The sequence below is a fragment of the Centruroides sculpturatus genome, unplaced genomic scaffold, assembly GCF_000671375.1.
Source record: "Centruroides sculpturatus isolate CEXI.00-Female unplaced genomic scaffold, Cexi_2.0 scaffold1102, whole genome shotgun sequence".
NCBI lineage: Eukaryota > Metazoa > Arthropoda > Arachnida > Scorpiones > Buthidae > Centruroides > Centruroides sculpturatus.
The window spans coordinates 5,045-149,223 of record NW_019385212.1 but is presented as its reverse complement, the minus strand read 5'-3'; the positions used below and the strand labels follow the sequence as shown (position 1 = coordinate 149,223).

At 31.7% G+C, this 144,179-nt stretch overlaps 4 protein-coding genes and 3 long non-coding RNA genes across 11 annotated transcripts in view; 1 reads left to right on the top strand and 6 right to left on the bottom strand.

Annotated features, from left to right (window-relative positions):
* LOC111636203 (coronin-7-like) overlaps positions 1-1,072 on the bottom strand; it is a 15,024-nt gene extending 13,952 nt beyond the window's left edge. The window contains exon 1 of the mRNA XM_023381405.1: positions 880-1,072. The gene's annotated coding sequence lies outside the window, so the exon portion shown is untranslated. The remainder of the gene's footprint in view (positions 1-879) is intronic.
* An 8,683-nt stretch (positions 1,073-9,755) lies between these two features.
* LOC111636205 (Krueppel-like factor 6) lies at positions 9,756-45,964 on the bottom strand. Of its 2 annotated transcripts, none has more exons than XM_023381408.1 (9): positions 45,612-45,964; positions 30,572-30,638; positions 28,815-28,881; positions 15,668-15,772; positions 14,945-15,089; positions 11,612-11,687; positions 10,633-10,931; positions 10,065-10,265; positions 9,756-9,980 (listed from the first exon to the last, which is right to left on the bottom strand). In XM_023381408.1, the coding sequence occupies exons 1-8, from the start codon at positions 45,733-45,735 to the stop codon at positions 10,093-10,095; spliced, it is 1,056 nt and encodes a 351-aa protein (XP_023237176.1). In that variant the 5' UTR covers positions 45,736-45,964; the 3' UTR covers positions 9,756-9,980; positions 10,065-10,092. The 2 variants fall into 2 exon arrangements, with proteins under 2 accessions (XP_023237176.1, XP_023237175.1); XM_023381407.1 differs by lacking the exon at positions 45,612-45,964 and adding an exon at positions 43,294-43,502.
* A 4,084-nt stretch (positions 45,965-50,048) lies between these two features.
* On the bottom strand, positions 50,049-102,522 carry LOC111636206 (TBC1 domain family member 4-like). Of its 2 annotated transcripts, none has more exons than XM_023381409.1 (21): positions 101,926-102,522; positions 91,898-92,056; positions 91,571-91,819; positions 80,793-81,302; positions 75,627-75,731; positions 75,402-75,543; positions 70,868-70,959; positions 69,645-69,764; positions 69,463-69,546; positions 63,467-63,575; positions 58,786-58,918; positions 58,569-58,708; positions 58,342-58,491; positions 57,776-57,937; positions 57,501-57,668; positions 51,785-51,936; positions 51,582-51,674; positions 51,333-51,492; positions 51,022-51,191; positions 50,779-50,949; positions 50,049-50,690 (listed from the first exon to the last, which is right to left on the bottom strand). In XM_023381409.1, the coding sequence occupies exons 1-21, from the start codon at positions 102,322-102,324 to the stop codon at positions 50,448-50,450; spliced, it is 3,711 nt and encodes a 1,236-aa protein (XP_023237177.1). In that variant the 5' UTR covers positions 102,325-102,522; the 3' UTR covers positions 50,049-50,447. The 2 variants fall into 2 exon arrangements, with proteins under 2 accessions (XP_023237177.1, XP_023237178.1); XM_023381410.1 differs by having other exon boundaries at positions 69,463-69,510.
* Positions 102,523-108,121: 5,599 nt separating this feature from the next.
* On the top strand, positions 108,122-139,624 carry LOC111636215. The gene is made up of 4 exons (XR_002758502.1): positions 108,122-108,246; positions 133,294-133,372; positions 133,595-133,699; positions 139,244-139,624. It is a non-coding gene; the product is annotated as an uncharacterized LOC111636215 (long non-coding RNA).
* LOC111636213 (sodium- and chloride-dependent glycine transporter 1-like) lies at positions 115,816-142,585 on the bottom strand. 3 transcript variants are annotated; one of them, XM_023381422.1, is made up of 15 exons: positions 142,430-142,585; positions 130,655-130,853; positions 130,170-130,301; positions 129,891-130,034; positions 129,090-129,246; positions 128,842-128,974; positions 122,500-122,634; positions 122,305-122,408; positions 122,050-122,174; positions 121,821-121,933; positions 121,574-121,705; positions 121,394-121,493; positions 121,208-121,314; positions 119,803-119,970; positions 115,816-117,718 (listed from the first exon to the last, which is right to left on the bottom strand). In XM_023381422.1, exons 1-15 carry the CDS (start codon positions 142,436-142,438, stop codon positions 117,467-117,469), a joined length of 2,010 nt encoding a protein of 669 aa, XP_023237190.1. In that variant the 5' UTR covers positions 142,439-142,585; the 3' UTR covers positions 115,816-117,466. The 3 variants fall into 3 exon arrangements, with proteins under 3 accessions (XP_023237190.1, XP_023237191.1, XP_023237189.1); XM_023381423.1 differs by lacking the exon at positions 142,430-142,585 and adding an exon at positions 136,397-136,830 and having other exon boundaries at positions 130,617-130,853; XM_023381421.1 differs by lacking the exon at positions 142,430-142,585 and adding an exon at positions 136,397-136,830.
* Positions 132,978-136,388, bottom strand: LOC111636216. The gene is made up of 2 exons (XR_002758503.1): positions 133,885-136,388; positions 132,978-133,333 (listed from the first exon to the last, which is right to left on the bottom strand). It is a non-coding gene; the product is annotated as an uncharacterized LOC111636216 (long non-coding RNA).
* Positions 140,471-141,207, bottom strand: LOC111636217. Its single transcript, XR_002758504.1, has 2 exons — positions 141,147-141,207; positions 140,471-140,960 (listed from the first exon to the last, which is right to left on the bottom strand). It is a non-coding gene; the product is annotated as an uncharacterized LOC111636217 (long non-coding RNA).
* Positions 142,586-144,179: the final 1,594 nt, after the last annotated feature.

Below are 144,179 nucleotides of genomic sequence, written 5' to 3'. Positions count from 1 at the left end.
TTATCTTCTTCAGTGTCCCTGAAGACTGATGTTTATCTAAGACCTGGACATTGAGAAAAATGACGTTTACTGGATAATTATTTAATTTTTTTTTTTAAACATTTTTATCTGAATAATTTGGAACTGTAATTATTTTCCTATGTGTAGTAGAGTTGAGGGAAATTCTATTCGTATGCACTTTTCGGAATTAAAATGATTTAAAAGATGCAAATTGTAATCGAAGAGTCAAGTGATTAATTGAATACAAAATACTACACATCATTTATAAAAAAAAAATTCAATTTTCAATTTTTTTACAATAAAAAGTAATAGGGACGAACCGTCTTTTCAACCGTCATGATCGCGCCGCAGCGACGCGTCGCGATTTTATATTCAAAAGGCGATTCGTTACTTACGGAACTTTTTACCGATTGTTTATACGATCGTTAGTGTTTTTTCCCCGTATCGAACGAGTCATGCATCACATGCAATTTTCGAATCAATATGATCATACTTTACAGATCGATCTGTCTGTATGTATGTATAATATATATAAATTATATCGCTATTATAATAGCTGTAAACAATGCAAGGATTTCATTTCTAGTCTTGCGGGGAAAAATCCCTAGATGGCATTTTAAATTCGAGGTTTGTAGGGATTAATCCTTAGATGTGGGAATAAAACCAGAGACACGGTACACGTATTTATGGAGATTTACTTCGGCGAATGCTTAAATAAACACAAAAGGTAAGAATTAAAAAAGGATAATACTCTTAGATGAATATTAAAAGCTAAAAGATACATTTATTACGTTGGGGAAATTAATTACGGTAGACAAGTATTGACAGCTGACATTTCTGTTTAAAGTGTACGGTAGAGGTGACAAGATGCAAACTCACCCAACGTTTGACTTGCGTTTCGATAGAAATGCAACCGGAATGCTTCCTCTAAGATCCTTTACGATGATTTATAGCCGACTAATTCCACCCACTCGTACGAAGGGGTGTAGATATCCTGTAACAAAGGACAACTCGCAGGATGTGCTGCAACACGTGGTACACATCGGCGAGTCCTAGCTCGAGTCATAGATATCGTCGTGACGTCACGCCAATAATGAATTTCGTAGGCTTAAAAAAAAAAAAAAAATACAAAATGCATTTATATACGTAGAAGCGCGTATTAACTACTATATTTATTTATTACTTAAATAAAAATAAAAATATCTCTATTTAGTGACGCGGAAAGTCCACATTTGCGCTCTGATTTGTTTCAAGTTTGATAATTAATGTCGTTTCGGCTGAGGAATTTTTTCTTTTTTTTTTTTTTTTGGATTGTTATGAGCTCGATCTTCATTAATTATTCGTGTAATGTCGACGATTAGAATAATAATTAAGTAATTAAGTTGTTATTGAATTAAGATTTTACGTTTTTAATGATATCGATGCACGCTCGAGATTGCCATCTGTGATGATACAAAACGGAACGCGCGTAAGCGTAACGAATCAGCTTTCCTGTTAGAGTCGTTGACACTATCAAAATAAACGTTATCGAACCCTTAAGTATATTCCAATAACGTAATAACAATAAATTGTAGGGTTTTTTTTTTGTTTTTATAGGATTATGAGAAATTGTTCCGAATGCCGATAGGATAGAGCGTGTTTCCATGCTAGATTTAGGCGTGGCACTATTAAAGAATAGAAGCCATTATTCATTCTGATGTTCACTTTCTGTAATCTAAACAGATTAATTTTAAAATAAAAACTTTTATTCGAGGTGTTTTGAACGTTTAGAAACAGGCGTTGAAAGTCTTCTAGAGCGTCCATCTATGGAAGAAATCCTTACAAGGAAGTTATTAAAAGGGAGAGTTGTATGTATGATTAAGTTTTCATTGAGGATTACAGTTTTAATGACACATCTCGGAAATTATATATTAATTAATTAAAAATACAAGTATTTTGCTGTTGAATGAAAATAAAATATACGATATTTAGGGTACAAAAAAAAAAAAGAATTGTCGTTCGCCAGCGTAATTGTGTTCCTGCCAAACCCATAAACATGAAGGATATACTTTTAAAAAGGAGCCGTCTTATTTATAACCGAGAATTTAGAAGTTAACCACCATCAATTGGGATCCGGGGTGTCTCGAACCCGGACCCTCCTGGATAAAGCAGGATTCACTTTCTCGTGATTCACTTTCTGTACGCCGATTACTGTAGGTATGGCAACCTGATATTGAAGAAATGCAATATCGCTAAAGAAAAATAAAATCACAAAACAATCTCAGGATTTTTATTATATTGCAATTATATAAATTATTCTATACGAAATATAGAATCGTATGTCAGTAGCAAAGACTCCCAAAAACCACCCATATTAAATACCTGGGCTCCTTGCTTACGTCTGATGTAGACACTCTCCCTGATGCACGAGCACGAGTCAACGCGGCATGGTTGAAATGGCGACAGGTCACTGGAATCCTCTGTGACAGGAAAATGCCCATTCGACTCAAATCGAAGATCTATAAGACTATCGTCCGACCAATGGTCGTATGGGACAGACTGCAGGTCGGCGACTGCAAGGCATGAGCAAGCTCTTCATGGAATGGAAGTGAAAATGCTTCGCTGGTCATTAAGACTCACTCGACTTGACCATTTTGCGAATACAGATATTCGCAAAATCATGGAAGTGGCGCCAATTATCGAGAAAATGCGTGAGAACCGCCTATGCTGGTATGGCCATGTTGTTAGAAGCAGTGAACAATCTGTTGCAAAAATGGCCACCATCTCAACCCAGCTGGACAGCGCCCCCGCGGGAGGTCCAAGACACACTGGATGGACGGGATAAGGGAAGATATGCGGCTGGTGGGTGTCACCCCACTAGCCGCATATCTTCCTTTATCTCGTCCATCCAGGGGGACGCCTTGGATCGAAAGAAGTGGAGATTGGCATGCCAAAAAGTGGACCTTGCACCACAGCGGTACTAACGCTAGGACAGAGAGATTCTATACGAAATATAATAACTTTTAAAAATGAAAACTGGCGCCGACCAAAACAGTATACGAAATAAAAGTGATTTTATTAGGGCGGTTGCTTTCCGCGCGCCATCTTGCGACAAAACTGTTAAACAGAACAATTCCATCCCTCACTCATAAAACAGGCCCGCTCGTTCGTGTCTCAATATTATGAGCGTTTAAACTTTTACGAGCCGCCACACCACCACATCAGCGAAAATACCGATACACTTTGAACCGGTGGCTGGATAGCCGAGCGATTAAGGTGACAGCCTACCACTCCGGGGGACCAGAATCGAGTTCATCAAGAATTTTTAGGGCTGCGATTCTTCGGAAATGTTGGACCACGGATGTGGTTCCTTGCTGAATCCATATTGTTCCTCATTAACAGGCCGCCTGGGCGGCCTGTTGGTGAGGAACAATATGGATTCAGCCATGCCCACAAAGGGGCGCGTTCCATTGTGGGCATGATCCAACCCATAATGGGTTTGCTATAAGAGGCCCTCTTAGTGCCCACAATGGGAAAGAATTAAGAACTGCTGTCACACGAGCCTGAATCGCAGAGACAAACCGCGATCTCATAATGAACTTTTTGATGCGAAGAAACAACAACAAGTCCCCAGGCGCAAGATTGCTTTGAACAAGATTTTATGCGTTTCCCGTCGCCATTTTCCCCAATTTGATGCAGAACTTCATGTGACGTTGTTTCATTGCTTCTTTCTTCCCACACAGACTGTGCTCGAACAACTGCTGCAGAAGCCCACTTGCAGCCACTCGTATTCCACGCTATAAGGTGCTTCTAGACGTGTTCCTGGATGTGTGAGCACATGCCTGACCTTATGTCATGCGTTTCAATCAAGATTTCCTAACATTCACCGCACTTTTAGACACGGCATGTGTTTTATATAGTATTTAATTTTTTAGTTAAATTGCAAAAATTTCTCACTGGAGGTATTCTAAGAAAATGCTGTCTGACCATATTTGTGATTTGCAAATAGCAGCAAATACTACATGTATTTCTCTAGATGGCGCAATTCAAGTGATATCAGCATGTAGTATCGATAAACAGCGGAACCTGGTTAACTCGAAGTCATTTTCTTTCCTCAATCGTCTAGCACAACGTTAGATCAAACGTGTCGGGGCTCATTATACACGAATTGTAGTATATTATGTAAACTGACACTTTAATGGAAGGTGGATTGAGCAATAACATGGTCCGTCGGACTTTTATTTGTGGGAATATTTAAAGATTATTGTCTGAACAGGAGCACACCAATGGCCGTGTGGATAACCACTAAACACTGATTAGAGAACGTAATTTTGACTTCAGAGAATAATTTTATTTGAAGTCAAAACTACCTTCTCTAGAACTAAAGTTACCTTTTCTGAAGCCAAATTTACAAATTATCATCAATTTTAAGCAATGATAATTTTAGAACGATAATTATTTAGCTTATGATTCGGATTTAGGTTGCATCGATGAAATATTAATTAAACTCTTATTCATAAGTTGTGCAATTATCAGATAAAAATAAATTGTAGCAGTATGTGTACGTACTGTAGCATAACAAAAGTAAAGAAACAAATAAACGTTGCACAAAATTCGATTATATTTAATTACAATAACGGCATTCCTGGAAATTAAATTTTGTTGTACAGTAGACCCCCCTATAATACGGTACATTTTATATGAATTTTATATGAATTCGTGTTTTACGATCACTTAAAAACATGAGCCAATCACAGCCCGGCACGTATGTAGTTTATGGACTACGGCTGTTTGAAAGGTTTTCTTCCATAAAATTAATCGATTCTAAACTAATTTGACTCAACATTTCCAAAACACGTATAATTTTTTTGGGAATAATCCATATAAACTATGCTATAAACAAAAAATTGTAGGATTACTTACCGAGTGCGCACCGTTCGACGACGCCATTGCTTAAGCTTGTTTTCGTCGTGGAGCGGTGCTTCGAACGGCGGGCGCGTGTTTCCTGATAAGTTATTTTTCTGCAAAAAATTCGCTGAAGTTTAGAGACATCATTAATATAAATATCATTTTTATTGCCGTTAAATAATAAATGGTTTTTAGTAGGTCCGCTGCTCGTTTAAACTCAACGGTTTGTGCAATATCCGCTATTGGTCTAGATTCGACCAATCCTGTCGCGACACTAGTCGGCGACAACGTTTACTGTATTATACGAGTTTCTTTTAGCTTGTTTATACGAATACGATCGCAATTTTTTTCGCCGTTATATACTAATCCGTATTATATGAACCCGTTTTATAGGGACCCTATAGAACCCTATTTTTTTAAACTCTTTCCACCCTGTGGGCACTAAGATGACCAAGCCCATTATGGTTTCAGCCAGGTCCACAATGGGGCGGCCAGGTGGTAAGGGATGGGATGCAATACATCTGGACGGACATATCCCCGAAAAATTCCTGGGAATTATTCGACCCGTCCGGATTCGATCCCGGGTCCCCCCAGAGCGGTAGGCGGCCATCTTGACAAACAATCAATAGTAACAGCTTTAGCAAGCAAGTACTATAATACAATACAAATTAATATATTATTTGAATAAATTAATGTGTTTTCGATTATTATAACAAATAGAAATCAATAATTATTATTTTTAAGACGAAATTTTATAATACAATCAACTTTGTACTAGATGCTAGACGGCGCCGTAAGCGCTTTTCTCCTTGTAGCGCCATCTAACAATAAATAATAATAACGTCATTTGATATTATTTTATAATTTTATTTATTTAAGAAAATCCATTTAGTCCATTTGAATGAATAAAAACAACAAATTAATGTCAAATTAAATATTTATTTTATATAATTAATACACCGATATATAATTAATCATCTGAACAGTTTCGTTTTCTTCTAAATTCTTTACTGGCTTCGATTGCCCAGGCGATGCATCCTATTATAAAAATTAAAAATCCGACAATCAATAAACCAATTCCAGCCGATAAAAGACATTTGGCGACAACGTTATCGGGAGGGACATGTAAAGTTCCTACTGACATGATCGTTCCGATTAGAGCAACGTGCAATCCCATAACGCTAACGGGTTGAAAAGTTGCCATTTTTAAAAAAAATTTCCTAAAATTTTTTAATATAAATTTTCATTGTTAAAAATGTATATAAAATAATTCTTTTAAAATAAATAAATAAATAAATAAATATTTCAAAATTTAAATTACGTAGATACAGTCGCCATCTATCGTTAAAAATTAATTTTTTTAAAGTACACGTTTAAAATTTAAAAAAAAATAATAATATAATCAGATATTTTTTTTTAAATTAAGATTAATTTTAATCATGAATTACGGAGTAAATCTTACCTATAATATTGATATAAGATAAACTTACTTTGCCAATCACTATATCATTTCTGGAAATTGTAACCTATCCTTTTCCGTTTTATGAATTTAATGAGGAACTGACGCAGTAATTTTTAGTATGAATAATAATAATAAATTTAAACTCTGAATTTAAGTTTAATTTACTCAAACAAATTATTTAATTTATTCAATTTTATATAATATTGGAAAAAAATAATAATAATATCGTAAATATAATTATTCGTAATAAAATTTCACTCGTTTTATTGACAGCAGATGGCGCCACATTAAAAAATATAATTATATTTTAATGTTAAGTAAATGTTGTTATTATTATTATTATTTTAAAAACATTTCTCAAAAAATTTTACTATTTTTAAAGCCCTTTTTTTGAAATTTTTCAAATTAATATTTTTACACGAGTTTTCGATTAATTTGTAGTTTTGAAGAACGTGAACAGATGGCACTGCTAAGCACTAAACAATTGAACATACGTATTTATTGTAGGAAAAGATAAATTTGTATTATAAATTTATCATAAATACATAATAATTATAAAATATTTTAAATTTATATTATTAATATACGAAAAAAAACAGATATTTTGCTGAAAAATTCCTTATGACGTTCATTTAAAAATCGCCCAAAAACAACCACAAAATTCAAATCCCGCCCATCTAAATAGAGTATATTATTGTTACTTCCCATACAGAATTTCGAAAGCCTTAAAAAAATATATTGAAAATAATTAACATAAATTGTATTGTTAACGTTACTTATCTCACAGATTTCTACGGCCAACAATGCTTGGAATTACCAGAAATTGAGAAACTAGGCGGCTATTCTTTTCTTAGTCATTTTGAATCATAAACTATCAATTAAATAGACTTTTCATTGTTTTAAACGTACATCAAGTGATTCAACCAACCATAACACTTTCGCCTACCGTCTATTGTCTATAGAAGACACTTTTTCTCATCTATAATAGTCGGATATTTCCGTCGGTCATGTGTCAATAATGGACTCCTCTGTTTCTTTGCGCGTAAGTGTAAGAACCGCCGTACGACCCTACCGAATCTTTAATTCCGAATTATCAATTCTAACAATACTTTTCCTATTTCCTAGCCAGATGGGTGGTAATTTTTTTGTGTTATTCGCTGGTTTCTAATACAATCGATAAGTACAGTACAATTGCAATAAGAGTCAAGTGATCGATATACCAACGGGTCATTTGAAATCAATCAATGAGGAATTTTTCGATTTATTTATTTATTTAACCTTTTAAATATTGTTACTTTTGTTTTTCTCGGTAATAATAATAATAATAATAAACTCAGAAAATAGCTCTTCAACGCGCTACGGATTGCCGATTTTTCGGTATTCGAATCGGTATTCGGTATTCGAACCGGGATCTTCAGCAGCAGAAACTTTGGAACGACTTAAAACAAGAAGAAAATGGCCATACCAGAAATTATATTTATCACGTGTTTTTTTATTTTCTTTATATTTTACATGAAGTACAAAATATATATACTAGGTTGTGTATAACTTAATTTTTTTTTTCCTCATTCAAATTTTCTCCTGTGTGAGACAGAGAAAAAAAAAAGGGAGAGAGAAAGAGAAAGAGAGAGAGAGAGAGAGCGAGAGAACGTCAAACCTAACAACCAAACCCCCCAAAAAGTGATTGGCGACGTATACAAAAATTGTCACACACAAAAAAAAACAGTGATCCGTGGGAATGTGCCAAGTCTGGGTGGGGGGCCGGGAGTCACGAAAAGGGGGCTTGAGCGTTTTTCTTATTCTTCTTCTTATTCGTCTTCTACCGTCCATTTAGTACCTCTGGTTCCAAATAATAATAATTAAAAAAAAAAAACAATTGGAACCGTCGTCAGATGGAGGGGGTCTCTTGAACTTTGGATATCTATTAATGCCCGATTTTTTTTTTCCTTCCTTCTAAAAGATGCGGACTAGGTGATGATGATGCGACCTGCGTCATGGTGTTCAGTTTTTTTTTAACACCAATGGAAAATATAATAATAAACACAAACAAAGAGGGGGGAGGGAATTCGATAATGCCCGCTGCAATATATATATATATATGTCCACTCTGAATACTGCTTTAAATAATGAAGGCACCGAGGGATACCAATACGTCAAGAACGTGTAAAAATGTATGTACTTGCGTGTGTTTTGTGTAATAGTATAGTATATAGTATAGTAGTAGTAATAGTAGTAGTAATAGTAGTAGTTGGCACATGTATATCCCGAAAGATATCCTCTATATTTTTCTTCAATATATATATAATCTTTACTTAAATTTTGTTTCACCGTCGCATGTGTGGAAATTGTCCAAAAAAAAAAAAAATTACGATGGAATGTCCCGTAGTAAAGAGGACCATTGTGGTATAGGGGGGGTTTACGGGGGAATTCGGGAAGATATAAACTATACAATACAATAATAAACTGGCCTTTGTTATTGATGCCGTTAATCGAATTTGTATTTTTTGTTTTTAAATCATCATCATCATTTCGATTTGTCGTCAATAATCAATAATAACGATACGATACTCGCGATCAAAAANAATTCGGGAAGATATAAACTATACAATACAATAATAAACTGGCCTTTGTTAATGATGCCGTTAATCGAATTTGTATTTTTTGTTTTTAAATCATCATCATCATTTCGATTTGTCGTCAATAATCAATAATAACGATACGATACTCGCGATCAAAAATAATAATAATTAATAATATAATAATAATAATAATAATAATAATAATGAGGCTATCTAGCCTGCGTCATTTGTAATTAAATGGAGGAAAGGAGGGGGACGTCGTCGATTGGATGTATTGTACTAGAACGAAATAAATCAGGCCCGCTGACTTCAAATTTCGGCCCCATTTATACAGGGCTCGTCCCGTTTGCGTATCAGTAAACAATCCCTCTCTGTACGATGTTCTAGTACGAGATCCGAATACTTTGTATCGTGTCTGTGTATGTGTGTGTGTGTGTGTGTGTGTTTGTTTGTTCCCCCCTAAAACATTCCTCCGTCCATACAAAAATAAGGAATTAGCGAGTAACGACGGGGGAGAAATAATAATAATAATAATAATGATAATAATAATAAATGATGAAAAATCGTGTAAAACTGGCCGAATGGTCTGAAATTTCCCTCGTGCTCTTGAGGGAAACGGTCGGTAACGTATACAAAAAACACTTTAAACCACAGAAAACATTTAAAAAAAAAAAAGGGGGTGTTTTAAGATGCATTTCTGTAGCATCTCGTCTTAGGAAGCCCATGGAGAACGGGGGTGATGAAGTAACAATTTGAAGGGACGAAGATAACTTTCCCTGTTGACAGGGTCGTTCTTTCTTTTTTTTTCTTTTTTGTCCTTTTGTGTATTTTTTTTATATGTTTGAACTCTGACCCGACGCCTCATATCGTGGGCCGAAGTCACCGTCGTGGAGTTTTCTTTTCCTGCCAGGATGCACGGCATCGTCTTATTTTTTTTTTTGTTTTTGTTGTTGTTATTATTATTATTGTTGTTGTTTTCTTTTTCATGTTAAACTTTACTAGGCCTACTGACCGTGTGGTTGGCCAGACGTCGAATGTACATGTACTCAAACCTGGAAGAGGAAAAAAAAAAAGGAGGGTGTGTCAGAGAGGAAACCGTGGGTGGACGAGGATGCGATTTGCAGAAATGTACTTACGTTCAACATGGCAGCCGCCTTTTTTTTTTTAGTGTCGTTTCATGTGCAGGGACAGGTGATCGGAACGGGAAAACGAACGCTGACACAACTGGCACTTGAACGGTTTCTGACCCGTGTGCTTCCGATAATGACGGGTCAGTTCGTCTGACCGGGCGAATTTCCAGGTGCAACCCTCCCACGTGCAGGTGTAAGGTTTTTCACCTGAAAACAGATAACAAAAGAACGTGAATAATAACACATCGCGCGGGGTGGTCGCGGTGTCGCCATCTACCGTAAAAAAAAAAAATACAAAACAAAAGAGATTGAAATTAGGGTGGGATTCTTGCGGCCGTCACTTCCGGGAGAAGGCTGCACGGACGAAATTTCGTTCGTGATTCGCGTCGGGCCCGCTGGCGATACGGAGAAATTAGGAATTTCAATTTGTCGGTTCATAGGTCGAACGGGACCGGATGTATTGGCCAAAGGCGTCGCGATGTTTTTTGGCGACAATTGGAAAGTCACGAAAGGCGTGAGACCGAGAGGAATAAACCAGTTACGTAATTTCGGGGAGGTACCGTACGGTGCTTACCCGTGTGCGTCCTCTTGTGAGCTTTTAGGTGAGAACTCTTGGTGTAGACCTTGTCACAGCCTTCGAAATCACACTTGTGCACTTTCCGCCTCCTCAGACTGTCCGAATATACGTCTGAAGGTGATAAGTTACAGCTGACCAGTCCCGCGTTACCATTCGTTAGACCCGAACATGTCACTACCATAGATGGTGACTGGGTGACCGCAACTCTTCCGTGTCCCATAATGCCATTATGGAGCGATCCGTTGACCGAAGTGACCGCAGACGACGCTCTCTGATGTAACTGTTGACTCATGGCTCTGCAAGATCAAAAATACACCACATATATTAAAAATGGCGGCACACTATCCTGGAATTAATAATTGCAAAGGGTCGGGAGATCATCCCGATCCGGTCTGCCAAGTGCCATTAATTAAAATGGCAGATAAAAAAAAAATGGGGGGAGAACGATCATGTACTCTATACGTCGTGATTGGAGGAATGGTACCGTACTCTTACAACAGGAGAAGGTTATTTATAACTGTGGGAACCATTCGGATGGAGTAAACGGCTCGACTCGCACCGCTACACCCACATCACTTCATAACAACTACGATGATGCGGGGGAGTCCAAGTAGGACAAAACGAGCGCGGAGGTGCGGCTCCGTCTCCCGCCAACAGGAAGTGGGTCAGGTGTTTTCCTGGCGCGCGCATTTTGTATAATGAAGCCACACACTTCCGAGCCAAACCAGAGGAGATGCCACCGGTTGAAGGTCCGAGACCCGGATCCGTTTTGGCACGATATTGAGAGTTGGCTTCCTTGACCCCAACCGTGACGCAGACGTGACCCCACCTTCGTCCTTCTCCAACCGGATCGGAGGCACCCGATCGGGTCCCTAATACGAGTATAGTATACTTCAGTAAGCTGGCGTCTCATCTATTTACTGCTAGATGCTACCGAAATTAATCATGCAAAAGAAAAAAAAAAATGGCTACTTACAGCGATGCTTCCTTTATCCTCTGCAACGACAGGAAGGTTGTGGTTGTCGTCTTGTTATTACTGTCCGAGATACCATCTAAACAAAGACAAAAAAAAAAAAAAATACAATAATTACTTCCGTCATTCAAACATTGTAACGCGACAGAAATTGAAAATGAATAATTTCTCTTCCGTGTCAGTTCACACGACTGCTACGTGCAACCGAATTGCATCCCCCTAATTTTCTTCGCTTCTAGATCATCTGCATACGATAACGGACGCCATTTTAATTGATCAATTCGTTTTATTTACGTTGTAAATTAAGGAAATAAAAACAGCAAAGACAAAGTAGAAGATACCGACAAGATACAAGAGATTACGTAAGATAAGTTTATCAATAAGAGAAGAAAAAAAAAAGATGGCGGCGGAACCAGAAGAAAAACAGAACTCGAAAATGACATGCTAGTATAATTGAAATTCATGAAGATTTGCCGAAAGAAAGAATAGATTTCACTGCAGGATTCGTGGAAATTTGCAGCCAAAGTAAATACGGTAAGAAACAAAATGGCTGCTGGATACAATGTCAGGTATGTTAATTCTTTTAAAACGCGAAAATCGCAGGCAATCCAGGCCACGGGAAAACACTGGAAAGAAAGTGTAACAATAAAGAAGTACAGAGGAATGCACGTCTTAATAATTTATGAACTATCGCTGGGTCTTATATTATAATCTTATAGATTATAATTTAATTTTTTTTTTTATACTTAACGAACAAAGACGGAAAATGTCAAAAAAATTCAGCAAAAATTAGAGAAAAAAACGTGACAGAGACGATAGGAGACGACAGAAGTAAAAACACGGCAAAGTGTAAGAAAATGGAGGATAGAAAGAATAGCACGTAGAGAGAACACGTGTTGCCAAGAATGACAGCAAAATTAATCGATGATGCAACCGTCGCAAGTTTTAAATTAGTTTGAAACCTCGGGCTATGCAACAAATGAACGCACGCAAAAACCCTTCTATAACATCGATGTATGTATATATATATATATTAAATCACAGATATACAAACACGACTTAAGTAGCAATTCTCGAAGGATGTTCACTTCCTGCTTTTTGTCAGAATGAATAGGAACAGAAGAATAAATAACGCCGAGTAGAAGCTTCCTGTTGGTAGCGAGCATTATCATTATGCAATACAAAACCCCCGAGCGGAGAGGATTGCGGGAGATTTCTGGCAAAAAGAGAACGCCATTGCGATCTTCGGATATGGAGGTTAGAGCATTAGAACAACAGATGGAGGACGTCACACACGCCCCATTCAGATAACGATCGAAGTTGAGGTGATGCCGGCCGCAACGCAACCCATTAGTGGTCGAACGGCGACCCGAAATGGATTGGGTTATCGCGTAAGAGATCGCTACCAACGAAAGCATCAAATTAGTTTTTCCACTCCGCCCATTGCCGTTTACTGCCATCTGGAATGGAGCCAATTTCGGGCGGATGTCATCCGCCAAGCGAGAAAGAGAAAGAGAGGAAAAAGCACTCTCCAAGAAGGGAATTACCCCCAACTCCGGTGTCCTTGTTATACATAGCTTCCGTCTTAGTTTAGGAAATCCCTCCGCTCGGATGCCAGATCAAGGAGAACCCGATTTTTTTGGGGGAGATCTTTCCCGAAAGCCTTGAAGTTGCGGATAAATCACACCATTAATTTAATCCAACGTGACATTACACCGAGCCTAAAAAAGGCACTCGAATCCTGTTTTGGGCTTTCCTGCTTCGGGGCGTTTCGGGTCATCGACACGCGGGGTAGCCCGCTGGGGAGTTCGAGGAGCCCGACCTCGACACCTCCGACCCCGAAACCGTGACTTACCGACTGCTAGAAAGCCCGAGGGTGAAGAATCCCCGCGGACATCGTGTCGCGCTGTGAAAACCGGTGGGTCACACACGCACCACCAGTTGGGCCGGTCCGTGCAAGGCACGTCCGCCTGGCAACGTTCGAAATTCGATATATAGGAGGGCGCAGAATCAATTCGTTACCGTAACGCCTCTCTGGATACAAAAAAAAATAAGTAACTGCACGACGTAATTCCATATCAGAACTAAAAAAAAGTGCAATTGATAAGATGCCACTTTCGTCCTCCTGAAAGACCCGGTTCTTTGATTGCGAAAAAAATCCTCATTGGCGGGGAAATTATAATACTTTCGATATTAATGATGATCTAATACCTGTCTAGTTATCTTGACAGGAACAAAGCGTATCGTGAGATAAGTGACAGAGCGAAATAAACCCAGAAGTACCCGTTTTTTTTCCCTTTGTAGTTTACTTCTTTCCCTCCTCCATTTTCTCTCCAAGCGGCATTAGCGTATCTTGATGGGTTTTTGCAAACTACGAAGCCATTATATATATCTTTTTTTCCCCCCTCCCTTTTATTATTAAGTAATATTGGTAAAACCGAATTGCTCAGATAGGATCGTGCTGGAGAGGAAGCTTCGAAAACCCCCGTATCAGGACTATAAAAGGTTGCAACTTAACATGGGCTGTAACGAAAGAGGAAAAACTACTCTCTGCCCGGTGTCCCTGACCGGGTTAAGAAACTAATAACTCACGATCATATTTAATTTTCGAACAGATAAGCAAGGCTTTAAAGGGAGAGGATTTAAAAGGAAAGAAAAAAAATATATATATGCTGCTCTATCGCGTGTAATCCAAGAGTCACTAAATCAAATTACTGATAAAATGCTCGAGGGAGGTCAGCGCGTATTCGAATTGAATATCATAACCACCGAAATCGCACTAGCATGTAACAGCGTTACGTCCTGTACGGGAATTTAAAGAGAGGAGGGGGAGAGGGGAGGGAAAAAAAAACTTTGAATGTGGTTGCATGTACGGGTTAGAGGCAAAAAACCGGCCCTTTGGGCGCTACTTTAATTGCTAACAACGCAATAAACCCGTCTTAAAACACGAGTGGCCGGTCATAAAGCACGTTGTCCACATGTCACGCGGCCATGCGAGAGACGAGTGGAGAATCGTGGTTGATCTCACCTCACCCACTCACCGGTTTTTCCTCAGGGCCGAGTGGTTGGTTAAAAGGGGTTAGACGTCGCTCGTACGCCATAAATCTCCGGTGCCAACGCACCACCCGCCGGGGGGTGTCGTGTCACCCAACGGTCGTGATTGCCTTACCCGTGAAAATGACTAGTCGTGAAGGTACCGAATGCCGACGGTATTGCACGCCCAGGAATTTCCACCCCCGTCACGCGAAGAAACGTGACAAATGGGACGCTCGTCCCGTCACGATCCACCCCCTCGCGTAGTTGGCGCACCCGCCACCAGATGGCGCCCTTACCTACCTGCGGTTTTGTTAAGTCGTAAATCGATGCAGCTGGCAGTGTCTGGAGAGGACGGAGGAGAGGGGGCTGGAGACGAATCCGCAGACGACCTGCTTTTGTTGACGGAAAGATCGACTGGTTCCATTTGCGTCGGGGGACATTCAGCCTGAATAAAGAACCCGTGTCATAAGTCCGTTCACAGCACCCGTACCGTAGGCATCAGAAATTTTCCTGGTACCATAAGCACCTTAAAAATTAGTCGAATCGATATATAATTCGTGGGGGGGGCCAATGTGTTTGGGCGAAGTATATACCGATGTTTGCCAAGAGGGCGTCGTGTCTGTCTTTCTTATCGTCGGGCCATTTGTCAAAGGCGTGGCACCCGGTCCTATGTACACAACCCGGTCGGTACCGAAGCAAAGAATACAATTTTCGCAAATCGCCGTTGATGGTTGGTATCTGTTTACGGTCAACTATCGACCTTTGTGCCCGCCTGGCGGATTGAGGGTGTTGCTATAAATACTCCGCCTAGTGAAAAGGGGAGAGTTGCCTTTCGAGCCAAACATCTGTCGAGATAATGGCGTCGTGTTGACACAGTGACAGGGTGTGACCGAAGATGAATATGGGAAAAAGGGGGATCCCGTTTATACTTCGACCAAACAATTGCCGGATTTTAAACGCCTATGATATCAGGAAATTATATACACATATATATATAAAAAGATGTGGGCTTATAATACCTACCTCCTCCGAACTCATGGTATGTTGCATGGGCAGAGGCGAGTAGCGTGGAACTGGTACCAGGGTAGCCAGGGTTGGTGACAAACGGCTGTGCACCGTGCCTTCGCGCTGCAACAAAAAAATTCGTTTTTTTAATAATAAAAAAATACACACACACACACTAAAGCGCTGCTGGAATATTACGAGCTACCTCTAAAGAGGGTATGAGCCAATGATTATAAAGGATTTCCATTTTGCTGGCTGATTTTTGAATCGTGTGTTTTTATAATTATACGAGAATGTCTCACGCATGATAAAATCCCGAAGAGGGAGCAAACGAGACATTTCCGATTACATGTCAGACATGAAAGTTAAAAGAAATGTGCAGCAGCAACAGGCAGACAAAACACGTTTTTGGAAACGCATACTTCCTGTTTGCAAAAGAATTTCTATCATAGAGCACGGGCAATCGTCGTGTCCGATTGTCTACGGATTCGGGTTCGAATACCTCAACCTCGCTCTTTTTCTTTTTCAATTTAGGAAATTAGTAAGGGGGAGGGTTGGATGAACGTAAGAAACATCGTGCCAACCGCGGAAATGCCGCATCAAATCTTGGTTACGTCGGCTTGTCAGAACTGAATGAAGTCTGTAAAAAAAAAACCCACAAAGGAATGGTTTTGCTGTCCTCAGATGACCGATTCTGTGCTGTCTTGTGTCGTTCGTCGCCATTTTTTTGTGTTTTGCGGGCGTTTTACGCTTGGTCGGACGAGTCAACGACATTGCAAGGATGTGAATCATTGACGCGACCTCAAACCGAACGTTTCAAAAACTGGCTTCGATTTTGGAAGCGTGTCCAAGCTGAACGTACTCAAAATATCCGTTTTTCCGTTTAACGGAGTTCATATCAGTGATGCGAAGTTTTTCCTTTAAAAAACAAACAAACAAACAAAAATATACATCCGATCGTTAAAAAATAAATAAATAGAAACTCACGAAGACCTGAACAGAGGGATATCACGCCTGAGGTTACACAAGAATTGCAGCGTACCGTACAGTACATCGGAACATAAGACACGGAGTGGCTCATCCACTATCAAAATGGCCACAGGACGAAAGTGTTTTTGGTGGCAGAAAAACACCGAACGTTGCCCAGTATGCAATTTAAAGAACTCCAAAAATAGCAATATATTTCACAATCCCCCCTCTATTCTAACGGATATTGACTACCAACCGATAGAGGTCATTGACTCTAGAAAAACGCCGACTTTTCACATCATTTGACATACCCGGATGAGAATTTCCTCGAAAACCCAAGAGATTTTTGTGGAGAACGTAAGAAAAATCGTCTAAATAAATAATAAAATATGCCAATACAACAGAAGGAGCAAACACACCAGGCATTAATCTATTAGTATCATCTTCACCTTTTAATCCTACTACGCCAGGAAGTCAGTCAAAGACAGGAATAAGAACAGAGAGAGAGAGAGAGAGAGAAAAAAAAGAAAACCTACGTTCGACAACCATTAATTAGCAATTGCCTAAATTCCGGTCTGGAAGGTGGGAGCTTTCACGAATCAGCTGCGTGATCCTCCTCCCCCCTTCTTCAGTCCCGTCGTCTAAAAGAGGGAGGAGATGGTACAGCACGTTAGATCAAGAGGTCACCTTAAGCCCCCTCCGAGTTGTTCCGGGGCAAGTCAGGAAGGAGACGCCTGGCGGGTCATTTTCTGAACCGTCACGAGTTCGGTCCCTCCACGTATATTTTTATTTTTATTTTTTTTTTCCTCTTCGCGTGCCACTTACGCTTTTGCAAGACGTCTCCTGCATGCGCTCGAATATCATTCCTCGAGGGTGGGCGGATCGATGTGAGAATCGAAATTTCGTCCTACGTCACACTAACTCCGAGTCTATCCTACCTTCTGTCGAACGCTCGGCCGGTCCGGTAACAAGAGGGGGAGTGACATCATCATAAATAACGTGGAGATAAGGGATTCTAAACTTCCTCATCTTGTCGTAGCAGCTGGCCTGCCAAGCAACGTGGCACCGCCTCCCCATCTAAATCTTCAGCTACTAAGCAAATATCGCATTCGTCAAAAAATGTAGTTCAAAGTTCAGGCCGACTTCTTCTCGTTCGTCCTCTTTCATCTGTTACTGAAAACGAGCACATTTTAAACGACGGTGTGGGCAATTTCGGGACGGGGGAAAACGTCGACCCTCCCTCTTTTCCTATCTTGTTTTTCTTTTTCGGCTTTTAAAGGGCAAAGTTTAAGATGATTCACTTTTTTTTCCTGGCAGAGAATGCGAACAGAAATTGGGAGACCGCAGAATGAGTCAGATATAGCGATTGTGACTCACAGTACACGCGACAGCCGTGTCCCCGTCGGGGGTTATGGGTCATAGACAACACCTGCCTATCCCCCACAGTGCGATTTGGTCGTAGACAGTACGACATCCTTACACCCATATGGTGGCTACTAAACCTGCATACAAAAACCTCCATTTTTTTTTTTTTCCTCCCCTTTTTAAATTTAAATCGTACCTCCTTAAAGCGAAATTCGGAGCCCGAAATTTTGTGACTCTCGCCTCTCTATTGTTGCATATCTCCTTCTGGGAGTTTCACCCTCGAACGTAATTGAAATTCCTTCCGCAGATCGGGCATTTTGCTTGTACGAGGAGGAACCGATCTAAGAATAGAACACTCTCCCTTGTTTTTTTTTTTCTTGGGCTCTTTTTTTTCTTCCGGGAGGTCACTGCACAAGAATCGCGCGTTGTGCATTGATTGGAAGAGAGGAAGGACGGAAATATTTTGATAAAAACCGGGAGCAGAAAAGCACGGAAGCTTACAATCAGCTCTTCGCAGCCAACCAAAAAAAAAAAAAAAAAGAAAAAGAGGAGGGGAGATGGAGGGAGGGAGGAAATGGCTCGATACGGTTCCGGTGAAGAAATCCTTATTTTGTAATTAGCGAAAGCTTACATTTCGATAGCCTTATCTTTTAGGGATTTTCGTAAGAGAAACTTTTCCAAAAGATGACGTTTTTGACCAGACAGGCCAAGGACGAACAGAAGATTAAAAGAAGAAGAAGAAAAAGGAAACAAGTCGGTTTGTTTTCAATAAATCTAAACGAGTTTACCTGCGATTCCGTAATACACAACGAGGCACGGGGAGGACGAGTGATTAGGTCGATTCTTAAACCCTATCATCATGGTTGGAGGCAAAGGAGTACCTCATTTTTCTTTCAATCGCGTCATTCAAATGAGGCATCCGTCACGCTTTTCGTTCTAGTTCGTGATCGATGACGACCTTTGTCACGAATTTTATCACGGACTTCCAGTGCGTGTTTCGGTGATAACCGATTCGATGACCTAGATGGGTATCTACTAGATCGATATGGGGAGCTGCTTATATAATTTCTGGTACTTTACCCGTTTGCGCAATACCGGGAGGTGATTTCTGTTTACAAACACTACCAAGTGGACAATTTTCTTCCGTTGTAAACAGGTTGAAATCTGTAAACCACCGATTAAGATCCTCACTGATCGCTTCTTTTGTGTACTGACCACAAAATCAGTTGAAAATGTCATCTCTCTCTCTCTCTCTCTCTCTCTCTCGAGGGACCAGACTTTGTGGTTTATTATTAAGAAATTGTTCATAAATTGCATGAAATTCTCCACGTATTGCATGCAATTAATGTATACTTCTCTACGAGTAGATTTAGAATGTAATAAAATTCAGAGGGTGTGTTATATTTTACTCGTCAAAATCTCGATAATTCCATATATCAACTCCATTAAAAATTTACGATATAAAAAAGATATTGAAGATGTTAAAACAATTACAGATGGTTTATATTGTTTGGATATTTGTCAGGATATCCTAGCCCTTATCAAAAATTACAAAGTACACATTCAAGGACTTCCTGATGTACGGAATCGGATACGATGTTTAATAGAGGATTCTCCTCCAAATAATAATAAAAAAAAAACTAAAAAACCATTCGAAGAAAATCTAAAAATGCCATTCGATGTTCCTCCATGGTTTATAAATACACACAGGGTGGTTCCACCCTAATATAATCGAGGCAAAGTTTGTTTCAGGAAGTCCACGGATCGTACGCAATGCCCCAGACAAATTTATCCGTAAAATTTTTTTTAAAAAAAAAGGATCCATGCTAAAAATTGCAATCATTTGATTCGCATGGCTACCTTCGATCATCAGTCAAAAAAAAAAAGGGCATACGCACCATAAAAATAATAAAAGTTAAAAATTCAAGTTTAAATTCTTTTCACGCATGAATTCTGGATATTGCTTCGACCCTGTTTAATACGAATTGATGGATCAAATTATAGAAATTTGGCTCTAGAAACCCATGGCAATATGTATTGTACGCTACGTAGATGATGGAAATTGCGTGGAGTTTAAATGTCTTCCTCACACGCGCGGATCAAGGAAGGATTTACGCAAGCGATCCTCCTCCTCAGACCGATATTTAATTAAAAATAAATAAGTAAATACGTACCGTAAACATCCAGGAATCCGAATCGATTGTTTAAGCGGAAAAATAAGGAAGTGCATCCGAGCTGGTGTAAACACAACACATGACACAAACTGTATCCAAGTCGATCTGCCTTGCACTAAAGATAGAACATTCGCGTTGAGTAGATAGAATCAAGTGTAACGTCTTAAGGACGGAGAGTGCAGGAAAAGTATGTTGGACGGAATGGGAGCCACTGACTGACTGCCACACGTGGGAGTATCGAAGTGTGCCAGATTTCTCCATGCAACTCGGTAGGGGGAGGGACGGATGAACACGCGCTCTGGGAGTGGACGGGACAAGTCCATTGTCTTCGCGCCCGTCATTTGCATAGCGTGAACTTACCATACCACGGTAGGGGTGGCAGGTAGAAATGGAGGAGGAGTTGGGCCAAGTGGAGCCTGGGAACTGGGCCCGGGTCTCTGGAGAAGGAAGATAGCGCTTTATTATCACCTGCGAACTTACAGGGGGAGGATTAAAGGCTGATCCGAATTATGACTCGGTGCCGTTGTGTGGGAAGAAGAGAGGGTGAACTCTACTAGTCGGGTCGTATAATCTCGTTCACTCAATTATGTATTTTGGCTGCCGCTAGGTGGTGTTTTATCGTAACTTTCCGCGTGTAATTTACGCAGCTTTTTTCGTAAGTTGCAAAACAAAAGGGGGTCGTCGCTTATGCTGAATAGCTCGGTGGGATGTTCTGACTTTGATTATCTCCCCCTTCAATCTCCCAGACTAGATATAATCAAACAATTTCGTTAATGCGATTAATAACCAGGGAACATGACTTTTAACGGCCGTACTCTTCTTCCGGCTTCGCATTGACCTTTTGAAACCAACTTTATAATTAAAATTAAGTCATTAATAAAACTTCGGTACGGTCGTCGGTTTTGTATCTAAATATAACTATCGATAACGTAAGCGTTATAAGCGGGAAAATGGCCGTAATGGCATTTAATACACCCCATTTTACAAAAAGATATATATATATACGATCCGCCCATCTTTCTATAGAATTGTATATAAAATGGGTGGATCGGTTGCGTAAAAAGATTTACGCAATTAATCCGCCCATTATCGGAATATCTATTACTCCTTTAAACATACGTTTGCGATGAAAAATAAAGCCAATTCGGGTTTACGCGTGTTTGATCCTTGCCCATTACTTTAAAAACAGTTTCTCATCATGTCTATTACCCGATAACAATGCAAAATGGTGACTAGATCATGTCTATTATCCATCTAACAATACAAAAATGATAGCGGATCTGGTTCCTGCCGATTTTACGACGATAATAAACAATACAGGTCTGTGTAAAACTGCGAATATTCTTCATAAAAGTGTCTTGTGTCAACCGCTCCGATGATTGCCCTACTAAGTCGGTTCAAACCTTTTTCTTCTTCTTCTTCTTCTTTCCACTTAGCAAAAAAAATGAATATCCTTAACTAGACCATATATTAAATGCCTCGAATATGTTTAAAAGTTCGTTCACTCCTTAAGGACACTTTGCAGGATATCAAAACAAGCCCGATACAAACCGATCATTCTCTTAAATGTTATATCTCCGACTTAATATTTTCCCACATGATTTTCCTGTTCTTCCAGATGGATTAGATTACAGTGTATGCGAAATGAGCTCTGTACCATTTTGATATACGACTGTCCACCTTTGAACCAAATATAACCCTTAAGACATCATTACGTGTAGACCTCCTCAGTACAAGGGATGCTAAAAACTTATACAACAAGCATAACTACCTCCTGTATTATGACTTCTAAAGTATTCCCACGAATATTTGTCGATGTCCATCACCGAGATAGTTCTAGGTGTGCCCTCTGACCATTCTAACCTCCTCTACACCTGAAAAGTCCCTCCGTTGGGCCATTGACCCGCGGGCAGAGTGTTATGCTCGGGGCCATAAGACGAAAGTGTAGTGCACCTGCTTTCACCCTTTCATAATCAGAAATTTCAGGGGTTAAGCTTAATAAGGTTGAAGGTCTTCGAAAGAAGGGATGAAAAGGAAAAAAATTTCTAATCAAGCCAAACAAATTGAAATCGTTTTCGTACGTTGTACGAGCGAACAGTATCGCTTCATTAAAATCCCACAAAATCATTACGGTGCAATAAGTCGCTTGATAATTATGCATGCACAGCAGGTAGCGAACCCGCGACCTGTCGACATGGTAGTTGCTGATTAACTACTTTGCAAGAATCTGATTATCAATGTTTTGTTGTAAGAATGTCAAAAGGAGTCATGAATCGGGAAAATGAATATGCGAACTGTGAACCGAGAATCAATTTCGGGCGACCTTACAATTCCTAAATTAAAATGCAATTTGCATCTTATTCAATACTCGAATCCAAACCAATTAAATTATAAGAGTTTAAAAATAAGAAAAGCAAACGGATGATTGGATTAAAACCCCGAGAAACCCGTAAGCAAAGGGGTGATCAATTCATAAAGAAGTTCTGTATTTGACGAAGGAAGTTGATATTTCCATAGCCTTCAGGAAATATCAATCACGAGTTGAGCCGATAGGATCTACACGATAGAAATGGCGACGTAATCGAGTCCTTAGACTACTGTTTTTTGTTTCTTTTTTTATGTTCGATTGTTTTCGTTGGCAAACGAAGTAATAAAAGACTAATAATCGATATATCCACAAATTCGAGAACCGGATAAAACGTAAACCCGGACTTTAGACCCGGCACGACCTATGATTATAGAAAGGGAGCCTCCTCGGTAATGGGGCAAACGTGTATGGGAGCCCCCATGCGGTTCGTGATGGACTGATGGAGATTCTTTTAGGGGAGGGTGGGGTCACGACTTCTGTACTCGGGTTGGTTGTATTCATTCTCCTGCATTGACCACCTGTGCACTTTGGCAGGCAAACCCATCCCGCTGGGAAGATTCATTGCGACAGAACCAAAAACGTCTTTGGATTAAATAACCACACCTATTTTCTTTTTAATGGGCTATCTTCAGACTGGAAGGAGATTTAAGTCGATTTATAAAATAAATTGGAGCATTTGTTGAGTTAATCTTGAATGGTATAAGAAGGAACCCGAAGAATGTGCAAACCGTCAATTCTCCCACGTAACAGTGGAGGTTTTAGAAATAATTTTAGGGATTATAAAGATGTATAAAGATCGTGATGCCGAATTCTCTGGAAATTTACGCGGTTGTAATGTTATTAAATAAAGCCATCTCCTTTTATCTCTGTACTTTGTACTGTTTACATCTAGTTTTTAACTTCTTTCTGATTCGGAAGAATGCACCATCAAAGAACAAATGGATCAAAACTTTAATAGTTTGCCTCTTGTTTCTAAGCGTATAATTCTCTTTCTAATAGTAAATAAGATTAAAATATAATCTTTAAACTAATTATTCTGAAAGACAGCGTTGAATATCAAGAGATATTCTCTTCGGAAATGGAAAATTTCCATGATTTCACACACCAAAATGGTGTTTAAAAAATGGTTATAAATGTTTATATTATCAGGAAAAACTTTCTGGCGATTGGGGAGCGTAAATTACTTCCGACGACATAATTAATTTTAAGACAAAAGGGGGTTAAAAAAAAATAAATAAATAAAAATGCTAACAGTAAACTTACCAATGACGTCACTGGAAAGAAACGATCACCTCGAAAATCGCCAAAGCGTCTGAGCAAAGTCACAGCATGGTCTACAGAGAAAGCGAACGGGTGTGGCCTGTGCCTCTCCTTAGCCTTCAAGGTCAGGATTTAATTTGAGCGCCACGCGTGCTCTATGTGGCGGCACGTGGCTGCCGTCATCAAAACCCACACCCAGTGCTGTCCGGGGTCGGAAAACCGGCCACAGACTATTGTAATGAAAAGAAGGGTGGCGCCTATCTAAAGACATAAGAATGGAGGATTCTTCTCATTTCGAAAAATTAAAAAAAAAGAAGAAGAAGAAGGGCATCCCTCTTGATACACCGACATTTAAGAAAATGTCGAAAAAGTTGAGGAACATTTTTGAGGAAGTTGTGGGTCGTCGGCACACGCAATACATTCCACTTTATCAGCCTCACCACCCAAGGCGGGCGGGCTGGATTTTGAAAAAGACCTGGATACACCCTAAAAAGACGTCGCACCCGGCGACAGGCGAAACATGCCTTCTCAATATAACGTTTATATTTATGCATTAACCTTAAAAAGACCGCACAAAAAAGAGGCTAAGGAATAACTCGTGCTTATTACATTAACTTTCATTGATAAATTTGCATGATCCCTCCACTAAGATAACAGTAATATGTGTGTGTGTATGTGTGTGTGTGTGGAGGGGGGGTTGAGAAATAAAAAGAAGTGATGAACTGTTTGGACAAGAAACATAAGGAGATAGCAAATAAAAACTGATAAACTTCTTATGAGTTTTTATCATTGTATAACTTTACTTTCATACACTTTTGGCCTAAATGGATTAATATTTAGTTCATATTTTACTATCAGAACTAAATAAACATGAATTTCAACCCTGTTGATAGTGAATACACCCTAAAATGTTACTCTAAATATAGAAACCATTGATGATTATTATGTAATGATCAAAATACATACATATTAACAACACTTCCATACAAAATATAAGAGTTTTAGCATGGAAATATTGAAAATTTCTTTATATTTTCTGTATTTATATACAAAAGATATAAATTTTCAACATTTTTCATGCTAAAAATCTTGTATTTTGTATAGAAATGATGGTTATATTTATATATATTTTTATTATTATATGATAATCATCATACTAATTATGCAATTATATCCTAAATAGCCTACAGAATAAATTAAAGTTTTGTTTAGTAAAAAATAAAGTCAACATTTATGATTTAAACAATAAAGAAAAAAAACAAAAGGTATTAAAACTGTATTGTTTAACCCCAATTATTAGAATTTTAAGCATAAATTTCATATTAAAGGATTTCGGCATGATTTTCATGTAGAAGAGCCAGCGAATGATTAGAATTTTAACATTTTTAACATGTTTGACATCAGAATAGTTAGTAAATTAATGAATTTTGTCATTAATTTCATCTGGAAGAGTTAGAAAATTAATATAATTTATCATTAGTAAGGAATATAAAGTGTATAAATGTATGGCCTGAGATTTCTAATATCATTCTCATTGTTTACTGAATCATATATACATTTATTTTATTTAAAAACACATTGAAAAATGAAATTAATGTTAAAATTAAGTTGCTAAATCACCTCTAGAAGAAAAATAATGTCAATAATACCATCATTTAGTATTATAAAGAATAATAAATCCTATTGATGCCCAGCTTTACATATAAAGTGAATTGTCTCCTTTGTTTTTCTCTCTATAAATTTCTTCAATTAAACAACTAAAATAATAATTTATTTGTTTTAATTTCTTCTGATGAGACAATTTGTTTTGCCGGTGAGAAAGTAAAGTCAGGAAGCGTAAAACAGCATGTTTTTTCCCTTCTATCTTATAGAAAAACATAGGCAAAAAGTTTAGATATTTTATGCAAGAATAATGCTAAAATTCTGTTTATAAAAATAAAGTTTTAGCATAGATTTCTCTTATAATTTGATAATTTAATTGATTCCTAGTTTCATTTCCATATAGAATAGCTAGTCAATTAACATGGAAATGATACTAGAACTATCTTAATTCACTATTTTATATTAATTCCATGTAAAATAGCCTTTAAATAAGCAGAATAGCCTGCCAATAGTGCCTAGTATTTTAGCATTCTTTACATTACAATAGATTTTAAATGAGTAGAGCCTTTTTTTTACCTTTAATTCCACATGTAATATCTACAAAATAAATTAATGGCCTATGATTTCAGTATCAGTTTATCATAAAATATGTAATAAATAAGTAGAATTTATCCAGAATACTAGAATGGGATACTCAGATGAGGAACCCCTATATAATTTGCCTTACATTAATATAATAATTTAATATCCTATAGGGGTACCAATATATATACTGTATATATATATATTGCCCTAGGGCCTCTATTACCCACCGTGTGGCGCTGTTTGGTACCATTGTAACACCGTAATTGTTCTATGTAGATTTTTATGGTGTAAAAAGTAAATTTAGCAAGCGATTTATATCGTAGAAAGAAAATAATATTAACATTAAGTCGACTGCAGTATTATAAGCGAAATCGATACGAAAGCTTGGAATTTATCATCCAAACGGGATCGATTTTTAACGTCGTGTGTGTGTGTGTGTGTGTGTGTGTGTAAGTGCAACAAGTGACCGCCGCTCTACACAACAATTCTTTGGAATTTACTCGATATAAACCGTATAATTAGCAATATGTTGACAGAAGAAAATGATTTTTCCCAAAGTGTAAACATCCAAAAGCACTCTTCTAATTAAAAATAATAAGAAAAAGAAAAAAAAAAAAATACACGGAAAGGTTACGGAACTCTGTTATTGCCGCACACACACATAACTTTCATTGTGGGCTGTTATAAATTCAATTTTTGGTTACAATGGAGGAAACGAAAAAGGAAAATTTATGGCATAATTATTTTTACCTGTTAATGAGACTAAGTTAAGCAATTTATGCCCCCTCCTCTCTCTCTCTACGTTTATTTAAGTGAAGAAGGAGACGACGACAAAAGATTTATTTTAATTGCATTTACGGGAGTAATTAACAGAGTAACTTAAAGGGGAAGGAATGGAGAATTAATGCCACGTATGCACCTAGTAGACTAGTTTAAAAAAAAAAAAAAAAGAAATCTTCTCGGGTTTAATTGCAGAAAATGGCGTTGAAATTTAATATAAAAATATGGCGGAAATGGCGTTTTCTGTGTTAAAAAAATATATATATATATATATGTATATATTGCAAGGGTGGAGGGGGAAGAACGTGTGGTTTTTCTGCGTGAAAATTGTGTCCTGAACTTTAAACCTTGTAAATAAATGATGAAAGAGTGATGGTAAATTGAGAAGAAAATGGCGTTTCGTAGAAAATTTAAAGAAATCTGAGAGGAGGGAAAAAATATGCCAAAATATTTTTGAAGATAGATGTCCTGAAAGAGGGTATTAAACCGGGGGGAGATTTTTTTAAATATATATATATATATATATATAAAATGAAAATATGTGATGATAAAAAATGAGAAAAGGTTGAAGAAATTTTCATAATTTAGAAGAAAAAAAAAATAATGATCATTTATCTTTTAATGTGGTTTAGAAACGCATTCGTTCCCTCGCATCTTAAATGCGTAAATAACAAAAATATGGCATCATTTACCGCATCAAATGACGTCATTTTCGTCCGCTCCCATCATTCCCTTTTCTTTGTCCCTGACTGGAGGCTCGATTACTGCCCCCTGGTGGGCGTGCGTCTGTCACGTGTCTTCCCTCCTCCTCCGCTTGACCTCTGAACCCGACAGGCCCGGGGAGGAGATGCGAGTCGTGAGTTAGCCACCTCCCAGATGTCGCGTAGCTAATGGTTGGGGCGGCAGAAATTTTGCGTAATAACGCCTCGCGCTTGCTAACACTCCCAGTGCCCAAATAGAATAAGGACTATTAAAAACCAGAGCGACTTTAATGAACGTGTTAATCATTTGTCTCCACCGAGCATTTGTCCCAAATTCGAAAGCCACGGGAATAATCGGGATTTGAACCCGAATCAGAAGCATTATTTCCTCTTAGTTTATCGACCGCAGCACGCGATCGGGGTGTAAGCTAAGTGGAAGTGCATGTAAACCCATTGAAGGGGGAGCCATAGCGATGGGTACATCCGAAACGTGTCTAGCATGTATATTGGTCATAAACACACAATTTTGTTAGAAATGATAAAAAATAACACACCGCACACACACGAAAAAAAAGAAGAAGAAGAAGAAGAAGAAGAAATCTGGTTTTGTAGCCATCCGGCTCAGTGCCAATCAGTCGGGGTGAACGTGCGGCATATAGAACCTCCCCGACCACACGATCCGCATAAGAACAAAAGCAGAATTTCAATTATTCGAATCGTCGATTTAACAGATAAGATAAGAAATAGGGGGAAAGAAAGACCTGGACCAAAAGGCCAGGACCTTCTCTGCAACGTTCCTACACGGACGACACTGTCAGTTCCTTTAACAACGGAATACTAACTAGAGAAGGGGGTTGTGGGAAGGTGTAAGAATCGCCGATAGCGTCATCATTTGGTGCCATCTATTTTGTTAGACCCACCGCCAGCCTATAATGGAAGCGGATGATAAATGAATACCACCAGAGCGTTCCACTCTCGAGGGGGCACGCGCGCGTTCGATTGGACCCCCACCCCCGCTGAGCACTCGTAACACTCGTGTGTTCTCGTGGCAAAACGTCATTTCAACGGGTACCTTCGGCTTACGAATCGTTTTCCTTCTTTCTTTTTTTTTTTTAAGGCAAGACTTCAGTCTCGCCAACCTTGACCGGTTGGGGACTGGCAAGGGGCTCAAGGACGATGGGTGCCATACCGACTCGTGACGCCAATATGGCAGCGTGCGAGCTCGAACCGCAAACTTTACGCTATTTAAACAAGTTAAGCAAGCGCGACCGGTCAGACAAACGCATGCTTTCGTTAAATAATAATAATAATAATAATAATAAACAAGAGAAATATTTTAAATACAATCACGCAACACTTACCTTCAGCTGATCGTTTTTGGCAGAATCCCGCATCACCTCTTCAGCGCTTCCAAAATTGGTTAGTCCACTGCAAAAAAATGAAAGGGGGGAGAGATATATTGTAACGAGATAGGAAAGTGTACGCCCTAAGGATATATATATATAGATATCAAGATATATGGTGGGTAAGGGAGAGAAAAATACAGGGATACAGTGTACGATATCGAACGTTAGAATACAATACATTCGCGTTATTGATGAAAAAAATATAACACGTCCAATAGTGTCGCAAGAAAAATTGGGTTAAAATATTATATTTTGAAAACGTTACATTGCTACCGACCGTGACGTGGGTGTTAGTTGCAAACAATGAGTCAGAAGTTTATTAAATTCATAAAAAAAAAGAGGGGGGATATCTTACGAAGACCAACGTCCAACCCTTCTCCCTATATCAGGAGAGAATGGGTGAATCTTTGTCCGTACCGTGACGTCACAGACTCGTCCTCAATACTTGAATGTAGGACATGTTAGAGAGAGAGAGAGAGAGAAAAAAAAAGGAACGAGGACAAAGAAAGTAGTTAAAAATCCTCATCCCAACCGACCTCTTCCCGTCCTAAGAATGCAATTATATGACCCATCCCGTCAGGACTTATTGGACGTGATGTCATTGTTCCAAAAATGGTCAAAATGTAAATGTGGTAGCGAAACGTGACCATGACCCATTTAGAATTTGCTAGTGTTTTTTTTTTCTTTCTTTAATTTATTATAAGATACTACGCTTTTCGTATAAAACACAACAGTAGTTTGGTCCGTAAACCATCCCCTTTGTAACGAAACACCATTTTTTTTTTTCTTTTTAAATCATTATTTTGCCATCTAATTCCTAGAAAACAAATCCTACCAAAAATAAAATAAATTATTTAAAAATAAAATAAAGATTCGACATTTATATGCATGCAGATATAATTTTTTTTTATTGATGTAAATGGGCGCAACACGAAGATCGCCATGTCTATATATATATATATATATATATATATACACGGGCACGCGCGTATAAGAATGAACTGAAAATAGGAAGATTCTTGTACGGATTTAATTTAGTTTAACCCCATAGGTTTTATTAATTCTGCTTTCAAAGCAGGGAATAAGGAAAGACAAGAGTAGTAGTTGTGGCCTACATAACCAGAATTTAGAAGGTGAACTAGTTGGACAGTAAATCACTGAGTTTACAGAGAGAGAGAGAATCTGAGGACCATGACCGACTTCCGTATCGTCGTAAGGATGGCTCCTTTAACGTTGCCAAAAATTTGATGAAGTAAATTTGCAAGAGAATATCCCAAATGCATCTAATTTCGGAAAAAAAATATCGTTTACAAGAGCCACGATTTATATCAGCTGCCACCAATTAGATACGTCTAAACTTCTTTTGTTTCATTTGTAATTTTTAGCCTCTGTGCCCATTTTTTTTTTCCTTTTTAAAAAAAAGAAATGCCTTTCTATAGCTAGATCAAGTAATAATTAATAATAGCCAGTTCAACAAAGCAAGCAGAGTGTAAACATGTGTAGAAATGACACAATTTCGAATAGATTTGTGACGTATTTACAATCGTAGAGGCGTGCAATGCACTTAAACTTTCTCAATTTTATCATAAAATTGATACTGTATATATTTTTTCTAATGTTTCAATAACAAGTTTTGTATCGGAGTGGGGTGCAAAGTCGAAAAATTAAGTTTTATCAGAAGGACGCAATAAGTTTACGGGTTACAAACTTACCTGGAGGTGTTAATGCTTGCCCAAAACGAACGTACGCCCACTCCCAGTTCCGAGTAGTCGCTAACTTCTGAAAAACAAGAAAAATCGAAGTTAATTCTACCATTTCGTAAAATCAAAACGAAATTATAAACATACAAGAAGCTACGCAATGCGATTACAATATGCAAAATTAGCATACAGGAGACTCCAGTAACTACGTTCTCTTTTAATATCATAACTAGGGGAAAACTCTAATTATTAAAGTCCAAGTATACTCTATCGCTTGGGAAACACTGTCAGCACGAGTCTAATCAGAGTTTCGTAATCAGTGGTGCAAAGAATGAACGTTATCATTGCCACACCTCTCACTAAACTGAAGATTCTATGAAAGAAATCGCAATTTGCCCTACATACAACAGGAAGTGGACTTCTACAACAAAGAAAAAGCGCAGCAGACATATAAAGCAGGTGTTGGTGACTCAAGAAAAAAAAAAGAACCCCCGACTGTACCCCCCGATGCATGGCATTAACGAAAATACATACGTGGAAGATAAGCGTATGGATCTACACGAAAGGAGTGTTGAAGAAGTTAAATTAGCATATTTAAATACTTAAATTTTTTAAAAAAATCTAAACAAAGCATCCTTCCAAAATATTCGAAAAGCTCGGCTGCCTGCTTAACCAGCAATAAAAATCACTCACCGTAACGTCGTAAGGTTCAAGGTTGTCGCGAAGGTCAAAACCCAATATGGTTTCCCGAAACGTTCAGAGAAGATTCTTCGGGTGACGGGCATTTATTCATTGTTTATTTATTACTATTATTATTTCCCATTCGTTTATTCAAAGAGGAATAGGAGGAATTCGGCGCGCCGTCACGTGACCGGAACGCCCGTTTCCCCGTTCACGTGACGGTGCCCCTAGGCCAGGGAGGAGTTTTTGGATGGGAGAGCAGATGGATTCAGACGAAAGAACCGCGCCAGGGCAAACGACACACCAGATATAGCCAAGTAGTCCTCCTCTTTTTATATATATATATATATATATATATTCGGAGGGGGGTTAACAGCTCTAGAATTAGCTACACGCTCTGCCTAACATCTCTGGCACTTTCTTCTTCTTTTTTAGTAAATATTATTCGGTGTGGTATGCGTTAAAGGGAGCCATTTAGTATAAAAACAGGAGAGAGCTTTTTTACCACTGACTAATCGCTTGACCTTGAAAAAAGGGCGCTGTCGAACGATGGCTGTGGCTCCACCCAGGTTATCTTTCGACTCAATTATTCGTCTCCACACGCCCAGGTGTCGCATATGCCTGTCATTTGGCGTCCAACAGTTGTCGCATTGCTTCACCAAACAATAAAATAAAAGCGACAACAAAAACTGCACCCCGTTTTATTTTTAAACACATCTCACCTTGACTCTAAATGCTTGAATCATTATCGTTAACGCGTATATAATTTCTATATACTTTCTACCAAGTATTTACTAAAATGTACATTTCTTTTTTTAATATAGAAAATGAATTTAAAAAAAAAAAAATAAAGGATTCTTGGGGTAATATCCTGTTAGTACTTTGACCACCCAAGTGTTTTAGTCGTGATAGTCGGATGATGCCACTCCCTTTCGAGGGATGTTGAGTTGGAATGGCTTCTTATCAACGTGTTAGCAACGTTTATGGATAGATTACCATCGAAATTTCGATATTAAACATAAACACATAACTACAATACTGAAACCCCTATTATCTCTATGAGCCCTGTTATTCTATAGTGGTTCTGATACCTTTATCCACTCTATTTAAATAATTTAATGTGGAAAAAAAATGGCTTTCAAATCCCCATAAACAATGATCCATCTCTTGGTACATCCCCACATTGTCTAACCTATTATTTTTAAATCATTCTATTACTTGTTGAATATATCAAACAAGTAACTGATCCTTATTTTTAAACTGATAAAGGAAGATGATTGAACTCTGATAACCCTCAACTTTGATCCATGTATATTTTATGGGGTCTTCCTGAAAGTCCTTATATATTTATTACTATTTTTTTTCTTTTTTTTACTTTCCCTGTTGTTATATAACAGTTGGAAAGTATAGCGATCGGTCAAAAAATTGACCTACCCCCAAGATTTTTACATTTTTTGACTCGGAGGACCTTGAAATGAAAATTAATTTGGGTTTTTTTCTGTATGTGTGAATGTCAGCGTGAGTATGGGCACGATTTTGTTCAGCCACTTTGAAGCTTAATAACTCCTGTACCTTTTGTCAAAAATTTGTGAAATTTTGCAGGGTGGTTTGCGTGTTAGGTGGGAACGTTTACAGAAATTTTCAGGAAAATCGGACTAATTGTTCGGGAGATATGACCCCATCCCTTTAATATCACCAGAACCAATCTGGAGACTTTAAAGACAGTGGTAGCAATTATTAAGAATGAAAACAAATAAGTCCAGCGACAACATTGCCATCTTTTTTTTTATATATGAAAATATATAAAATATCACACATTAATCTGATAAAAATGGCAATTAGAACATCCTCTTGTAGGATCTACTTTCAATTTAACCTACAAAATCTTACTGACATTGTGTAAGAGAACACCAAACAATATACAAACCAAAATTATTATCTATATTGATATTGTTTAATCTTGTTTTTTTTTATTATATATATATATAAAACTAAACATTTTTTTGATCTTCATACTCACTTCCTCCATTACTTTTCCACGCTTTTGTCCTAAATATAAAAGATATATGGGGCCAACTCCCTTTTATCTAGGATTCTTTTTGACAAGAATTTTCTTGTATTTTTATTCTTTTATAAGCACATTTTTTTACATCTGTGATGCATAATTTACTACTTATCAATAATAGAATCTATGTTTATGTTCTTCTTTTTGATATTTTACATCATTTTTTTTTGAATTTCTAACAAGGTACTTGTTCTCTTCTAATAATAAATCCATTCAAAAAGTATACAAACTTTGATTTTTCTATCTTGTAACACAATCTTATTACTTCCATTTTAAATAATATAAGGATTTTTTTTTCTTTAAATCTTTAATTCATTTATTTCCTGTCTATACACTTTAAAACCTTATAAATTTATTTATTTACTTGAATTTTTTTTAACTTATTTCTACAAAATCTTTGATTTTAAATTTATTTTCTCTTCTTTTATACATCATAAAAACAACAAATCCTTTCATTTTTTACTATATTTTTGGTTAGAGAAAATAAAATTACAATTTTTATTTTATTTTATTATTCTTTTTATCAATTTTATTGCATTTTTTTATTAACAATTCATAAATCTTTATAGCTTATCCCCACAAATGTATATACTGTATTTATTTATATATATATATAAAAGCAAGTTTGCTCCAGTTTCTTTCTTTTTAATAAAAAATATATAAAATAAATAAAATATATAAAATATAAATTAATATATTTTAAGCTTTATTCTAATATATTTTAATTAAAAGTAATATTAAATCACTTAATATATGAGTCTATAGAATGATTTGATGCCTGTAAACTTAATTTATTTTATTTTATTGAATGATAATGTTTTGCAAATATATAAATAAAAATACACAGAATTTATCTGTATATTTTAACCATATATTTATCTCAATATATATATTTATATTCAGCAATATAAAGTGTAAACTCAGAAAGAAAACCAATTAAAAAGTACATACACACAGTCGACCCNAAGTTACGCATGGTCAGCTTGGAATCAAATTTCTCTTTAATAATATATTCAAAAATATGCTCTACTATAAAATTATGTAAAATTTGCTCTACTTAACACTTATTCTGTAGGGTTTTAAGTAGTTTAAATAGGGTAAAAATTCCCTATACAGAAAAATGCACCTATAACTTTCTCCAAACAGTAAATTTTACAGTTTTTTGTATACAGTATGAGGACTGTGTATGATTTTTTTTTCATCCTTTACCTGTGATTTTCTATTAATTTAATATATTTTTATTAATAAAACAACTTTGAAAATCATTCTGAAAAAAAAAAAATAACTGACCCTTGGCTTAAGTGAATGTGTGTTATGTCATAAGTGATATGCAAATTACTATAGTTTATGAATTTTTCTGGTATATAACAGAATGAAGTTCTTCTTCAAACAATATATATTGACTGATTTAGGTAAAGATAGTAGGAAAGAATAGGTTTGTTATGCGAATTCCAGGTAAGCCCTACAGAAAGATGAACGGTCACCAGAAAAACTGGTACTATTAAGTAACTGGCAGTGGGCAGATTAAATCAATTCGTTGACAAATTACTTTCAACTACTTCCTGACGTTCTTTAAATCATGTTCTCACTGTTTCATTCTTTTTTTTCCATTCTTCTTCTTCTTCTTTTCTAGTACAAAATTTATTGGAATAAACACATACTAATGATTCATTTAGCATCTCGTAAGTAAATAGTTTAACAGGATACCAACCGGAATTATACATTTTATATGGAAGAAGCAAGGATTTTCTCATTATATACTGTGTAAGCTTGCTGAAAACATAAACAAGAAGTATAAAAAAGAAAAGAAAAAAACAGGAAAATAAACCCATAAACCCACGATGACGGTTTTATGTTACCAAATTAAATGCTTAAAGTGTATATAATTCTAACTAATGACATCATCTACAAAATAATCCTATAAATAACAATCCTGAATCCTATAAATCCTATAAAATGGATATCGAGTAAGCTCGTACGAGAGATGATAATTACGGAGTAACTTCATCCACTCTCGTATTAAGAAAAAAAAAAACTAAAAGAAAAGAAATTCAATCTCTTAAATGGAGTAAAAAAAAAAGTTTAAAATTATAAATTTACGTGATTAAAAACGTAGAAAAATGTTTTCGCTATATTTATCTGCAGAAGTGTATGAGATGAAATTGCTAGCAGCATCAGCAGCAGCAGCAGCAGCAGCAACAGCAGCAGCAGGGACTTTCATAATTGATAAGTCATGTGTAAACCTGAAAGAATTGGAATAAGTTCAATAGTTTGCCTTGAAAGAATCAAAGAAAATATAATATATATTTTGTTTTTTTGTCCTTGTTTAAAATTCAATAAAACAAGCATTTGATTAAATTATACCCCTTTGATATCTGCGATGATTTGTGCCATTTTTGTAAATGATTCGAATGAAGAATTTGCTGCAGCGTATTACACATTAAGATGGCTTCAAGTTACGACTAATTTTTCGATGGTCTAAAAAAAGCTGTAGATGTAATATAGCGGCTCATTACGATCGACATAAAAAAAAAAAAAAAGAAGAAGCCCTCTTGGTTTGCAATATATGGGCTTTCAGCTGTCACATCTTACAATTTTGACAGGGCCGTATCTTATTCTAGTTTTTTTTTTTTTTTTCCGTTCGGCAAGCCATACGGGTTTAGAATAAGGTATCGAGGGGCCTATTTTAAGGTCGAAAAAAAACAATACAAATAAATTTTTTAATAGCAAGATAATAAAAATATTTCATAAACCCAACGCGCTGTTTTGCTGCAACTCTCTCTCTCTCTCTCTGTGTGTGTGTGTCCGAGGGCCTATAAAGAATAAGGGATATTTAAAGGGCCCGTGTGGAAGAAGAAACCGAGGCATACAGCTGTTACATCGACTGGGGTAGAAGAAGAAGAAGGAAAAAAAAAAAACACGACAAAGCAAACGGTTGTAAATTTTATTCCCGTAGAAATCCTACAACGGATGTCGCTCCATAGCCAAAGCCACAGCTGCGTTGGATCTGGTTTCAACAAGTCACATATCTACAGGGAGTCAGTATTTTTATATCACGTGATTGTTATCACGTGACGGTAGTAAAAAAAAGGGGAGGGGAAAAATTAAACAAATAATCCTTAAATTTTAACATTTCAATGAGCGCCCGAACCCGAAACCACTTAATATTCCGAACGCGTAGGCGAGAGCAATTCTTTTTTATTTTTATTTTTATTATTATTTATTTATTTACTTTTTACCACGACTCGACTTACTTTAAATAACATGTGCATGCTTCCCGCACAATAAAACGTGATGATGAACAGGCATGTTAAATGTTGAACACGTCATTAAACATTTAAAAGTGTTTAATGACGTGTTTAACATTTACGAATAAGAAAAAAAGAAATCGTAAAATGCTTTTACAGTTCCTCTTATATATATATTTTTTTAAAATAGATTTTCTATAAGGCTAACGAATTAAAAACCTTACAGATTTATAATTGTATACAGATATCTGTCATCAACGCTTTAATCTAAAAAAAAAAGTCCATTAATAAAAAAAGGGGCAACAACAGGAAATTAAGTTACGCATGGACAGCTTGGAATCAAATTTCTCTTTAATAATATATTCAAAAATATGCTCTACTATAAAATTATGTAAAATTTGCTCTACTTAACACTTATTCTGTAGGGTTTTAAGTAGTTTAAATAGGGTAAAAATTCCCTATATAACACTCACCCCTTTAGTCCATTCATTCGTATTGTTTTACTATATAAATTAATTTAAGGAATATTAAAATTCTGTTAGGGAATATAATAGGGAAATTACCTTATTTAAGGTAGTAATAATAATAATTTTCGCGATTTTTTTTAGTTATTTAACTTTAAAAAATCGTGAAAATTATACAAGTAGTACAGTACATTAAAGGGTAGGAAGGTTTTCCCCTATGGGTGTAGGGTTTATCCCTAAACAAATTAGTGTATCCTTCAGAAAAATAGATAAACGGTCGCATTCGAAAAATTACAAATTAATATTTATTTATAAAAGGACAAATTCATTTTTTTCTTATGAATAAATATTAGTTCCACCTCAGAAAACACAATCTCACCTAAAAATATACATTTATATACATATAAAGTAACCCTACAGAGAAAAATCATTTTAAAAAGAAAAAAAAAAGAGGTAAATAAATACTAAGAAAACGTTAAACAATTATAAAGACCTTGAGAAAAAAAATTAAATAAATTTTAAGGTAAATAAAAGCATAAAAATCTGAAGTTCTCTCTCTCTCCTTTTAAATAATTACTTTTATCTCCTTTATATATATTAAAATTAATTTCAGTGCATTTTTATACGAAAAAAATATAGAATTTTATATTTTAATATCGATTATAAAATGAATTTTTATATAAATGTACCTCAAATTCCATCTAATTAAAATTCTTCTACCTCCGTTTCTAGAAGCAAAATTCATTATTTATAAGCGTTTAACGTATAAAAAAAACTTTATATATTTTAATAAAATACTATTTTATAACGTTTTAAAGTTAAAAATAAAGAAATAACATGTAAATTTTCCATAAATAAATCCTTAAATTCGAAATAATTAAATTCACCGTCCACACTATACGTGAAGGATCTATTACGTTTCTAGACGTTTAACGTACGCGAAAACTTATGTATTTTATTAAAAACATATTTTATAACGTTTATAACGTATAAAATAAAGAAATAAGAAGTAAAATTTATTTAAAAAATAAATAAATAAGAACCAACAGTAGGCAGCGACTAAGTACTGTATACAACAGTACGCTCGATCTCCATTAGTATCACCGGCGAAATTAGACCCCCCAGCACAGAAAAAACTGCAAAAAATTATTTATAATTCTTCAAAGATAAAGAAAAATATATTTTTAAGTTAATGGGAATCATGAAAAACGTTTTTTTTTTCTTCCATTTTTTTTTCTACGAATTTAAGGAATGAAATTCGAGAAGATGGAGGCGAATCTCCGGGAATCGAAAACGGATAGCATTTCTTCAAGATTCTTCTTAAATATTTTTTAAACCCGAAAATTACATTCATAAAAGGTGGGAAATCAAAAAACTGTGAAGGTCTTTGACACCGGAATTATATATAATATAAAATATATATATATATGACGTCAGCCGTGACGTTCGAATAATTCGTACGATTTAAAAATACACCCCTGCCCCCAACGATACGAAATTCATAAATTAATTTGGAAAAATTAAACGCGCGATTTAAAAGAAAGGAATTTAAATTATAATTTTGGAGTCATCGAGTAGGAAAGAAAAAAAAAGGGGAGAGAGTAAACACAAAATCGATGACGTCACGAGTGAAAACAAACAAGCGATTAATCGATTCGAATCGATTACGTGCGGCTTAATTATATAAAGGGCAAGAGGTTGCGATCATTTTGGAGAAGTGGTAATCGGTAGCGGGACAAAGACACCTCTAGCACCTCACTTAACAAAAGTGGATGAGAAAACCCAGTANAAAAAAAAAAAAAAAAAAATGCAAAAGATTTTCTGTTAAAATTACAAAACAGGATTTACATGTTTATTTATTTATCTATTTATTTTCATTTTAATCAGACTGACTCACGTGTAGTAAAAGAACTCCAGCAACAAAACTGAGACCTTGACAATAACCGACTTCTGAGTCTAACAGGGAATAAGCCTTCAAAAGGTTAAAAAGCGATAACTGTCCAGCACCGAGTGTCTGTCTGTAATAGGGATGAGAAGGAAACGTCCTGCCTACAAAAAAAAGAAAGAAAAGTGGCACATTCACCTTATGAAAGAAAGGAAAAAAAAAAATTTAAAAACTTTATTTATGTTCAACCGGCAGACAGAGTCGTCATAAAAACATATTTTATAACGTTTATAACGTATAAAATAAAGAAATAAGAAGTAAAATTTATTTAAAAAATAAATAAATAAGAACCAACAGTAGGCAGCGACTAAGTACTGTATACAACAGTACGCTCGATCTCCATTAGTATCACCGGCGAAATTAGACCCCCCAGCACAGAAAAAACTGCAAAAAATTATTTATAATTCTTCAAAGATAAAGAAAAATATATTTTTAAGTTAATGGGAATCATGAAAAACGTTTTTTTTTTCTTCCATTTTTTTTTCTACGAATTTAAGGAATGAAATTCGAGAAGATGGAGGCGAATCTCCGGGAATCGAAAACGGATAGCATTTCTTCAAGATTCTTCTTAAATATTTTTTAAACCCGAAAATTACATTCATAAAAGGTGGGAAATCAAAAAACTGTGAAGGTCTTTGACACCGGAATTATATATAATATAAAATATATATATATATGACGTCAGCCGTGACGTTCGAATAATTCGTACGATTTAAAAATACACCCCTGCCCCCAACGATACGAAATTCATAAATTNTTTACAGAAATTTTCAGGAAAATCGGACTAATTGTTCGGGAGATATGACCCCATCCCTTTAATATCACCAGAACCAATCTGGAGACTTTAAAGACAGTGGTAGCAATTATTAAGAATGAAAACAAATAAGTCCAGCGACAACATTGCCATCTTTTTTTTTATATATGAAAATATATAAAATATCACACATTAATCTGATAAAAATGGCAATTAGAACATCCTCTTGTAGGATCTACTTTCAATTTAACCTACAAAATCTTACTGACATTGTGTAAGAGAACACCAAACAATATACAAACCAAAATTATTATCTATATTGATATTGTTTAATCTTTTTTTTTTTTTAATATATATATATATAAAACTAAACATTTTTTTGATCTTCATACTCACTTCCTCCATTACTTTTCCACGCTTTTGTCCTAAATATAAAAGATATATGGGGCCAACTCCCTTTTATCTAGGATTCTTTTTGACAAGAATTTTCTTGTATTTTTATTCTTTTATAAGCACATTTTTTTACATCTGTGATGCATAATTTACTACTTATCAATAATAGAATCTATGTTTATGTTCTTCTTTTTGATATTTTACATCATTTTTTTTTGAATTTCTAACAAGGTACTTGTTCTCTTCTAATAATAAATCCATTCAAAAAGTATACAAACTTTGATTTTTCTATCTTGTAACACAATCTTATTACTTCCATTTTAAATAATATAAGGATTTTTTTTTCTTTAAATCTTTAATTCATTTATTTCCTGTCTATACACTTTAAAACCTTATAAATTTATTTATTTACTTGAATTTTTTTTAACTTATTTCTACAAAATCTTTGATTTTAAATTTATTTTCTCTTCTTTTATACATCATAAAAACAACAAATCCTTTCATTTTTTACTATATTTTTGGTTAGAGAAAATAAAATTACAATTTTTATTTTATTTTATTATTCTTTTTATCAATTTTATTGCATTTTTTTATTAACAATTCATAAATCTTTATAGCTTATCCCCACAAATGTATATACTGTATTTATTTATATATATATATAAAAGCAAGTTTGCTCCAGTTTCTTTCTTTTTAATAAAAAATATATAAAATAAATAAAATATATAAAATATAAATTAATATATTTTAAGCTTTATTCTAATATATTTTAATTAAAAGTAATATTAAATCACTTAATATATGAGTCTATAGAATGATTTGATGCCTGTAAACTTAATTTATTTTATTTTATTGAATGATAATGTTTTGCAAATATATAAATAAAAATACACAGAATTTATCTGTATATTTTAACCATATATTTATCTCAATATATATATTTATATTCAGCAATATAAAGTGTAAACTCAGAAAGAAAACCAATTAAAAAGTACATACACACAGTCGACCCCCCTATAACACTGTTGATTATNAAAAAAAGTGCATTAATAAAAAAAGGGGCAACAACAGGAAATTAAGTTACGCATGGACAGCTTGGAATCAAATTTCTCTTTAATAATATATTCAAAAATATGCTCTACTATAAAATTATGTAAAATTTGCTCTACTTAACACTTATTCTGTAGGGTTTTAAGTAGTTTAAATAGGGTAAAAATTCCCTATATAACACTCACCCCTTTAGTCCATTCATTCGTATTGTTTTACTATATAAATTAATTTAAGGAATATTAAAATTCTGTTAGGGAATATAATAGGGAAATTACCTTATTTAAGGTAGTAATAATAATAATTTTCGCGATTTTTTTTAGTTATTTAACTTTAAAAAATCGTGAAAATTATACAAGTAGTACAGTACATTAAAGGGTAGGAAGGTTTTCCCCTATGGGTGTAGGGTTTATCCCTAAACAAATTAGTGTATCCTTCAGAAAAATAGATAAACGGTCGCATTCGAAAAATTACAAATTAATATTTATTTATAAAAGGACAAATTCATTTTTTTCTTATAAATAAATATTAGTTCCACCTCAGAAAACACAATCTCACCTAAAAATATACATTTATATACATATAAAGTAACCCTACAGAGAAAAATCATTTTAAAAAGAAAAAAAAAGAGGTAAATAAATACTAAGAAAACGTTAAACAATTATAAAGACCTTGAGAAAAAAAATTAAATAAATTTTAAGGTAAATAAAAGCATAAAAATCTGAAGTTCTCTCTCTCTCCTTTTAAATAATTACTTTTATCTCCTTTATATATATTAAAATTAATTTCAGTGCATTTTTATACGAAAAAAATATAGAATTTTATATTTTAATATCGATTATAAAATGAATTTTTATATAAATGTACCTCAAATTCCATCTAATTAAAATTCTTCTACCTCCGTTTCTAGAAGCAAAATTCATTATTTATAAGCGTTTAACGTATAAAAAAAACTTTATATATTTTAATAAAATACTATTTTATAACGTTTTAAAGTTAAAAATAAAGAAATAACATGTAAATTTTCCATAAATAAATCCTTAAATTCGAAATAATTAAATTCACCGTCCACACTATACGTGAAGGATCTATTACGTTTCTAGACGTTTAACGTACGCGAAAACTTATGTATTTTATTAAAAACATATTTTATAACGTTTATAACGTATAAAATAAAGAAATAAGAAGTAAAATTTATTTAAAAAATAAATAAATAAGAACCAACAGTAGGCAGCGACTAAGTACTGTATACAACAGTACGCTCGATCTCCATTAGTATCACCGGCGAAATTAGACCCCCCAGCACAGAAAAAACTGCAAAAAATTATTTATAATTCTTCAAAGATAAAGAAAAATATATTTTTAAGTTAATGGGAATCATGAAAAACGTTTTTTTTTTCTTCCATTTTTTTTTCTACGAATTTAAGGAATGAAATTCGAGAAGATGGAGGCGAATCTCCGGGAATCGAAAACGGATAGCATTTCTTCAAGATTCTTCTTAAATATTTTTTAAACCCGAAAATTACATTCATAAAAGGTGGGAAATCAAAAAACTGTGAAGGTCTTTGACACCGGAATTATATATAATATAAAATATATATATATATGACGTCAGCCGTGACGTTCGAATAATTCGTACGATTTAAAAATACACCCCTGCCCCCAACGATACGAAATTCATAAATTAATTTGGAAAAATTAAACGCGCGATTTAAAAGAAAGGAATTTAAATTATAATTTTGGAGTCATCGAGTAGGAAAGAAAAAAAAAGGGGAGAGAGTAAACACAAAATCGATGACGTCACGAGTGAAAACAAACAAGCGATTAATCGATTCGAATCGATTACGTGCGGCTTAATTATATAAAGGGCAAGAGGTTGCGATCATTTTGGAGAAGTGGTAATCGGTAGCGGGACAAAGACACCTCTAGCACCTCACTTAACAAAAGTGGATGAGAAAACCCAGTAGCTACGGTATACAACCAGACGCCCATATCGCCTGTAGCGACTACAAGCTTTTGGCTTTCTTTGTTCGTTGGAGACCGCCAGCCAGCTGACTAGAAATCCCCCGTCACCTCCCACCATCCCCATCCTTTAAGTTAAAAACGTCCGAATTGTAGAAGAAAATAATAGAATTACCTCTTTTAATATCAACGCTTCTGCCGTCTTTGGCGTCTTCTGTCTGACTACTCTCGCCTGCTATACGTTCTCCGCTACCCGACTCGACCTTGGCACCACATGAAACACTCGCGATGTCGGCCATATTGATTAGCTACCCCACCCAACATCCGGGCATTGCGTGCTGGACACACCCAGTCCTTCTCCACACCCACTGCTCTCGCTCCCTCCAGCTCACTATTTTCACGCTTCCTGACACGGCTCCCGCCACCGCTGCCATGGTAACAGTTTTAGTACATATACCGGCCGCTACGGCGCTCCGTACGCATCCCCTTTTACCGCTTCGAATTTTCCTATCTCTCCGACACGTGCTATTGTTTACCGCTTCGGCCTGTAGTCCATTCATTCGTATTGTTTTACTATATAAATTAATTTAAGGAATATTAAAATTCTGTTAGGGAATATAATAGGGAAATTACCTTATTTAAGGTAGTAATAATAATAATTTTCGCGATTTTTTTTAGTTATTTAACTTTAAAAAATCGTGAAAATTATACAAGTAGTACAGTACATTAAAGGGTAGGAAGGTTTTCCCCTATGGGTGTAGGGTTTATCCCTAAACAAATTAGTGTATCCTTCAGAAAAATAGATAAACGGTCGCATTCGAAAAATTACAAATTAATATTTATTTATAAAAGGACAAATTCATTTTTTTCTTATGAATAAATATTAGTTCCACCTCAGAAAACACAATCTCACCTAAAAATATACATTTATATACATATAAAGTAACCCTACAGAGAAAAATCATTTTAAAAAGAAAAAAAAAAGAGGTAAATAAATACTAAGAAAACGTTAAACAATTATAAAGACCTTGAGAAAAAAAATTAAATAAATTTTAAGGTAAATAAAAGCATAAAAATCTGAAGTTCTCTCTCTCTCCTTTTAAATAATTACTTTTATCTCCTTTATATATATTAAAATTAATTTCAGTGCATTTTTATACGAAAAAAATATAGAATTTTATATTTTAATATCGATTATAAAATGAATTTTTATATAAATGTACCTCAAATTCCATCTAATTAAAATTCTTCTACCTCCGTTTCTAGAAGCAAAATTCATTATTTATAAGCGTTTAACGTATAAAAAAAACTTTATATATTTTAATAAAATACTATTTTATAACGTTTTAAAGTTAAAAATAAAGAAATAACATGTAAATTTTCCATAAATAAATCCTTAAATTCGAAATAATTAAATTCACCGTCCACACTATACGTGAAGGATCTATTACGTTTCTAGACGTTTAACGTACGCGAAAACTTATGTATTTTATTAAAAACATATTTTATAACGTTTATAACGTATAAAATAAAGAAATAAGAAGTAAAATTTATTTAAAAAATAAATAAATAAGAACCAACAGTAGGCAGCGACTAAGTACTGTATACAACAGTACGCTCGATCTCCATTAGTATCACCGGCGAAATTAGACCCCCCAGCACAGAAAAAACTGCAAAAAATTATTTATAATTCTTCAAAGATAAAGAAAAATATATTTTTAAGTTAATGGGAATCATGAAAAACGTTTTTTTTTTCTTCCATTTTTTTTTCTACGAATTTAAGGAATGAAATTCGAGAAGATGGAGGCGAATCTCCGGGAATCGAAAACGGATAGCATTTCTTCAAGATTCTTCTTAAATATTTTTTAAACCCGAAAATTACATTCATAAAAGGTGGGAAATCAAAAAACTGTGAAGGTCTTTGACACCGGAATTATATATAATATAAAATATATATATATATGACGTCAGCCGTGACGTTCGAATAATTCGTACGATTTAAAAATACACCCCTGCCCCCAACGATACGAAATTCATAAATTAATTTGGAAAAATTAAACGCGCGATTTAAAAGAAAGGAATTTAAATTATAATTTTGGAGTCATCGAGTAGGAAAGAAAAAAAAAGGGGAGAGAGTAAACACAAAATCGATGACGTCACGAGTGAAAACAAACAAGCGATTAATCGATTCGAATCGATTACGTGCGGCTTAATTATATAAAGGGCAAGAGGTTGCGATCATTTTGGAGAAGTGGTAATCGGTAGCGGGACAAAGACACCTCTAGCACCTCACTTAACAAAAGTGGATGAGAAAACCCAGTAGCTACGGTATACAACCAGACGCCCATATCGCCTGTAGCGACTACAAGCTTTTGGCTTTCTTTGTTCGTTGGAGACCGCCAGCCAGCTGACTAGAAATCCCCCGTCACCTCCCACCATCCCCATCCTTTAAGTTAAAAACGTCCGAATTGTAGAAGAAAATAATAGAATTACCTCTTTTAATATCAACGCTTCTGCCGTCTTTGGCGTCTTCTGTCTGACTACTCTCGCCTGCTATACGTTCTCCGCTACCCGACTCGACCTTGGCACCACATGAAACACTCGCGATGTCGGCCATATTGATTAGCTACCCCACCCAACATCCGGGCATTGCGTGCTGGACACACCCAGTCCTTCTCCACACCCACTGCTCTCGCTCCCTCCAGCTCACTATTTTCACGCTTCCTGACACGGCTCCCGCCACCGCTGCCATGGTAACAGTTTTAGTACGTATACCGGCCGCTACGGCGCTCCGTACGCATCCCCTTTTACCGCTTCGAATTTTCCTATCTCTCCGACACGTGCTATTGTTTACCGCTTCGGCCTGCAGGCGATGCGTGGAAATTATTTAAGTTTCGGGCGAAGAAGAAGAAGAAGAATGGTTAATGGGATTACAATGCAACTTCTTTACGTGTTGCACGGCCATGTTGAGGTTTCGAGTTATGTAATAATTGTTTAAGGGGAACGGGGCGGAGTGAATCATTCACGTCATGTGTGCCCGTCTCCTACTTTCTACGACAGGAATTCGCACGATGTTCATGTTAAGTTCTCTCCGAGTGGGCGCCGAAAATACGCTGAATTACTCCATGCAAATTACTCAAATAACACGAGAAAAAGTACAGTTTTGCGGGATTTTTTTTCCATTCGAAAACCTGGAGAAATAAATAACCTTACAAACAGTACAACCTTCGACTCTACTCATGCCTTTTTATAGCGATAGTGAGTATATCTATGGCATATTTTAGGAGCTGATATACTTTTAAAGAATGTCGGCGCCCTCTTTTAAGAATGGGGAGTGTGCGTGCGGCATCGATTTTACTCCACTTTATCACAGAATTTTCGGATCCCGAAATTTCCTATCGCCTCCTTTCAAAGTAGGACCCCCTATAATCCGAGTTAATCGATAAATTACGTGACGGGATCGGAAAATAAACCAGCTTCGGACACGTCGAAACATTAGAAATTCTCACACAAAACCCCCCTAAACAAGGGTTTGTGTGTGTGTGTGTAATTGTTTGATGTCATGCGGTTTGAATCTTCCATGCAAAGGGGAAAGAAAAAATAATAATAATAATAAAAATCCGTCTGGAGGAAAATAAACTGTCGGTTTTACAAAAGACCTTGAAGTGTGTAAATTTGTGCTCAAAGCACGAACTTTACAAATGGGAAACTCCCCCTGACCTATCTTACCTGAGCATAGGAGAAGATAAACATTTTTCGCCGCGTATGTCGCCTGTACAGGACATCTGACAGTAGGAAATGCACCTGTTCTATTCTGTATGCAGCCAACGCTCAGACTAATTTGCTGGAAATATGTATGGAAACGCCTAATTCTCTACAATGTATCCTTAATGAATAGACGAATATTCATAAATTCGTCAGAGTATACTTTCAGAGAAATAATATAAAAAAAATTAAGCAATAAATATGCAAAGAAATCCGATAAAAATGCCTTTAAAAGTAGGATATATGAGAAATCGTGTCTGAAATTACGAACAGACAAACAGGAGTGCGTATTTTATACAAAAAGGAATGTCTTCGATCCCGGAAGTCCAGGGTTGACGTGTCTAGCGCTAACTGTTGACTGTAAATTTAAAGAAAAATATATTATTTAAGCTTAAAACATCGCTCTTGGATATATACGCTCATGAAATATGATCTTTATTTTGATACCGAACTATAAAATTTCAAAAAGTTTATATCCTAAAGTGACACAATTGTTTAAGTAGATTAAGCTTCTAAATATTGATTCCTTAATCTGATATCAAAATTTGAAGGCGAGAAAGTTAAGAAAAATCAATACTTTGAATGTATATCAGCTTAATTAGTGATTTCTCAGCTAGTTTTAGGGCATAACAAACTAGTAGTGTAGCATCAAAGATGCCCTTATAAGTAAGAAACTAAAAACAAGGTTAAACATCTACATCTTTTTATATGAATAAAACACAAATAATATTAAAAATTAACATTTTTAAATGATTCTTTTGAATTTTTTTTTAAAGCTATGGAAAGCCTGTGGCACACAGGTTAAGAACCTCTGAGTTAAACTATAACTTGAGATAGGTCTGTATTTATTATATTAAATAAATCTTGGGCAAGTTTTTCTCCTTGATGTAAGTAAAATAAACTTGAATTTACAATTAAATTGCTAAAATACTAAATTTAAAATTACAATTTATGATGTATATACACTCCTATTCATCTGCTGAGCCATTCATTAAGCTGAATCCAGATGCTATTTAAACATGTAGAGTGTTATAAAAGTGCTATCAATTAATATATTTTAGTGTTTTTTAAATTATTATACTGTTTTCTAAAATTTCTTCTTATGGCAGCACCTTTTTCTTTTTTAAATAAGATCCTTCCTTGGCTTAAGAGATTACTCAGGACTCAAATGATAATTATACTTCAAATATTGTTATATATAACACTATACAAGGATATAATATATATAATTAAACAGAAAATATGCAAAAGGATAACCTGTAAATCTATAAAGTTTATGCAAATAGGCCTACATATAGAATTATACAGGATAAGTCTTCAGACATGTATGCTATAAATAACATAGAATAACAGCCTACAGATATGTTAACATATATACTCCATACCTGTACAGGGTCGGCTTAGATGTGGGTTCGGGCCTCAGACCTCTTTATTTTTTTTTGCAAATATTTTGGGGCCCCACTAATAACTTTCCCCGAGGCCCCCGCAAAACCTCCAGCCGGCCCCGTATCTATAGCCTGTAAGTCTATAGCGTATGGGGATAAACATAGGGTATACTTTAAAGGATTAACATCAGATGCCAATAAATTTATTAAAAACAATGATGCTTGCTTGAATGACTCATACAGTACTTCACTCAGTCCCATTCAATTCCAACGTTTAATTAAATTGTAGAAGCGTAATTTACGGGATTATCATCACAGTAAGTAATATGAGGGCAATTTAAGTAAATTTTTGCAAGCAAAAGACTCAAAGAATAATAATAATAAAACAATCAAAGCAACGTGGATCAGGTTATAAAATGGCCGCATTAGAGGAAGAAATAATAATAATAATATAAAAAATTATAAATTAGATCAACACGCGTCTTAATAACTAAAAACAAGGTGTCAAAATTAAGCAAATAGATCAAGATCGGCGATTAAAAAAAGATCTTTTGATGAACTTATCGATAAGAAATGCAATTAATGACAAACCAAGCCAGACGCGTGCAACCTGTCTAATGATAATAGATTAATAGCCTAAGGCCATTCTCGCAATGTATCACGGGATATTTATTAACTTCGCCTTAAAAATTTCAAAAAAGAAATCAATGTTGCCAACTCTTCAAATCTTTCCTCTTTTTAAATTTAGAAAAATCTAAATTTAGTAAGGAAAATTTTCTAGCTTTATTTAAATATTACATGTTTTTAATATATTATTTTAAAAATATAATAATAATAATAATAATAATAATAAACAAATATATTAATCGAATTCGAATCGGTAATATTATTAACTGTATTATCGGGATGGCAACTTTTGATATGATCGATTCTCTTTCTTTAAATTATGGCAAGGAGCATCTTGATGCCGAATATATTTTAAAATTATTTGAATTTTAGTTACAACGGATTATTAAATTTAAATTTCTATAACAAATTTAGGGGATTTTAGGTTTTTTTTTACACTTCCAACTAGGGGGAAAATTGTATCAGCTCTGGCAACTTAAGAATTTCCCCCTAAATTTAGTAGGAAATCTGCAAGATGGGTAAATTTAGGGAAGAAATAGTTTAGAGGGAAAATGTAATCTCCCCACATTGGTTAGTGAAGTTTTAGCGACGAGTAAGAAGTACCGGGAGCAGAACTATTTAGGGGAAAATTCAGGTGTTTCTAGGGGTTTTTCACGACAGAAGATTGGCAACTTGATGAATCACTCGTTTCCAGTTAAAATTACCGCGATAAAATTTCCAATTTCATTACCAAAAATTGCTTTAATTGCAAATTCGATTACGTGAAGAGTTTTATTTATTTTTTATTCTTCTTTCGCTCGTCTCCAATTTTCTTTCACCCACAACAATAGTGAGAAACCTTCTTTATACCGTAGAGTCATTCGACAATTGAGAGTCATCTACTTTAGTTGAACCAAGCGTGAGAATGCGACCTACTCAATTAGTCTAGCTTAAGCGGTGGAAGATCGTTCCCCAATTCTTCCTTAATTATAGAAGAAAACAAGGACAGATAAATCTCACTTCTATCATTAACTTCGTCGTTATACCGGGATTGATTTGTAACCGCCAGGCACTTTTACTGTTATTATATTTTAATAGTTTGTGAATGCTTCCGCTACTGTTACAGCAAGAAAAATAAGAAAAATAATGAACACATAATAATCTTTTTACTGATTTATTCGTAAATAACACATTACATAACTTTTACTGTCTGTCTGGTCCATTCTTTAAAACTTTCCCCAGATATGTTTATATATAGGCCCTATATATATATATATACACATTCATAGCTTTTCATTAGGAATGTACCTTCCTGTTTTTATGTTTTCTTTTTGGCTAAAAATTTCTTTAATAATAGTAATAGTAATAGTAATAATAATAATAATAATCTATTGTCCTCTATGATAACAGAGTGCAACAGCACCTGGTCCATACTTCTATTAATAACCTAAAACATCACTATATACATATTAATTTACACGTTTACGTAACTTGTGCTGTTGCTCTTTATAATTAAACTACGTACACAGAATAACAACTTCATTTTTTTTTTGTTTTTTTTTGTGTTTTTTTTTCAAGCGCTTTCTTCTTCCTCCATGCTGGCTTCTTTGATGAATAACAAAACATCGTGCTTCTGATTAACTTGGCTCAGGGCTTTGGAATCGAATTCGTCTAACCTTTTCCTCAAAACGTTAACGCTGTGTAACAGGGCATCCCTTTCATCTTCGAGACCTCTAACTCTGGACTGGAGTTTGTTGATTGTGCTTTGATACGAAGTTAATGTGGCCTCTAAATTGTGCACGGTCGTATTTGCTGCCTGTTTTGTTTTTTTTTTCGAAATTGGTAAATTGTTACAAGGTTACAAAACAAAATTAGAAGGGGGGAGGGGAGAAAATATAGCTTACCTGTAATTGTTCAATTAAGCTTTGATTTTCTTGCTTTAATTCGTTGTTGGTAATCTCCTGCCTGGATAATGATTCCGTGGATTTTGAGGTGTTGTGGAACATTTCTTCTTGGAGTACGTGATATTCCACTTCGTAAGACTGCAAAGATTTGGCTACGTCTAAACTAATAGCCTGTAAAGAATAGGAAAATTTAGCGTAATAACGGGGTAATTTTCGATAAATTCGAGATAGAATCAACGTTACTTCGTCCAAAATCCTCGACGTTTGTTCGTTATCTAAAGATGGCAGGACGTTTTTCAGGTAATCGACAATGGTCTCGAAAGTCGTCAGTCGTAGTAAATCGTCTCGAAAAGTTGTCAACAGCAATAAAGATACTTTGAAAACTGCCTCCATACCTTGTAAAAAGATAAGATCTGAAAGAACAATAAAAATTATCGCTACGGAAATTCAATCGGTTTGTAGGCAAATCCCGTTTCCAGATTGCACGGGGACAAAACATAAAAGGCGAACGTCCCCTATCAGTTGTATTGTTGCATCTATGAACAATGACTCACCGAATAGTCTGGATACAAATCCTAGATGGAATTGGGAGGAAAATAGAGTTAGGAACCACGGAGCGGCGTATAAAGCTGGAGAAACGTCGTGGCGTTCGAAATGAACGTGGATGTCGTATAAATTATCGAAAATCAAACGAGATAATTGATATAGCTGCACCTGATAATGATTTAAAAAAAAAACAAGAGGGTAGATTAAAAAAAAAGAGGCAATTTCTTAAAGGAAAAATAAACAAAAATGTCATTCACCTGAAGGGCTACCATGTTAGGTCTGTATTGATCGCGAAAACCGAGGCAGAACAGCATGTGTTTTATCATGTCAAAGGCTTGCAACTCCGACATCTAAAAAAAAAAAAAAAAAAAAGCAAAAGATTTTCTGTTAAAATTACAAAACAGGATTTACATGTTTATTTATTTATCTATTTATTTTCATTTTAATCAGACTGACTCACGTGTAGTAAAAGAACTCCAGCAACAAAACTGAGACCTTGACAATAACCGACTTCTGAGTCTAACAGGGAATAAGCCTTCAAAAGGTTAAAAAGCGATAACTGTCCAGCACCGAGTGTCTGTCTGTAATAGGGATGAGAAGGAAACGTCCTGCCTACAAAAAAAAGAAAGAAAAGTGGCACATTCACCTTATGAAAGAAAGGAAAAAAAAAAATTTAAAAACTTTATTTATGTTCAACCGGCAGACAGAGTCGTCATAAAAACATATTTTAGAAGTGATCATAAATGAAAAATTACTTTCAACTCAATTCGTCGCGGTCTTCTGTTCTGTAGCAGAAAACAGGTAAAGCACCCCCTGTCGGTCTTCTCTAGAACTACCGGAAAGGGGGTATGATGGGTTGGGTGTCCCAACCTCCTACATACCACTGTCACCTAACCATCAGGTGGAGGCGGAGGGCGACAAAAACACTCGGTGTCGTGACCAGGGGTCAGTGAAGAGGTTAGAGAGGTCATCACGCACGACCCACGATAAGGTTACGAGACGTTGGTCACCGACCTCGGGCCATTACTTTCTCACGGCCCCACGTCCACATGAGAACTTGCTTCGACCGGCAGTTAGCGCGATCGCGCGCGCGCGCGGCTTCACTGCGAAGACGAAACGAATTTCACATCAGAGTTTTTCAAAACGAAAGATAATTAATTATCCCCTAAACGAGTTGTGCCAATCAAACTCCGGCGACATTTAGCGAGTCTGGGGGACTTCCCCCGTCGCGATAACCTACCATAAGAGGTTAATAAGGGTCGTTACAGACGTCGGGGTGGCAGCGGCAAGGCGGTAAATCGGGGTGGAACCCTCTTGTGAAGCGCCTATGGTGAAATCGGGAGCCATACTCGGATAATTATTGCATTATCCGAGTTTTCGTTTCGAAATTAATTCGACCAACGTCCCGCGATGGGTATATGGCTTCTTTTAATGTCGGAACTGGCATTGTATCCTTGGCTGGAGAGTCACGGTGTGCACGACATCCGAGCACGAAGTCTCCCTTCTCTATTGTCCGTTGCGCAGGTGACAACATTATCCGCCTTACTTAATATCACCCGAATGGGGCAGATACTGCGCTCGGGAATGTGGATGGCATTCAACATCACCGAAAATTACCCTTTCAGATTCGAATTGCGACAGCGCCCCAGTTTGCGGCTCCGTGTAAATGCGAGCGGGATTAATAATGGCCATTCGAAAAACACGCGCGAGCGAAGATTCGTAGAGAATTGGCGCACCCTTCTTCCCCCCAACGCTTTGCTAATTGCGTTGTCTGGGTGATTACTTCATTTACGGAAGTCTAGTGGTAGGTGGAACCCACTTAAACGGCTTCCTGGCGAAGATTTCCGAACACCGATGCGAGAACGGATTAAGATTCTTTTAGGAGGACCATCCGAAAAGTCTGTTAAATAGCTGGGAGGTAACGATCTACGGGAGGCAAAGGCGACGTGACAACCTAATTCAATCACCGGAGAACAATTAGGTATAGTACCCGCCGGGGTAGATAATTAATAGTGGAGCAGCACGTGAATGGATTGTAGAGATGATGTGTGAGGCTCGCGGGCGAAACGTGGCCCTGGGGGGCGACGGGAGGAGTCGGACGTCACGATTCTTACACCCACAATGTCGGCAAAGTGTAAGGAGCAGCAACACTTTTAAAAAATTATATAGAATTTTTGGAATTCTCACGAATAAACACATACAAACACCGCGGGTTACCTCACGAATATTCGTACCTCTATTCAGTGGCGAGCGTGACGCCGGTTGTTAAAGAGACAGTAGAACAACGTGTATTAAAACCATTCTATTGTTGATGCCACAGAAACGTTGCCGTAACGTTAAAAGATTCGAACTTTTCCATCTCTAGGTTATCACAAATGACTCAATTATACATAATTAGATCCACTAGGCACCGATTATGTTACGGGCCTTCGAAGATTGGCCTTGTTTTTAATTAGCCAGACACTTTACTTCTGTGAGAGAGAGAGAGAGCTCAAACTCGGACCCCCAAAACGTCACACGACTCGACTCGCAAAATATCAAATTAGCATTTCCTGGAAGTTTAATTTTTTTTTTAGTCCCGTATCCGAGTTCCTCGAACCTTTATCTATTTCCAGACTAGAGATGTACGCATGAAATTCTTGATAAAGGTCACACCAGCTTATGAGATATTTTCCGAACGACAAGGGGAGTGGAAACGATACGAAAAGGGACAAAAATCGCAATTTAATAATCGCAATTTAATTTTTTGAAATTAACGCCGTTTCCCTTTTATCTTTTTCCACATCGGGAAACCTGTAGATGAGGCGGCCTCGACTCCACAAAAGAACACCGAATAAAGTCCACAGGTTCCTAAACCAACCGTGACTAATTATGACAATTAGGGGGCGGGAGAGGGGCACATTCGATCACGTGGTCACGTGCCAACACGCGCCCAGTGTAGGCGTACAAACCCAATGACGGCCGGATGGAACGGAATACGTCAGTAGCGTGTTAAAAAAGGAGGGCGGCGTGTGTGGTTCGGTTCCCTCTTTTCTTTTTTATCCTTTCTTTTAGGAACTCTCCTCGTGAATCGCGTCTAAGTCTAGTTCTAAAGTTCCGCTTAGAAAATACACTGTACACACACACACACATATACACAAACAGGGATAAAAACCAACCACTCGTACTCCTAAAAGCTGATGTAGTGTGCTCTTTGGGCGGTCCTTGACCTCTAACCTCCACCCCACCCTACAGAATGGTGACTTGTTAGGGTGCGGCTGAAGAACACACTCCGGATTCCTGTTTCCGGCTCAGAAATGGTTTTTAAAAAACAATAAAATAACTCCATTAAACTATATTGTAGTCATCCCCGTTGTAGAATTATAAAGGTTAAAAAAAAAAAAAGAGGTAACCAGCGCCATTATGCATCCACAAGCGTCGCGTCGCGATGCCGCGTGGGTGTCGCGCGTAATTATAGTTCCTATCGCGCGCGCGTTATTATAATACTTTCGTGATCGAACCCGAACAGACAGACGTTAATGCGAAGAAGGACCCTATTTTTTTTTTTTTTTTTAGATAATATGCCGTAAATTGTCTCCCTTTTCAGCATTCAAGACGAATTACATTACTAGAACTTCAGTTCCCCCTCCCCACGGGTCCTCTGTTAATAAATTTTCTTTAATGTGTTCCTGTCATTCTTCATTCCGTCCTTATAACTACCCGACTACAAGATAATAGTAATTTATAAATTAAGTACAAAACCAAAATACTTTAATCACAACTTTTGCTAACAATCACCTATCATCAACCCAGCAACTTGGGTGTGGATAGTAAACACGTAGTCTCACAGATGCGATCACCATTCTCTGCTTTGAATAACAAAAATGCCTAAATTTCATCCGAATATCACATTCTGCTCCAATTAAACACGTGGTTAAAATAACTTTTAAATCCCCTCTGGCTGTTCCTAAATTACTTTTATGACTTTAAAAAAGAATTATAGTTTATAAAAGGGGTCAGAAAAAGTGCGATATACCTGTATATACAGTATATATATATATTTAAAAAAAAAAAAAGGGAAATTTTCCGAAAATTTCTCTAACAGGAGGGTGGATTTCGAATAACGTGATACTTAAAAGTGATAAAAATCTTTCGATATTTTACGTATAGAAGGGTGTGAATGTATGCAAAACTAGGCTAAATATAGTCGAAAGTATTTGATTCTTTTCAAAAAATAATAATGAAAAATAATGTCCATAACTTAGTAATTATTATTATTAGAATGTCTGATTAATATAGTAAAATGGGCAAGTTTATAAAATACCATAATTTAATTTTAGGTAATGTTTTAAAGCTTTCGAAAAACTACATTCTTTTAAACTTGATTCCTAAAGAGCTGCATCATGAAAATTAAGCATGGTTTTAGTCTGTTCAGCAGTTACTAATTAATTAATTTAATTACTAGTAACTGTTTATCAGTTAATAAAAATATTATTATAGTAAAATTTAACGATTATTTATAGATATAAGTGTATAAATAGTCACTCCAAAATTTTGTTTTTATGAATTATAATATTAATTAATTAATAATTCTGTCAAAACAATGAAATTTTATGTATATATCTAATTAAAATATTTATTATTAATTCAAGTTTTTAAAGAAAAAATATCAATTTAATAAAAAATAGCTTATATATATATATATTAAAGTAAGTTTTTAATTTTTCTAATTCATTAAATTTTTTAAAAAATTTTAATTTAAAGATTTAAATATTTATATTTCAATAGAGTAACCGAGCAGGGATTCAGGACCCAGGGCTCCCATTACCTATGTAAATAAATAAATAAAGAAAATAATAAATAAAATAAGTACAGGAAGAAGATTTGAATGTAACAAATGAACTTGTATGTATATATATACAACATCTTAGAGTTTACTCTTCATCCACAACATAGGTTTTCACATTCTATTTTACGCCCCCCTTAAAATCAGCTCTAGTTATGACAATGTCTGTATTTATTACTGATATATATTTATAAAAAAATTAATATATAATGTGATAGTTATTTAATGATGTTATATGTACATAAAACATCATTAAATAACTATTACATTATTTAAAAAAATTAATTATTATACCAGAAAAAAAAAAACAATAAAACAATATATACTTTATTATTTTTATTTTATTAATTTATTTTTTATAGATGTGAAACAGGTGGACAACAAAATTTAAATTAAGTTAAAAAATGTTACAAAATGAGGGTTTTTATAAATAAATTTATAAATTTTTTTTGTTATAATTGTATTGTTAAAACGGGGAAAAAACTTTATGTTCTTCCTCATTGTGCCTTGTATTTATATAATAAATAAATTTACAATTACTCAAGTGTTATTTTAAGAATTAATTCCTGAACATTTCATACTACTATACCTAGCGCCATCTCTTATTGGACATTACAAACATTAACCACTTAAAAATAAAATAAAATATAAACTATAATATATTATAAAATAAAATTAAACTGTGAAATGTAATTTTATTTATATAAATATACTACATAATAGTGTGTTAATGTTCAATACACTGTAAATTTAAGCAGTGGTAGAGGTCAATGAGAGGAGCATTTTTTTTTTTTTTGTAATAAAGAAGCAGAATGTTGGAAAAAATTGTCAGAGCTATGGACAGCAGGAGGTTCATATATGCTCGTGTGGTAGATGACCGTTATACATCTCTTTGTTTACCTTACTGCCTATATATTTTGGGATAATGAGAAATAAGTACATAGAGTATGGTAAATGAAACTTTACTAATATTTTTCTGTGTAATTACAATGAATGTTTGAAGTGATAACCATCAACTTTGTTACACACTCTCAACTTTATCCTACTCTCTTCAAGAGTGCCCCGTTGTCCTCTGATAGCATCACAAGCCAAAATGATACAAATAAACATTTCTTCCTTTGTTTCTACTGGTGTTTTACATGCCATACTCTTTATGTAACCTCAGAGGAAGAAGTTGGGAGGTGGCGCGTCCGAGATTTCTACAGGCCGTAGTTCAGCCAATTTTTCTTTCCGACCCTAGGTTAAACGTGTTTGTTTCGTCCACCTTTACCGCCCCTTAAATTTACGGCGTATCGAGCATTAACACCCTGCACTAAAAAAGCATATTATGTAAATGATGAATAAAAATTACCTAAATCAATGAGAATGGCATGTTGATGAGGCGTTAACTGTTTTAATAAATCGGAGTACTTTAATTCCAAATTAATATCGTCGTTCTTGAAAACTAGATTTGGGTTTCTTAACTTGTATTGGTCTGCTAAAAACAACCAAATGTCACCTCTCTTCTGGTGAGGAATGCCTGATGATGCAAAGGAAGGAAAAGAATTAAGATGACGTGAGATATATAAAAGTTTAACATAGAACCTCTTAAATTTACACAGTTTAAAATTATAATAAAAGACTTACCCAACTGAACAGTTTCTTCTAACGTTTTACAATCAACCGGTCCATTGGCGGGATCGAATTTTTGAATTATGTCGTCCCAGATATCGGCCGCTTCTTTGACGCACGGAACTAATTCCTCATAATGTAATTTAATTCTTCTTTCCATTGCACAATTCTGAATAACTGAAATATTTACAAATTATAAAAAAATTGTTATAATTCTCAAATTATTAGAGTTTAAATTTGTTTACTCTGTTTCGATACTGGTAAAAAATGCATCTTATACATTTATTACATAATTAATAATTACTTCAGTTTGAATTTAAATGAAAATTATTATAAAGGTTAGCTAAATTTATTAGTTTTTTGATTTAAAACTAGAAAAAAATTGGAGTATTTTTTTAATAATTTAAAATGTAAAATAATAATATAAATTTTCTAACATTAAATATGTATATTTGATTAAAAACTAATAATTTTTCAAGTAACAGTAAGTAAAACTAATGGACTTGAATGTCATGAAAATTATATGTTAAATTACTGTCAACCAATTTTATTTGGTCCATGAAATTTAAAGAAATGTTTACTTTTTAGCTTTTTATTTTCATTTTCCATTCTTATAAGTAATATCTGTTCCAAAATAGCTTTTCTCCAGAGTGCTCTTAAAGCCGCTTGAGATCTTCTTACCGGCGGACTAACCTCTCTATTTTTTCCTTTGGGACTTTGTAATTTATTTCCTGAAAATATATTTTATAATGAAAAACAATTTTCTGTTACAGCAATAGTTATTTTTCTTAATAAAATAACAACATACCATACACAACTTGATCTTGTTGAATGGGAGTTTGGACTCTTTGAAAGATCGCTTGCCTCCAAGACCCCTTTTTCATGTAAGACTTCTGTTTGATTTGAATGGGAACGGCTAATTTACTCTGACTTCCGACCTTCATAAATCTAAGAAATTTTATTACAAAATTTTAATAATCTTTTTAACGTAATTTCGTTTAGAGTTTAATTATCGTTAAACGAACATGTGTCTTAAAGGACTCATTGGAATATGTGTGGGCTTCTTATCTAAATCTTCTGCCTCTTTTTGATCGCTTTTTCTTTTTTCTCTCTGTTTATCCTTTTTAATTTCGTCATTTGTCTTCAGTGAATGATCATCTACATTTGTCTTATCGTCACTCGGAGAAAGAAACTTNTTCTCGGGTTATTCACCCACATACCAAAGCCAAGGGTAAAACGAGAACATTCCAGGAAGGGTAGACAAATAGGACAGAAAGAGGGAAAGCAGAGAAGATACAAGATAAAATAACACAATTATATACAAAACATACAATTTAAATATGGTGTGTAGCCTTAATGCATTCTATACTACTTTGTGTTTGTGGATGTTGGGACTGCCATGAACAGTTTTACATTTTGTTGGGTCACAATAGTTTTCTTAGTAAATTATGTTTAGTTTTGCAAGTGGGACACAAATCAACAAATATTTCAACTGATTTGTTGTACATAAAATCTGTTTTTAATATTGTATAGCATTTTGTCATGGACACCATGTCCACAGAATTTATGAATTTCCATCAATGCATCAAAACACTGTTCAGTAGGAGGTATAATGGGTACCGCAGGATCCTCAGGTAACTTTCTCTCAAAAATGAGATAATCCTCATCTGTTGTATTTATGACAATATACTTTAAACACCAATAATATTCAATAGATATCTGTTACACAGAGTCTATGGACATCTTACCATTTTTGATGTCTAATAATTTCAAAATTCTTTATCTAATTCATGGTTTCATCAAATTTCCATGCTGTTTTGTATTGAACTGCATTAGATGTTTGTTGAAATTATCTTTAGACCCACTATATTCACACATATTTCCACACTTACATTATTTGTAATATTCAATATTTCTAGTGGAACAGGACATGCTAAGCAATGACACATTAGTGAATGTCTCCTGAAACCACAAATGGTGTGATTTGGAAGTAAGTGTGACAATCTGGTGGATAATTAATCTAATGACACATTGTAAAGTAGCTAATTATTTCGCCAGCTGTATTATAGAATGTGAAATGTCATTCAATCCAATTGAAGTTGGTTTAGCCTCTTTGTAAAAGGGCTAATGTTTGCTAGCTTTATTATAAAACAGCACCATTTAATCAAATGGCTAGATGCTTTGTAAAGCAGCTAAATTAACAATCCAACCATGACATATAAACAATATCTAAGAGTTTACTCTTGATCTACAGTACTAGTGATACACCCACAGTGTACTTTTGTATGTTTCAATTCAAGTCCTCTAATATTGGTTCTAGTTATGCTACTGTCGCTTTATCAATATGAAGCAATAAAAAATGTTGATGAAAAGATGTATTATTTGTTTTTGAAAGTAAATTAATATTTTTCCTGTTAATAATATTATAATAATATCACATTTTCAGATGGGTTTCGGCATGCTGGTCTCTCCTGGTTATATGCGGCATGCCAGTCAACCCATGAAAATATGGTATTTATAATAAATGTTAATAAAATGTCGGCTTTCTGAAATTACTAGAGGTTTATTTATTTATTTTAACCCTAATATTTTACAATTTGCATTATTTTAAAATTAATATTTAAGAATTTAAACTTTTAAAATAAAATATACACATTATTTTCTTTATTAAAACATACCTTCAGTAATAATTCTAATGGACCTGGTAATTGTCTTTTGGTCTTAAACTGTCCAATAGAGAAAGGCATTAATCTTTTATCTGGCTAAAAAAATTAGAAATTAAATAATGAATAAACTTTTATTTATTAAAACATATCAAACATAAAATTAACAAGAAATTAAAATTTTAAATTTAAAATACTTCTTGTTTGGTCCCTTGGTTAGGAATGTGCGTATGATTCCTTTGTTTTTCCTCACACAATCTTCTCAGCAGCATCATAAATACTTCATTCTGTTGCTGTAAACTTTTAATTTCTTCTCCCTAAATGTTATACACATAGTAGTTATTATTTTTAATGTGTAAAATCTAAGAATAAACTGAATTTCATTGAGTATGCATATATATATAAAAACAACAATTCTAAAAACCATTTTTGATTAAAGCCAGCTGATGTGCTGAATTATTGGGCTATTATAATAAGGCCAAGAAATTTAATTTAAAATTAGTTTATTAAAATTATCATGAAATGGCAGCTTAACAGCTTACCTCTAGACAAATTACTTTGTATCTAATTATTAGTTTAGCCTTATTATAGCCAGCAGCATAACTAAGAGGGAGCGAGAGGGCGTAGACCTTGCGGCAGACTCCAAAATGAGTCATGGGGCTCATTTTGGCACCTCTGAGATTAGTGTTAAAAGTCTATAGAATTTTTTAGTAATTAACATTGAAACAGGGATGCCAGATATGAATTTTGTCTCGGCTACCAAAACTGTTTGGAATTGGAATATAGCCTGAAATTTGGCAGATTATCTGGCTTTAATGAGGTGTTTTTTTATTGTTAATGTGAGAGTGGCTTATTTTGATTGTTGGGCATTGCCATGTATCTTTTCTATAATGAAAAAAAAAAAAAAAAANAAAATAAAATATAAACTATAATATATTATAAAATAAAATTAAACTGTGAAATGTAATTTTATTTATATAAATATACTACATAATAGTGTGTTAATGTTCAATACACTGTAAATTTAAGCAGTGGTAGAGGTCAATGAGAGGAGCATTTTTTTTTTTTTTGTAATAAAGAAGCAGAATGTTGGAAAAAATTGTCAGAGCTATGGACAGCAGGAGGTTCATATATGCTCGTGTGGTAGATGACCGTTATACATCTCTTTGTTTACCTTACTGCCTATATATTTTGGGATAATGAGAAATAAGTACATAGAGTATGGTAAATGAAACTTTACTAATATTTTTCTGTGTAATTACAATGAATGTTTGAAGTGATAACCATCAACTTTGTTACACACTCTCAACTTTATCCTACTCTCTTCAAGAGTGCCCCGTTGTCCTCTGATAGCATCACAAGCCAAAATGATACAAATAAACATTTCTTCCTTTGTTTCTACTGGTGTTTTACATGCCATACTCTTTATGTAACCTCAGAGGAAGAAGTTGGGAGGTGGCGCGTCCGAGATTTCTACAGGCCGTAGTTCAGCCAATTTTTCTTTCCGACCCTAGGTTAAACGTGTTTGTTTCGTCCACCTTTACCGCCCCTTAAATTTACGGCGTATCAAGCATTAACACCCTGCACTAAAAAAGCATATTATGTAAATGATGAATAAAAATTACCTAAATCAATGAGAATGGCATGTTGATGAGGCGTTAACTGTTTTAATAAATCGGAGTACTTTAATTCCAAATTAATATCGTCGTTCTTGAAAACTAGATTTGGGTTTCTTAACTTGTATTGGTCTGCTAAAAACAACCAAATGTCACCTCTCTTCTGGTGAGGAATGCCTGATGATGCAAAGGAAGGAAAAGAATTAAGATGACGTGAGATATATAAAAGTTTAACATAGAACCTCTTAAATTTACACAGTTTAAAATTATAATAAAAGACTTACCCAACTGAACAGTTTCTTCTAACGTTTTACAATCAACCGGTCCATTGGCGGGATCGAATTTTTGAATTATGTCGTCCCAGATATCGGCCGCTTCTTTGATGCACGGAACTAATTCCTCATAATGTAATTTAATTCTTCTTTCCATTGCACAATTCTGAATAACTGAAATATTTACAAATTATAAAAAAATTGTTATAATTCTCAAATTATTAGAGTTTAAATTTGTTTACTCTGTTTCGATATTGGTAAAAAATGCATCTTATACATTTATTACATAATTAATAATTACTTCAGTTTGAATTTAAATGAAAATTATTATAAAGGTTAGCTAAATTTATTAGTTTTTTGATTTAAAACTAGAAAAAAATTGGAGTATTTTTTTAATAATTTAAAATGTAAAATAATAATATAAATTTTCTAACATTAAATATGTATATTTGATTAAAAACTAATAATTTTTCAAGTAACAGTAAGTAAAACTAATGGACTTGAATGTCATGAAAATTATATGTTAAATTACTGTCAACCAATTTTATTTGGTCCATGAAATTTAAAGAAATGTTTACTTTTTAGCTTTTTATTTTCATTTTCCATTCTTATAAGTAATATCTGTTCCAAAATAGCTTTTCTCCAGAGTGCTCTTAAAGCCGCTTGAGATCTTCTTACCGGCGGACTAACCTCTCTATTTTTTCCTTTGGGACTTTGTAATTTATTTCCTGAAAATATATTTTATAATGAAAAACAATTTTCTGTTACAGCAATAGTTATTTTTCTTAATAAAATAACAACATACCATACACAACTTGATCTTGTTGAATGGGAGTTTGGACTCTTTGAAAGATCGCTTGCCTCCAAGACCCCTTTTTCATGTAAGACTTCTGTTTGATTTGAATGGGAACGGCTAATTTACTCTGACTTCCGACCTTCATAAATCTAAGAAATTTTATTACAAAATTTTAATAATCTTTTTAACGTAATTTCGTTTAGAGTTTAATTATCGTTAAACGAACATGTGTCTTAAAGGACTCATTGGAATATGTGTGGGCTTCTTATCTAAATCTTCTGCCTCTTTTTGATCGCTTTTTCTTTTTTCTCTCTGTTTATCCTTTTTAATTTCGTCATTTGTCTTCAGTGAATGATCATCTACATTTGTCTTATCGTCACTCGGAGAAAGAAACTTCGTGGGATTAGTGGGGGTCACGGGAGCCGATGACGAACTAGTAATTTTTTTCTTAGCATCTGCCGGAGGGAGCTTAAGAAAAAAAATTTTGTAATCATTCAAATTATACAGTTTATAAATCAATCATCATAAAATCATTTATCATACAAAAAATGAAAAATTCACTACATCAGTGATTCTGTGCTTATCTGATTTGAAATTTGGATCATTTTCAGTAAAATTTAATCTTAGAAAAATGTTTTAGAGTTGCATTCTAAGTGGGTTATAAGCTTTCTCTTGTAAAAAGTCAAGATTTAATTTTAACAAAAAATACAGTATCAAAAGCATTTTTAATACTATAGTTATTTGCCAGACAAGAACTGTCAATAAAACTCTGTTCTCTCTACATCTTAATCCAAATAAAAATATAATTATAATTTTTTAAAACCCTTTCTGTCTGTGAGCACTAAGGTAGCTTTTTTCATGCTTGCTGTGGGTTTGATTGGACTCACAATAAAGATACGACAGAATCCAACATATCTAGGTCAAACTAGCCATAGAAGATTTCCTGATGACCTGACCTAGACTTAAAAATAAGCCTCTCAGATCCGAAGGTTGATGCCTTTAATGCTTTGGACATTGGCTGTCACAATGCTTTGTTTACAGATGATTACTGATTTCAACTATTATTAAATTAAATAATACAATTAAATTACTATATTTTAAACAATCCAGGACATTGCTTTTTTTCCTGAGCATCCTTTGTTCAAGTATATCATCACCAGTTTAAGGAATAGCAACTTATATTTATTATGACTGTGTCTTAGATGAGTAATGCAATTAAGTCAAGAATTATTGTCAAAACTGTACAGATAAGTGAACTAATTTTGGCAGGCATATTTGGTATTTAAAAAAAAATAATTTGATAATGTGCTAGCATAGATTTTTACTTAGATTCTGCAAATTTAAATGAATGTTATCATGGCGACAATATTCCAAATGTTAATAAAATGAAGCAGCTTAATGAAGAGTGAAGAATAATTGTGTTGGCAAATTTTACAAACGACAGAAAGAAAGGGAGAGAAGCTTCACAGTTAAGCATGTTTTGGACATGGAGATGGCAAGAAAGACAGTTTAGAACATTATAGAGAACCTGGGAAGTGACAACACTATTAGATGTCTATATGTTCGTGGAATAGACAAAAGAAATTAAAATGACAGATAGCAAATGGGTCATTGGAAAAAGAGGCAGTCAGAAAAGTTGGATAGTCACTAAGAAAATTTGGAAAAAAGTTCAAAATATCTCATCAGTATGTTAAAAACATACTAGTCAAGCAAACTGTTGTCCTTTGGAAGTGAAAGTCAGCCCCAAAATAAAGATAATAACAACTCAAATTGCAATGGACTGCTGCAAAAAGTGTGATTTTGCCTTTAAAGGTAGTGACTGTGCAGGGAACAACACATACTATTGTAAGGATGGTTTGGGTAGCAATCAGTCAAAAAGGAAAAGCCTTTAAGCATTCATGGCATCTTCTTGCATCTGCATCAACAAAGAAGTGTACATAGAGAAGTGTATTAAGATGAGGCTGATCTCATTCCTCGAGTAACATCTCTCAGATGGCTTGTACGTCTTCTGGCTGAATCTTTAGCTGTGCATTATGCAACAGATACAATTTCTGTGCTATCAGAAAGCAAAACAACTTTACTTTGAGCCATAGTTTGAAATTATATTGTACACCTTTCTCCCAAACCCACCCTTGCTTCAAAGGAAAGAATTTTTATCCCCCAATAAAGCCTTTAGCCTTTGATTGAGTAAAAGAATCATATGTGTCTTTTTGTTTTGTGCCATCGTAATTCCACTACTGTCTCTGATAATGAGTCAAAAAGATAAAAGTACTTGAGATTTATTGTAATATACTCGTATGGTACCAATTCTGTCCTTCAACTCATTGAGGAAGGCAGGTGATGTCTGGAAGATGTGTTGCTTCACATGGCTCCACTGGAAGAAATCCAGGGGGTTAGACCAGACAAGCATAGAGGCCATGATGACAGGCAACTGCAACCAATCCAATGTCCTGGAAACATTGCATTAAATCTCTCTCATGAATAGTGTTGCCACCTTTTCAAAATCGCTGACCCGAATGGCACGTCAGATTTGTTCGAACAGAAGTTCCTGACGCATGCACAATGTCATTTTACAATGCGAAGAATGTGCTAGATAACTTAGCCCGTAGACGTGTACGATCGTACATGCAAAAAGAAAAAAAAAAGGGTCGACAGGTTGCGCGCACATGTAAATAGACGAACATGGCATGGCAGAATTGCAGATAGTTTCAGTGAGTTCTTTTGCTGTTAAAATAGTGTAAATTTGTAAAAATATTTGTAAGAACTTTGTTTCATAGTAATTTCAGAATTTCTACGGACAAACTTAATATTTCACCCGAACAGCGAGTGTCTAAATTAATAATCAAGACTAACTAGAATGGCATTTAGATCTGCAAAGAATTTTCTTTTTAAAACATGTGCATCTATTAGTGTAAAATCTGACTTTTTGGAGGTTTACAAGCACTTTTGAAGTCCTTGACCACCAAATAATGACTGGTTGATCACAGCTTCTCACAGACATATTGATCTTTCTGATATTTCATCATTATAATCGCTTGACGACTCTTGTAATTTGTAACGACAGAACCAATTTTTAATTATTCTGGATTTAGTCCCTACCTTATAAATGTCATTTCTAAAATAAACTATTTTTTCCATAATATTTTTGATCTAATGGAACACTATATTTTTGGTACATTAAGAAAAAATACTTTTTCCAATATTTAATAGGGGAAGCTTCTTAGCAGTGTTGTCAACCATTTTCTCTGCAGCACGTTAAACTCCTTTATGCGCTTCTTCTCTTTCAATTTGCATATCATGCTTGCCTTCAGATATTCGACAAATAGCTTGAACAGGATTAAAGCAAGAACTACGCTGATGAGTTCCACTGATTTCATTTTGACATATTGGGAAGACTAGGTCAGGTGATAAATTTTCATTATTTTCTGTAGATACTGTGTTAGAAAACATAATGAATTTTTTTATATTGCACAAAATAGCACCCAAATTGACCATTTTGTCAAATTACCGTTGCACATCCAGGTTCCACGAAATTTGGCTTTGTTGATCCCTTCACTGAAATTCTGGCCCTTGCGGATGAGATGCTGAAGTCGATGGTGGTACTTTGGAGTGATTTCGGCTCCTGTTAATGTAGCAGACCTTTCTCTTGCCTCGAGATTTAGTGAGATAGAATCAAGCTTCATCAGTTGTGATAAACTTTTGCCACTTACTTTTATTCAGCACAAGGTAGAATGGTCAAGACCTGCAGTATCTCTCCTGGATGGATGCAATGGAAAGCTCGTGGCATGCAGGTTTCTTGATAAGTTTAAGGCCCATTTTCTTCAGACTATAATTGGTTACTTATTGATTAACACCAAACCTTCATCCTATTTCTGATTGTGGTGGTGGGTTTTCTATACTGGGCATAGTGTTTAGTCCTTATAATATTGCCTTTAGTAGTATACATTTTGGACCACCACTACTTAGCTTCGATCCTTTTCTGGATGCTCTCTGCTTCCCGTTTTTAATGTTTGAAGTCTGTCCAATGGAAATATATTGTCCTATCATCCTTTTGAATTTGTCTGAACGACCACCCAAGTACTAAAAGAGTCCTAATTATTTCAACTGTTTCATCACTTATTTTTTTATTCACCATTTTGTCCTAGACAACTGTTCTGGACACATGCACTTACTAGACTTTTTACTATTCAAATGTCACCCACATCATTATGCAAATTGCTTTCATTACTCTACAACATTTATTTAAAAGTATTCACTTTGATTTTTTGTAGACCTTATGAGACCAGCGAGTAAGACAAAGAGACACAATCGAAAATAGATAAAATAAAATACAATAATTTTATTAAGTCGCTCATTATGATACAGGTTTCTAAGGATACCAACAATGCTACACCCACCGAATAATCCACATCATTAATTATTTGACCACTGCACAATATCGTCTCCTGAAAAAGAATGCGCAAGCGTAGTCCTTTGTCCGACCCGATTAATCAATTACTTAAGATTATATTAATTAAAACTAGATTCCTATTACTACTTACAACTATTGAATAGAGAAGGCTTATTAGAAAATTTAGAGAATGAAAGTAAGGGATAGGAAAGAGGGTACCCAAAACTTGATGATGTATGCTGCTTGTATGGGATCGTGGATGACATCTCTCGATGGGTTGGTGACTAATTAGCTCTCTTTTTGTCGCTCTCTAAGATATTAGTCCGAAGGGTCGATGCGTCCTGTTCCTCACAATTAATTCCCTTTTCTTTCTCTGTTCCAAAGTTCTCGTCTCTACCATATGGTGCTAAATGTACTGGAGAGACTTCCTCTCGTTCTCTCTCCTTTGGGTTCCGCCTTCGGAATGACCACGTGTTCGCCCCCTCCCCTCAGGGCTGCATTCCACTCATTGTTTCTCGGGTTATTCACCCACATACCAAAGCCAAGGGTAAAACGAGAACATTCCAGGAAGGGTAGACAAATAGGACAGAAAGAGGGAAAGCAGAGAAGATACAAGATAAAATAACACAATTATATACAAAACATACAATTTAAATATGGTGTGTAGCCTTAATGCATTCTATACTACTTTGTGTTTGTGGATGTTGGGACTGCCATGAACAGTTTTACATTTTGTTGGGTCACAATAGTTTTCTTAGTAAATTATGTTTAGTTTTGCAAGTGGGACACAAATCAACAAATATTTCAACTGATTTGTTGTACATAAAATCTGTTTTTAATATTGTATAGCATTTTGTCATGGACACCATGTCCACAGAATTTATGAATTTCCATCAATGCATCAAAACACTGTTCAGTAGGAGGTATAATGGGTACCGCAGGATCCTCAGGTAACTTTCTCTCAAAAATGAGATAATCCTCATCTGTTGTATTTATGACAATATACTTTAAACACCAATAATATTCAATAGATATCTGTTACACAGAGTCTATGGACATCTTACCATTTTTGATGTCTAATAATTTCAAAATTCTTTATCTAATTCATGGTTTCATCAAATTTCCATGCTGTTTTGTATTGAACTGCATTAGATGTTTGTTGAAATTATCTTTAGACCCACTATATTCACACATATTTCCACACTTACATTATTTGTAATATTCAATATTTCTAGTGGAACAGGACATGCTAAGCAATGACACATTAGTGAATGTCTCCTGAAACCACAAATGGTGCGATTTGGAAGTAAGTGTGACAATCTGGTGGATAATTAATCTAATGACACATTGTAAAGTAGCTAATTATTTCGCCAGCTGTATTATAGAATGTGAAATGTCATTCAATCCAATTGAAGTTGGTTTAGCCTCTTTGTAAAAGGGCTAATGTTTGCTAGCTTTATTATAAAACAGCACCATTTAATCAAATGGCTAGATGCTTTGTAAAGCAGCTAAATTAACAATCCAACCATGACATATAAACAATATCTAAGAGTTTACTCTTGATCTACAGTACTAGTGATACACCCACAGTGTACTTTTGTATGTTTCAATTCAAGTCCTCTAATATTGGTTCTAGTTATGCTACTGTCGCTTTATCAATATGAAGCAATAAAAAATGTTGATGAAAAGATGTATTATTTGTTTTTGAAAGTAAATTAATATTTTTCCTGCAGATGGGTTTCGGCATGCTGGTCTCTCCTGGTTATATGCGGCATGCCAGTCAACCCATGAAAATATGGTATTTATAATAAATGTTAATAAAATGTCGGCTTTCTGAAATTACTAGAGGTTTATTTATTTATTTTAACCCTAATATTTTACAATTTGCATTATTTTAAAATTAATATTTAAGAATTTAAACTTTTAAAATAAAATATACACATTATTTTCTTTATTAAAACATACCTTCAGTAATAATTCTAATGGACCTGGTAATTGTCTTTTGGTCTTAAACTGTCCAATAGAGAAAGGCATTAATCTTTTATCTGGCTAAAAAAATTAGAAATTAAATAATGAATAAACTTTTATTTATTAAAACATATCAAACATAAAATTAACAAGAAATTAAAATTTTAAATTTAAAATACTTCTTGTTTGGTCCCTTGGTTAGGAATGTGCGTATGATTCCTTTGTTTTTCCTCACACAATCTTCTCAGCAGCATCATAAATACTTCATTCTGTTGCTGTAAACTTTTAATTTCTTCTCCCTAAATGTTATACACATAGTAGTTATTATTTTTAATGTGTAAAATCTAAGAATAAACTGAATTTCATTGAGTATGCATATATATATAAAAACAACAATTCTAAAAACCATTTTTGATTAAAGCCAGCTGATGTGCTGAATTATTGGGCTATTATAATAAGGCCAAGAAATTTAATTTAAAATTAGTTTATTAAAATTATCATGAAATGGCAGCTTAACAGCTTACCTCTAGACAAATTACTTTGTATCTAATTATTAGTTTAGCCTTATTATAGCCAGCAGCATAACTAAGAGGGAGCGAGAGGGCGTAGACCTTGCGGCAGACTCCAAAATGAGTCATGGGGCTCATTTTGGCACCTCTGAGATTAGTGTTAAAAGTCTATAGAATTTTTTAGTAATTAACATTGAAACAGGGATGCCAGATATGAATTTTGTCTCGGCTACCAAAACTGTTTGGAATTGGAATATAGCCTGAAATTTGGCAGATTATCTGGCTTTAATGAGGTGTTTTTTTATTGTTAATGTGAGAGTGGCTTATTTTGATTGTTGGGCATTGCCATGTATCTTTTCTATAATGAAAAAAAAAAAAAAAAAACAATCTGCAAAGATAAACAGAAAGCAAGATCTTTTATTTGAGGTTTGGTTTTTAGGTTTAGTTAAGTTACAGCAATGCAACACTTGGATGATCTGCCTAGGGGGGAATGCCTTCTGGGAGGTCTTTTTAAGGGTGACTGGACCCCATTCAGGCATTACAGACGTGGAGAAAACCCGGAAGACTGCACGTGGCCAGCCTGTCCAGGTGAGGTGCGAACCCACAATCAAACACACGATGTTCAGGGAATGGAACTGCTTGGCCACTGATGGGCCCTTTTATTTGAGAAACATTTTTGAATTTTCACTGCTAATCTTCTTTTCATTGAATTAGGGTATTATATAATTTGAATGAGATGAAAATGATACACAGATATTTAAATAATTTTTCAAATAAAAGATCTAATTCTTACATGTCTGCTTACATTGTTTATTTAAAAAAATAATAATAAATGCTTTCTTAAAGAAAATTATTTAAGAACTAATTTTTAAACATCTTTTCTTATATTTTACCTGATATTTATTTATAATATCTTCCTGATCAATTTCAGAAAGAGAAGCAATTCTATGAATAATAGCTACTTGAGCTTTATCTGTTGTAAGACCTGAAAAACAGATACCATTATTATTTTTAAAATAATTATTTTAAGAGTAAATAAATTTATTAAAAAAATTAATTTTCTGATAAAAACCCATAAAATTCTGTTAATTAAGAGAAAAAACTCATACATTTTAAAAGAATATTAGCTTTAATATATAAAGAAGATGACGACGACGACGACAATGAAACAAATTGAGACTGAATGACGTTGGTACTTCTATAAAGGACCTTCTGGTGATAAAGGAAGTTATTGGAAAAAATAATGAGGTGTTATTTATGATATTGGTGCTGAAAGATCCTTGATACAGAACTGTTAAGTAGGTTAAATTTTCAGTTTCATAATCATCACTCCTTTGTGAAAAATGGGAATCAATGGTCATATTTCCATCTCCAAATGGGCCCTTTAAATCCAGATTGTTAGGGACCAAGTGACTATTAATTTGTTACTTTGACATTGGAGCTTCCTCATGGTCTTGTTATGATAATATATAAGGAGTGGATTTCTTCAATAAATTTCCATCTGTCCTCAGTGACATAAGAGTAGTCTTTGAACACTGTAATAACCCTAGAAAAGTCATTGATACAGCATAAATTGCACTAATATGAATACCAATAAAGCATTCCTCAAAATGATTAATCTATCAGGTGTCAATGATTCCAATCATGAAAGAACCAGTAACCTAATAAAGGAAAATATTAAAATATTTGCTTCAAGCGTGGAGGAGCTCACTGGCACTTTTAAGTTGTACGAAAGTCAATTATTGATATGAATAGAGTAATAAACTTAAGACAGTACTATATTGAATCCCAAATTACCATTCAAGTAAGTTGAGAAAATAAATAGAGGCTTTCTTAAAGGCTAGTATTTGTGAGGAATGTTCCTCAGAATGGATCTCTCCCATCCATGTAGTACTAAATCAGGTGAAATAAGAATAACATTAGACCTTCAGAAGGTTAATGAACTGAAACTCAAGAATTTCCAATTGGCCTATACAGATGACATTCTATATAAATTTCATGGTAACAAAGTTTTTCAGTATTAGATCTTAAGTGTAGATATTTCCAAGTTTCCATCAATCCATCTGACCACCATATTTTTGCTTTTCAACTCCATAGGGTAAGTGTCAGATGTGTCAGCTTCGCCAAGGGGCTAAGAATAGTGGGAAGTATTTTCAGTATGCCATGTCCTATTGCTGGAAAAATACATAGGGATGAGCTGCTATGTCTTCCAAGACGGCATTGTCCTATTCTCCTCAACAACTGATGAACATATCAAGGCATCGAAGAATGTGATTTCAATTATTAATAAAACAAACCTTAAACTAAACTCAAAGAATTGCAAATTCTTGGTTGTTGAGGTTTATTATTTTGGCCATGTAATTGATAAAAAAGGTGTCTGTTCTGACTCAAGAAACATCGATGCAATAGTACAAATGGAGGCCCCTAGTAATATGACTGATATCAGAAGTTTTCTTGGCATGGTAGAGTTTTTTTAGGAAGTCATTCCAAAGTTCTCCAAGGTGGCACATCTCACCGAGTTAACAAGAAAACACCAGAAATTCAGATTGGTAACTTGCTACCAGAATAGTTTTAATAAACTTCAAAACTTGGCCACCTTTTCTTGCCCATCCTGACTTTGAACAACCATTGTTCTTGCACACAGGCACTTTTGGACAAGTGTGTCACCACATCCTTGAACAATGGAGAGGAAGATTTAGTTCCAGTGGGATACTTTATCCACAAATTTCATGGTGCAGAATTGAATTACTCTACAATCGAGAAAGAGTGCCTCACCATCATCTTTACAATTTGACATTTTTGCTCATTGATTCTAGGTCAGCATGTTTTGGTCTTTTCTGCCCACAAGTCTTTATTGTACAATCAGAGCAACTGAGCTTTCAGATTTTAATATCAAAATTAAATATCTGAAAGGTCAAGACAACACTATAGCAGATTGCTTACCTAAAATACACAATGGCTCTTGATTATATTATGAACCAATAGTTACTAATGCTAACAGCAAGAAAACTAACTTGTTAGAAAAGATTATAATTTCTCAAGACAATGATGAATTCTTTGGCTCTATCAAGATGGCTTTGTTAAAGAACAGTCATCAGCCTGATAAAGCTGGCCAAAAAAAATTGATCCTCCCCAAATTTCAATTAGATAGATATAATCTTATCCATGTAAATCAAAAATTTATGGACCTGAGAAACAAGATGCACTTTCATTGGGAGAGTGGCTATACATAACATGATAAAACACTTTCATAGTTTCCAACTTGTGGGACATTGGAAATGAGAGAAAACTGTGAAACTAATTAGCTAGTACTACTATTTCAAGAGAATGAGGAAAAGCATCAGACATTATATAGAGCATTGCAAAGAGTGCCACTGTATAACCTTCATCAAGGTAAAGGCCCCATTCCAAGAGATGGAGGTTGCAGAGTATCTGTTTCAAAAATATCTTTTGACATCATAGGGCCCCTTGCCACTATATGTAAGGGGCAACCAATACATACTAGTTACGATCGATATCTTTACCTATTTTACCAAGACCTCATCATTACCTGATCAGTTAACACAGCAGATGCAATCTTTGACACTATTATTTGTTGTTATGGCTGTCCACAAGTGATCATCTATGACTGTGGTGCAACATTTACACCTCTATTTGAAAACGTGCAAAGATCTTGAAATAAAACAGAATATTATAACTGCATGTAAACCTTGTTCTAACTCTGTAAATGTGTTAACAAGTTAACAATTAATGTTATATCTTGCATATCTGACAGCAATAATGCTCAGTGAGGTCAATTCTTATGTCTGGCACTGCTTGCCTACAACATTAAAACCTATTCTTTCATTAACAAATCTTCTGCCTTCCTAATACATGTATTTGACCTGAAATGTCCTCAAACCCTGCAAATTATGAGTTTCCAAAATGCCCTGGACCCATATGATTATTGTGAATATATGATAAAAAAGCTAAGAATCATTTGGGACACTGCTGAAGAAGGTTGGACCCTATCATATAGTTCACATTCTCAAATATATAAATATAGAGATTGAAGAGAGTTCACAAGACAGTTTCTCTCTCCTCACCTCCACTCCGAATCCAACCGCTTACCTGCTACTGCTCGCATGACATAAAGTTGCAATTTCCAAGTCCTGGGAGACTCGGTGGTGTCACATCCTAACATGGTGTCAAAGAGACACCAACCCTACAATCACACATACATATGTACTTCAAGTTTAATTGTAGTATACTTGTATAATTGCAGTATATTTGTATAATTGCAGGTAAACTTAAAACTTTACAGACAGCTAGTGACATCTATTGACAGGTCTAGAAAATATTTTTGCATGATGTTTTTATATATCACACACACACACACAGTTTTCAGTTTTCGTTGGTTGCCTTGGATTTTGTCAGCATGCCCATTTGACCTAACTGTTAATTTTGCAAAAACAAAGGATGACCCACGCGTTTTCCCCCACTCCTCCCTCCTTGCAGTCTTCCATACACCAAGAAGTGTCTTCAGAAAGGTTAAATGCCATGTTAAATGTTCATTTATTTTTTACATTAGTCTTTTATATTCATTTTATATTAATTTCTTGTTGTTTTTAGTATTAAACACTATATTTATTCTCTATAAAATGTCTTTTTAGTATGTATTTTGGAGTGTCTAAAGCAAATTAATTGGATATACATTGATTCATATGGAAAAATTTGCCTCGGTTTTCTTCAGTTTCGGATTTCATTATTTTCGGACAGATTACTGACAAAAACTGAGGTATTACTGTATTTATATATATAAATGTGTGTGTGTGTGTGTGCATATTCCATAGAACCCACCACATATATCACATATATTTATGGGAGTACTCATGATATAAAATTCAGATGTATAACAGTTTGGCTCTATTTACATCACTGGTTCTTCTTAACATTTTAAATCTGACAAAACTGATATTTAGTAATGGACAGTTGATGTGCAAGCAATGTTGTAAGGTCTGGCAATCTGTTGTCAGATTTTGCAATATTTCAAGCTAGTAATTTTGCAATGATTTTTTCAATCTGGTGATTTTTCTATACTATTATAAATTTATTCAAAGTTTGTTAGAATTTTTTCTAAAAACAAGGCTGGAGTTGAGCTTAGGCAAACTAGACAATTATGTCTGGATAAGAAAGAAACATGTAAATTGATTTGTAAATTTTTATTTCTTTATATTTGAATTTAAATGGTTGATAAACACAGTGAATATTCTCTAAACCAATGAGATTTTGGGCTAACAACAACTGTAGAAAACAGATAGAAGCAAGTATTGTCATTGAATCGGATTGAATCGCTTGGAAAATAACTAGTATCGGATTGCATTGGCAAAATTCAGTATCATATCCTCTATGCTAAAAATAAAAAAATTTAAATATTTATAAACTTACCTTCAATATCCAAACAAAGGCGGTGAAACCAATGCAAAGGACAAGTTTCACAGAAAAGAATTTCCCCTTGTGTTAAATGTTTCTGATAATCTTGATGCGCATTATGGAATGCTTGCTTCAAAGTATGCATTATCTCATCTACCTGCATTATTTAACGAAGAAAATATTTCAAATTTTAATTTTATGTAAGAATTTGAAATTAATTTTTAAAGAAGTATTTCTTACAACTCTTGCGGCTTGACAACAGAATATATAACCTATATAGCTTTCTACACCGGTTAATGATGTTTCTTTACAGATAAATCCAAAATAATCTGGATTTTTTATACCCTATTAAAAAAAAAATTTTTTTATTTAACAACATATTCATTTTAATTTTGATCAAATATAAAAATAATCCTCAAAATTCCTTTAATTTTATGGCTAAAATTGTAATTGTAAAATTGGAGTCTGATTTGTTGTCAGTAGTTGCTGCTGCTAAGTTCTTCAGCTTTATCCTGTCTTCTTCATTTCTATCTTGTATCTTCAATTGCTCTTATTGAATTTGTATTTGTCACTTGCTGATTTATTGAATCCATGTCAGAGTTTGTTACTTACTTTATCCTTACTTTTGTTATTCCTTTATCTTCAGATCTGTGTATATCTTTCTTCAGTGATGAGTCTTCAAGTCAAAATATTTCCGAAACAATTTCCATCTTCATTTCCATAGAATTTTTGTCTATAATGATATACCTGCTCACAATTTCTGTAAACCAAATTCTGTAACCTTTCTGTCTTTCACTGTTCCAACTAAAATTCCTTCCTGTGCAAAAGCACCTCACTTTGTGCACCTTTTATTTTGGAATGTGTACACAGTTCTTACTTCCAAAAGTTCTTAAATGTTGCACATTAGGTTCTTTTCCATTCCACAGTTCATACGATGTTCTGGCAATGATCTACTAGGAAGACGATTAAGCTGCGATTTTCAAATTGCAGACCTATACATTCCCATTGTTATCTATCCTTTGTTAATCTCGAGAACGGTATTGCATAGATGAAAATCGAGACCAGATATGGAAAGCTTATTTTAAATTAAAATATGATTAATAATTGCAACGAGGAATCCAAAAATTTAATATAAAAATGGTGGTTTGTGACTTTGTTTACAAGATATGGTAGGGTGAAATTGATAATGTCCATGCTCCCTGTTGCAATTGAGTGTGCCTAATGGAATTTAAGGGGAAAAAAACAGCATTGCAATGTCTAATGGAAAATGGATGTGAAAAACGAACAGAACACAAGAACAGAGCAATTGACATCTATTGGTTTGTTCTCGAATTGCCTTATTCTTTCTGGCTGTGCCTCAATTCTACCATGATATGACAAAGTCACATAATGTCTCTAGTTTATAACAATTAGTCTATGGTAAAATAGATTTTGTTGTGTGTTGTTTTGCTTAAGGTTGCAATTTTCAAGAACCTATCAATGACATTAAGTGAGGTTCTATTGTATTCAATTTATTGACAAAACGTAAATAACAATTGAGTAATTGTTGCATTCTTAAATTAATTAATTTAAATTTAATTTAATTCATAAAAGTAATAAACAAAATAATTAATGAAGATATTTGAATATATTCATAGGATATTTGGGATCACATACCACTAATGTATAAAATTAATAAGGTTAAGGCCAAAGAAATGAGAAATATAGGAATTGTTTTTGCATTACTTTCTATAATTATAATTCATTTAGATGATATTACGTATAAATTAAATTAAATTTGAAACAACTAAATTATTTTTAATTTAAACTGCAATTTAAAACATAGTTGTTTATAATCATTTGTGTTAGAATACAATGATTGAAGTCATTTCTAATGTATTCTATATAATGTATCTAATATACAGGCACTCCCCTATGTACAAAAAGGTTAGGTTTCCAAGGTTTTGTCCAAAGTTGAAAACCAATGTAGAAAGTACGAGGCGTGTTCAAATGAAAGTGATTCGAAGCATCGCATGTGAACAGTTTTCAATGTATTTTCTTGAAACAAACGTGATAGGGAAGGTTTATGTACCACACATGCACGTGCGCAACCAGATTTGTGATAACTTCATTCATAAGGATGTGGCATTCATTTCAAAATGGCTGGTGTGGATGCAACTGCGTCCAAAACGGATCAGTGAGCTGTAATTAAGTTTTTAACACTGGGTGTAAGCCAATGGATATTCATTGTAGAATGCTGGTTGTGTACGGTGACACGTGTGTGTTGAAGCCCACAGTGACGAGGTGGGCGAGAATGTTTAGCGACAGTCGACACGAGACAAGGAATTTGCCACGGCCCGGTCAGGTGCACAAAGTTGTGACAGAGAAGCTGATTACGGACATTGACACTGCAATTGAAACATTCATGACGTCTCAAATGAGTTAAACGTTTCCATCGGTACTGTTCACAATATTGTCACCAACATTCTGAAGTATCGAAAAGTTTGTTGCCAATGGGTACCCCGCATGCTGTCTGAACATCATAAGAAACAGCAAATGGGCCTGAGTTTACAGCATTTGTTGCACTACAGGGATGACGGTGATTACTTTCTGCAGCACATAGTGGCAGGGGATGAAACCTGGTGTCACCACTTTCAACCAAAAGGGAAGTCCGTCAGCATGCAATGGAAACATCCCGGCTCACCTAGGCCCAAAAAATTCAAAACTCAGCAGTCAGCCGGAAAGGTGATGCTGACGGCATTTTTCGACATGCAGGGATCCCTATTACTGGAGTTCAAGGAGCCAAACGTATCCATCAATGCCCAACGGTACACCCAAACACTTGATAAGCTGCATAAGGCTATCAAAAACAAATGTCCTCGTATGCTGTCGTCAGGTGTCATCATTCTGCATGACAATGCAAGGCCATATGTCGCCAAGGTGTGTGTTGAGGCACTGGCTTGTAAAAAGTGGGAAGTCCTGGAACATCCAGCTTACAGTCCAGATCTGTCACCTTGCGACTATCACATCTTTGGACCGCTGAAGAAAAGTCTAATGAGTCAACGATTTCACTCCAACAAAGACGTAAAGGCTGCAGTTCTGAAATGGTTCCATGATCAACCAACATCGTTCTTCACGGACGTAATTCGTAACCTTCCTAAGCAATGGGACGCCTACCTAAACACTGTGGGTGATTTCTTTTAACAAACTTTGTATGCATTTCACTCATTAAATATTGTTTTTTCTATCTATGTATCTGTCTCATTTCTGTCCTTACGCATCTCATGGATACACACATCGAATCACTTTCATTTGAACATCCCTTATACATCAGTACACAATTGTTAGTGTTTGATCCTTCAATGTATTTAATAAAATACATTATGCTTGTTTACCTGCTCGCTACTGCTTATTTTGGATGTTTCAAATGCAGTTTTTTTCACCTAAGGCATTTAGTTTTATAATGTGGAGTTTAGTTTCCACGGTAATAGAACCACACTTCTTGCATTTATCTCCACTGATAGATTTACTATTATGTTTTGGAAACATTTTTGAAGAACTGATCATAAATGTTTATAAAAATTACAAACAGTAATGAAAAAATGCTATTACTGCAATGTTACCAACTTCAACACCACTTCACCAATGGTGTTAGAATGTCAGAATTCACATGAAAACAAAACTAGAAATAAACACACATTAATTACTTATTAAAAATTTATAATTTAATACTGGCTGAAGACTCACTTTGACATCACCCTAAGACCATCAAGAGACCTTCAGAATTCATGTGAAATTTAAATTTTAGACATACGGTCAAACTGTTCATAAATCCAAAAGTTTGTAAGTAGGGTAGCACCTGTTACTTATTAAAAATTTATAATTTAATACTGGCTGAAGACTGACTTTGACATCACCCAAAGACCACCAAGAGACCTTCAGAATTCATGTGAAATTTAAATTTTAGACATACGGTCAAATTGTTCATAAATCTAAAAGTTTGTAAGTAGGGTAGCGCCTGTAATCTATTATGATTGTATTATGTTATAATGATTTTGTAATGAATATTTTTATATAATAAAAAGTTGATGGAACTGGTAACAATCCCTTAGGAATTGTTAGCCACAATGACTTTCTTTTTGCTCTCTCCTTTCCCAACACTAATTTTCTGTTAAACAAATTGTGTAATCCTTTCTTTTTTGTCACGTAACTGGTTCTACAAGTTTAACCAGTTATATCATTAGAGAGGTTGAGGGCAAAGTTTTCATCTCTAATATGTGAATGTCGAATGTCAAGCGCCACTATTTTGTAAGCCTAAAAATTTGACAATACATTTGGAACATCATTGGAATCATGTTCAATGTTCCAAACACCATTGTCAAACTTCTAGGTTTACAAGATGGCAGCACTCAACGTTCGACATTCACATTTTAGAGATAAAAACGTCAGCCACAACCTCTCTATTTCCTAGAAGCTGACAAGTCTAACAATATATAATGTATGTTTTATGGTTATTTAATTTGTTTTCAAATGGAATCATTATCCTATGTTATATCTTGATGATGTATTCTGATAAAATATTTGATTGTGTAATAAGGATTACTGTATTTTTGTACAGAAAACAGATTTAAAATACAATTTAAAAGAGGATGAGAGTTACACATTAGCTATGAATTGCAATTATAAAATTATGTAGTAACAACTTCCATAAGTGCAAGTTATACAATTGGATGAATTATATGAAGATTTTACTTTTATTCTAGCAATTTTATATGGATTATATGTCATTGTAGGTCTTAAGCACAAAAATATAGTAGCTACATTTAACTTCTCATGGAAAAATTTAGTTTGAACTTTCAATCATCAAATATATAGAAATTCACATAAAAAATATTAAAATTATATATTTATCACATATTGAATAATATGACATTTATATTTGTAATTATATATTTTCATAAATACAAAAACTATTCATAAAGTCAATCCAAAATCCAGCAATATTAACCAATTGCACAAATGTTTTTGTCTACCTTCCAGTAGACATCTTCAAGTGGAATGTTACGATTCTACAAAAAAATTCTTTAGCATTGATGAAAATTCTAAGACATCATCTACATCCACCAATAAGTCAAGCACCACACTTACACATCTACATCCACCTTAGTCAAGCACCACACTTACAGCATGTACAATTCTAAATGAAGAATTCTTTTGTAGAATCGTAACATTCCACCTGAAGATGCCTACTGAAAGGTAGATGAAACCGTTCATGCAATTAGTTAATTGATGGATTTTGGGTTGACTTTATGAGTAATTTTTGTTTGTATATCCAGTATTGGGTTGTCATTCTTATATTCATATATGTAGATCTTGCTTATACTTTTAAAGTAGTTTAATAATAACTTGCTTTTTAAAACTACTTACCTGGGAACAATGAGAAATATCTTTGAAACATTTTCTAAGTAACACTTGCTTCTTATCAGTACTTAAAAGACACAATTCCAATTGTCCTATCACAAATAACATTGTTCGGTTATGAGTCTGACGACTCACCGAACTAGAAGTTCCTGCAATTTGTTTCAAGTTATCAGTTGGACCACAATAAAGAGGAAGTGAAGTCTGTTTAGTTGGTTTTATGGGCTTATTATTTTCTTTATCGTCAATTTTTTCTTGTTTTGCACATTTTGCTAGATCCTGTATTATAGTTTCTTTTGTGGGGGCATCTAAGCTCTGAGTATGAGTGATGAGAGAATGATCTGATGGAGGAATTAAAGTATTTGAAGATTCTTGTGAATTCTCTGAAGAAGAATTTTTGGAAGGACTAGATTTATCACAACTTTCTGAAATTGTTGACAAATTGGAAATCTTTTCATTGTCTTCTGGTGTCTGTGAATTTGCAGCTAAGCAACTTGTTTCACTTTCTGCTGGTGCCTCCTGTAAAGGAAAGAATTTCATTAACTGCTTAATAATTATAAATATATGACAATTAGGTCAATTAAAAGTTTACAAAGTAATTTAAAATGATATAACAATTCTTATAAACTGTAGAAATTGCAAACATTTCCAGACATTAAACATTCATTAATAAAATGAAGTACCATACTAATTAAGTGATTCATTGATTACAAGCTAACAGTTGAAATTTTATATTATAAAACACAGATTAAATAATCCATGCATTTGTTTTATAATAAAAATTTTATTTTCATTCATAAAACAATGTACATTTTCTTATATTTAAACAAAATGAAACAAATTTTTGAATTTTCAGTTCAAATTAATTTTTTTAAGTACACAATATTATATATCACATTGAATTAAAGCCCAATATTTTATAACATGATACCGTACAATTTTCTTCTGGTTAGTAAGGAAATGATTCATCTATTGGCTTCTTGATAGATATTTTTCCAGAACAACAAACAGCGGAAGTGTGAGGCTCCAGAAATGTCCCGGAACCACACTATAAAATCTAAAAACCACTAAATTTGTTAATATAAAATATAATTTTTATGTCCATAAAGGGAAATGTTAAATATAATAATGGGGGAAACCTTTTCTCAGAAATTAGACAAAGGAAAACTAGGCAATGCAAGTCCTAAGGTCAATTATCTCCGGTTGGGATCAAATTAAATGTCGATTTTGACTCATCCTACGATCTGAGTTCAGATCTCTTTATACTTAGTAATGAGTGATAACCAATTAGAAAGTGGGGATGAGGAAGAATAACCAATCGAAGTGGTTAATCAGGGACCAAAAATGATAAAAACTCTGAATTTGAGGACACAGAGTTTCTCTCTGATTTCTCGTAGCACTGCATCTTACTTGGTTGACTTCAATTCATCCTTGACTCAAACTGAAATGATCACCACCTTCAACAGATTTTCTCACAACAATGCCCAGGAGCAGTCATCTCCAAAGAGAACACTGAAGGATCCTTCTCTTGTCTTTCTCTCACTTTAGAAAAAAAAAAAACCTGAAGATTTACAGTCTTCACCTGCAGATCCAAAGATATTATTACTATATGCTTCATTTTTATGTTTAACTAAAATTGGGATGACTTTTTTGTAAATGTTGAGTCTGACTTGGTGTCTCGATAAGCAGTGAAGAGATTACTTTGATATCTCAAGAAAATAAAAATTACAAACTCTATTACAAAACAGAGACAGAAGAGCTGTCAAGTTTTTGTGATGCTGACTGGGCATCAAATCACATTGACAGAAAATCCACCAGTGAATATATAAGAGCTGTTTCTTTTAAAATCTCCAATGGTCCATAAAACAAAGACTAATATAAATAACAAAATTAATTTATTACCAAAAGTTAGGTACCCAAGATTAAATCCCGAGTGCACCATCGTACTATGCTGTACAATAGTATGATACATCGCAAACTGTTCTGAAACTCTAATTTAGAACATGCCATGGGCATTTGTAATAGGGCATTTCTCTCTCCCTGGGATCAGGTAAAAAATTCTGCAAATTATAATTGTAAAAGTGATTGAGATATTACCTTACACCCTTGACTATGGGGACACTTTGTCTTAAATTTTATTATGGGTTGGCCAGTTTTTGCCCTTGGCACCTAAAAAACTTAAATAATTAAATAACAATCTTAGTTATTGTACGGAAAGGATTTAAGAAGAATTTTACCTATAAAATAATAAATGACAGATCTTATAGACGATTACGAATTCTTTTAACATTGTTTTGATTGTTACTTACAGATAAATATAATTTATTTTGGATGTTTCTATTAAAAATAAATTTAACTTGAATAACACATTTAACTAATGCTTTAAATTATTTTTTTGAGGAAATTACAAATAAATTTAATAAAAATATTTAAGCTTACTATGGTTAAATAAAGAGAAACAACATTAAATTCTTTAAAAATATAACAAAGAAAAAAAAATCTGCTTTATTGGCATTCACTTAATACTTTTTTGTTGTATTACTGTAGTAATCTTTTAGAAAAATAAACAAAACAGTCTAAAAACATCTTTTATAATTAGGAGAGACCATTTCACATTCAGGCAGTTACACCAACAGACAATTTAAATTTTGTGATGCATATCTTGTCAAGAGACTTCCCAAGTTTATTGCTAAATGGCATTCGTGTATGGAATCGGCAGTATGAACTTCAATTTGATAGTTAAAAACATTTGTTTCTACATTAATTTTTGCTGGAAATTTAGATTTCAGTTTAACTTTCTATTTTGATTGTTACTTTCCATTCTTTTTACTATTTTTAGTTAGCATTTTTGATAAATGTTTATTTTCTTTTCTTTTTATTTTGATTTTAAAGATTTAAATATATACATTTAGTATAACATGACCAATTTCTCTTGTTGTTAGCTTATGCTGCTAACTAGATGAGATGCTGACTTAAATGATTATCTTGGCAATGGCTTATATCAAATAAGTAGTATTTGAGGCACCTAGTAAGGTGTATCTCTTTTCAGGGGTCAATCCAGTATGCCAATCAATTTGATCGCATTCACTCGTAGTGTTGTCGTTGTGCTGGGTAAATAATTCAGACAGGATAATATGTTTCCCGGGCAGTTGCCAAGTATTTATTACCACATCTATATACAAACTTTACAGCTATATGTCAACCTCGAGACAATGTTCGAGGCGCGAAGTGAAGACACGACCAAGAAAAAGCACGTCGACCATAAGAGTGGGATTAGACTTGGTCTGACGTCACATAGGAAGGGAACGGTGGTCAAGCACCATGTCGCCAACTACCACATATTCTATACGAGAATTAAAACAAACATTCCTATTGAATTTATTTTAATAAAATATTGTTCAGATTTATCAGTGAAAGTAGACTCTTACTATCAGTGATGCAATTCAGCTTGTTTGCACCAGTTCAGCAAAAATATTTTTAGTTTGGAAAACTTGTTGTGGAAACTGTACTTGTAATATTTATTTAGGCAATTTATCACAAAAGTTCATGTTTGTGTGAGACTGTTAACTTTTTCCCAGCTCAATGCAAATGGGAGTGAAACAAAAACAACACTATGATATGCAATAGGTTAATTAGAGAAAACGAGATGTTAAATTGCAATTGTCCTGTGACCCCTATTATGCATCTTATGTTTTCTGTTCAACTCAGAAATATAAGTGATAAGCTCTAGGCACAAACATCTGTGTTTCTGAATTCACGAAATGCAGGACAATAAATATATTTCTAGGACAATTTTGCATATCAATTAGGGTTTCTGAAATTTCCTGGAAAATATTGGGATTTGGGAATATTTTAGTTTTATTACCAGTAGTATCTGTAAACTGAAAAATATATTATAGTAATAATTTGCAAAACTGTAAAACAACACTACACCTCAAACTTCATAACACATACATCAAAAATTGAATACACATAACTTGATGAACTTTCCACGGAAACTCAATAAGTCTACTCTGAAAACCAAAGTAGCCTTGAACCCATCAAACTAAAGTAACCAAAGTGCTTGGCCTTGAATGTACTAACAGATTAAACAACACTAAATACCAATACAAACATCAAATACAACAAAATGATACAATACATATTATCTCATCTTGTGTACTGTACATTATACAAGTCTGTATGCAAATACATTTAAGTTATTTACATTAATTACATAAAATGTTATGCATACACACAAGCACAGCTAAATTACTAGTCAGATGTTATACACACTTACCAGTGGCGTAGCGAACATAACTGGCGCCCGGGGCACAACACTTTATTGGCGCCCCTTTCCCCTCCAGAAACACATATAGTTTGTCTTGGAGACCATTTGGGTGCCCCTCTGCGAGTGGCGCCCGGTGCATGATACACCTGCTTAGTAATATTGCATTTGGATATATGAATTGAATTATACAGGGTATCCTACATAAATTTGGCCCAACTGTGATAATGAAACATTAGTGATGTAAATTTTATAGGGAGTATTTAAAAGAAAAAGCATATGAGACCAATCTCAGAATTATAAGTAAATTATAAAAACATTTGCCAAAGCATTAAAGCTATTTTTTTTTTTTTACATAGTATTTTATTTAAGGTCAATCCGAACATGATTACATGTGCACAAACATGCATAGTTGCAGAAGGACACTACTTTCAGCATCTTCTGCAAGTATCTGTATGTTTAAATAATGTTAAGATAAAGGTTCTAACAAGCATCCTTTGTCTAAATTTATTTGTATTGTTTCCAATGAGTGATACCAATTTCATGTGGGACATTCTGTATTTGAACTGAATTTTGTTAACAGTTCTAATGATAAAATTTCATAGGGTATTAATATTAATCAATAAATTTAATTTTATTCATATCAACCAAATTATTTCTTTAAAGTAAATAAACAAACTCCTTTCATTAAGAAGTCTTTCTCAACACTTACATTTTCTTGATTTATTCTCATTTTCAGATTTCCTTTTAACTTTTCATATCTTTGACTGACTTATGATCTCGGAATCAAACCGAATCAGTTTTAAATGAATCAGCAATAAACCGGTGGTCCAAAGATGAGTATAAATCTCAAAAATATTAATCAGAGTGTTGTAAAAAATTTCTTAATGTAAAAAGTTTCTTTATTTATTTGATTAGATTTAAAGAAATAAGCTCGAGATAAGAAACATAAGAGTACAGTGGTGTACTCAGAGGGAGACCAAAGGGCCCTGGCACCCCTAATGTAAAAGGAAAGAAAATACTAGTAAATTTTCCAAAAATCTTTTCTTAATTAAAATTCATTTGTTTATTTATATTGTGTCATGTCTTCTGTTTCTATATTACTTATGTATCAGCAGTCACATAAGGTGGAAATTTATTGAATTTGCATTAAATTTTTTTTTTTATCCATTTAGCTCGGCTCCTCCAGGATTAAATCTTGTGCGCACCACTATACAAGTATAAATACATTCTAAATTATATTAAATTTTATTGACTAAAAATATTAATAAAATTGAAATAATTTTTAATAATGTTAAAATCATTCTAAAATTTGTTTATTCACCTATTACGTTTTACATATACAAATATTAATTAAAGGATTATTATAATGTTAGGAAAATAATTCCTAATTAAATTAGTTAAACCAAAAGAGATAGAATGAAATTTCTAAATGTTCAATAAATCAAATTAAAATTCCATCTGTGTAATGAATAAACAAATGAATAATTGCAATTAAATACGAGATAGGATATTACACAAACAAGTTTACAATTTTAATTATGAAATTTTCTAATTAATGATTCTGCTTACATTAATGAGTAATGTTTAGAAAAATAAATATAATTTGTTAATGAATTTATTCTTCTGCTAATATTTACTGTGTATAAATATACATATTTGTTATTCTAATTATTTATCAGTTCTATAACATTTCCATAGGAAATGAGAAGATTACAGTGCAATTAATGAATGTGTTCATTTATTATATCATATTATTAAAGTATTTTAAAATATTTTAATAAAAGATCTTGAGTTTGGCCATTTTTTTTTCAATACATCTATATTCTGTCTGATGACTAAACAGATTGTTATTCCATAAAATTTGAAAACATATTTAAGTATACATTTTTATGATAAATAAATGAACAGTACAAATAATTTACCAGAAATACAACAAGAAACATTTCTATTTGTATGTGATATATTTCACACAACTACATATTAGACCAATTTATAAGTTTAACTATAAATAATGATAATTAATTTATTAAATGTGCTTCTGTAGTTAGCATAACATTTCTGTTTTATGTATACATACATACACGTTATACAGAAAACCTCGTTAATTCAAACTCAGATGGTGGGAAATCCCGTTAGTTTGTAACTGTAGTATTTGTCCTGGTCAGGGATATAGAGATTTACACTTTATATCTTTGATTTAAAAATTTTAGTGTATTATTATGGAAGAGATCTGTTTGGCATTTAATTATTTTGGACATTTCTTGCAAAAATCTATTGTTTCAATAATTCCAAACACCAAATACACATGCATATTCATGATAGAATGTGTACTTATAGTTTTAGCCTTTAATAGAGTAGAGCTTGTTTTCATCAGATCAGACGATTTTTGTAATCTCAAACTCAAGCCAAAATTTGCGGTAATTCTTATTGAAGCACTTAAGCTTATTTTACGTTAATTTCAGGTCTTACTTTGAATGTAATTTGGTTACGTTTTCATTGTTTTCATTAATTACACGCCAACCAATAGTTTTTCGAAATAGCTTAAATTACTAAAAAATAACTCATAATATTAAAGCATTTGTAAATAAATGGGTGAAATTACATAAGATAATGCTATCATTTTATTCAAGAATTACAAAAAACGTCAATTTGAAAAAAAAAGTTTTGGTTATTTGAACTCCGGTTATTTTTAATTCTTTTTTTTGGCCCCTTGAGTTTCAAAATAACGAGTTTTTACTGTAGTTGCTTCCAAGCTTGCTCTTTTCTCTTGGGTATAGTTTGTTACCAGTTGGACGACAATAGTAAAGAGGGTAAGTTGAAGAAGGTTGTTTTAGTGAGGTGAAAATTGTAAAAATTCTATTACAGCAGGACTGATAGAAAAGGTACATTAAACTTAAAGTTCATTATAAATATGTTTGTACAACTGAAAGATTTTGTTGCGTTCCTATAGAGGTTGAATTGGAGAAAATCTGAAAATTTGTTGTTATGAGGTTTGTTATAATAAGATTCTACTGTGTATCATAGTCACTATAGTTCTTTTTGTAAAATTTATAATTGAATAAATAGATTCTTAATGCATATGGACTAAGGATGCACCGATAAGCAAAATGGCCGATTACCGATTAATTGGCCATGCATTATCGGCTGATACCGATTAATCGGCCGATTAGTGTTAATANGTTATGTTATACTTATAATATGTATTGATGAAAGGAATAATTTGATTAGTAAAATTTTTTTAATATTCAGATTGTCATGTAATAAATAATAAATATATAACAGAAATTTATTAGTTTTTATTACTAGCATTGTACGTAACATTCTAACAAAAATACCAAAATGTAAAATTGGCCGATTATCGAAACCGATTAATCGGTGGAAATGGCCGATACCGATTAATCGGCTAAGTGGCCGATACGGCCGATTACCGATTACTTACCGATTAATCGGTGCATCCTTAATATGGACCATGTTGGAATCAACGATCAAAATTATTGTCTAATGTTATATGACATCATTACATACAATGCATTGTGTTGCGATGTTTTTTAAACATTCTTCTGTTATGTAATAAAAGGTTGGTGGCGCTGTTGACCCCTTGGGGAGCCGTTAGAGACAGTGACCTCATTTCACTCTCCCCTTTTCAGTGCTGACCTTCTGTGAGTCAAGACAGTGTAATCTTTGTGTATTCTTTGTTTCTTTGTTATATAACCAGTTACGTGAGTTTAACTAGTTTTTACTAATCTCTCCGACAAGCAACATCTAGTTGAACAAACCATGTCTCAACAACTCCTATCTTTCTAAGTAACTTTAAAATAACTTAAAAATAATAATTAACAAACTTGAAATATATAAATTGTTTAAAATATATTTTTCACAAGACCAAAATGCTAATAAACATACAAGGAGTCACTTTAATAATTTAATTTTTATTAGATTTTAGTCTTATGATGTTATCTATGGAGTTATTTCCTACTAAAAAGAATGTATTTTTAATAGTAAAGTATCAAAATTAAAATAATAATAAAAATAAAATTTAAAGTAATGACATTAAGTATTAATAAAATTTAGAACAACATTAAAATGATACCTCAATTAACACAATATTAAATTCTTATAAATTAACCAATTTAACATACAGCTTGAGTCAACAGTCCCTTGCACCCTTTTCATTCCAAAAGTACCAAAGATATTAGATAGAACCTTTTATTGACCTTGAAAACTCACTTTCAAGGTCAACAAAGGGTCTATCAGATTCTCCATACATGATTTCCTATGTAATTACATTAACAAAATCAATATGTCATAAAATTAATTAATATATTTTGGAACAGAAAGGGTGCAAGGGACTGTTGACTCACTCTGTATATCCATATAAAACTGATAACATATTACATTCCAAATAAAAAAATAATTATAGATAGCATTAGTACATATATGGAGCAGCAAACATACAAAGCAGTATGCTCTAGTCATCTTTATTCCCAAATCCTCCAGTTATTTATTTACTTTTTAATAAAGAATAAGGTGGGTTGAACAGAGAAGAGTTAAAACAAATACCAAAATATAAAATCACACTGTTCTCTCTAATGAATATCTGTCGTATTGAATGTGATAGCTTGGCTTTCACTAACATAAAATTAAAAATATACTTGTTTTTTATTTTTTAACATCTATACAATTTAATATTATATATATGTTGAAAAATTTTGAAAATGTTTTAAAGAAGAAAACACTTTTTAATTAAAAATATTGATTACTTGAAAATTTAATTAACTGATTAAATATTATAAATATCACTCATTTAAATTAATTAAATTAATAAAATAATATTTAATCTTGTTAGTAATATTGATTTTCTCTCTCTAATGGTTTATCAAAATGGACTCTACATTATTTAGTTTTGAATTATCATCAAAAGCAGAAAGATTTACATTAACAGACTAAATTATTATATCATCATAAAAGTTTCAAAAACTTTAATTATTATATCTACTTGATTTAAAAGTATTATTAACAATACAGGTTTTGCAAAAACTATCCACTGGTAATTCCATTTTATATTGAAGAACTGATGAAATAATGTCAAAAATGATGTTTATTTCTAAATTGATAATATGAACTTGTGCCCATCAGTGGCCGAGTGGATAAAACCTCCATATATCAGTAGTTGGTCATGTGTTCATACCTTGTCAATGGCTGCATGGAATACTCCAGATTTTCTTCACATTAGTAACACCTAAATAGAGGTCAGTTTCCCATAGAAAGTCCTTCTAGGAAGCATGTCCTTTGTCAAATTGCTCATGTGTTGCATTGCCGTACACAAATAAAACAAAACATGAACCGACTTCAGTAAATCCATATTAGTCTATATTATTAGTTAATGAGCTACTATCAATTCCTTGAATTTGAAAATAAATGCAAATTCAACACATTAAAAGAAATCAATTTATACAAATATAAACATCCAAATTCAATAGTTATATATTAAAGCCAAATGACTGCCAAATTACATCAGGCTATATTGTGGGTTTGAGTCCCGCTTTGGGCTAATTCTTTTCTTCCAGAACCTTCTAAATTATTAAAATCATTAAACTTAGAAAGAGATGGTACCTAACACCTTGTGCCAAATTACTTAGCATTTAATTAATAACAGTATTAGTAATATAGCATTGTATACTTCGGCAATTGTTTGGCTTTTAAGTCAGTTTAACTTAACAATAAGCATTATTGAAACAGCTTGCCTCTAACACCAAATATTATACCTGAATAGTTTTATGCATAAATAATTTACTGTGTTTGAAATTCAGCAATTATTTCAAACATAAAAAATGAGTTTCTATGGAAACAATCAAATAAAGCAATGCGTTACTAATACCGAGTTTTATTGGTGAACTGTAATAGCAAAACATGTAGCTGACATAACCTTGATCACATTTGGAATATTTTCAATTGATAAATGATAGATCGAAACTTTTTCTAACTACCTTTTAGTAATGGATTTTCTTGAAACCATTTTTTCCTTCATATTGTTATAAAAATTCTATAATGAATTCATATCAGTATTGTCTCCAAACAGAAGTAGCCATTTAACTGTATATTGGTAATAGTAATGAGTAATCTAACGATAAAATTATAACTATGAATTTAGTGTAAACAGTGAAAGATAAATAAGTATTTGTTTGCAAATATTTCTGTTAAACTATTTACACTAACGATGATAAAAATTTATTATTACCAAAGTTACTTTTTTTTTTTTGTTAAACAGACCATTAAATATTTCTAAATAGTCTGTATATTTTAAATACGGTAATTCATTTTTCAAATGTAAACATATAATACTATAACAGGAAATGTATTACCACACAATTTGGCTGTAAAGTTTAAATTTTGTAAGTTAAATATGACTAACAAAAATAAACATTAAATTATATATAAATATTTAAACAACAAATTTAAAATAAATATTTAAGATGAATTATTCTTATTAATTGTTGTTTTTATTTTTTATTTTTACCTCTTCCATTTTATCTACAGATCTTTTGTTCATAAAAATATCAGGCAGGCTTTTCTTTCTTTCCAATGTGATATTTGCTATTTCTTGAAGTGTTGGTTCACTTGATTTTTTCTCTCCATTACTCATATTACCATAAGATTCATTTGGTTCCAATTTCTCACTCTTTTTCTGTCTTTTTTCATTTTCTAGGTTACGAAATTTATTGACAGATTCGTCAATAAACAGCGGAGGGGCACGTTTATGGGATACCTTAATAATATATAGAAACGATCATTACTTAAGGAATAACTAACGGAAATATATTTCCTACCAATATAGCAGCTTTACCTTAATTTTACCAACGTATAACACTTCGTAATGGTGCCATTTGCTTGATGCAGCATCTGTAGAAGGATTACTTCCCATATAAGTAAGTGTGTGCTTGCTAGGATGATGGTGAGCCATTTCCTTAGTCATTTCTTTAACAGAAGTAAATAAGTCCAAAACCTGGCATATATTTCAAATTTATTAAATTATATATTTAATTATAATTACAGTATAATAATAATAGTATTCTAAAAACAGATATATGCTTACGTCTTACAAAATTATCATTAAAAAAATATCCAAAAAATGTAAAATATTTTTGATACTGACACTAATCAATAATATTTTTACTTAGCATTCCTGTACAATCGTTTATATAAGCAGCAAAATGTGTTAAAATATAAATTTATATTTAATTTTATAACTGCAGTTGTTTATGTTTACTATCAATGAATTGGCAACTATGTCAAGTTCTAGTTTGTTTAGTGTTTAAATACGTAGCAAAGAAATTTTCTAGAGTTCTGTGACCTATTTTCTTGTAAAAAACATGCAAGCGTTCCAGATTTTAAAAGAGAAATGTTTTTTAAACAATCATATTTTTTTTATATATAATAATAGAATAAAATCTCTTTATCCACGAAAATTATTATTATTATTATTTACTTGTATGTTTCATTTTTCATCTTCAGATACACAGTACATTTATTTATTTGCATACAATTATCTTCTGTAAGTTAAAAAGTTAACACTTTCAATCAATAAGTCTATTTTTCACAAAAGATAAGAAAAATAAATTAGAAAAAAAAAAATTTGTTACAACTATCACATTTTAAATATTTTTTAAAATAACTGTTTATTTAAACTATTTTTTAAAAATAAACACAGCAACTAACAAAGTTATCACTAAATGTAGCTGATGATAAATATGGAAAAACTGCTTGGTAACAAGTATATATATATAAAAGATCTGAGTGGTGCATTTTTTATTGCTCATCAAACACTGTAGCTGTTAAATATTATCTTGACATCGTTAACTCTCTGACTTAAATTCTAAAAAGTGTTGAAATTCACAGCTTTCTACTTTAAAAAAGTCACTTATATTCCATTAGGGATGTATTGACTAGAGTGCTTATGATGCTGCAACACCCCTTTCATACCAAAGTAATCAGTTTTGATACTTTAAAATAGAGATAAATATAATAATGCTTACAATATGACTTCAATAGCAGAAAGTAATTTTATACAAACAGAAAAATTTAAACCGAACATTTCTTGGAAACAAATCAAAAAATGTGGAACCAGACTAAAGATAATTGTACACGAATTCAAAATAATTGTAATTTTGATAATTTCTAGTGAAATAAAAAATGTAATGGTTTTATATCTTTTCTATTACTTCATTTGGAATCACATAGAGTATAAATCATACTGTAATTTGTATAATTTATAATCAATCTTATCAATTCGAAATTATCCATTTTCCATCTTCCACTTAACAATTTTAAAAAGCTAGAGAAAAAGAATAATGTAAACAGTTACATAACCGAGTAACATCTCCAAAACAATGATAAGAGGCACATGCTTTGGTATCCTCCAAGTCTGAGCAACACTTACAGTCTCAAAATCCTAGATATGCCACTAAGTCCCATCTTCAGATAATTTTTTAGAACATTTTTTAATATAAAATGTAATATTATGGATATTCTAAAAAGTGAACTGGAAATGGGATACAAGAGATCTCAAAAACACTAACCAGAATAAATAAGTTAAATCTTTTAAACTGGTAAACTATAAACTTTAAGAATATTTTTGTTTAAAATATTCATAGCATTGTTATTAATAAAAACATAATATGAAGTAAAAGTCAAAATTACATTTCGATGTGTAATTTTTATAATGGATATATTAAGAGAAAGAGTAATTTTCCTATTCAGAATCAATTTCTTTCCTTGTAATTATAATTTACAAAAACTACATGCATTAAAACATTTTACTTTATTTTATATTATTTTTTTTCTTATATTTTCTAATATATTATAGAAGATATAATACATTATTTATCTATATTAATAAATTATTCAACAGTTTTAGATGTTAGTCAATTGATAATTGCATTATTTGTAAAAACATAATGCAGTAATCAATCAATCAATATCATATTTTATATACTCATATTCATTTTCCTAAAAGATTTTATTTAAATTTAACATTTTTTAATAAATTTTCATTATAATATTATAATTTAGCTTTTGGTAAACGAAAGTCAAAGAGTAAACAAAGAGAAAACACGCCGAAACAACAATAATTTTACTATTTTACATGTATTGATTGAAAAATTGTACATGCTTCTTAGCTGGAAAACTCAACAACATGATGTGCGCGGCATTTATAATATATTAGAAAAAGCAATAACTGGCCGAATACATGATTTATAACTATTTTTATTCAAGTTTCAGAAATTCGGGTCATTCCAAAGATAACTGGCAAATGAGATTTTATTTTTGTTTTCAAATAATCTTAAATAGATTTAAAGAAAATAAATATTTTTAATTATAAAATATTAAAAGTTTAAAATAACAAAAGTTAATATAACATGTAATCCATTCTTAATTCATTTAAAGTGTTTGTAAGGTCGGTAACTAGGATATGTTTATTGAGTTAATAAATCAATATCCGGATAAAGCTAAAAAATAAACAAGCATTATCAGTTATATTAAAATGCAAAATCATTTTTATAATTTATAATACTATTTTAACAACACAGAAGATTCAATACTGAATATTTTAAGAAATAAAATATTCATAATTTAATAGCATTAGAGGAAGAGGGAATATTTTATTATTAATAACTCTAAGTAGAAAATGAGAAGGAACAAAGTTTAACTTGGTTACTTCCACTTTTAAATTTTGTATAAGCATCTTCTAAGAGGTGCAATGATGCACTTTCCCCTGAAAAATTCCACAAATTATAATTGTAAAAGCTACCGAGATACGTAACCTTACACTCTCCCTTACGGGACACTTTGATACTGTATTTTATAATAGACACGCAATACTGTATTTTATAATATAGTCCTACTTGCAGAAAAAACCCACACAAAATGAAATAATTAAATAAAAATGCATGTAATCATTTGTCTCCAAGCTTTGTTCCCCCCTAAAAAATTTTCTGTGGATGTCCATAGCCACAGGTAATTGAAATTTTTAAAGAAACTTTTGAAAATTATAATAAATGATGCTAGATTTTACATTTATATATACAGTAAACGATGATAAACAAGTAAGATCTGCTTTATAAATTGATAAATTGCGATGGAAAATGAAACAGGGCATATGTAAATGGTTGAAGCAAAGTAGAATAGCTGTATCGATTGAAAAAGGAGAAAAATGAGAACGTCAGTTCTTTGGACATCTTGGGAAAAAAAGTGGAACTTCAAAAATATGAGAATAGAAACATCTGACAAAGAACGAAAAAAAAAAGGTACAAAAACGGAAATATCAGGGACGAAAGATCGATTTTTCTACACCCAACACACTTATACAACAGAAAAATCTATTAAGAAAACAGAGGTACCACCACAAAAAGAAAAAAAAATCAATTACAGACGAATTTAATCCAAGTAGTATAATGTTTTTCAACGAATAAAAATCATTAATACAACCGGCGAATGTGAAAAGATAAAGAGATTTCTATGTAAACTTGATGACTAAATTGGCAAATCGACTGGCGTCACGTGCAATGCACGTGGCTTTCAGTGCCCTTGCCACTAAAATAGTAATAGCAGGACAGGTAAAGAACATATGGAACACCTGACTACTACGATTGGATCGTTGCCCGTAATGCAACGATAAATCATTTTAGAAGTACGTGCTAGGTAACAAAGCGAAATAATAAAACATTAAAACTTTTTTAAAATTTTAAAATATTAAATACAAAAATCGTTTAAAATGTCTTCTAAATAAGGTTGAAAAATATTTTAATTTTTATTTAATAATTCCGTATAACCTCGTGTTTTTTTTTCTAAGTTTATATTTAATTATTTGGAATAATTAACGATAAAACGTAATTTAACTTACAAAAATTATATGATATTTAATAATTTTCAAGTATATTATGACGTAATTCGATTTGCCCAATGATCTTTTGATATTTAAAAAAATTTGAAATTCAATTCGTCCAATGATCTTTTCATATTTGAAATTTTAAATATCAAAAGATCATTGGACGAATGAATTACGTCATAAAATTATTCCTACAGCAGACGGTTGTGTACTGCGTTAGTCATAAATTGACGTCACAATGCATTATAAGCAATTTGTTACCCCCTTTTTTCTTGGAACATATAAAAGGAAACGAATAATAAGCTTATTAATAATTTCTCACCGATATAATAGATATACAATTATAAGACTACGTCAAACACGGAGAAAATGGCCGAAATTAATATATTATTTCGAACACGTGGGTTTGTAATTAATTAATTAATTAAACGAATTCGTTTAAATTCATTACATTTTTAATAATGTNTGAGGTTTGTTATAATAAGATTCTACGATGTATCATAGTCACTATAGTTCTTTTTGTAAAATTTATAATTGAATAAATAGATTCTTAATGCATATGGACCATGTTGGAATCAACGATCAAAATTATTGTCTAATGTTATATGACATCATTACATACAACGCATTGTGTCGCAATGTTTTTTAAACATTCTTCTGTTACGTAATAATAGGTTGGTGGCGCTGTTGACCCCTTGGGGATCCGTTAGAGACAGTGACCTCATTTCACTTTCCCCTTTTCAGTGCTGACCTTCTGTGAGTCAAGACAGTGTAATCTTTGTGCATTCTTTGTTTCTTTGTTATATAACCAGTTACGCGAGTCTAACTAGTTTTTACTACTGTAATCTCTCCGACAAGCAACATCTAGTCGAACAGACCATGTCTCAACAACTCCTATCTTTTTAAGTAACTTTAAAATAACTTAAAAATAATAATTAACAAACATTAAATATTCAAATCTTATAAAGAAACAATATTCAAACTACTGGCTTACATCTTAAATTAGGGCTGATTGTTTGGATAAATATGGTATAATAATGAATTATAATTAAATCGTTTATTGTGTTTATTTTAATCCACGTGTTTAGCGTGTCTAAATACCTTAAAAATAATAATTAACATAAATTAAATATTCAAATCTTATAAAGAAACAATATTCAAACTACTGGCTTACATCTTAAATTAGGGCTGATTGTTTGGATAAATTATAATCTCTTTAGCACAATACAATGTTATAATGAATATGACGTAACATAGATTATATACTATATAGTAAAATTAAATTTACTATACATTTATATAGAAAAATAAGCAAAAGTTGTTTAAAAATTTAAATAAAAAAAAAACAGTTTACATCTTTACTGTTACATAAAAGATTATGTACTTGATGGAAAAATAAATTAAATTGCAAGTCATATAACTTATAAGAACAAGTTATTAACTTATATGAATCAAGTTATTCTNCTAGTTTAAAAAAGTCACTTATATTCCATTAGGGATGTATTGACTAGAGTGCTTATGATGCTGCAACACCCCTTTCATACCAAAGTAATCAGTTTTGATACTTTAAAATAGAGATAAATATAATAATGCTTACAATATGACTTCAATAGCAGAAAGTAATTTTATACAAACAGAAAAATTTAAACCGAACATTTCTTGGAAACAAATCAAAAAATGTGGAACCAGACTAAAGATAATTGTACACGAATTCAAAATAATTGTAATTTTGATAATTTCTAGTGAAATAAAAAATGTAATGGTTTTATATCTTTTCTATTACTTCATTTGGAATCACATAGAGTATAAATCATACTGTAATTTGTATAATTTATAATCAATCTTATCAATTCGAAATTATCCATTTTCCATCTTCCACTTAACAATTTTAAAAAGCTAGAGAAAAAGAATAATGTAAACAGTTACATAACCGAGTAACATCTCCAAAACAATGATAAGAGGCACATGCTTTGGTATCCTCCAAGTCTGAGCAACACTTACAGTCTCAAAATCCTAGATATGCCACTAAGTCCCATCTTCAGATAATTTTTTAGAACATTTTTTAATATAAAATGTAATATTATGGATATTCTAAAAAGTGAACTGGAAATGGGATACAAGAGATCTCAAAAACACTAACCAGAATAAATAAGTTAAATCTTTTAAACTGGTAAACTATAAACTTTAAGAATATTTTTGTTTAAAATATTCATAGCATTGTTATTAATAAAAACATAATATGAAGTAAAAGTCAAAATTACATTTCGATGTGTAATTTTTATAATGGATATATTAAGAGAAAGAGTAATTTTCCTATTCAGAATCAATTTCTTTCCTTGTAATTATAATTTACAAAAACTACATGCATTAAAACATTTTACTTTATTTTATATTATTTTTTTTCTTATATTTTCTAATATATTATAGAAGATATAATACATTATTTATCTATATTAATAAATTATTCAACAGTTTTAGATGTTAGTCAATTGATAATTGCATTATTTGTAAAAACATAATGCAGTAATCAATCAATCAATATCATATTTTATATACTCATATTCATTTTCCTAAAAGATTTTATTTAAATTTAACATTTTTTAATAAATTTTCATTATAATATTATAATTTAGCTTTTGGTAAACGAAAGTCAAAGAGTAAACAAAGAGAAAACACGCCGAAACAACAATAATTTTACTATTTTACATGTATTGATTGAAAAATTGTACATGCTTCTTAGCTGGAAAACTCAACAACATGATGTGCGCGGCATTTATAATATATTAGAAAAAGCAATAACTGGCCGAATACATGATTTATAACTATTTTTATTCAAGTTTCAGAAATTCGGGTCATTCCAAAGATAACTGGCAAATGAGATTTTATTTTTGTTTTCAAATAATCTTAAATAGATTTAAAGAAAATAAATATTTTTAATTATAAAATATTAAAAGTTTAAAATAACAAAAGTTAATATAACATGTAATCCATTCTTAATTCATTTAAAGTGTTTGTAAGGTCGGTAACTAGGATATGTTTATTGAGTTAATAAATCAATATCCGGATAAAGCTAAAAAATAAACAAGCATTATCAGTTATATTAAAATGCGAAATCATTTTTATAATTTATAATACTATTTTAACAACACAGAAGATTCAATACTGAATATTTTAAGAAATAAAATATTCATAATTTAATAGCATTAGAGGAAGAGGGAATATTTTATTATTAATAACTCTAAGTAGAAAATGAGAAGGAACAAAGTTTAACTTGGTTACTTCCACTTTTAAATTTTGTATAAGCATCTTCTAAGAGGTGCAATGATGCACTTTCCCCTGAAAAATTCCACAAATTATAATTGTAAAAGCTACCGAGATACGTAACCTTACACTCTCCCTTACGGGACACTTTGATACTGTATTTTATAATAGACACGCAATACTGTATTTTATAATATAGTCCTACTTGCAGAAAAAACCCACACAAAATGAAATAATTAAATAAAAATGCATGTAATCATTTGTCTCCAAGCTTTGTTCCCCCCTAAAAAATTTTCTGTGGATGTCCATAGCCACAGGTAATTGAAATTTTTAAAGAAACTTTTGAAAATTATAATAAATGATGCTAGATTTTACATTTATATATACAGTAAACGATGATAAACAAGTAAGATCTGCTTTATAAATTGATAAATTGCGATGGAAAATGAAACAGGGCATATGTAAATGGTTGAAGCAAAGTAGAATAGCTGTATCGATTGAAAAAGGAGAAAAATGAGAACGTCAGTTCTTTGGACATCTTGGGAAAAAAAGTGGAACTTCAAAAATATGAGAATAGAAACATCTGACAAAGAACGAAAAAAAAAAGGTACAAAAACGGAAATATCAGGGACGAAAGATCGATTTTTCTACACCCAACACACTTATACAACAGAAAAATCTATTAAGAAAACAGAGGTACCACCACAAAAAGAAAAAAAAATCAATTACAGACGAATTTAATCCAAGTAGTATAATGTTTTTCAACGAATAAAAATCATTAATACAACCGGCGAATGTGAAAAGATAAAGAGATTTCTATGTAAACTTGATGACTAAATTGGCAAATCGACTGGCGTCACGTGCAATGCACGTGGCTTTCAGTGCCCTTGCCACTAAAATAGTAATAGCAGGACAGGTAAAGAACATATGGAACACCTGACTACTACGATTGGATCGTTGCCCGTAATGCAACGATAAATCATTTTAGAAGTACGTGCTAGGTAACAAAGCGAAATAATAAAACATTAAAACTTTTTTAAAATTTTAAAATATTAAATACAAAAATCGTTTAAAATGTCTTCTAAATAAGGTTGAAAAATATTTTAATTTTTATTTAATAATTCCGTATAACCTCGTGTTTTTTTTTCTAAGTTTATATTTAATTATTTGGAATAATTAACGATAAAACGTAATTTAACTTACAAAAATTATATGATATTTAATAATTTTCAAGTATATTATGACGTAATTCGATTTGCCCAATGATCTTTTGATATTTAAAAAAATTTGAAATTCAATTCGTCCAATGATCTTTTCATATTTGAAATTTTAAATATCAAAAGATCATTGGACGAATGAATTACGTCATAAAATTATTCCTACAGCAGACGGTTGTGTACTGCGTTAGTCATAAATTGACGTCACAATGCATTATAAGCAATTTGTTACCCCCTTTTTTCTTGGAACATATAAAAGGAAACGAATAATAAGCTTATTAATAATTTCTCACCGATATAATAGATATACAATTATAAGACTACGTCAAACACGGAGAAAATGGCCGAAATTAATATATTATTTCGAACACGTGGGTTTGTAATTAATTAATTAATTAAACGAATTCGTTTAAATTCATTACATTTTTAATAATGTAATAAGATAAAATAAAAAAAGTTAATTTTAAAGTAATAATATATATTTTACTCTTCATTTCATAACATTGTCTTTTGCTAAAATCTCATTAATAAAGCATTGGAGCGTACATTACAACACTTGAAAGGTTAATTTTCGCTAAGAATTTTCTTTAAATATCATTACTCTCGCAATTTTTTAAATGAAATTACAGCGTTAATTTTGAATTTAATTCATTTAAAACTTAAAGATTCATACGATAAAGTAATTTAGTATTATTATTATTATTTTTTTTTTTTTTCAAAAATTTGCGAAATTTAATAACACATTTCTGAATATTTTTGTATTCATATTAACGACATTTTAGTTTTTTTTTTTTCTTTTCTCTTACTTAATATACACGGGTTAATAATAAGAAACGTTCAGCATGCAATAATCAATAAACTAATAATATTAAAAATATTATCCTGGATTTTGTTATAGGGTTTATTTTAATATTGCATTACTTAAGCAATTAAGCAAATTATAAAAACAAACACATTAAAATTTAATAATAGTTATGTAAATTAGTTTAAACAAACACTAATTTTGTGAGATTTTTAATAGTTTGACCTTTGACCACTAAAATAATTAGTTTCTAATAAATCTAACCCCCATAAAATTACGTAAATTAAACTACCCCAATATTACGCTTTTCCTAGGAATTTAGCTCCCATGAAAATATGTAAATTAAGTCCCCCAATATAACACTTTTCTTATAGAATTGGCCCCCATGAAAATATATAAATTAGGAGGCACCAATATATCATTTTTCCTATAGAATTAGCCTCCACTGCGAACTTTTATAAATACAAACTTATGTAAACCCTCCAGATGTTGAAACTGCGCCTAGAAATGACACAACCACGCAATATATAACTGTAGTGCAAGAATGCATCGATCAGGGGCAGAAGCAGCAGCGGAGGCGGCAGAAAAACATCATTAATATCTAAAAGCGTATCTATAAATGCACGAAATCTATTTTTCTACACCCGAAATCGTTTCAGTAATTTAAAACAATCTGTAATTGACATTTAAAATATTTAAATTCTTACCGTTTCTTCGATTGACGAACGGAATACATGACAAATGGAAAGACTTTCGGGTGAAGCTCTGGTTATGTAAGTAAAACAGTGAAGGTCGTGACTAGTTTGGGCGAATTTCGACATTGTATACAGTTTATGCTCGAATACACAACATCCAGTTTCCATACTGACTGCATTTAAAGAGGAATCGGTAAGGGTGAGGAGGACATCCTGTTTCTTTCTGCTATTTCTTCTTACGATTTCGGCTACGATCCAAGGCAGCATGGCAAAAGTATGCCGCTTATCTAGCATGGCAGAACCTATGTAAACAACACGAAAAGTGCCCCGAAACGTGCCCGATCCCGATGGTAAACCATTACGTTTAACCATCGGTTTCAACGCCATATCAGCTGTGTGACGTTCTTCCATTGTTTGGCTCAGTGACTCGCCTTGTTCCGTGGCTTATTTCCAAACTGCATGGTTTTTATGACATCCGCATAGGTCATATCCAGCTTAACGTCGTAACAATCTCTTATACCGACGGGACGTGCGAGTATTTTCGTACGCATCATTCTTTCCACCTTACAAAAATAAATCGTGCCTAACGGTGAAGCAACGTCTCTCTTACTCTCTCTAACAGCGCCCTCTTTCGTTTAATTATCGACGGATTATTTTAACTAATGGAAGATAATTTAAACAAAACTTTCCTCCCGTTAATTTTTATCTAATTAATTAATTTACTTTTACGTGCTATTTACTCTGCTTCGTAATTAATTACAAAAAAACTTTTTATGAATTAAATGTAAAGGTAATGATTTATAAAATTAAACTACGTCACTACGTTGTTTAAATTACGTCATCTGATCAATTTACGAAAATATCCTTGTTTATATAAATAAACGAAATTATTCATGCGTGTATTTTATTGTCCATTATTAAGCGAATCTATAAAAATATTCGCTTTAACCTTGATGTTTTCCAATCGAATTCTTATAATAATTTATTCAGCTGGCATGGCAGAGAATTGAAAAAAAAGCTATAAAAGCCTGTTTAAATTCAATTGAAAAGGAAGCGGAAATTTTCCATATTATAAAAACTAAATACGCTTAAAATTTAAATAAAGTATTAAAGTTTTATATCTATTATTCGGATTACAAAACTCCGGTTTTAAACATGTAAACAAAAAAAATCATTTTTACTTAACAAATTTTAATTATTAAAATGATTTTATTTTAAAAATTATTCATTAAAAATTGAGACTTTTTTAAAAAATTCTAATATAAATTTTTTTTATCTAATCGTTTTGTTTAACAATATTTACTTAAAGGAAACTTTTAAGTAAATATTTAATTTTAATGATAACGACTTTAATTATATTTAACTGTTTCGCTTTACTTGTAAATTATTGGATAATAAATTTAATTATTTTTTCCTTTTTTTTCGGATTTTTATATACAGTAATTACTTAAATGCGAATGCTATAAAAAAAAGACGTCTTGTCGTTAACGCCATCTAGCGTTAATTTTTAAATTGGCTATTACAGTACCAAAACTGAAAATTACGTAAATAATATAATACTTAAGAATAAAAATAACGATAAAATAAAAAGATTAATTAATTTTATAGTTTATAATTTTTCGCCTTTAAAATTTATGTAAAGTTTGTTTGGTCGATATAGAACAGGTTTTTACGTCAATTTGACGTCATATGTATAGTTTTATAACGATTAAATCTAAAAAATGACGTCAAATTGACGTAAAACTGTGTTTTTTTTTTTTTTTTAAATTCCTACCGAGACAGTAGAAATCGGAGTAAAAAGTTACTTATGTTGATTTATTGTTGACATACTTTAGAAACGAAATCAAGTTTTACTAGATAGAATTAGGCTAGTAAATTTAGATAGGATGTATTATACACGTTTTCCCATTAAAGCTTCATTTTACTTTATTTTATAGTACAAAATATAAGATAATCAAGTTTTACTAGATAGAATTAGGCTAGTAAATTTAGATAGGATGTATTATACACGTTTTCCCATTAAAGCTTCATTTTAGTTTATTTTATAGTACAAAATATAAAATTATTAAGTGATAAAATAGAAATTTATGTAGGCCCTACACTGTAGGGCGTATAGGCATGGGATTCCGCAGGACAAAGGAACATTTGCCCTCTCGTGGGGTTGAGTCTACAAATTATAAACGAAAAAGTAGGCTGCAATTTGAAAAAATTGTAGACCTATAAATTCCCACCATCGTCCGTCAGTCTGTCTCTCATTAATCTCGAGAACGGAGTTAGATAGAGGAAATCCGAGACAAGATATGGAAATCTTATGGGCAGGAGGCCCCGATTAACTATATATAAACTTCCGGTGCAAACCGGAAGTTACGTTATTTCAATTCAAAACATCCTCAGCCTCAGCAGCATCCTCCCGTGGGATGTTAATTAATAACTTTTAAGTCCTTCATAAACAAGGCTATAGATCATATCTGTTTAATATAACATATAATATGGTAAGATTTAAACCTACTGTACATCTGATATACGGGATGCCCCAAAAGTCAGTAATTATTATCACAATATAGAAGTATATCTCGGTTAATTAACTTTTGGGCCACACATATATACCTGTCAAATATAATTTATACAAATTCTTCAATATTTAAGCTTTGCTCAATGTTGAAATAACTAATTAAATGCTTAAATGAGTGTAATGAAACCATTAAAAGAACTAAAATATTTGGTGCTATTCTCTTTTCTTATCCATGGGCGACGCGACCGTCGCGCGCGCTGCGCTACGCGAAGACGAATGGCGCGTGCGCATAATGCCGGTTTCAGTACTTGCGGAAACACAGGGTTTTTTTTTTGTTTCCATCCTCTCAGATAAAAACTATCAGCAAGAAATAAAAAAGACCCTTGATGAAATAAAAACCAATATTACATGGCAGAACTGGAAATTAACTAAAAGCAAAATTATAGAAATAACTAATAATACTTGGTTAAGGATAAAAAAGAACAACTTTAACAAGATAAAGAACCTACAAAGACAGCTCAGTGAAAAAATTATTAAGAACGACAAAGACGAGGCTCAACAGATAGAACAAAAAATAAGTAGAGAAATGGAAGATAGGATTAAAGAAAACTATATGAACCACAAGATGAGCAGGTTGGGGATAGAGCGCTTTGCTGAGAAAATACTTTTTAAAAAGAAACCTAAACCTGAGGAGTCAGCAACAATAAATAGCTTAATAATAAATGACACGGAAATAGACGATGAAGAAAAAATCATAAAAGAATTTCAAATCTTCTACAACATTCTCTACCAAAGACCCAACACAAATTGGGATCAATGGGACTATATATATAATCAAATTAAACCAATAAAGAACAAAAATGAAAATATAATTAATAAGAATATCACAAAGGAAGATATTAAAAAAGCAATAGAAGAGCTACACACCAGAAAGGCTGCAGGGATCGACGGTCTCCCAGCGGAAATCTACAAATTTTTCAAAGAGGATATGGCGGAAATTCTTCACAGTTTATATAACAACAAAACCAACAACCCTGATTTTAGTCTAGGTAAGATGAACCTAATCAACAAGAAGGGCAACACCATAGGAAAGGTGGGTGACTACAGACCCATAACCATACTGAACACCGAGTATAAGATTTACAGTATAATCATTGCAACCAGATTAGAGAAAGTTTTACGCGACCATATTGGTCCAACACAAACAGCTGGGATAAAAGATAGAACTATTCAAGACAACACGATGCTCATCAACCTAGTACAAGATACCTATACAAAAAGAAAGACGCCCCTCTCCATCCTAACTATAGACGTGGAAAAAGCGTTTGACACGGTAAATAGGGAGGTGTTATGGCGCACGCTAGACTCCCTAGGCCTAAATGAAGAAGAAATCGACACAATAAAATACCTTTACCGCCACCCAAAGACAAAGATAGTCATTAACGGAAAAGAGTCAGCATATATCACTTGTGAAGCTGGAGTAAGGCAGGGCTGCCCAAGCTCCATGTTACTCTTCACGATATACATAGAAAGTCTACTGAACCTAATCAAAAATGACAATCTGATCACTCCTATCTATATTCCAGGTGTATATAAGAAAATTAAATATGCAGCACATGCAGATGATATTAACTTTTTTATAAATGACAATTTATCTCTAAATAGAATTATCCAATCACTCAACATCTTCTGTGAAACTACAGGTATGAAAATTAATAAAAACAAGAGCAATATTATTAAAATTTATGGTCATAAAAACTTGGAAAGTCTAACGTTCAAAATAACTAACAATAAAAAAATACTTGGAATATGGTATGGGAATGACAAAAATACAAAAAACATGAAGGAGATGAAAACAAAAATTGAAAAGGCTATTGAAAAATGGGAGAAAATCTGGCTTTATCTGCCAGAACGTACTATTATAGCAAACAAAGTGCTATTTGCTAAAATAATGTACACTTTGTATACCACCAATCTGGAAAAAAAGGATATTAAGACAATTGAAAAGCTAATCTTCAGGTACATATGGAGTAAAGACTTTGAACCCCTAAAAAGAGATATAATGAAGAATGATACAAATCAGGGAGGGTGGCGGATATGGGATATTAAAATACTAGAACAAGCACTACAACTATCTAATCTGATTAACGCCATTCAAAAAAAGCAACATCCTCTAGGAGATCTAGCGATTTACATTATTGGCCCAATCACAAAACAGCTAACAAATGAACTAACGAATAGACCTTTCCTAATCGATAACACGGGCCAGTATAGTCAATGGAGGACTACCCTAAAAAGCATAATTGCTACCAACACAGTCACTGAAAGGATAAAACCCAGCAATATCTACAGAATTAACCATCCTCAACATCATAATCACAATCTTGATGATAACTCTGTTAATTGGAAAGAATGTTGGAATAACGTGAGCAGGCTCCCACCGGAGTGGAGGGAAACCACTTGGCGCATAATAAATAACATCACGATGACCAAAGAATATTTGCACAGGTATCACCTTGTTAGAAATGCAAAATGCCCACGTTGTACCAGAGACGAAAGCACATATCACCTCTTCTATGAATGTCGCACTGCCTACCGTATATGGACTTGGTTTAACAACATATTTAAAACTAATATAAACTGGAAAAACATTAAGTACCATTCAGATTTCCCTAGAACCGACTACAACAACTACAGCCTTAATTGGATGATAGCCTTAATTAAGAGAATCATCTGGAAGGCTAGGTGCGCTCTTCACTTCGACAATAAAATGTGGAACCATACCGTGTGTATAAAAAAGATAAAAGATGATGCAAGCCTAAAGATCAAAACAGACAACAGACTCCTCACAGCAAGGGACTACAACCAGCTCTACCATGGAACAATAGATGTAATTTGGAAGGAACAGAACAGCCACTATATATTCAGAGATGACTGGACTTAGTTAAACTGGCACTTGCGACTAACAACATCCACCTCTTTTGTCTGCAATGTTACCTACAATGTATAAGTAAATGTCAAATAGCTACAACTGTTATATTAATTATCTTACAATATCTTAGAAATGTATAATATTATATATTACTCTGTTAATAATCCTCCTTTGTTATTGTTCAATTATAATCAACCTATAGAATGTTTAATAGCCACCCATGCTACCCACTCTTTGTATATATCTGTAAATATATTTTTATCATTAAGGGTACGGATGGCTAATTATATTCTATGGAATATTGTCTCTCAAGTATAATGTAATGTCAATGTGAATTATTTTTCTATCTGTAATTGCTTTTGGTAAATAATAAACTTTAATTAAATGTTTTTTTTTGTTTTTATTTTAATGTATTCATTCTAATTCTAAGGGCACGGTATTTTTGGGGTGTATTTCGGAGGGGAAAAAAAACGAAATGGTGATTTAAAAAGGAGAAGAAAGTACCGAATTATGACAAAACAGATGTTAAGAAGTCTGTTTTGTTATCCCATCTATTCTCAAGCCAAACTTCAATTTAGACATTATTAATTGAAAAAAAAATTGTTGTAATTTAGAAATTTTCAAATACCTTTTAGCGTTTTAATGCATTTTGCACGTGTTTTTTAGTTTTTGCTGTTAGAAAGAATTCAAAATTACAAATACAGTAGTTTGGCTAATAAACGCCGCGTGACATTAATTCGGGATTTTATGCAAATTATTCCTTTTTCCGTCGACGACGAGGGAGGAAGGACGTAACCGAAATGGCAAAAACAAAAGATTCCGACACAGTAAACACCTTTATCTTCGTTTATTATGGGCATGTTTCCTGTTTTGCCGTAACTTTGGCTTTGTAAGTTGCAAATTGGTATTTTACTTTTAAGCCAAAAACAATTGCCTTTAACTTAAAATTTAACGTTGTAATTATTGTTGTGTAGTTTGTTTAGCTAATCTGTAAGTCATTAAAGTCTTAGTTGTCAGATTAACACTAATCCGATTGTTTAGCTAAATGGCGGCCGGTCTATGGTCTGTTCGGAAAGTGCTACGCGCAGTCTGTCTCCTGTACTCTTAAACGTAAGTTGTAAATATTATGGTACAGTACATAAATAACAAAACAGATATATTGATGTCTATTTTCTTATTCATTTTGGTAAATTTTCCTTTATGTCTAGTGTGTAAACAAATGGGATAACAAAGCAGACTCACTGACATTTATTTTTTATTATCCGTGTTGATAATTTTCCTATAAGGTCAAGCGTGTAAATTCATGGTAAGACAAATTAACTATGTTATCCACTTTGTTAATTTTCCTTTAAGTCTAGCGTGTGAATAAGTTTGTTTTGTTGTTTTATTTTGTTACTGTGTTGGATAACAAAACAGGCTAATAAACCTGTTGTTATCCGTTTTGGTAATTTTTCTTTCAAATTACGGTTTTTTTAAACACAAAGAAAAGGAAACCCTTTTTTCACCGAGAGTTTATACTGTAGCAAACAACAATACCATTGCTTCCGTAATCGAGAACCACTGAAACAGGCATTGCGCGCGCCATTCGCGTGGCGCGCGCGACGGTCGCGAAGTGTCGCGTCGCACATTGATAACAAAATAGAAGGGCGCCAAATACTTTAATGTTTTTGAACTTTCATAGTCAGCAGAGAGATTCCAATATATTAAATTGTTTTAAATGTTTAGTTGTTTGTTTAAACATAAATTAGTTAGTGTAATAGGTAGCCTATATACAGTACTGTACAGTATATGAACTTCAATATATCAATGTAATATTTCACTGTATATTGAAGTTTATTTTTTTAAATAAGTTGAAGATTGCTTGCTTTTTTTATTCTGTGTTAATTAAAAATAAAACTTTAATGCTGAAAGAGTTATTAATTGTATTTAACTGATCTTTTATCTTGTGATAGATACTTGATCATTGCTAAATAATGATAAGACATAATCTAAATACAGATTAAAATAAAGAATCTGTTCAGATATATATAAGAATGTACTTTATATTGAGTAAAAATACTAAAAATCCAATGTCAAGGAACTCCAAACTNTATAACACAACAAATTGGCTAAATAGAAAACTGTCCATATTTTATAATTATATTACAATGTAAAAATGACGACTGTCAAAATATTTACAACTGCAATTTGGTCATTTTTATATGTAAAGTGAATTTTTATGTTGAATGTCGATAAAGGCAGATAACATTTATGTTTAATTTTAATCAGAGCAAATAATTTATATAAATTAGTTATGACGATATATCAAATTAGTATGAATTTATCCTAAGCTTGTTAAGAAAATCATTCAATTATGAAAATGCTTTACCTGTCAACATACAAATTCACTCAGTTTACTGCACTTAAGTTTAAATAGTCAATTAGGCAGTGGTGAATGAATATACAATTCCATTCGATGCTTAATTAATAAATCACTGTATCATTACTTCTACAAAAATGCTAATATGCTGCACATCTGTCTTACTAATCTAATAATTCACCATTTATATAAATATTATTACTGTACATATGAAGATGAACATATCATACTCCGGATGAAATACAAACACAATTATGATATCAGGAACTAATTAGATAATGGCACCATTTAATGCATTTTTTTTTTTCTTCTATTTTTTTGTATTGTAAACTTTTTTGGTCATTTTTTCAGATATTTCTTAAATAGGATAAACTCTGCCAGCACCTATGAAATCTCATGTTGGAGATATAATAAAATGTTCGGCACTTTTTTTACATTTTGTTTTACCGTTAACTTGATTCTGAGCTTTCCAAAAAATAAGTACTACTAATTGTGCCAATGTAACAATGAATATAAAAATTTTTCTATATTGTGCCAATGTGAATTAAGCACCTTTTTTTCACATCACGCATTTATTTTACATGCACCATTTATTGAGATTTAGAATATTTTATGAAAGGAAAGAGGGGAGGGTTTCATTAAGAATCGTCTAACTAGGACTAGAATCGATAATTTTTGAAATTGAATAAAACTCGTAATATTTACAAGCAGCTAAATTCAACATTAACATTAAAAAATATCGTGAATAATGTGTAAGTACATAATTCTTTTTTTGTAAATTACAAAAATAAAAATATATTTTAAACATGTAACAATTTTCAGACAAAATCATGCTTTATAGTTAAGTTAAAACAGTATTATACTGTTTTTTTATGGATATATGCAAAATATTTTGAATAGTTTTAAACCTAATTTAAATATATGGAAGAAAAAAAAAGTTCAATGATATAAAATTCAGCTTTTCTCAATAAATTATATATATAACAAATAAATAGTACTATAATACACATTGCAAAAAGTTAATTTATTGATGATGATTTAGCCAGCTTCTAAACATGATTATTATTATTTTTTCTTTTTAAACTATTTTCAGTAAATCATTATTACATTAAATTTTGAATAAATAATGCAATCTTTAAATACAGACAAGAAAACATATTCAATTTATTATACACAGCATCAGAAAAATTTATGATCGTATACAGTCCAAAACATTATAGGCACTGAAAGTACAGAATTATAATAGCTATACTGTTGTTAATTAACAGCATAACTAGCAAAGTAAGTACAGCAATTTTCTTATGCTTATATTGTGTTTGGTACACATTATAAACAAAAAACAAATGTTTTAGGACTTGTTCTCAATGCTTCTGGCTCCAAGTTTGATATTGACAACATGTAGCAAAGAATCAATGTTAGTGAAGCAGAGAGAGCAGCCAGTCCGTTGTCATTGTGTACAGTAACAATAAACCCACATGAAAACACATAAATGTAATACACCTTATTTACAAATGATTACAAAGTTTCATTTACAGTTTGTTTACTTCTGTGTCAATTCTTACAAAATAATCTAGCTTATCTTTAACAAAATGATAATTACTTCCGTATAAGAGACATATTTCAATGTTTACATAAATAATGGCAGATATTGTATTTAGCTTCTGTTGTGGTTACATTTAATCCTAAATTAATTTTTACACAAAATTCTAATATTTTTGCTGTTATATACATCAATGACAGCTTTACAATTTTATGAATGTTGTTTACATTAAAAAATCAATTTTTGTTTTGTAATTAAAAGTAGAAAATTTTCCTAATTAAAGGATTTTCATTAATTTAAGAAAATAAACGAGGAAGACTTAAACAATACATTTTCAGTATTTATTTCTACAACCTCAAATTAAATTTGGAAGCACAAATTTAATACGTTGATCCAAATGAGTATGTAACAATCATTCTATGAATGTAAATGGTCAAACATTTGACAAATGTTTTACATCAGAAAGTTTTGATGAATTGATATGATGGTAGTAGTACAAAAACTTGACAGTCCTTAATAATTTTTAGAAAAAGTATAGTAAAGTAATCTGTGTATATTTATTTATTTTTGCAATTTGAAATTCTTTTTGTGTGAATTAAAATTAGAAATAAACAATATAAATATAACTAATTTTAAAATGCACTTTCTATTTGATGCTCTTTGAATCCTCATTAATATGGTAATAAATTTTAATGAAATTCCTGAAATCTGACCACTTCAGACTATTAATAATAATTGATGACAAAGGCATGTGCAGGGATGGTGCCATTGACATCACAGCACCACAGGAACATTTTTGATTGAGAATATAAAATGTAAAAATGCTAATTATTATCATATATTTAATGTTTAATTTAGCTATTCTTTGACTTAAAATGTCAATGTGAAGGACTACTTGAAGAAATTATATAAATATTCAACATGTAATTACATATTGAATATATAAATTATGAATACAACTGAAAGTTTTGTTTTTAATATTTATTTTTTTAATTAATATTTTCAATTCAGTAGTAAGATTATAAATGAAAGGTCAATGATCAGATTTTAGGTAATTCATTACATTTATAAATCATTTTGTTAGCATGAAAAATCAGCAAGTATTAATTTTCAACTAATTTCTATCATGACAAAGTTATAAATTGCAAGATTCAAAAGGATATTCATGATTATTCCAAACTAAAGAAGCAAAAGTCTAGAATTACCTATGTAACTTTTAATGATATAACAATATTATCGTGTACAATTACTTTTTAAAAATATATAATTTACATATATCTCTTCTGTTTAAGAGGTATCAAATGGAAAAATCTTTCAAAACTGCATACAAAATATTCGAGCATCCTGAAGGGCTTATTGAATACAAACCGTGCTATAAATTAAGGATCATTTGTAAATGTTTAAAAAATTTTTTTATATAATTATTATTATAAAATATTTGAATCAATGATATAACACAACAAATTGGCTAAATAGAAAACTGTCCATATTTTATAATTATATTACAATGTAAAAATGACGACTGTCAAAATATTTACAACTGCAATTTGGTCATTTTTATATGTAAAGTGAATTTTTATGTTGAATGTCGATAAAGGCAGATAACATTTATGTTTAATTTTAATCAGAGCAAATAATTTATATAAATTAGTTATGACGATATATCAAATTAGTATGAATTTATCCTAAGCTTGTTAAGAAAATCATTCAATTATGAAAATGCTTTACCTGTCAACATACAAATTCACTCAGTTTACTGCACTTAAGTTTAAATAGTCAATTAGGCAGTGGTGAATGAATATACAATTCCATTCGATGCTTAATTAATAAATCACTGTATCATTACTTCTACAAAAATGCTAATATGCTGCACATCTGTCTTACTAATCTAATAATTCACCATTTATATAAATATTATTACTGTACATATGAAGATGAACATATCATACTCCGGATGAAATACAAACACAATTATGATATCAGGAACTAATTAGATAATGGCACCATTTAATGCATTTTTTTTTTTTCTTCTATTTTTTTGTATTGTAAACTTTTTTGGTCATTTTTTCAGATATTTCTTAAATAGGATAAACTCTGCCAGCACCTATGAAATCTCATGTTGGAGATATAATAAAATGTTCGGCACTTTTTTTACATTTTGTTTTACCGTTAACTTGATTCTGAGCTTTCCAAAAAATAAGTACTACTAATTGTGCCAATGTAACAATGAATATAAAAATTTTTCTATATTGTGCCAATGTGAATTAAGCACCTTTTTTTCACATCACGCATTTATTTTACATGCACCATTTATTGAGATTTAGAATATTTTATGAAAGGAAAGAGGGGAGGGTTTCATTAAGAATCGTCTAACTAGGACTAGAATCGATAATTTTTGAAATTGAATAAAACTCGTAATATTTACAAGCAGCTAAATTCAACATTAACATTAAAAAATATCGTGAATAATGTGTAAGTACATAATTCTTTTTTTGTAAATTACAAAAATAAAAATATATTTTAAACATGTAACAATTTTCAGACAAAATCATGCTTTATAGTTAAGTTAAAACAGTATTATACTGTTTTTTTATGGATATATGCAAAATATTTTGAATAGTTTTAAACCTAATTTAAATATATGGAAGAAAAAAAAAGTTCAATGATATAAAATTCAGCTTTTCTCAATAAATTATATATATAACAAATAAATAGTAAATACATATAAATGATTGCACATAATTCAATGAAGGCTAATCATTTTTGATTATGTATTTTAAATATTTAGAGAGCACAGATAAAGTTTTGGCTTACTATACTTATTCTGAAATTGTGTTAAACATTATATATGAATTAACAGAATTTCAGTCTACTTATTAATCTTATTAATTGGAGTTGTAAAATAATTAATTGCATAAATTTTCAGAGAGATTAATTAAAATTTAATTTAATTTAATTTCTTAAAGAAATGAAATTTAATGCATTCTGGAAATTTTAATTAAATTAATAAAATAATGTAAGTTAATTTATTTTAGACTAATTTGTTAAGTATTATTTTAATTTGCTACAATAATATATTTAAATTTTCTTTGAAAATAATTATTACGTAACAATAGCAATATAAACAGTTTGTGTAAATTGTTAACACGAACGCATATATTTTTTTTATACACTTTCATGCTGATCCTGTTTTTCTGTCAAACACATCGGTCATAGTTTTGTTGTCTTACATCAAAGATTGCTAATGTTATGCTGAAATTGTGAAAATGAAGAAACTGTAAATTATTGTGCAAATATTTCTATGTAGGTCAACCTAATGTTCATAATCTCATATTAATACGTCAATGTGCAAGCATTTTTAGCATCGTCTATTGCTAAATTCAACAGTAGAAAAAAATAATTTAGTTAAAGAATGAAGGAATAATATCGAAGTCAGTAGAAGAGAAACTAGATATTCGTATATGAATCAATGACAATAACATCAAAAATCCAGTACGTAATAAGTAAATTTAATGATAAAGCAAATGTTTTCTGCCATTTTTTAATCGTCATCTTCAGGTAAAAACTGTTCTATTGATACAAAAGAACACCTGTGTTTGTTTTATCATTAAATTTATTTATTACGTGCTAGATTGTTGGTGTTATTGTCATTAATTCATATCAGAATGAAGGAATTGTAGCAGAAATTGTATGATTACATATAAATTTAGAGTCGATACAGATACGTTACTAATAGAACTGAATTTCAACAAAGAAGAAAAAAGTATTCAGAAAAAAGTAAGTTGTGAGTAATTTTTGAATTAATGAAAACATTAATATCTCTATATTGTCAGCTTTAATATGTAAGTTCTACTGTTTGATAAAAAAAGATAAATCGGAATTAATGGAAACTTTATAAATTTATATTAATGTGAAAAGCTGAATTTTATATCAAACATTATTTTTTAAAGTTTTAATTAAGAAAACTTAACAAGTTGCATTAAATTTATTGAATTCAGCAATATGATAAATTTATCTAAACTCTATAAGTTTGTTATGTATTATGTTCATATGATGGTAAGTATTTTTACGCAATTTTAATCTTAATGAAAAAAATCTTTAAACATTCTGCATCAAAGTTTTAATTAAGAAAACTTAACAAGTTGCATTAAATTTATTGAATTCAGCAATATGATAAATTTATCTAAACTCTATAAGTTTGTTATGTATTATGTTCATATGATGNACATTTTTTTTTCAATCTAATGGCACCAAGTTAAATTTGATTATCAAAGGGTGGCATAAAAATAGAATATTTAATTGTATATATTTATATTTTATATAAATCAATATAACTATGAAACAATTTTTAAAATATAAAACCAAAGAAATATTTTAATATGCTGATAAAAACTTTTAAACTATATCAATACGTTTAAAATGAAAGTTTATAAATATTTTTAACTGTTAGCTGACGTTAACAATTCAGAAACATGCATATATCACATATTTTAATGGATTTTGCTAATTGTAGAAGTAATTTACTTTAGAATAGACTAGTAGGGGGCTAAATGTTTTACTTTTTTTTTTTCTAGAAATTAATAGATGCTATTACAAACTCAATAATTATTCAATCAATGATACATTAAAAAATAAGATTAAATGCCGCTAACTTTCTAATTAAGAAGTATGTGAATTGGAGATGATAATTAGTCAAGAAAACAGTTATGTACATTATCATTTTTTACATTATTTTTAATTAAAAAATAAACATTAAATATAATGGCTTATTTATAAGTTAATCACGTTTCAAATCGGAAAATAATAGCCTTATAATAAGTCTGTCTTGACTATTTGATTAGTAATATGATTTCAGGTCAGCTTCTGATGCAATCAGAAAGATTTAGATTTGTAGCAAGGAATCTTGTAATTCATATTAAATGAAACATTAGATCAAATGAATGAAATGAACATGAAAACAGTTTTAAAAATGGCCTTCCAATTTAAAAAGGTTCTCTACCTGTTATATGTTTTCAGCATTCAGGATTTTAAACTAATAATGTACCAGTGCAGCCAAATCAATAAACTTTTTTAAGTGATTTGATTTGATAAACAAAATGTTTTATAAAACATATAGTTAAACAGATAATAATTTCACATAGTGTCACAATATATTTTTTAAAACTAAGGTGACTAACTTGTGTTACAGAAAGTCTCTCTCTTCTTACTACTATTCGTTATTTAGAAAGTTAGCAACATAAATATTTAAGAAAACAGTTTTTATGGTAAATTGATTACCATTAAACTAAAAACAAAAATTTTATTTTTGTTTTAAATATAAGAAATAATAACACAGTGATTCTTTAAATACGGAAAAAAAGGAACCAAAATCTTGCTTTTGTTGAATGTACAGTAACAGAGATGTCATTTTAACTTAAATGCTTTTATAATTCTCTGGATGACAAGAATTAAAAAGGAATTAAATTATGCCATGATATGTAATTAAAAAAATAAAAACACCATTAACCATACCCACCAAAGACAAACACGAAATAATGGATGAAATATACATTCATATGTGATTTCTGAACAAAAATGACAACTAGCCCGTACATGAAGTATAAGTTGTGAAGCTTTAAGTGCAATCATAGTACCACAGTATTTTGGAAACGGCTAATGATTCTGCACAGTTCTTTATACCCTTTTCTTATCAGATAATTAACATTATTGAATTTTGTCATCAAATACTTTCCTAATTATTCTGTTTCTTTATATTTTAATCATTTCCATTAATGTTTTGAAATTATTTTATCAAATTAAAATTTAAGAAATGTTGATTTCTATTAATCTATTGTTTTTATATAATAGTCTTTATGTTAACATTTAATTATAAAATTAAAAAAAAAAAAAAAAATGTTTTCTCTATTTTATATTGCTGTGAATGAAACTTTAAATTTCATTCTGAAACTATTCTACAGTATGATATTTATACAAAGTACTACCTTTCTAGTGCTTTTTTAGCTGCAATAAGCAGCAATATATTTTTACAATAGTTATCTCAATGCCTTGCATAATCAGGCGCTGCTGACATTGTCAGCATTATTTGTATGTAGAACGTTCCATTTCAACTGCAGAAATGTGATGTTGTTATACCTTCCTTTGGCATGGATCAGTAAGTGCAGAACCACTTGTCCATCCACAGAGTACATGCTTAGCAAACTCACTTTGCTATCACACTCCAGTCTCTGTCACACTATTAGGTATATTTAGTCTTAAACCTTCAAAGTCAGAATTACTGTCTAGACTATTTCTTGGTTTATCTGAATTTGTATCATCTGAAAAATCTTGATCACCATCTGGATCATAGTTGGGTAAAGCAAGTGGTACTTGAGAATCGGTATGCTTGGGACTATGAGTTTCCATACGGTGCATTTGCAGTTTTGGGCCCCATTCAGCAGTTGGTTTAGATAAAATGATGATGCGCTGAAAAAGTTTTGAAATTTTAAAATATATTTCATACAGAGTAAGAATTAAACAGACTAAGTAGTTTAATGCTTATTTTTTCATAAAATATTATAAATTATAATGATAAATCTTTAAAATGTTTATTATATTCTATTTGCTATATAAATTTATGTAAAAATATTTATTAAAAGTAGAGTGTTGTAATAATAATAATTGGTCAGCATACATTAAGCGTCGGTGTATAAACCAAGTATTAACACTGCAAGCAACAAACATTTTATTTGTACAAGACACTTGTGTTATACACAGATTTTAGTGATACAAGGAATATTGTTTAATATGGTACTCATTCTTAAGATGTAAAACCTGAAGATAGTGAACTGTGTGTTCTAATGGCCAACCATAACTGATCCTTTCTAATACTTCTCATATGCAGTGAGATACTGTCTTTCAAAGATACTAGATTTGAAATATGTTTTCAATAAACCAACTTTTTAAGTATATATAGGAACATCTAATGATTGCCTAAATGATTGGGCTACAATTGTATTAATTTTAAATAATTAATACAAAGTAATTTGCCACTAGAGGTAAATGTTAGGCACCATTACTAGTGGCAAATTACTTTGTATTAATTATTTAAAATTAGTGCATTGTAGCCTGATCATTTAGGTGATTGTTGAATGTTCCTATATATACTCATTGGGCTTTGAGATGTATGTTATACAACTTTTTAAGTTTATTCACAACTGAAAATCATACAGATTAAGAACCAAAGTACCAAAAGTGCCATGTTAGTGAGTTTTGATAGTAATTTCTTTTACAAAAATGTCTTCTGCATATCTTGAAATGTCAATACCAGATTTGATTGCATTTGAACTGCTAAATATCTGTCTAGACAGTATTGAATAGTGATATTGTAATTATAATCATCTAGTATATGAGGAAATATTTTAAATAATAATAATGGTAATTAAAAGCAGAATTTATTTTCTTCTACATATGTGTTTACATAGATTAAAACTTTTATATTAAAATATACAGACTATTTGAATCATACAAAATATATAAATTTTTATGGAGTATAATTGAAATTAGCAAAATCAAATATATCAAATATTCTTCTTAGTAAATTGACTCTGATTCATTGAAAGCAGATAACAGAAAGATAATAATAATAAATTTTTTTATTAAAATATTTAATATGAATACAATACTCACAATATTTACATGAAACCTTTTGAAATAAATGTTTTTAAAATATTTTTCCTATAAATGATTTTAAGAAATATTTTGCTTAATTATAAATATTTAAGTTTGTTTATATATACATAAATATTTTCAGGTAAACAAGGAAAATTAGAAAATAAGGAAAATACTATGAATTTAATTAATTCATAACAATTTTCCTTCTTTTACATTTAAATATTTTTTATTAATTATATAAATGATGTTTAATTTCAATATTTCTTATTAATACTCTGCGATCAAATATTAAATTTGCATTTGAAATATGTAGACTACACAAGATTTGTGTGTTTATTCCTATATATTATTTTATAATTTCAGATGATGATATTGATATCATTTGCAATTTACACTACCAACATTATTATTGATTTAGCGTGAAAAATTCAAACATTTTTAGAAATCAAAATATTTTTATAGTAAACACAGAACCTTACAATTCACCTTCAACTATATCAAATTTTATGTTTAATAAAAAAAAATGGTTTTGACTCCTAAAATGTTTGAATATATGATGTAATGTGAAGATACAAGCATTACAAGTAAATATTATTGCAGTTTATTTACATTTTATGCTTCCTTAAAAGAAGATTATTTTTATGCATAGAATACTTTAGATTATGGTTGCAAAATATTCATATTAATATGGAAATAGATAAATGTACATAAGTAAATATGAAGAAACAAACAACTAATTTACTTTGGCAAACCAAACAAATGTTTCATCATCAAAATATTTAGGAGTAAATACCAACTAATCTAAAGATTAAGCTATCATTTTTTTGACCTGATGATTCTGAAATTCAAGTTTTTAATAATAGTAATAAACTAAATAATTAGTATATAAATTTTACCTGTAGAAGAGGTCCTTTAGCCTTTAATACTTTGACAATTGCAACAATTGGAATTGCACTCACAGATATGAGAGAAATGCACCAACCTACGCCGGTAGCCCAGTCAGGATAAATATAGTTGCCATATTCAGTTGGTTTCATATCGACCCAAGTAAATATTAAAATAAACTAAAAAATAATAATAAATTGATCATTAAAACATGAACTTTTCATATCTTATTAAGAAAAGTATCTTAACAAAATTTGTTTTAAAACAGTTTTTTTCTCTTTAAGATTATTTTTTAGTACTGGTAAAACATTATATAAATCAAACTTTCTTATTTTAAATAATTATAATATGTTGTACTGACATATTAGAAGAGATGTAATATAGAAAATATTAGTTATAGTTAAATCACAAATGAATTAGTGATTATTTTTGGAAAAGGAGGATTGTTTGTTTTGTTAAAGCTAAGGTAAACATTTAGAGCAAGAAAATTTGCTTATCCATTTCTTATTGAAAAAGTTAAAATTATTTTAATGTATATTGACATGTTCAATGCTAGTGAACATGATTTTGTCATGTGACTTTTATATGTGACAGAATTATGCAAACATTTTGAATATATATTCATAGAAAATCAAAGTATAAAATACCAGTTATTATAAATAAATTTTCTGTTAAAACAAGATGCTCATTATCAATAAAAATTAGCTAGAAATATTTTATTATTATGAGTGTGTTATATATATATATACATATATACAGTATATATATATTTTTTCAATTGTGTTCACTGTTTCATTTTTATCCTTTTTCTAAGTTAAGTTTATCAAACTTCAAAAGGCATAAAAATTTCAATTTTTTTACTATTAGAAAGTATGGATAATAAAAAGAAAATATATTTAAACAAATAACTACTTTTACTCATATTGCAAATGAATATTTGACATAAATAATTCTTGAAATATAGTTAAATGTTGACATGTATCAGTGTCATTATACTAAACATTGGTCTGTACTTTAACCAAATGCAAAACTTAGAGAATGATGCTGTTATTAAACAAACTGAGATTTAATTTCCCTTTTAATTCTAAATACAAAACTATATTTTATTTAAGAAATAATTTTTTTAATCTAAAAAGTACTTTAATAATTTTTTAAAATCTATATAATCTCATGTTTTTTTACTTTAAAAGAATTACAAAGATTTCAATTAATGTTAGTTAATCTACGTAATTTTGAGGTAGCTTATAAAGAAACTCAAAACCTTTGACTTTAATAAAACACTTGCTGGGCTATAAAAATAGATTTTAGTAAAAACAAATTTCATACTCAGTTTTACAATTTAATAATTCAGTTACATAATGGAAATTTAATTTTTTTTTATTAAATTAAATCATTTAAAACTTTATTTCAACTTACCAAAATCAAAAAGGGAACAAGATACTTCCATATGATTTTCCAGTATTGATAATGGAAGGGATAATGTCCTAACATTACTTTAATATCATCAAGAAATTTTTCAATACCTAAACATGCATAAAATAATTATTGTAGTATATATATTGCCAAACAAGAAAAGTCACATTTAAATTAATATTTGTATACCATATATCCATGCTATGACTGATACTTCAATTAGGCCAATAAGAAGAGCAGAAAAACTAGCACAGTAATTATCCATCAATTGCAATATGTACATTCCTCCCTAAAATCAAAATATTAAGAATGTTAGAAATAACCTAAATTTATAAAAAAATATTTAAATTAATTATTTAACTAACATACCTCTGTACATATAACTAGACCAAGAAAGAACATTACTGAACAGCAACCAGCCAAGACGAATGACTTGCGAGAACGTAAACGTTCGGGCCAAGTATCCACAATTGTGGTAACAACAGTTTCAATAAGAGTAAACTATTGATTAAAAATTAATTAGAAGACTTTTATAATATAGAAAAAAATTTATTAGAATTACATAATGTTCTCAAAACTATAATATAATGATTGTTATTTTTTTTAATCATTCTACCTGAGTTCCCAGTCCAAGTGTAAGGAGCATAAAGAAAAACAAAAACGCCCACAATGGTGAGACTGGTAATCTAGCTACAGCTTCTGGATAGGCAACAAAAGCTAAACCAGCACCTGAAAAAATTAACATATGGTTTAAACTGTGAGGTAACAATAATGTAAAAGTATGTACAAATATAAACAACTTCAGCATATGATATTTTATCATTTAGGAATTTCAGACAAATTACCTTGAGCAGCAACTTCAGATACAGGAACTCCTAATTCATGAGCCATGAAACCAACAATGCTGAAAATTACAAAGCCAGCAAAGAAGCTGGTTCCACTATTACCAAATGTGATAAAAAGAGCATCTCTGTTAATAATAAAATTATAATATCAATTTATTTGAAAAGTATTTAGCCTTTCTGCATAAATGCCAATCATAAAAAAATTTTTTCTTATACTAGAAATGGCAATAAAATTACAGTAAATAATGTACTGACCTATAACAGTTGTTATGAAAACGATTATAACTTGCCAAAGTTATTAAACCACCCCAACAAGGAGAAAGTGAGAAAAATATCTGCATAGCAGCATCACCCCATACCTTTTATAAAGTAATATAAACATTATTAATACTCTATTTATATACCAAACTGCTACAAATTATAAAAATATGTAAAATTATTTTAACGTACTCTTGCTTCTTTTAGCCTTTTCCACTGAGGTGTTAAATAAAACATGATACCATCATAAGATCCTTCTAATGTAGCTCCTCGTATCAACAGTATCATCAATACAACATATGGAAACAAAGCGGTAAAGTACACAACCTGTTAAAATAACAAAATAGAATATTGTAGAATGATGTAATCAAAACATATTATTATATTATACCAGTGGTTCCCAAACTTTTTTGATTCTAAGTGCCCTTGCTAAATGCAGATTTTCCCAAGGTGCCCTATGTCAAATTCTAACATTATAAAAATTTTATAACATTTCGTGGCAAAGTCGCGGCACATACTTTGGGAACTGCTGTACTATACTATGCTACACTACAGCCTGAAAGTATAATAGATCTACGTATTAATATCAAACAAGTTTCTTTTTTTTTTTAAACTATACACAGTTACAATAGAGAAACTAGATTAAACTGAATCTAATCTAGATTTCATTGTTAAATATAGATTATAGTTCTGAAAATTTGATTTGAGCAGTTGTTCCTTATAACTATCTGCATAATTAAGTTATAAGGAACAACTGATATTGAATTAGAAAGTCCGAAAATGTTTCTTGAGAAACATATTTTGATTCCTGTAGTTGTCTGTTTTGAATAAACAAATTCAGATAGAATGTATGAAAGAGAATTTTTCTTCAGAAAAATTCATTGAGAAGTATTTTTACAATAAAAAAAAATTATTCCTTAATAAAAAATGAATATTTTATTATGAAATGATTATCATGTATTGTACAACATGAAGCCAATTATTTCAGATTTCAGCCAATGTAAATTGTTGTACTGTATGCTTATATAATAATATATATAAGTATACAGGTTTCTTATTAGTGTAATATTTCCTCATAAAATGATCCTATGAAATTTTTTTATGTAAAGAATAATTTAAATCAAATTTTTAGAATATATACAATTTTTAAATATTAAAGTATAGTAAAAAAATTTTAATATATGCAGTTATTTATTTGTAAACAATTATAAATATTTTCTAAATTTCAAAATTTATTTAAAGCATTTAAAGGATTAAAACTTTTTAATCCTTTAGATTCAAAAATTTTATTTGTAAATTTAATTAAAACTTTCCTTGTTCTCAATAAAGGCTCTCCTTACAATTAAAACGATAATTATTTATGTTTTGTATTTTGAATGAATAATCTCAGTTATCAATGTTTAGTTTTGGTTGACCTCTTTATAGTCCTTCAATAAATTCTTGTTTCTTCATGGCTGATAAAATCAAGCCCTTCAACGGAAGGAAAATAGAAATTAGGACTATAGATATGTCAGTCAATGAACTAACTCAATAACTGCTTCAAAATATACAATATTTTTTGTTGACTATAGAAAATTCTTATACCTTATCTACATAAAATTAAATTGCCTATTTTCTTCTTAAAAAAAGACATTTGCTTTGTAGATGTAGAAAAAATATGATTGAAAGTTTTTTAAAAAAGTATCTTCCAATGTTCAAGAATTATTAGGTTATAAATATATCCTAATGACTCCTGAATAATGAAAGATGCTTTTTAGATTACTTGTTAAATGCCGTATTCAAGAAAATCTTAAAAGACTTTTATGACTAAAAGAAATAAATGAAACATTTCTATACACGTTTATTATGAAAGATAATTTAGTATCAAATATTCAAAAGATTTACCTAAATTAGTATTAGTATACACATATGCTACCTCTAATTGTGTGTTAATCCTTACTAAATTTTATATCTAATTTACAGGAAGTTGTTTTTTTGGATAGCCTCTGTCTTTTTTGAAAGTCACTTGAATTATTTAAAACTTTTAAACTTTAAATCATCCTTTCCAGTAATTAAATTATAGTTTTAAGAATGCACAAATAATAAATTACTGGTAAAATATTATTTATCCTAACAAATCTATTTCCATGGCTAATATATTCACAACTATTTTTTGTCGAATATTATAAAAGTAAAAAGTTTGGAATATTTAAGAACTGGAATGATGATATATTTTCTCAGAATTCTCTTTTAGGAAAGAATATTTTCTTAAATTATAATATTCATTCACAATAAAATTATCAAATGAATTTATTCAAATGATGATAAAATAAATTAAAATGCTCATAAAACTAGACATATTAATCTACTAGTTAACATTTCATTTAAGTTGAATCCTGTAATTTTATCAATCTACAATACTTCTGTACATATAACTAGACCAAGAAAGAACATTACTGAACAGCAACCAGCCAAGACGAATGACTTGCGAGAACGTAAACGTTCGGGCCAAGTATCCACAATTGTGGTAACAACAGTTTCAATAAGAGTAAACTATTGATTAAAAATTAATTAGAAAACTTTTATAATATAGAAAAAAATTTATTAGAATTACATAATGTTCACAAAACTATAATATAATGATTGTTATTTTTTTTAATCATTCTACCTGAGTTCCCAGTCCAAGTGTAAGGAGCATAAAGAAAAACAAAAACGCCCACAATGGTGAGACTGGTAATCTAGCTACAGCTTCTGGATAGGCAACAAAAGCTAAACCAGCACCTGAAAAAATTAACATATGGTTTAAACTGTGAGGTAACAATAATGTAAAAGTATGTACAAATATAAACAACTTCAGCATATNTCTATTTACGAATATATAATATTAAAAAAGTTTTTAGTTTTAATTGTGAACTAGAATATAAACAAAGAATCGGCAGAGAAAGTTTGTGTAAGTTAAATGAATGAAGAATTTATTAACTTATTAAATTTGAACAATTTAAATTATTTGCTACTTAAATATTTAAAAAGTACATTTAAAATTAAAAGAAAATAGATAAAACTAACAAAAGCTTATAATCAATTAATGTAACATCATAAATTCTTGAAATCAATATTTGAATTTGTTTAATAATAAAAATTTCTTTAATGAATATATATTTTACTTAAAACAAAAAGAATTCTAGATTTTAAGTAATTTTATTAAATCACTAATTAAGTTTTTCTGTGTGCATTAATTATAACCTTTCAGTAAACAAAATATGAATTAGCAAGCTTTCATAAATTGTAAGTATTATACACATTATTTTATTAACACACTTAAATATATCATCTAAATTTCAAAGTCAGGCTTGCTTATTTATTCTTAAAAAGTTATGAATATCTGAACAAGTTTTAAATATATAAATCTAATATATTTTGAAAACTGTACATCTGACTTCAACTGAATTCCCAAAGTAAAATTTAGTTTCAACAATCCAAAATTTAGTTTCAACAATCCACAATCCAAGTGTGAAAAGTTATCGATTTATGCATTAAAGTCGAATATATCTTTTTAAAATTTTAAATTACATCTTTTCAAAAAAATATAATAATATATAATTTAGTTTTCCATAATGTATAATATACAGTATAATGAATGTTTACACATAACTTGCAGTTGAACTTAGTTTTTATAAGATGTGAATCTTTATGAACATCATTAAATAATACCATAATCTGAATATAAATGCCAAAAAAATACCATAATGCTGAAGAAATAAAAATTATTCATAGGTCTACAATATCGCCAGACTGAAATTTAAGAGGCATTTAGTTTGGAGAAAGAATTTGCTTCCTGTCTGTTGAGGAAATAAATGGATAATATGATAAATGGCTTGTCAGATACAACAAGTTTTGTTTTCAGAACATTTCCTCCTCCTCCTTAATTATTAATAAAAATTTTACTTGTAATATAAAAATTTTATATAACAACAATGTAAACATATTTATTTAATACATATAAACAGCTCTTTAAAGCAATTTTTTAAATATAAGAATGCAATTTTTACTTAAAAAATAGAAAAAAAAGATGTTATATGTATCTTATTTTAATTTGTTATTGTTTTCATTCACTTAAATAAGGATTATAAAAGTAAAAATAAACATTTAAACAGGTAGAGAATAATGATGAAACTACTATAAATGTTAGATAGATTGAAAAATAAATATTATTGTTTAGTTTTGTTAATTATAATTTTATAAATGAACTTTTTAGTTTTATAATTTGGTAATATATTAGTAATTATTTTTATCACTACTCATTTTAAAAAATAAAAAATCATTGATTAAAAATATTCATTATTTATGGGTTTAACTTTGAACTAATTTAAACCCGTTGATATTAAAATAAAAAAAAAAAAAAAGGATAAAAATATATAAGCTATTTTAAGCATCATATACAAATTTACTAAAATAAATTTCAAATTAGGCACTTGTAAATGAAAAATCAGATGAATATTTTAATTGGCGACTGTCCAAAATTACAAGAATTTTCATCTCTGGAGTTTGTTTATTTTTTGATCAGGATACCAGTCTATTCTTTAAAAATATCTTCTTACTATTCACACTTCAGATAATTGTAAATCATCAGTGTTAATGGCCCAAAATAACAAGACCTCGTGACTTGCCAATTAAAACAAGTGTTAGTTTTCTGCATTTAGATACAGAAGCTAAACAAATGGTCAAGTTTGCCTAAGAAAATCTACCACCAGTTCATTTTATCACAGTTAAATAGAGCACAAAACACATTACAGAAAGTATTGTCTGCATCTGAATTAATAAAATTCTGAATGAACTTCATTAAAATACATAAGATATATCAAATTTATGCACAACTTAATATTGATATCATTATATTAACTAAATTTTTATAAATTTATTATTTTAGTAAAACATTAAAAGATGATGATAAATAAATATTGTATTGATTATTGCCTTATAACTTTAGAATACTTGAGAATTTCTTCAGATAAAATTATACTATTTGTGTAAAATTACCTATTAAAACTATTCTATTGTTTCTTATAATTTAAAAGAAATTATCTTATATTGTGGATTTAATATTTTTTTAATCTAATTTTAATGTATAATTGAAAAAAACTCAAATGTTTGCTGCATTATTTTCAGTATTACTATAAGTGTTATCAAGAAAAATAAATACAAGTCAACCCCCCTATAACACTGTTGATTATCCCGTTTTATATGAATTCCATGTTGTATGAGTCACTTAGATTTTACAAATACGTGTGCCGGGCTGTGAATGGCTCACGTATTTGTAAAATCTAAGTGACTCGTACAACATGGAATTCATATAAAACGGAATAATCAACAGTTATAGGGGGGGTCAACTGTAAATAAATATGAAATAATGCATCAAACATCACAATGCAAATTATAAAGAATATTTTTAAAAATTTATTTTCTCGTAAATTAAAAAGATTTGAAAAATTAATCTTTTTAAATAGTCCAAAAATAAGAAATTTATATGAAACTTTTTTTTTTTAAATTAGTTTTCCTTAACAATTATTGTTCTTATAATGAGAACATTGTACTATGTGGATGATTGACACTTTTAAAATATCCTTTGTTTAGCTGATAATTTTTTTTTAATATTTCACTAGAAAGAATTTAATGTTTTCTTTAAGCAATAATAATTTTGCAAAATATTTAACACAAATTCAATTAAATAAAAGCAAAATAATATAAACTATTTAATCATAATATTAAGATATATTTTATTATTGCTATTTATATTTAATAATACTAACAATAATTAAAATTTAGAATTGTTTTAGTTAAAACATTAATGTTTATAGTTTTAGAAATTTATACAGCTTTGGAATTTTGTAAAGTTAAAAAAACAGCATAAAAAAGAAAAAGATTTTTCCTTTTTTACTTTTAAATTTTAAATTAGTTTATAAAAATTATTTGTGATAAGATATATTTAGTGAAAGTAATTATTTTTCTTCTTTTTTTATTATTTTTTTTTAAAGTATACAATAATGTATTTTTGTAATATAATTTATCATTATTTATTATTAATGAAATAACTAAAACTTTGTTTAAACTATGGAATTCGACTTGTAATGTTTTTTCTTTCAAAAATAATTATTCTCAGAATTAATACAAATGTAAGGTAATAACTGAAAACAAAAATATTGCCAGAAGGCTTCAAAATAAATACTTTAAACGGCTGACATATAATATATCAGTGTATGTATTTTCTCCGAACTTAACTAAGAATTTCTAGAAAAATTTACAGTTTAAATTGATTGTTTTAATAAAAAGAAAAAGTTTGAAAAGGACTAAAGCTGTTAAAAAGATAATGTCAAAGGTGAAGATCAAGTCAATGATATTTGAATAATTATGCGAGTGCTCTGCTGCTTTAGTTATTCTAATGTGGTAATTACCGAAAAATTTGAATATTGATTTCCTAAATTTTTTTTTTTCCTTTTCAAATGAAAAATAATCAATTGTATATCAGCTTTAAACAAAAAAAGAAAAAAATCTACTTACTTTGCCCATACTTTTAACGCCACGAAGAAGGCAGAAGAAGACAATAACCCAACATCCCAGAAGACACATAGCCAATTGCCATCGTAAGCCACCAAGATCGTGTAGTCCATCGGTAAGGTCGAGCACGAAATTACTGAAAAAGTTTAAATCATTCATAAATTTAGTTATTTTGACATTTTTATATGAAAATATATCAAATAAATAAATGAAAATAATAGATATGTATTTAAAAATTTTTAAATACTTACTGGAAATACTCATCGCTAGCCATTTTTGTGTTATCTGTTGAATTCGAAATTGCTGCCCAGGTTTCGTTACTGACTTGACTCCTTAGTATGCACGAACCATTAGCAACAACAATACCATCGTGAGCAGTGCAGTTTTTAGTATCGAATTTTCTACAAGCTGGAAATAAACATCATTTTATTTTAATTTAAAATTTTACATTAAATATTAATGAAATTTTTATATTTAACATTGGTATGTAATGAAATTCGTTCTTTATATTATAGTTTTTACTTCCTAAATACAAAGATACAAAAGCCAAATTGAAGAATATTTATAGTGATTTACAATTGATATTGTTATTAATAAGAAAATTATCTTAAATAAAGTAGTAATAAATGATTGCATGCTTTTTGTCCTTTATTTTATATATTGAGTATAATTTGTCTACTGGCACTTTCTTTTTAACTAGTTATATCGAAGGGAATAAACCCACACAAATTTGTACTAAAAAACCTTTATTGTAACTTTAACCTGTCAAGTCCTAGTTAAAAAGAAAGTCCAAGCAGACAAGTTATACTCAAAATGTGTCTGTATAAAGTTCATTAGTATTCAGTTACGATAATTACGTTTATTTACAAATCAATGGGTTTAATAAATAGTTAAGTATATCAAAACTAGTTTTATAATTGATAAATTTTGTTTGCTGAATTATTAAAAAAAAAATTAATATTTTGTAATAGAAAAAAACTAGTTTAACTATGTTGAAATATTGTTAAGTCACATTTTTTTAAATTATATTTTCCATTACAAAGATCACCAACCATTGGTATTCCACCAATTATCACATGAACTCCAAGGAACATGACTTGTAAATGAAGAGCAAAGATAAAAAAGAGCCCAAGCTAAAATCATGTTGTAATATACACCAACTAATGTTGACATCAGAAACATAGCATAACCTAATCCTACAAATAAATGGAAAATTACAAAATATTTAATTTACATTCATTTAAAATTTAAATTACTTCTAAAAGAATAATACCTAATTTCCGATTGAAATTGATTTTGGTTCCGTAAGAATGTCATTTTTTTTTTTTTACCTTGAAAAAGTGGTGATATTTTCCATATCGTCACTGGGCCCTCGCTAGCAAACTGTCCGAATGATAGCTCGAGAAAGAAAAGGGGCAAACCGACAAAGATCAGCATAATGGTGTATGGTATGAGAAATGCACCTGTAATGGGAAATATAAAATTGATCGATTAGATACATTTCCTTTGAACAATATTCTAGGCTAGAAAAATTAGTTAATTATATCATACCTTTATCTGTAAAAGTGTCAAATTTAATTTATAAATTTAAATAAACTGCTAAACGCAGTATTTTTATTTATGATAAATTTAGGTTATTTATCTAAATTAATTACAACTAAATCTATTAATAAGAAAAATAGACCACAGCTGACTAACATTAAGTTTATAAAAGCTCATTATTAAATTAAAGGACAGATTCTACGTGTCCATTCATTTAATGTAACCAAGTCCTGCACCTGAGAAATGAGCTGTGGCCCAATGAAAAACCCCTCACCCCCTCCGTTCCTGTAGCAGAGGTAGGGGAACCGCCAAATGTTGCCCAATCCAACAGCATAGCTCAGACACGACAGCAGAAATTCCACTCCGCTCGACCAGTTTCCTCTTTCTTTATTTTCGTCTACATCTGCCGATTTGGTGATAATCAGTTCTGGTACGTCCAGTTGAGGAGGTGGCATAGCTACAGATCTGTTTTCCTTTAAAGAGAAGCAAGATAAACAAATGTAAATGTTTTGATTTCTTAATTTTGCTTTATATTAAAATATAACATACATTTATTTACTTTTTAAAGAATTCTGAGTAGTCAATTAAATATATTATCTGAATTTCCCAAAATTAAATGTAAAACTTTAAAAGACTTAATTACTTACATGAAAACAAATAAAGATAATTAAGAAAAATCAATGATAAACACAAAAATTTTTTGAATATTTTATTTCTGTTAGTTTTAATTACAGAGCAAATGAAATAAAAAAAAAGTAAAATCTTAGTAAATAAATACAGGATTCATTTTTCCTTCAAAATAATACAATTATTAAATCAACAATATATTAAGTTCATAAATTCCATCAGAAGTAAAACAATAGTACCCGCTTCCATTTTGTAACTGTCAGCAATGTATCATTTAAAATAATAAAAGTATCAATTTAAATAACATATAAACAGTAATGAAAATTTTCGAAAAGTTAAATCAAACACTTGAATGTTATATTAAATTTGAATTTTATTTACATTCATAAAATTCTAACTCTGAAATTTGCATTTATTGTATTTTATCTGATCCAAAAAGTTCTGAAATAATTATAATTATAATTAATAGTTTTTGTATCACTATTAAATAATGGATAAATATTATGCAAGCTGACATATCTTTTTAATTCACAGATATATTAATAAATGTATTTATAAAATATTATTTATTAATTACAGAATATAAACAGTAGATTTATTTTATTTTTTAAAGTAACAATGTAAAACAGTTTTACAAGATAAAATCCTTTCACACAATCTTTATTTAATTAAATTTTAAATACATTTCTTAGTTAAAAAGAAAGGAAAAAAAAAAATCCAAAGAAAATAATTAATTGAGTTGAAATTGTTTAATATTACAATTCTTGAAAGTATTCCAGAAGAAAAGAATATTCGAGCAACGGGAAAATTTAGTTGATTAAATAAACTAAAATAACAATAATAATTTTAATACAGCTGTAATGTAATGTAATCTTTGCATTTGTTTTATTTGGTTTTAATGGCCGAAAACATGAATGAATATTCTTGTTTCTCGAAATTTTTAGGTTAAAATGATATCAATAGACGGATGCCAGTTTTTCTATCTAAATTGTTATCTAAAAATGTATAGTTTGGAAATCAGTGTATAAAAAAACGTAACTTGTTCACCTTGAAAATGGATCAGAATTTATTAATTAAAAATCATGAATTGCCAGTATCATTCTATAGAATTAATATCAATGATAAACAGTTAAGTGATATGAAAATTTAAAGTTATATTTATATATCTGTATAAAAATATTTGTTGTTATAATTATATTTCATTCTTTAAATATGTAACGGGTGATTCAAAACTATAAATATTTTGTAGATATATAAACAGTATTTTACATTAGTTTCTACAACAAAATAAAATATATATATATATTAAAGTATTTCAAAAGGTAAAAAATAAGATTGAATTTTATATTATTAATGCAATAAAAGATATGTTTATTGCAATAATAAAATATTGAATCTACTTTAAAAATATAAATACAGTTATAATAAATGCAAATAGAATTCTATTTTTGAAAAAATAATAAAGACAACTTCAATCAATATCAAAGAAATAGGTAGAAAAATTGACGTAATAAGTCAAAGAACTGGTGGAATGAAGAATGAATTCATACAAATTTAAAAATTTCTTAAACATAAAAAGAGAGCGAGAGATAAAAAAAAAAAAATAAACTTTATTACTTGTTAAATTCTAAAGAGAGGAAAGAAAGAGAGGGGAAAAAAGAATTGAAAAATATGAAATATTTTACATTGTCATTTGCCAAAGTTTGTAAACTTGTTTTAAAATAAATAGTTCAAAAGTATTTGGCAAAATTTCAAATGAATTTACTGTTTTGTTTACATAAGGACATTAGATCCGTGACAGTTTAATATTTAAAATTATCAATATTGAAGTAATTAAAATACTTTTTTAAATAATTGCAATCAGTAATACTTACAAATATATTATAAATAAATTACTTATTGTTTTTATTGTAATTTTCCCATTTTTGAAAGTTTTGAAAAATAAATATCACCTTCAGATAATTTATTCCTTTTTTTTTTAACGTTAAATTGTTGGTAAATATGCTAATATTTAATTGTAACGTTAAGCGAAGTAGGTCATATCTAGCTTATATCATAACCACAAATACTTTCTTGAAATATTTGCGGTATATAATCCAATGAGTTAAAGCCGATTACGGCATTGAAATCGCATAAAATATTGAGACGTTTTAAGTTATTTGTAATATAATATTCGCTAATCGAATATATTTAAATTTGTTTAATAATTTATGTTATGTCTTTTGATTTTTTTTTCTTTTTTTTTATCCAGTTTTAGTTCAATGTCACATTCTTTTCTTGTTTCAGCTATCAAAATTCCAATGCTACCAGACATCTTTTTTGCTATCTGCAATAAAAGGAAGAGGGAAAAATAAACAAAAAAAAGGTTAATAAATTAGAAATTTTAATTTCTTCTGCCTTAAAATATTATACAATAAATAATAATATTTTAAAAATTAAATTTATTTTTCAGTATGCATTAATAGCTTATGTCACATTACTTTAAAATAATAAATCTTTTTCATATTGCAATTGAAATATCTATTTCAATATCCTCTTATATTAAATTTCTGCATTGCTCTATTAATTTATTTTTATTTATTTTTAGGTCTTTTCAAGGGAGGAAGAAAAAAAAAAATTTAATTTTGTATTATGTCAATGCAGGAATGTGTGAATAAATGAATTACAATGAAGATAATGAAAATCTCTATTGGTAAGTAATATTTAAACGTTTTATACTGTAAAAATTTGCTTCTAACAACATTTTAACAGGAAAATACATTATAAACTTTAAATGTTATGTAATTATATACAAAACTTAATTTTTAAATTTTTTTCTATTAGTAGAAACTAAAAAATAAATAAATAAATAAAATACAGAATAATTTAAATACTCACCACAAAGGAAGGGAAAAAAATCTCTTTCCATCTTTCACCATTTGGCAACAAGTGTAAACTCCGCTTATCTGGACGCATTTCGTTTCATTGATCGTAAAAATCACATGTTGAATGAAAAATTCCCGCCAGCATTTTTACAATCGCGACTGTGACGTCACAGACGAAAACGACTTGGTGTATCGGCATCAGAGGGCGCTCGTGTTCCTGTACATATGTTTTTGGAAGAAATCCATTTCGATCACGGGATCTCTCAGTTGGCAATGCAATTAGGTCAGATCCGATGCCAAAACTTTGTTCCAACACAAGAACAAGTCGAGAGGTGAACGAGAAATCAACTTTACCGGACAAACCAGAATTCTTTTTGTTTTTGCTTCATAATTAGCTATTTTCTGTATAATCCACGATTACGATCCGTTCCGGTTTTACCTTATCTATGATATAAAAACCCTTAGATTTCCTTTAATTTTTTTTTTCTAATTCAAGAGTTTTTTTTTTATTTCGCTGGAAAAAAAATTAACAAGACCGTATAGAATTCTATAAATATCTCAGCAAAGAGTTATTCTTGTTCCTGTTCACTAAAAAACAAAAACAAAGTCACATAGCTCCTCCCATATTCTGTAGAGTGACTCCATGCGAGCAAGATTTTCTAGGTCAATTCGAGAAAAGTTGTAACCTTGTCTCGATAATCAATTTTTATTAGCTCAGCCAGTCAAATCCTCGTTCCAAATTTTGACAAAACCAGAGCAGACCGCAATTCGTAATTGTAAAATTTGCAAGAATTTCAATTGCATAATCTATGCGTAATTTGTATGTCAATGTAAAATATAGCAACCAGATAATATGGATAAGCTTTACCGAAAAGGAAATTTAATGTGTTTTGGCGCCTTGTTCCATTCCGATATCGTGTACACGTTGACAGAGGAAAAGAAAACCTACCCCAAATCCTCTCTCTTTCTCTCTCTCTTATCGTGTTTTTTCCTACTGTCTCAAGGAGTGGCTGTCGGTTCTTAGAAAAAAAAAGGGCCCAGGGATCGAATAAATAAGTCGTTTCTGAGAATAAAGATTCTGTATTCTTTAGTATTCTCCCCGCCTTTTTCTCCACCCCCCCTCTCTCTCTTTCTTCCCCCCTGTTCTATGTCATAATATCTGAACAGCAAAACATTTTATTTTAACGTTTAAAGATTTACAAACATGGCTGTTTCCAAAATAGCTCAACGGCTCGTCAGCAGTTCTGTACACTGTTTGGCGCCAGGTAAATTGAAGAACATGGTCTGTAACGTTTACATATCCAATTAGAAGTTAGGAATCTTTTGTTAGAGATCTTGCTTACCATATCCGAGCCAACCTTGAAGGAAAAACAATCGATGACAAGATTTTTTGTTGTCTTTCCAAAATGACAAATAAATAGAACGAGGGAGGAGCAGGAGGATAATTTCAATAGAAATAAATAAATAAATAAATAACACATAACATTCGACACGAAAACCAGAGAAAGATTACTTATTCTAATCGAGCCTAATGCGCTCACCTTGTCCTAAATTATATTAGACAGGAGACGGGTTTACCATCATTTTACATAATAAGTGCGGACAAGGACGGTCATTCCTTAAACTGAGCGAGACCTTGAGCCCGTGTCTGTCTGTCTTCCATTAATGAAATTTATGAATGGAGAACGATAGATATGATATTACATAAGAAAAGAATTTCTAGAATTGCTTCATTAAAGACGCTGGTTAAATTGCCGAAACTCGAATGATTATTTAAAAAATTCCTTAAAAGTCACGTATGCCGTATCCTAAAATACGATAAACCAGATTATGGATAAAAGCCTGTGAGCATAGACATGAAACGAATGGAATGACGTCAGAGTAGGTCAAGGTATTGACTTCATTCAACCCAATTTCCCGCCATAAGCGCTAACATTATCTGGAAAATCTTGTCCCTCGGCACCCGGGGAGTACTTTAGATTTTGATTTCATGACGACGTTGTGATGTCACACCACCACACGCTAGATAGATAGAGTGTTTTTGAACTCGCATGTATACAAATTCCCGTGTGATGTAACCGAACTCTATTACTCTGTTTTTCCATGTAAAAATCCATCATCGCTCGACGCCGGATACCGAATTTTTCTTGCGAAGAATGGCACCGTTTTTGATGGGGAAGAGGTTGAAAATTCTTTAAAGTGACGAAGGAAAATAAATAGAATTTTCGCCAAATATTCTCGAAAACTCCTATAAACTCGTATAAAAGTGCTGACGAGCTTCAAAAATGCGTCCTTGAGATCCGTCTGAGTTCTCAAACTGTACGGGCACCGGAATATATTTAAACCGAAATAACCGTTAAGTAAAAAAAAGGAAGGAAGGAAAACAAAAAAAAACATATACTATGAAAATTCTCGAAACAGTTAAGATAACTAATTAAATAGAATTCAGGGGAAGCTTTAAAAAATAAATACAGTATATATTTTAAAAAAATCCCAGAAAATTCGAATGTTAACTAAAAACTTACCCTCATAAATCGAAATATTTTCACTTGTTTAACATCCATGGCTTTTATTACATTAATGAGCTTCATGTATATAAAGCACCCAACTCCTTCCTCCCGTTTGTTCTATTTTAATGCCTTATTTGTTATTTATAACAGGGATATCTCCTGTTAGCCAATGGTATTGGGTTTGAAAGTGACGTCACAGAGAAACGTCTCAATGATTATCAAATCGAAACTTTTGTAAGGAAGTGAGCGCCAATCTAGTTTCCAAAATACTCACCCAATTGTTTGGCAACGAGCCAGAAGCGGGAGTGGTCGAACTATCGAATCGCTCGCTCTGCCTTACCATCGTTCGTTTATTGTACAATTCTGGCGCGAAATTCTGTAATTCTTAGCCAAATATTTTGTGTAAAGTTCGCGTGAAAACGGCCATATTTGAATCGCGAAAATACTCCAGATTTTTGAAGAGGTGGTGTGATGCAAACGCTTAATAAGCGACGACGGAAGAAGAAAAATCGGCTCGTATATCGGAAAGGAGGGTGAGGGGGGTTACTAAATAATTCCCTCGATAAATTAAAACATATTAAGACATTTCCTAATATAAAAAAAAATATGTCGAAATATTTCTTATGTAATACCCTTTAGCCACAAGTTTTAAAAATTTACATACAAAACCCGATAATTAAAAATGCAATTGTGCCATTAACGCTCCTTGTAGTCATTCAATATATTTAATTATGCCAGGATTTTATTCACGGATTAGTCGAGAGAGAGAGAGAGAGAGGGGGGAGGATTAATTTCCCTCCGTCTTCTTCCCTCACGCGTGACGTCATCGTAAAGGGGCATACAGTTGTTAACAATGGTGTAGGCGTCTCGTGGGACCACCCAGGATTCGAAGTGTCTCGTGAACCCTGGAAAATTAGCTAGGGTTTTCTACTCTCGTCCAAACTCTTAGTGTTTCCTTAGGGGAAGAAACGTAATTTAATTATAATTTTATAAAAAAAAAAACTAACAACAGAAATGAAAAATAAACCAGACGCCATATCAGCATTGGCCATCTTTCTGTTGAGACTACATATTTTTGACCTTGTTTGTCTAATCGTCACCTATGACCCAAGTTAGTCAAACTATTACAAAATCTATAAACCAATCAAAAAATCTTAATATGTAAACACAGATTTATTTATTATTTCTTTATTATAGATATATATTTTTTTTTTCTCCATCCTTAACGCGTGATTGCAGAATCTCATTTCAAAGAAAATAATCAGGACAAGTCTGTTATATTACTTAATGGCATTAAAATATTTCATCATTTTTTAATCTCTTTAAGTAATAATTACAATTTAGAAAAGCATTCGAGTAATAGGAGGAAGAAAAAAGAAAAAAAGAAAAAGAATTAATAATAATAAAAATGAAATTACAGCAGGCAATTAATTTAAAAGTAATTAATAACTCGTTCTCTTTCCAAACATATTCGATACAGTTACGATCTTGATTACACACCGGCTTTATTAATGTACTGTACACCTTTAACTGTACATTTTATATGCTTAGTGGTAGAAGGTATCGTTGATATATGTGTAATCGTTATGTTTAAAACATGCTCTGGGATGTTTCACCTCTGGGTATTAAAGTGTGAAACTTTAAATTATGTAAGACAAATTCGAGTTTTATAAATCGATTTTCTACATCTTGTAACACTACTATAATCGGAATAAATATTTATATACTTCCAGTATAGTAAATAAATTTACTGTTTTATATACATAGATGATATTTAGTATTATGTTAATAAGTACATAAAGTGATACATAAAACATACACACATATATATAATATAGGTATACTATATCCATTCTATATTTTATTTATGTATTATATTTATACACACAAATAATTCATATAATAAATGAAATAATAAAAAATCTTTAATAATTATATATATATATATATATAATGATGTTTTGAAGACCGATTTTTATAATAAATTCGCTAACAATTGCGCTCGTTGGTGTAATTATTATTAATGAGTCACTTAAAGGGCATCATTACATCGAATGTTATTACTTTTTTTTTTTAAAATATACAAAGAAAAAGACGTCATCAACTGCACTCCTGATCCACACGTGACGAATTTCGCAACGGAATATTTAGACATAGCCGAAATGTAAACTAAAGTCGTCACGTGTGAAATATCGAGACGTTTACATTGCGTTAATATTCTAATTGGAATTTTACAAACAGAAGGAAAAAAAGTATATATATATAGGCCTATATATACAGTCGATCCCCCCTATAACACTGTTGATAATTCTGTTTTATATGAATTCCATGTTGTACGAGTCACTTAGATTTTACAAATACGTGTGCCAGGCTGCGAGAGGCTCACGTATTTGTAAAATCTAAGTGACTCGTACAACATGGAATTCATATAAAACGGAATTATCAACAGTGTTATAGGGGGGATCGACTGTATATATAAATAAATTATATAATCTTGTTATTTTCGTTCTACTCTCTCCCCTGCTTCTTTTAAACTGGTGTTAATAACAACAATAGAGTGCAAATTTTTTTTTTTACAAAATCGGTTTAAAATCACAGGCCATGCCGAATTATAACTTATTTTCATTATATTCTTTATACACAAAGCCGAGTATACATTTATTATCATTTATTTTTATGAATAAATCAAATCATAAATAAGGAATACGGAACATCTGTACTTCTCAGATTCACAGCTGTACTTCTATTTTCGTACCCCCCTGTGTATTATTTACATAATTTAGGCGAAAAATTAAAAGATCTCGATTGATTCTGTTTAGATTTCTCAGTATTTAATGTTTTATTATTATTATTTTATTGAAGCTAGAAATTAAGAAAATGGCGAAACATTCCCATTACTTAAACGGTTTGAAGTAAAGAAAATGGACTCGAATTTTGTCGTGAAGAATTCTCACGAGGTAAATGACTTTATTTATTATTTATTTATTTATTTATTATTATTAAGAAATCGTTACGAATACGTTACAACAATTCGGGGGAGGAGGAGAAGGATACAAATGAACCGAAATCGATATTCTAAAGATGGAAAGTGATAAATTTCAATGATACCCACTCGACTCGCGCCATTCTGAACTCCATCTAATGTCGATTCGACGAAGTGAGAGCCCGGTTGAACTAAGTGTAAGAAAGAAGGGAGAGGGGAGAAGGGGGACGAAAAGTAGGATGACGCATGCGTGGCGAATTTTATCAATCGGTCGGGGGTCAGAGTTCGCCGGTAAAGGTTCACTTCCGTCATCAATATCGATTTTATTTCGCAGTGGCGAGGTGTTCTTCCATAAAGGAGCATGCGCCCCGACTCGTTCTGTTAATTATAGCCTAACCTCGCTAAGTTTAGATCATTTAGTAGCGAGTCTGTAAGCCGTTCGAGGTATGTAAAAGGTTCCTAAAAAAAGAATTGAGCCGTCTTTTACACACTTTTCATCCACTTTTTGGCATTACTTTTTGGCTAATGGAGTAAAATCTCGAAAAGTCCATTTTAGTTTTACGACCTGTCAAGACGTGTGTGGGATCTCCCCCCTTTTTTTTCGGTTAAGTATTCTATAAAATTTCTCCTTGACCTTGTTAGTCTCTAGCTTAAAAAGTCCCGAGTTATCGTTGTTATATTATTTATTTATTTACTTAGCTTACCGGCTTTCAAAAATTGTACAATAGACGATTATAATACATGTGTAATTAGTGCCCTTGAAAACGGAATGAGCATACGTAGAACTCGGATTTTTCTGCAGTTGTTAAATGATGAAACATACGACACACTCGACTACCTTTGCACGAATAACGTGACCGTTAAAATAGGTAACAGTGCGACTGTTTTACCGCACTACATCAAATGATTGCTATGAAGTAGCATTTATAGTATAACAAAGCTCCCGTAGTGTTTACAAACACGAGAATTGCTTACATTTTACGTACTCCGCTTACGTTTACTCAATGAAATACGCTACGGGATACGATCGAGTCGGTTAAAACACTCGTCCTCCAATCGAATTACTTAACTTTGCCTTCTGTCTAACACCCCCTTTAATCTTTCGATTTTACGTTTACTAAAATTTACAAATGGCACGCACAATTAACTGTATTGTTCGCGTACGCACTTCTCCCGTTTGGCTACTGTTTTATTGGTTCGTTATTATTATTATATTGAAGGGGGGCAGAAGTTATTATTAAGTCATGTGACTCGATTCGGAAACCACTTTTCCGATCGACCTAATTTCTCACACCCTTTCTCCCCCCCTCACAAGAAAATCATTGGATATTTGAATTTTAATACCCCGGTTAACAATAAGCTGCAAGGTGTTATTTTTTATTTTTAAACAATACCTATTCATATACTGTATTTTTCTATAAATATGTTTATCGAAATTAAATGACGACAGACAATAACAATTAAGTGTTGCGTCAATCACCATTTAGCGCGTCGTGTGATTCATATAACAAACAGCTTCATACTAGAAAAGTTTCCATTTATTTTTCTCAACAACCCATACAATTTTATTAGTAATTATTAGAATTTTTTTTTCTTCTTCCCTCACGCGTGACGTCATCGTAAAGGGGCATACAGTTGTTAACAATGGTGTAGGCGTCTCGTGGGACCACCCATCCGATGCCAAAACTTTGTTCCAACACAAGAACAAGTCGAGAGGTGAACGAGAAATCAACTTTACCGGACAAACCAGAATTCTTTTTGTTTTTGCTTCATAATTNTCACCTTGTATTTATATATATATATATATATATATTTATTTATTTTTAAATTTTATACACTGTTATGATTTAGGAATGTTTTGTTAAATCCAGGCCACTGAATCCGGTCCTCGCTATTGGGCGACCCCAATATTAAACAGGGAGTCAATGTCCCTGTTAAATGTCTTGTTTAAATAAATGACAGGAGTAAAGATGAAAGTTTACATTTTAACACTCAATTAAAACCCGGTTTTACGACTGGATGAAAGTAAACAAAGTTTAAAGATAATAACAACAACAACAATAATAATAATAATAACAACAACAGTAAACATGGCGGAAACGTTCACCCTTTACGCTGCTCTTTTTTTTTTTTTTTTAGATTATGCAAATGTGCTCGGTGACGTAAATTTGATTACGTACGCGTAAAAGGGGGAGGAAATGGTATCGAGAGGGAGAAAAAACAGTAGGCGTGAGAGGCGCCATCCCCTGTCTACACTTCGTTCCTCCCGTAGTTATGTCGGTCTGTCCATTTAGTAAATACTACACCTCGTGTTGCCATATGTTTGTTTATTTTGGGTCGTGTGGAATGTGGTCATGGAACCTGATTTGGTACGTCAACCTGTTCGGTAAAAAGTAAAAGAAAAAAATCGAAAAATATCTTCTGAAACCATTTCATATATAGCTCCAGGCTTTGTTGTGTTTTAGTATGTATCCACAGAAAGAAAGAAAAAGAAAAAAAAATAATAATAAATAAATAAATTAAACAATTACTGAATGAGGAACGTGTATACCCATAACGAAACTAGGGAGGGGGGAAGACTGGCGTTGTGTGATGAAAATAATAGATGGGGGGAAAGACGACGAGATAATGGAGAAAAGAGTTAAGGAGCATTTTAAATAATCTAATTAGTTAAGATGTGGATAAGATGCTTAACCTATTTTATACAAACGGGGTGGAGGTAGACATTAAACATGTTTCTGTCCCCCAAAAATTCTACAGTCACTTAACGAACGGTAAAATTCCCGCCTCTAACAGGGTGCGGTCTCCTCCCGCCTATTGTCCAAATTTAAGAATAAAAAAAAAAATCTATACATACATGTTTAAGACAATTCAATACCCTTCACCATCACGATAAGATGTGTATATATATGTGTGTGTATTTTTTCTATATGTTTTTCGATCGAGTATATTAATTGTGTTACCGTGTTTCGATTTAACGCCGGTACAGACGCCCACGAGACTTAAAATTCGGTTGTGTTATAAGAGGTAGGAAACGGATAGAAGGAAAAGACGAAAGAACTTACCTTTTTCATATTGAAATTGTAATAATGACAGGTGCTCTTGTTTGTAAACAAGGGTCGTACTAATGCTTGCCCGCCAGCATTCGTCACTGATATCAACGTGGCGCGAAAGCAGACTGCCTACATCTCGGCTAAACACAATGGAGCCGGTTATGACGTCACGGCTTACGGCGTGTGTCGGTGTATACACGTACATCATCCACCCGACCAATAAAATGACGCGATATTAGTGGGTTCTACCCGCTAACCAATAGCCTGCCCCAATACTAGATGATCCTCCAGTCGAGACAGGTAGGGAGGTCAGCACGAGCTTGGCAAGTCGCCAAAAAATGTTGCATTCTGTGATAGGATGCACTAAAGACCCGTCTCCCCATAGTACACACACGTACACACCAAACACATGCAGTAACACTTCTAATGCCCTTTATTTCGGGATTCATTTTTAATAAATACTATAAATTTTAGGTGTGATTTTTTTAAAATAGTATTTTATATTAATCTACTACTTTAAGTGTTTTGCATTATACAATATATATAATAGAAGTGTTACTTCTGTTTTGTGTGTGTATGTTCCGCGTGCATTTCTGTGTGTGGTGTGTGTGTGTGTTTGAAATGCAGAAGGGGAGAATAATCGATAACGGGATGCGCAGTAATGAGACACGAGGAATATTTTCTCGTGTTTTTATTGAATGAACAAGATCTGTGTTTGTAAATACGACACTAGTTAAGTTTTTGTTTAGAAAAATCGCGTGTACACCACAATTCTCCTCCATTTTAGTACAAGTGCGACCTTTTTTGTTTTCTCTTTCCCCTCTCCCATTATACATCTCTCCGTTTTTCTCGTATTATTTCATCAAATATTTAAACACTATAACGTATACAAACTTTATTAATAAGAATATAAACAAATTTATGGTGAAAATTGTGAAAATATTCGTGAAAATCTCCATTTTTTTTTTTAATATTATTTTACAACACGTATATTGATTGTTACGTTTGTTTAGGATTGTAAAGATTTGTTTTCTTTATTTTTTATTAGTTTCACCCCCTTTGTAGGATAAGGCATTTATGGGATTTTGTAGAATATTCTAAATTTAGTTTGGCATGAGAAAACTATATTTTGTCTGTGGATGGGAAGCACTTTAAAAAGAAAAATGGAAGGAAAAAAAAACATGCAAAGGGGGATGAAAAATAGTTTCTAGTCTAGTGATGAGAATCCAAACTCGCAAGCGTTCTCTTTGCAAAAAGTTTATGCTCCTTTTTTTTTTTTTTTTAATTTTTATTTTCCTTTTATGTGTTAGCTAAATTTTCCATCAGTTAAATAAATTAAATATCAAGTTTTCGAATTTAAAATTGTCATTTAATTCGCGTTCGAAGGACGACAGGGTGTGGAATGGCTCATTTGTCCTTTCGCAACATTACCGTTTTGTTAATTAAAACAATCGCCTATGTGCTCGGGCTGAAAGTGAATGCAAGGGGGGGAGGGAAGTAAAAGAAAGAAAGAAAAAAAAAAAAAAGTAGTAGTAGTAGTAGAAGGAACGAGACTATTTATAAAATAAACTTAAAGGTAATCTAGATACAAATTTGTCCAATTTCCTGTTCTTTAAACCTTACAATAAATTATCCAATCGCTTTGGAAAAGAGACAGTCGCCAATATGGCGCCATACGCGCTAGCCTGCGGCGTCACGTGATTAAAACGGAGGAAGGAAAAGTGATCTGATTCGTAGAAAATCACGGGTCAAAGACTAATAT

Bases quoted from the DNA above. Each gene is read 5' to 3' on its own strand.
- LOC111636205 (XM_023381408.1), bottom strand. From the start codon at position 45,735: ATGGCCGACATCGCGAGTGTTTCATGTGGTGCCAAGGTCGAGTCGGGT. The intron at 30,639-45,611 runs GTAATTCTATTA...CTTGTTTTTCAG, and splicing joins AAGCGTTGATATTAAAAGAG to AAGTTAGCGACTACTCGGAA. The intron at 10,932-11,611 runs GTAAGTAGCCAT...TTGATCTTGCAG, and splicing joins AGGATAAAGGAAGCATCGCT to AGCCATGAGTCAACAGTTAC.
- LOC111636206 (XM_023381409.1), bottom strand. From the start codon at position 102,324: ATGGAAGAACGTCACACAGCTGATATGGCGTTGAAACCGATGGTTAAA. The intron at 57,938-58,341 runs GTAAACATTTCT...TAAATATTTCAG, and splicing joins TGAAAATAAAAAGCTAAAAA to TTATTCAGAATTGTGCAATG. The intron at 50,691-50,778 runs GTAAGCTATATT...AAAACAAAACAG, and splicing joins GCTTAATTGAACAATTACAG to GCAGCAAATACGACCGTGCA.
- LOC111636213 (XM_023381421.1), bottom strand. From the start codon at position 136,462: ATGAAGCTCATTAATGTAATAAAAGCCATGGATGTTAAACAAGTGAAA. The intron at 128,975-129,089 runs GTAAGTATTTAA...AAACTTTTTCAG, and splicing joins GCTAGCGATGAGTATTTCCA to TAATTTCGTGCTCGACCTTA. The intron at 121,315-121,393 runs GTATACAAATAT...ATGCATGTTTAG, and splicing joins AGTCATAGCATGGATATATG to GTATTGAAAAATTTCTTGAT.